This window comes from Ictidomys tridecemlineatus, chromosome 11 (assembly GCF_052094955.1).
Source record: "Ictidomys tridecemlineatus isolate mIctTri1 chromosome 11, mIctTri1.hap1, whole genome shotgun sequence".
Classification (NCBI taxonomy): Eukaryota; Metazoa; Chordata; class Mammalia; order Rodentia; family Sciuridae; genus Ictidomys; species Ictidomys tridecemlineatus.
Genome location: NC_135487.1, coordinates 28,241,722 through 28,362,390, shown reverse-complemented (window position 1 = coordinate 28,362,390; position 120,669 = coordinate 28,241,722). Strand labels below are relative to the sequence as shown.

General features: G+C 45.8%; 3 protein-coding genes and 1 pseudogene across 9 annotated transcripts; all 4 read left to right on the top strand.

Moving 5' to 3' along the window:
* The first annotated feature begins 22,710 nt into the window (after positions 1–22,710).
* On the top strand, positions 22,711–35,569 carry LOC101969156 (nucleoside diphosphate kinase, mitochondrial pseudogene; annotated as a pseudogene).
* On the top strand, positions 34,033–46,541 carry Hpcal4 (hippocalcin like 4). Of its 2 annotated transcripts, none has more exons than XM_078025992.1 (4): positions 34,033–34,170; positions 40,152–40,321; positions 40,470–40,685; positions 42,288–46,541. In XM_078025992.1, exons 2-4 carry the CDS (start codon positions 40,160–40,162, stop codon positions 42,483–42,485), a joined length of 576 nt encoding a protein of 191 aa, XP_077882118.1. In that variant the 5' UTR covers positions 34,033–34,170; positions 40,152–40,159; the 3' UTR covers positions 42,486–46,541. The 2 variants fall into 2 exon arrangements, with proteins under 2 accessions (XP_077882118.1, XP_077882119.1); XM_078025993.1 differs by lacking the exon at positions 34,033–34,170 and adding an exon at positions 34,192–34,396.
* A 4,773-nt stretch (positions 46,542–51,314) lies between these two features.
* On the top strand, positions 51,315–74,192 carry Nt5c1a (5'-nucleotidase, cytosolic IA). Of its 2 annotated transcripts, XR_013427728.1 has the most exons (8): positions 51,315–51,415; positions 51,981–52,172; positions 60,511–60,678; positions 61,157–61,286; positions 62,993–63,115; positions 64,696–64,880; positions 66,547–70,885; positions 71,051–74,192. XR_013427728.1 is itself a non-coding variant. In XM_078025991.1 (7 exons), exons 1-7 carry the CDS (start codon positions 51,413–51,415, stop codon positions 66,910–66,912), a joined length of 1,167 nt encoding a protein of 388 aa, XP_077882117.1. In that variant the 5' UTR covers positions 51,316–51,412; the 3' UTR covers positions 66,913–74,192. The 2 variants fall into 2 exon arrangements, 1 of the variants encoding a protein (XP_077882117.1); XM_078025991.1 differs by having other exon boundaries at positions 51,316–51,415; positions 66,547–74,192.
* Positions 74,193–83,799: 9,607 nt separating this feature from the next.
* On the top strand, positions 83,800–102,462 carry Heyl (hes related family bHLH transcription factor with YRPW motif like). Of its 5 annotated transcripts, none has more exons than XR_013427727.1 (6): positions 89,525–90,132; positions 90,409–90,475; positions 91,972–92,055; positions 93,255–93,336; positions 96,462–98,423; positions 102,291–102,462. XR_013427727.1 is itself a non-coding variant. In XM_078025989.1 (5 exons), the coding sequence occupies exons 1-5, from the start codon at positions 83,916–83,918 to the stop codon at positions 97,133–97,135; spliced, it is 987 nt and encodes a 328-aa protein (XP_077882115.1). In that variant the 5' UTR covers positions 83,800–83,915; the 3' UTR covers positions 97,136–102,462. The 5 variants fall into 5 exon arrangements, 3 of the variants coding, with proteins under 3 accessions (XP_077882115.1, XP_077882116.1, XP_077882114.1); XR_013427726.1 differs by having other exon boundaries at positions 102,288–102,462; XM_078025989.1 differs by lacking the exon at positions 89,525–90,132 and adding an exon at positions 83,800–83,995 and having other exon boundaries at positions 96,462–102,462.
* The last annotated feature ends 18,207 nt before the right edge of the window (positions 102,463–120,669 follow it).

The window sequence follows — 120,669 nt, the reverse complement described above, 5'->3', positions numbered from 1 at the left end:
ACTCAGGAGCTAATAATGTTTTTTACATTTTGAAATAGCGGAGGGGAAAATCAAAACAAGAATATTTTGTGACACGTGAAAATTTCATGTATTTTATTCACATATTATATAGTTTAAATTCTATTAAAATTTAAGTGTCCACACATAAAGTTTTATTGGAACACAGCCCCACTCATTCCTTTAAATATTATTGACTGCTTTCAAGCTACAAGGGCAGGAGAGCTATAGCTAGAAAAGCAGACAATGTTTACTATCTGACCCTTTAAGAAGAAAATTTGTTGACTCTTGAAACTAAATCTACTAATACATAAACCACAGATTTACATGAATGGTAAAAAAAAAAAAAAAAAAGTGGGGACATTTATTTTAGATGGTTTAGATGGGGCAGGGGCTTAAGTCCTTCATGAAATGATATTTAAGCTGAAACCTGAAGGAAAAAGAGTCTGAGTGGAGGAATCAAGTGAAAAATATCCAGGAGAGGAAACAACTTTTGTATTCTCAAGGAACTGAAAGGCCAGAGCATGGGGGTTGGAAGGTTGGGGGGTGGTGTATGTTAAATCAAGCAAGGAAAGGTGGGCAGTGGGCCACACTGTGCAAGATTCTGCAAGCCTTGTGGAAGATTTGGGGCTCTGAGAAGCTACTGAAGTTATAACAGGAAATTACACGCTCACATTTATGTTTTAGAATAGTGCTCTGACCACGATATCTGGAATGGATAGAGTGAAATCCTGAAGACCAGAAGTGGTCTAGGAAAGAGTTGGTTGTGGCTCTCTTCCTCCATTAGCCCCTCCAGCTTATTTACAGGGTGATCTTGCTTAAGATTAAAGCTGACCTCTCTAGACCTCCCTGATTAAATCGTTGCTGCTTATAACTAGGCTCTTGACAAGGGGACTGTGCCCACCCCAACCTCCACACTACATCTTCACCTTCTTACCATGTGCTCACCTTCCTTTGTTCATACAGACAGGGTTCATGGCCCCCAAGTTCAGAATTCAATTGGAACTCACACTGTGACTATAGTCAAGCATGTGTCTCTCTCCCACTAGATGGAGGACTTTGACACCAAGGTCTGTATCTGTTGTATTTCCAGAGTTAAGTAGTAACTGTGCACAGTCTTCTAAACCAATCTCAGATAAGGAAGATGATGTTCACAGGAATGAGGCTTGGAAATCTGATCAGGATAACTCTGTGTGTGCCTAATACAATTCCAGACCAACAAAGAGAATCTATTCGGGTATTCTTCATGTGGGTGTGTTATAATAATATATTTGTGTTACAAATATAATATATATTTGTCTTTGTCCCCAGTTTCCAGCACAGAGTTCCTAAAACCCTTGGAATTTCCTGAGTGATATGAGAGGGTTTTTTTTTTTTTTATACTGAGCCCATTTTGACCACACCTGAATTTATGCTAAGCTGACTCATGGTAGGGTCTCTAGATAGCTTCAAATGGGGGCTTGTCACCAGAGGAATCAATATCATGATTAGAGAGTTGGAAGTTTCAACTCCATCCTCTGACTCCTGAGGAGGAGAGATGGGTTGAAAATTTAGTTCTATCACCAGTGGCCAATGACTTAATTAATTATGCCTAGGTAATGAAACCCCATATAAAAACCCAATGGGGCTTGGGGAGTTTCCAGGTTGGTGAATACATCAATGTACTTGGAGGATGGCATGCTGGCCATGCTTCAAGAGCATGGGAACTCTGAGCAGACAACTACACATGTGGACCCCATTTGTGGCTGGTATCTGAAGTGAGAGCAGTCTTATGAGACTGAGCCCTAAATTTGTGGGTTCTGCTTTAGCTCAAAATCGAGTTGAACTGAATTGTTGGAACCCAGTCAGTGTCAGAGAATTGTAGAAATGATTGGCATTAGAAAAAAAAATACAATGGGAAATTGGTTTTTATCCATTATAATTCATAATATGTCCTCTTCTTTCTCCTTACTAACTCCACATGACAGGTAAGGCACAAAGATAACCTTTCTCTCTGCTGAACCTGAATATCCGGGGTCTCCTTCCCCACCTTCTGAACTAAGACCTGAAGCCACAGTATCTGAGAAGCAGCTCACTTTGGAATCTCTCCACTCCAGGGGACTCCAGTATTGCAACAGCTTGGAGTTAACAATCTCCAGCAGCATTCCTTTGATCTTTTCATGCAGGTTTGAATGCTTTATTTGGATGAATGGGAACACATATTCCTCTGTGAGTAGTACAGTTAATAAAAAGCCAAATAAAATCCCAGTGAAGAGGGGATACTGGTGTCCACAGATCCTGGTTCCTCTTCTGCAAGCATATGGGAAACTCACACCACAAGGGTCAGTCCTGAAGTCTACATGGAAGTGGTCAGGGGCTCTTGCCCCTGCATGTAGACCCCAGGCTGGGGTGGATGGGAACCAGGGGGAAGATGCTGAACAGTGGTCGAGTTTAGGGTAGTCCAACCATTTGACATGTGAATGGTACCATTCAGAATGCCAGTGGGAGGGGACAAAAGGCAACAGTTATTGACTAAATTCAGTCCATGGTGGGAGAGCAGCAGTGATGTTAAAAAGTATATGTATATTGGGCTGGGGTTGTAGCTCAGTGGTAGAGCCCTTGTCTAGCATGAGTGAGGCACTGGATTTGATTCTCAGCACCACATATAAATAAATAAAATAAAGGTTCATCAACAGCTAAAAAAATTGTTTTTTAAATGTATATATGTATACGTGTGTGTGTGTGTGTGTGTACATCTATATATATATATATCTTTTTTTTTTTTTCCAGGCTGGCCCCAGACTCCTGGGCTCAAGCAATCCTTCTGCCTTAGCCTCCAGAGTAGCTGAAACTACAGGCACACACCACCATGCCCAGCACCTTAGAAGCTTTTTGAGGTAGAGATTATCACCTCTTTTAACCCATTACACCCAGCAAGGTCAAGCAATTTACTTACATGAGCAAAATAATAATTCATTTTGTTTATGGAATAAGCAAAACTACAATAACTTTATTTACCAGAACACTTTTTTAGTTTTTCCTAAAGACACATTTAGAAGGATTCCCAGAAGTGACTGGGCCAGAGGATATAATAATCAGAACAGAAGAAATTATTATATATCATACCACCCCTCTCATTAAGTACTCTGGAGACATTAATACATGACGTCAACCACGAGCTTAAGCCTAGGAGCAGGTCCCAGAAGACTATGGAAAGGAATCATCTTTTCACATGGCATTGAATTTTGCAAATTTTCATCTTCAGAGAGCTTTAGGTAGGTGAAACATCATTTTCTCTCCTGTATTTATAAAGGGAACAGTTAGATATCACAATCACACTTGGCACAATTTGCATGTGTGTTTATTTTCTACATCCCTTTCTCTCCTGCCAGAGAAAGAACATTTTGAGAGCAGAGACCATGTCAGTTTGTTTATCATTGTCATCTCAGTCCACTGCATAATTCCTTGGCATTTAGTAGAGTTTTAATATCTGATGAATGAAGCAGAGAAAAGCTTCTTTCAAATAAAGTTGAAATGGAAAATTCTATTCTTAGCACATTGGGTGTCTGGGCCTCCCCTGCAGAAGCTGAATCACAGGCTGTGGGCTGAAAGATTAGAGGTGTATTTACATGGAGCAACAGCCCAAGGAGGAGCAGCAAGTGTGAGTGTGGTGGCCCAGGTGCCAAGAGCCACATCAGAAGGATCCACAAATGAAAGAACAAACCAAATTTAAGTCCATTACTCTTGGCAACCAGAGTCTCCAGGAATCTTTCTTTGATTCTTAAGTAAGTCAGTGTTTGTACCACCGAGATTGTTTGAGGGACTAGAAATTAAAACATTCTATCTGCCCGATAAAGACAGTTTTCTCCCCTAACAGCAGGAAGGAGAGAAGTCCAAGTCTGCCAGAAGCTAAAGCTGGTGGCCACTTTTCCTGCTGTCCTCTCAAAACACTGGATTCAGCCATGTCCTAGGCTCTACTCCCTTAGGTATGTCAGGTTCCATATCTTAAGACAACAGTCCTAAAACCTGAGCCTGCATCAGAATCATCCAGAGGCTTGTACAAAGATTGCTGGCTATATTGTCAAAGTGGCTGATTTAGTACTTCTTAGGCAGAGCCAAGAATGTTCATATCTAGGGCTGGAGTTGTGGCTCAGTGGTAGAGCATTTGCCTAGCACGAGCAAGGCCCTGGGTTCAATCCTCAGCACCACATAAAAACAAATAAATAAAGGTATTTAAAAAAAAAAAAAGGATGTTCACATCTATCAAGTTTCCAGGTGATATGGAAGCTGCTGGTTTGGAGACTACCTCTTGAGAACCACTTTTCCAAGGAAAGTTGTAACATATGAAAAGCAGGACATTCTGCTGGATGCAGAATGTATGCAGGGCAGGACATTCCACTATGGATGCTAACACTAAGGGGGTGTGTCTGTAAAGAATTTTGAAACAATGATAAAAGAATCAAAAAGTCAGTCATTTTTTTATTTCATTATGCTTAGGCAACTCCAAATATCATTAGCCACATAGTATTCCTCCTGAAAAAGAAAAAAAAAAGTCCAATGTTTTAAGGTGAAAGTTAAAAACCATTGTAGTTTTCTCTTGGGTTCAATTCTCAGCACCACATAAACACACACAAAAAAAATTGTCTATTGGGCAGGACTTCTGGTGGTGATGGAATAAAGAATTCACTACTTCTTTCACAAAATAAACTATAAAACTGGGAAGAATTGTCAAGAAACAGTTTCAGGGTCTGGAAATTGATTAAATGCACATGACAAATTGAGATGTGTTTGTTCATGAAAAAGTTCTGAACTCAGGTTAATAGAATGGGGATCCATGGCATTCTTGCCTGGGACTGCTCTCATCTCTCCTCTCCTTCCCCAGCATCAATGGCACAGCAGGGCAGTGTTGCTGCTGCTGCTGAAAAAGGCTGACTTGACTTAGAGAGGAGAGAAAAACAAACAAACAACAATAAAAAATATATATGCCAAAGATGTTGTCAGTAAAAACATCAAACTCAGTGAATTGAACTGGGAAAGCCCATAGCTCTGTTAACATGAGGTTGCAGTCCAACTTGGCAGTCAAGCCAGAAATGTAACAGAGAGATCCTGAAAATAAGAAAGCTATGGAAGGATTGAATGAGCTCTCCATAGGTCCCTGGCTGACTGGAAGTCTGCATCACACACAGGCAGGCAAACCCAAGAGGGCTCAAGCTCTGAACACGTTCCTGGCAGATAAGGACTGCACACAGGCAAGAAGTACCAGGAAGGACTATTGGAAAAGGAGAATCTTGAAAAGTGCATGAACTTTGAATGCACTCCTCAACCCACACATAGATTCACAGGCAAAGAGTGGAAAATTTACTGGCACTAAGTATGTGGACAAAACCTCTGACTAATCATTGGTTTACCATCAAAATATTCAGACACAAGGATGTCCCCTAGAAACCAAGATAAATAAAAAAAATAAGAATTTTTAAAAATAACAACTGAACTTGGCACTGTGGCACCATCTGTAATCCCAGAGACTTGGGAGGCAGAGTGGAATGATAGTAAGTTCAAGGCCAACCTGGTCAATTTATTGAGGCTGTCTCAAATTGAATTAAATTAGGCTGGAGATTTAACTCAATGTTAGACGGCCCCTGGGTTCAATCCCCAATACTCAATAGGAACAATAACAAATTGAGAAAAGTGAGAAGTATGATATTGGAATAACTGCTAGAGTGATAGTCTACAGATTTAATCCAGTCAATTACTTAAAAAAAAAAAATTGAAAACAAACCCAACCAAACAAAAAAGAACAAAAACCCAGAAGCAGGGGCTGAAGTTGTAGCTCAGTGGTAGGGCGCTCACCTAGCATGTGTGAGGCACTGGGTTCGATCCTCAGCACGCATGTAAATAAACAAAATAAAGTTCAACTGACAACTAAAAAATAAGTAAATAAATAAATAAACCACAGAGAAGCAGTAGAAGTAATCCTGGTGAGTAGAGCCAGAATCCAGATTGCTACAATGTATTCTTTTAAATGTCCAATCTGCAACAAAAAATATATGACACATGTAAAGAAGCAAATGTGGCTCATACTCAGGAAAACAAAAAAAAAAAATAAAAAGGAAGCTGTCAATAGAACTGTCATTGCGTAAGTCCAGATGTATTTAGCAAAGACATCAAATCAGCTATTCTAAAACAACTGTTTAGAGAATTAAAAGAAAATGTCAATGACTCAACAAATAGGAAATTTCAAGAAAGTACAAGAAACTATAAAAATAATAAAATTCAAATTCCAGAGTACAAAAGTGCAATAACAAATGAAAAACTCACTAGATACACTCAACAACAGATCTGAGATAGCAAAAGAAAAAAGTCAGTGAACTTGAGGATATTGAATAGAAATATCTAATTTGAAGAACAGATAGAAAAAAGATGAAAGGTTCCACCATGCGGCCAGCGCAGTGGTTTCATTAATGAGGTTCTTGGCATAAAAGTTAGCTAGAAGAGATCGAAATAAAACACACAGACTCAGTTACCTTATTTCTATTGCCAGGTCCAAGACGGCTCCCCTCTCTGGTTCCTTCCTCTAACCGCCCAGCAGGGCAGCAAGGATTACTCAGGGCTAGCAGGAGAGAGAGAGAATGAACACGCCTGGGAGTAGCTTTTTATTGGGGAACAAGAGATTCAGGGGAGAATTCCATCCAATGAAGGTTGAGGGGGGCCGCACTCCAAGGTCAGGGTCAGTGATTGGGCCCCGGGGTCAGTGGTCAGTCACACCCCCACACATCAGGAAAGGGCCGGGAAAGTTCTGACACAGCCAGAATGCCTCAGACTCTTAACAGGAGCCACCCAATCACATGTCAGAATGGCTTCCCACAAAAGGTGTTAAGACTCAGAGATCTGTGGCATAACATCAAGCATGCCAACATAAATGTACCAGGAGCCTCAGAAGGATAAGAAAGGTAAAGAAAAAATATTTGAAAAAACAATGGCCCAAAACTTCCCAAATTTGCAAAAACAAACCAACCAACCCTCAAACCATTTATCTACCAATCCAACAAACTTGAAGAAGTCCAAATAAGATCAATGTAAAGAAACCCCCATTATCTGCTAGGTGCAGTGGCACATGCCTGTAATCTCAGTGGCTCAGTAGACTGAGGCAGGAGGATCGTGAGCTCAATGTCAGCCTCAGCAACAGCTAAGCAACTCAGTGAGACCCTGTCCCTAAATAAAGTACAAAATAGGGCTGGGGATGTGGCTCAGTGGTCGACTGCCCCTGAGTTCAATTTCTGGTACCAACAACAACAACAAAAAAAAAAAAAAAAAGAAAGAAAGAAAGAAAAAAGAAAGAAACCCACATTATCATCATATTATCATTAAATTGCTGAAAGCCAAAGACACATAAAAAATATTAAAAGTGGCAAAAGAAGAATAACTTATCGAAAATCAGAAAGTACAGTTCTGATGAGCCATTTTTCTGATCAAAAATAATGGATGCCAACAGGTGCTGTGACACATGCCTGTAATCTCAGAGACTTGGGAAGCTGAAGCGAGAAGATGACCAGTTAAAGTCCAGCCTCAGCAACTCAGAGAGGCCCTGTCTCAAAATAAAAAATAAAAAGCACTGGGTATGTAGCTCAGTGGTAAAGCACCTCTGCATTCAATCCCCAGTGCCCCCCAAAAATCAATTAAATAAATAAATAAGAAAAAGAAGCAATGAAGGCCACAAGGTAACATTAAAGATGCAGTATAAAGATTTCTTAGAAAACTTGGAATGGAACTACATTTAACCCAGCTATCCCACTCCTCAGTCTATACCCAAAGGACTTAAAATTAGCATAATAGTAACACAGCCACATCAATGTTCATAGCAGCTCAATTCACAATTGCTAAACTGTGGCAGCAACCTAGATGCCCTTCAAAAGATAAATGGATAAATAGACTGTGGTACATATATACAATGGAATATTGTGCAGCATTAAAAGAGAATAAAATGAAGGCACTTGCAGGTAAATGGATGGAGTTGGAGAATATCATGCTAAGCGAAGTAAGCCAATCCCCCCAAACCAAAAGCTGAATGTTCTCTTTGATAAGTGAATGCTGATCCATAATGGGGAGGGGGGAAGCATGGGGAAAATGGAGGAATTTTGACTGGGCAAAGGGGAGGGAGGGGAGGGAGGATGCATGGGGGCAGGAAAGACGATGGAATGAGACGGACATTATTACCCTAGGCACATGTATGACTGCACATATGGTGTGACGCTACATCGTGTACAACCATAGAAATGTAAAGTTGTGCTGCAATTGTGTACAATGAATCAAAATGTTCTGCTGTCATATTTAAATAAAAATGTAGAGAAATTTAAATTAATTAATTTATTAAATTAATTAATTAAAAGAAAATAAAAGATGATAAAGGAAAACAATTGATGCTGCAAATAGCATCCAGAAAAAGTTTTCATCATAAATAAAAGTGAAACAAAAACATTTCTAGATAAATGAAGCCTGAGAGACTTCATTACTAACAGACCTGCTCTGTATGAAATGTAAATAGAAGTCCTTCAGGCTGAAAGGAAATAACATCTGGTAATCCAAATCACAGGGGAAAATAAAGAAAAATGAAAGTTATATGTGGGGGGCAAAATTTTTAAAAAGCTATACAAATATATATTTTCTCTTTGCATCTGTTAATTTCTTTAAAGGATATAAGATTGTGCCAGGTGTGGTGGTGCATGCCTATAATCCCAGTAGCTGGGGAGGTTGAGGAAGGAGGATCACAAGTTCAAAGACAGCCTCAGCAATTTAGTGGGACCCTAAGCAACTTAATGAGATCCTGTCTCAAAGTAAAAATAAAAAATAAAAAGGGCTGGAGTTGTGGATCAGGGGTTGAGTGCCTCTAGATTCAATCCCTGGTACCATAAATAAATAAATGATATAAGATTTCAAAAATCAGTAACTATAATACTGTATTGTTGGCTTTATAACATATATAGATATAATAGATGTAGAAATAAGAAAGGGAGCTATATTGAAGCAATCTTGCTATATTTAAACATCTTAAAGTTACTATTGAAATTAAAAAGATTGTGATAAGATGGATATTATCATCCCTAGAAAGACCACACTATATATAAATATAGTTTGAGTGAATTTTTTTTAGTAAAGGGCACAAATAACTGAATATAGTTTAGAAAAGCCAACAGATAAATTAAAATGGTTACTACAAATATTTTTAACACAGAATAAGTCAGCCAAAGAGGGACAGAGAAACAAAAAGAAGACATGAGAAATATAGAAAACAAACAGCAAAATAACAGACTAAATCCAGCTATAAGAATAATTTCATTAAAAAAGCAGGGATTATCAGACTGGATTTTTAAAAAGCAAGATTTAGGGGTTGGGGTTATGGCTCAGTGGTAGGGTGCTTGCAGAACATGTATGAGGCCCTGAGTTTATCCTCAGCACCACATATAAAGTAGATAAAATATATACATACATACATACCAACACTTGAAATTCATCCTGGTAGTAAAAAAGGGGTTAAAAAATAGCAAGATTTAATTAATATGCTGTCAATCAGAGACACATCAGATTCAAAGTCACAAGTAGATTGGAAAGGACAGAAAAATAATAAACTATGGAAACAGTAACACTAAGATAATTGAACTAGCTGCATTATCAGACAAAATAGATTTTAAAATAAGAAATATTACTAGAGACAAGAGAAACATTTCAGAATGATAAAATGTTAAGACATCAGAAAGATGTAACAACTATAAACACAAATGCACCTAACAACAACATCCCAAAATATACAAAACAAAAACTGACAGATGTGAAAGGAGAAATAACTAAAGAATTATAGTTGGGCATTTTAATAGCTTATTCTCAATAACTGATAAAGGATGTATATCCAGAATATATAAAATACTCCTTCAACTCAATAAAAAAAATTCAATCTAGCAATGGGCAAAAAATTTGAATACATATCACCAAAGAAGTTATAAAAGGATATGCATATTAAAATCAAAATAAGATATCACCATACATTCACTAGAATGTCAATTTAAAAAAAACATATCAAGGGGCTGGGGTTGTGGCTCAGTGGTAGAGCGCTTGCCTAGCACGTGTGAGGCTCTGGGTTCAGTCCTCAGCACCACATAAAAATAAATAAATAAATAACGGTATATAAAAAAAACAAACACATCAAATGTTGGTAAGTTGCAGAGGAACCACAGGCCTCATAGCTAGCTGATGGGAATGTAAAATGGTACAAACACTTTGAAGAGTATGGCAGTCACTTAAATTTAAACTTTACCTGTGACCTACTTATTCTTTTATACTCTTTATTTTTCTTTTCTTTTTTTTTTATGTGTTGCTGAGGATCGAACCCAGGGCCTCACATGTACGAGGCAAGTGCTCAGTCACTGAGCCACAATCCCAGCCCCCCCCCCCCCCCCCCCCCCCCCGTTTCATACTCTTTATATCTTTAGAAATATTTCATATCATTCTCTACAGTGGTCTAGCACAATTTTACAAAACTTATTCCTAGAAGCTTTTTTTTTTTTAAAGAGAGAGTGAGAGAGGAGAGAGAGAATTTTTAATATTTATTTTTTAGTTCTCAGCAGACACAACATTTTTGTTGGTATGTGGTGCTGAGGATCGAACCCAGGCCGCATGCATGCCAGGCGAGCGCACGAGCGCGCTACCGCTTGAGCCACATCCCCAGCCCATAGAAGCTTTATTGACACTGCAAATGTTATCTTTTTTGCCTATCATACCTTCTAGTTTCTTATTTCTGTATATACCAATATATTGATTTTTTTATATGTTGATCTTGGATCTAGCATCTTTTTCAAATTCTCTTATAAGTTCATATAGTTTTACTCCAAATTTTCTTGAATTTTCTAAATTGACAGTAATACCTGCAATTCGGGATGGTATTCTCTCCTTCAAATCCTTATACTTTTTATTTATTCCTCTTATTACACTGGCTAGGAACTTCAGGATAATAGTAGGTAGTAGTGCTGATACATAATAATCTTATCTTTTTTCTGAAATTTCATCTGAAGCATAAAGTTTAGGTCTGGTGTAGATACCCTTTAACAGATTGAAAAAGTTCCCTTCCATTCCTAATTTGCTAAGAGTTTTTATTATGAATCCATATTTAGTTTTGTTGGATGAGTTTTCTACATCTTTGAAGAGACTGTATGATTTTCTTCCTTAACTGGCAACCACAGTGCAAATTTCCTAATGTTAAATGATCCTTTTGCAAATAAAGGAAAATTAATAAAATTAATTAATAAAGGGTAGGGCTAATGGCAAGCTTTCCTGACACTGACCTGGATCTTCCACAATACTGTTTCCTTGGAAACTGAGAGTTAAGATAAATGAGGGCTACTGTGTATACAGCCCTTGTAGAGTAGATTTGGAGGCGTTGTCAGTGGGCGTACAGGCTGTGTGTTTACACAGAAAATATTGGTGGAAACAGAGGCTTCTGAGTCAAGGTGACCACTGCATTCCTTGGCTCTCCCATGGCAGCTGTACATGCCTGGTGAGTGATTGACAGCCAGATTTATGTATTTAGACTTGAGTAGCTGCTAGGCCTTCCAGTGAGATGAAGATGCAGCTGCAGAATCTTCCATATCTTGCCTAGAATTCTAGGTTGCAATCGATTTGTGTCTCAGGAGTCTTGTTGTCAACTTTAGCATAACCACACTGTGGTGCTCCATTTCCATCCCAATGGGCAGGTTGTATTAATTTTTTATACACTGTCAGATTCTATTTACCAGCATTTTATTTTAGAATTCTTGGCCATATATTCAGAATTGAGTTTGGGCTATAATTTCTTCAACTGCTGTCTTAGATTGGTTCAGCTCAGTTATATTGGTCTATAATGCTTATCTGCAATTCCAAAACTCAAGAAATTCTGAACTAGCAGCAGGTGTTTTGGGGGTGGGTGGGTGGGCAGGTGGAAGTAGAGTTTCAGCAAATTCATTTGGCAGCAAAACCCAGTCTGAACTAATGTGATGCTGTTCAGTTTTTATTTTATCCCCCTTAGTATGTTTTGCCATAAATATTTGATTATGGGGAAATGATCCAGACTGTGCTGAGGTGTAATGTAGTATAACATGCATGCTATGTATCTTTCTAAACTCCCCAATCCCCAAAGTTTAAAATAAAGCTATTTGGACATGTTTTAGCCTAATTAAGTAAGTTGAGCCCTTGTTTTTTATCTGTTTACTTGGTTATTTGAGGTAGTTTGCATAAAATGGTTATAACTTGTTTCTTTATGAGGTGTAGGAAACGTATTTGTGAAACTGTGTGGGCTTTAAGTTTTATTTGTTTGTGGTGTGTGTGAGTGTGTATACATTACTTTTTCTCATGGAAATTGAATTGATTCTCTGGTGCCCCTGTGCCTGCAGTACCCAGTATGCTGCCCCTTCCTGATTACCTAGAGGAAGCTTGATGTTATGTTTAAAAAGATTGGAGACATTTATCCCAGCTGTTAACAGGCCATTTGACTTGCAGAAATGCGGGGCTTTTAGACTGGATAGCATGCAATGAAAAAGGCTTTCAGGGCTTCTACTTAGCCTAGTTATGGAATCAGTATTTAAATTTTACCTCTAGGGGGCAATCATGGATCACAAATGGGCATTTTTATTTTTTTTATTTTTATTTTTGCCATACAGAGTATTGAGCCTCCAGCATGCTAGGGAAGCATCCTGCCACTGAGCCACAACTCCAGCCCTTCAAACATTTTTATTTTGAAATAGTCACCCTGGCTGTCCTCAAACTCATGATCCTCTTGCTTCAGCCCCTGAATGGCTAGAATTATAAGTGTGTACCGCTGTACTAGCTGGTATAGGTTTTTTTTTTTTTTTTTTTTGTACTGGGAATTGAACCTAGAGGCACTTAATCGTTCATACACATTCCCAGCTGCACTGCCCCCCACCTGCCCCTTAATTTATTTTTTATTTAGAGACAGGGTCTTACTAAGTTTTAGCTGAGGCTGGTTTTAAACTTGTGATCTCCTGCCCCAGCCTCCCCAAGCCACTGGGATTACAGGCAGGTACCATCATGCCCAGCTGGTATAGTCTTGTGTTTTGTTTTGTTTTGTTTAAATATCTAGAATGACTTCAACTGAGTCCTTTTGTAGATGTGTATTATTTTTTCACATTTAAAGATGAGGAAATGGATTTTTAGTGTTTTAGTAATTTTTTTTTCTGCTGAGATTAAAGGATCTGACCAGAACAACTGTAGAGGAGGAAAAATTTATTTGAGGGCTCACAGTTTCAGAGCTCTTAGAGCACAGGAGGCCAGCTCCATTTCTCAGGGCTCAATATGAGGCTGAACATCATGATGGAGTGCGTGGCAAAGGGAAGCAGCTCACATCATGGTGATCAAGAAGCAGAGAGAGAGTTCTCCACTTGCCAGATACAAATATATATATATCCCAAAGCCATGCCCTAATTCCCACCTCCTCCAGCCACACCCCACCACATCAGTTACCACTCAGTTAATCCCTATTAGGGGATTAATTCACTGATTGGGTTAAGACTCTCACAACCCAATCACTTCTTCTCTGAACCTTCTTGTATTTTCACTTGTGAGCTTTTGGAGGACCCCTCACATCCAAACCATAACACTTAGAAAAGTGAAAAAACTTGCTTAGTTCGTGTAAATTTTTTTTAAAATTTGTTGTTATTGATGGACCTTTATTTTATTTATTTAAATGTGGTGCTGAGAATTGAACACAGTGCCTCATACATGCCAGGCAAGCACTCTACCACTGAGCTATAAAACCCCAGCCCCAGATCTGTGGTTTTTAACCTAATCTATTCGCCACCAAAGTCCATGCTCTTAACAATATCTATCTTTACCACCCACCACCCATAGAAGCAGTGTACCAAAGTGGATAAATGCACCAACTCTGAAGTCAATGTGCTTGACCAGGAAGGCTTGGTTCATATGGGTACCTGAAGACTGGGATGGCATCAAGAAATCGATTCATATGAAAAATAAATTATTGTCCCAGCATTGTGGCATATGTTTGTAATTCCAAAGACTCCAGAGACCCAGGCAGGAGGATCTCAAGTTTGAGGTCAGTCCCAGTAACTTAGGGAGACCTTGTCTCAAAAAAAAAAGGGCTGGGGACATAGCTCAATGATAGAGTTCCCCTGTATTCAACCTCTCAGTAACACATATATGCACAAAGTAAACAACAACAACAAAAAAAAAAAATAGGAAGAGGAAAGAAAAAAAAATGATTCTACCAGACCCACTAAAGTCTAGCTCTATCGCTTACCAGCTGTAAGACCATGGGAAGATTACTTAACTGCTCTGTGACCTAGGTTCTACATCCATATAAATGAGAGGATAAAGGAAATTTCTGCTCAGCCTTGAGCATATGCAGAAGGACTTACCCACTGCAAGGCTCTGAGCCTGGGTAGGTGATAAAATGCAGGCAAGAAAAGGACATTAAAGTATCTTACAGACAGAAATTATAGGAAGCAACTGCCACTCCTTGGGCTAGGAGAACAAAGGGAAGGTACTTAAATTATTAAAACTCAAGCTTAGCTCAGGGGCCCTGCAGAGTCAAAATGCAGACCTCTGAGAAGCCGTGCTACACAGCGGCTGCTGGAGTTCCTGGAGGAAGCACCCTGAGGCTGGCCTGCAGGTGCTGGGAAGACTGCACACTGGATTCAGCAACCTCCATGGGAAGGAGCTTTCCAGGTTGCTGGGTGATGCTCACAAGGGAATCCTCCTCCAGTGTTAAAACTTCCTCTGCTACCATCCATTGACAAAGCCTTGTAGGGAGCTTACTTTGGCAAAGAAGATATGTGGTTCACAGAGTTCCCAACCCAGCAGAGTATAGGACAGTGGATTGGAGCTAACAGACAACAGCGTAATAACAGGAACGATCCATCACTTTGGCTTCTCACCTTTGTTCACGTATTTAAACTTCCATAAGACAATGAAAACAATCTTTCTGCCTAACAAGATACCATTCTCCTTAATGAGAGGATAAACAATGCCTAATCCTCTCCCTAACTAAGAGGATGCTGTTTCAGTAATCATTGTATCCATCTTTGGGGGATATTCATAGCATCCATTTCTAAGTTATATTAATTACTCCTCCAATTTGGCCAACCATTCCACTGAACTTATCATTTTCTTTCTATAAGCAGTCTAGTGCATTCAAAACAATCCATCTCACATCCTGGTCCATGTGACCAGTGGAATAGCTACTTTGTCCCCCAAGGAACTTGCAATAGACACTTCATCTCAATTAACCATAAGTAATGATTTTATTAATTGTGATGTCGCTATATGCCATGGATTGCTAGTACCCCATTTTACATGGGCAAGGAACTCAGCACTGAATTCAAATTCAAGAAAAGCAAAACAATAAAGAAAAAGGAAAAAAGAAAGAAAAGAAAGTCCTATATTTGAAGATCTGTTTCCTGGAACTACTCGTGGCGCTGATTTCTCAGTCAGCCATGGCCCTATCAGGAGAAAGAACCTCACTAATAATTTAAAGAAAGAGAGTTGAATATAAGTAATTGCTAGCTACGTATGAAGTTGTTAACATGGTAGCTAAAAGGGCAGTAAAAAACACCAGCATGTCATATGGGTGGGAATTTTAGGAAGGAGCTGCCACCCCTAGGCTGAGGGAATAAGAGAGTTTGAATTATTAAAATTTGTAAGTTTAGAAGGAAACTCTGCTGAGCTAAAACTCAGACCTCGGAGATTGGCTCACTGCTTGGATGAAGTTGTTATCTCTGAACCTGGAAGAGGGTCCCACGGGTCTGAGACTCAGACTCTTGGGGATGGGATACTGGAGGGCTGATGCTGGTGTCTCTGAGAAGATCACAGTGGGGTTGGCTCTGCATGTGGTGGGAAATTGCAAACTAGTCTTAGTCTCTGCTACAGGAAGACACTGCTGTTGCTAGGGAGTGGAATAGAGCCCTTTGAGAGTGATGCTCATAAAATGTAAACCATCAGAGAGCCCACAGGAAGTTCACAGGGAACCAACAGAGGAAGTGAGTCTCTTCTCCCACCTCCATCCTTTCATGTTTTCTCCCTGTGCATTAATCATGTCTTAATTTTATTTTATTTGATGCTTTGACATCTTGGGCCCTTAGAGACAGTAGAGGGCCTGTCCCTTCCAGGATTAGCAAATTCCTAAAGATAGCAAACAGCTCCCCCTAGAGCTGGCCTTTCATTTGCAAACCAAGCAAACTGGAGTCTAGAACCCCAACCACCAACTCTATCAGGTTCTGGAGCTGGGCCCCTATCCATCTGACTTAATCACCAGGACCACGTAATGGACAACTCCTATCCCCCAGGTCTGCTGAAATAGTCCCCAACTACCTGATCCCATGGCTGCTTACCCTGCTTTTCCTGTTCCTTCCAGTGAAAACTACAGTAAAAAAACACTCTGGCCCACACATGCCTCTTGCTCCCTCTGCCTTCTAATTGACCCTGGTGCTTTTCCGTGTGCCCCCTCCCATGCCACGAGGCAGCATGACTCCTGCTCTAGGGGGCTGTGAGATGCTTCTTCCTTCGTGATATAATTTCTTCATGTCTTACCATATGTGATGAAAACAATTCCCTGGGTTCCCTTAGAACACCCTGTAGTGTCCCCTATGGACAGAGCCCATCAGGGAGCTAGCTAGTAGAGCAGAAATGTAGTTTTCAGAGCCCCGGCCCTAGTCTCACAAAGCAGATTATAGAAGGGAGGGTTTGGAGCAGAGGATAACAGTTTAATCAGTGGCCCAGTATGCAAGTTAAATAAGATCCAAACTATTAAGGAGCTTATAGTCCAGGACAAAATTGTTTGTGTCTAGAATGTAACAGAGTAGAAAATGCACCTTTGAGGCTCACCACACTTGAGACCACTACACAGAAGGCCAGCAGAAGGGGCTGGGAGTGCTGAGCTGGAGGAGGCTTGCAACAGGGCTATCAGAGAGGGCTGCATCCAGTAAAATTGAAAGGAGGTGAGGGAGCCAGCTGGGCAGCTAGCTACCTTGGAACCACAAGAATATGTGGAGCAGGACCTTAGGGAAGAGAGAAAAAGTAAGCATAAAGGCCCTGAGATAGCACTTAGTCCCACCAAAGGTGGCAAAGAGGCTGTGTGACATTAATTTTATGGGTCAACATGGCTAGAATATGGTGCTTGGTTGTTCATTCAAACACTAGCTATTACTATAAAGATACTTTTTTGGATTTAATCAACATTTAAATCAGTAGATATTGAGTAAAGCAGATTACCCTCCTTAATGTGGGTAGGTCTCATTCCATCAGTTGAAGGTCCTGAGAGCATAGACAAGTCCCCCAGGCAACGAAGGTAAATCTGTCTCCAGCCTGCAACATAGAAATTCTACTCAAGTTTCCAGACTTCCCACTCAAGACTGCAAAATCAGCTTTTTCCAGCCTGCTAGCCTGCCCTGTAAATTTCAGACTTGCCTGTCTCCAAATCACATGAGCCAATTCCCTAGAATAGAGCTTTCTCTGTGTGTGTAAATACATACCCCATTGGTTCTGTTTCTCTTGAGTACTCCTGTAGCAGAGGAAAGTGAATGATGGGACGAGATCTATAAAATGGGGCCAGAGGGGAGGTAGGAAGGTGGCCTGAAAGAATAGTTTTTGCTTTTGAAAGATCATTCTGGTTTCTGTATAGGAACGAGCGTGGAGGAAGGCAAACCAAAACTGAGGCCATTTCAGTTAACCAGAGGTAGTGGCAGTTGCAACAAGAGATGCATCTTCATCCTGGGTGTCCATCTTTTAAATGTTTTTGGACGTGCTGGATCATTCAAGAAAACCAAACCTTGCACACCTGCTGCAAGTATTACAATGCGCAAACAATAAAACTTAAGTAAAGGCTACATTCTTTGGAAGCACTAACAAATGAGTAATTTAGGATAAAGATAAACTGACGATTCCGCTGAAGCCCAGAGTTCCTCATAAAGAATGAGCAATGCTGTCGTGCTGTCTGCTGATTTGTGGGCGAAGAGACAGAGAGTGTAGCTGTTTCTCAAGAGTTGCTATTTTGGGAAGCTCATTCATCAGTGGTCGTGACGGTATCCTAATGGACTTATAACTTCTACTGATAATTTGATTATTTATTGCAGTTACTATTTTCCATTTGCCAAGTAGCATGTTAGTTAGTATTTCAATATTTTATCAATGGCCACAAACTTCCTGAGCACCTACCTGTTGATGGCCCTGCTCAGCAGGGTTCCTGCCATTGTAGAGGGAGGAGGTGGGCAGAATTGGGTGATTTAATTAGAGGTATTCCATCTGTAAATTCTCCTTTCAAAATTCAAATTTGTTTTTTTTTTTAAATAGGGAAAACATTTCCACTATGCAGTCAAAAACGATGTCTTCATTCTTTTCAGATTTATTTTATTCTGGGCCCTCTCTTTCCTACCCAGTGTTGACAATTTCAACCCCCAGAAGTTCCCCCAAACCCATCTATTACCTTCCTTGATTTCTCTTCCTTTGGCCTCCATTCTCCCTGAAACCAGATCAGAACCTTTAGAAAATGTCTTCATAGGTATCAACCAGCTGACACCCACAGTTTAGTGTATGGCCAAAAATAATTTGAATGTGGAACATTGTCAAAGAGAAATTTGAATGTCACAGAGAGATTATCAGTAGGCCCCCATAAGATTCCCAATAATCCTTTCCTAAGGAATTTTCATCTTGCTATTTTCACCTAGATGATACAAAAATGATTTCAACTCACTTAATAATGGATTTAAAAAGTAAAAGAAGGATAAAAATAAAGTTGAGTACTTACCTCACAACATGTCAGAATAAATTCCAGATTGAGCAAAGACTTGAACATAACTATAAAAAGACCAGAAGGAATTGTAGAAATGGATGAGATTTTACTCTGTAAAATGAGAAATTTATGCGGGCCAAAAAATATCTTAAACAAAGCTAAAAGGCTCCGACTGAGAAAAATATTTATTATTTATTTTAAACCTCTTTAAATCAAGAGATTTGATTTATAGCACATAAGGAGATACTACAAATTAATAAGAAAAAGATAACTGAATAAAAACTGGCCCAAGAGTATAAAAAAGACAAGTCATAAGTAAATAGAAGTCATAAGTAAATAGAAAATCATATGAAAGATACTCAACTTCAGGGCTGGGGCTGGGGCTCAGTGGCAGAGTGCTCGCCTGGTTTGTGTGAGGCACTGGGTTCCATCATCAGCATCACATAAAAATCAAATAAAGGCGCTGGGCATGGTGGTGGGGCATGCCTGTAATCCCAGTGGCTAGGGAGGCTGAGACAGAGGATCCTGAGTTCAAAGCCAGCATCAGCAACAGCAAGGCCCTAAGCAACTAACTCAGTGAAACCCTATATCTAAATAAAATGCAAAATAGGGCTGGGGATGTGGCTCAGTGGTTGAGTGCCCCTGAGTTCAATTCCTGGTACCAAAAAATAAATATATAAATAAATAAAATAAAGGTATTGTGTCCACCTACAACTAAAAAATATATATATTTAAAGAAAAAAAGATACTCAACTTCAGTAATAATCAGGAGACATAAGTTAAATCAATAGCAAGATATAATCTTTAATTAAATTGTCAAATGTCAAAGACAGATGATGCCCAATTTGGATAAAGGTATGGGAAATAACCAATTCAATACACTGTGATGGAGTGTTAATTGGTAGAGAGCATTATTAGTCACCCTACAGAAGAGACTTGGTTTATGTATAGGTTTACTATAGCAAAGTTTCTATAAGTGAAAAGTAGAGCATAATTATAAACATCTATATTAGTCTGGTTTATGTTACTATAACCAAATTTAACGCTGGCTGACTTATAAAGAAAAGAAGCTTATTTTGGCCCATGGTTCTGGTCTAAAGGGCCCACACCTGATGATCGTCTTGCTGACAGAGTCCCAAGGCTGTGCAGGGTATCACGTGGTGAGAGACAGAGATGTGCATGTCCATGTGTGTCTTCTGGTCCCTTTCCCTCTTCTTATAAAGCCACCAGGATTCAATCATGGGGCTCCAACCTGATGACCTATGTAATTCTAACAATCTCTCAAAAAACCCACCTCTAAATAGCACAGTCAGATTAAGTTTTCACCTTCCTAATAGCTCACAAAAGGGGATCAAATTTTAACACCCTGGGGCTGGGGATGTGGCTCAAGTGGTAGCGCACTCGCCTGGCATGCGTGCAGCCCGGGTTCGATCCTCAACACCACATACAAACAAAGATGTTGTGTCCGCTGAAAACTAAAATAAATAAATAAATAAATATTTTTAAAAAAAAATTTTTAACACCCGAATCCTTGGTGGCATACTCAAACCATCTTCAAATCAAGAAAATATCCATTAATAGGGGAATAATCAAATGAATTAGGAGCAAGTGTGTGATATGTGTGTGTGTGTGTGTGTGTTTGTGTTTGTGTGTTTGCAAGTGAAAAAATGGCCTGGAAGGAAGTAAAGATTCAAAGTTTAATGAAGGACACTCTTGGGGAAGCAGCAGGATTGAGGTTGAGTGGTAGGGAAAGGACTTTTACTTTTTATTCTATATTCTCCTTTGATATTTGGATGTATTACAATGAATATGAAATACTTTTTTTTTTTTTGGTATCCAGTATTGAATGCAGAGGCGTTAACCACTGAGCCACATCCCCATAAAGTTTTATATTTTATTTTGAGACAGAACTGTGCTAAATTCCTGAGGCTGGCTTTGAACTCCTGCCTCAACCTCCTGAGCTGCTGGGATTACAGGTGTGCACCACCATGCCCAACCTATGTCAATAACTTTAAAGATGTTCCTAATGACTGGTAATATTAGTTACACTGGGGAGGGGAAATGAATGACTGGAGAATTGTGGGGAGGGGTGGGAAGGCAGACCTCTCTGTGTATCCCTTTTGTATGTTTTGAATTTATAGCATGAGGATATATTTCATGGTCAAAAATTTGATGAAAAATTCTTAAACAGTTTACACTCTTTGATCCAGCAATTTTCCCTTCCTGAATTTATCCTAAGAGTAAATCACAGATGTGAACTAATGCTTAGCCATAAGAATATTCTGTATACCATGATTTATAATAATGAACAACTGTAAGCAATACTTCAAAATCCCCAAAGTGCAGACTGGTTGAATAAACTATGACATGTTTATGAAATGGGAGACATACACACTAAGAAGTAATTTTTGTAGAAAAAAATATACATTGTTTTAGAAAGATGAATTAACTATATCAGAAAAACAGGTTAATAGAGAGACACATATGTAGTTTTATATAGATAGGCAGATTAATAGACAGATATTATATAACCTGAAAGGGTCTCCACCAAATGTTAAAAGCATTTTCTGACTTAGTAGTGGTATTATTAGGCTGCTGTATTTTGATCAGTGGGTGAAATACATTAGACAAAGGCTGAGAAACAGCCCTCTCAAGGCAGTATCTGTCAGATGGAAGTAGATATTATAAAGGTAATGCAATTAAACTTTATGAGAAATGCAATTTAAAGGGCTAAGAAGGTTGTAAGAACAAAATGTAAGATCATTAAACCAGAATTATTTTTAAAAAAGCCATAACATTAAAGAAGAAACATAATAAACACACAGAACCAAAAGCTAAGCAATTTGAAAGATAAAAAGTTAATAAAATATTATAAAAACCCAAGCATTTTGAAGATAAAATATTAACACATAAATCCTCAATAGAGCAATAAAGAGGGGAAAAACTCTATAGAAAACTGTTTGAAGAACTGGTCAACTAGAAAGCAATCACAAATTGTCAGAGAATAAGAAAAATCCCCTAACTGCAGGGGCCCAATGCAAATGTAAATATGGGGCCATTATTTAAAAGTTACTAAGAATTTCAAAATGGCAACAGCTGAGCATTGAATCAAGAGTGGGGCCCTGTGTGGCTGCACAGGTTGGGAACCATGAAGCTGGCCCATCAGGGGTCTGCCTGGGCTGGGAAGAGCAGTGGAAGTGTGGAAGTCAGCAAAGCTCAGCTCTGGTTCAGTGGGAAGGAAGGAGGCTGAGATCTAAAATGCAGCTCCATCCGGGTGCCCCTGCACAACAGTTCTTCATCTTGAAAAAAATACAAGTGTCTTACAGTAATGACAAGCGTGGCAACTAACATTTGTTGAATGTTGACTATATGCCAGATTTTAGCTGCATTCCGTGGATAATGCTTTAAAATCCTTACAACAACCCTATGGGAAGGTGCTATAATAACCTTTTTTTTTTTTTTTTTTTTTTTTTTTGGTACCAGGGATTGAACCCAGAGGTGCTTAACCATTGTGCCACATCCCCAGCCCTTTTTATTTTGAGACAGGTTCTGGCTAAGTTGCTTAGGGCCTTGCTAAGTTGCTGAAGCTGGCCTCAAACTTGCAGTCCTCCCACCTCAGCCTCCCAGGTCAGTGGAATTACAGGCTTGCCCCATCCCCAGCTAAATAAATGAGGTTTTTTTTGTTTTTGTTTTTGTTTTGTTTTGTTTTTTAGTTGTAGTTGGACACAATACCTTTATTTTATTTTTATGTGGTGCTGAGGATTGAACCCCAGCCTCTTGAATGAGTTTTAAAGTGAAGAAATAACTTGTGCCTGCTCATGCATACAGGCTCAAAAGGGCTCTCCTGGACCCAAGAGCAGAGTCTGATTTCAGTGAAACCCGATGGGGTGCAGTGGAAGCTCGTTGGAGCTATGATCCAGGGTTTTGAGAGGCTGGGCTTCAAGCTGGTTGGCATGAAGATGCTGCAGAAACCAGAGAGCATCTACTTACTGAGCATTACCTGGACCTTTGGAGGAAGCTATTCTACCCAACGCTCATCAGCTACATGAACTCTGGGATATGGTGGCCATGGTCTGGGACGATTATAATGTGGTCTCTTCCCTGAGGGCCATGATAGGACACACTGATTCCACTGAGGCTGCCCCTGGGACAATCTGAGGAGACTTCAGTCTCCACATCAGCAGGAACATCACCCAGGGAGGGGACCCAGAGAGATCCAGTTGTGGTTCCAGAGCAGTGAACTGGTGAACTGGACAGATGGGGGCCTTATGTCAATCCCTACTATATATAAGGCCATGGTACCTAGAGAACCAGGTGCAAAGACCAGTTCTGCTGGGTGCAGTGGCACACACCTGAAATCCCAGCATCTTGGGAGGCTGAGGTAGGAGAATTTCAAGTTTAAAGCCAGCCTCTGCAGTTTAGCAAAGCCCTAAGCAACCTAGCGAGACACTGTCTCAAAATTTAAAAAAGGGTGGGGGATAGGGCTGGGGATGGGGCTCAGTGGTTAAGCACCCCAGGTTTAATCCCTGATACCAAAAACAAACAAGCAAAAAAAAAAAACATTATCCTGGTTGGGTAAAAACACTTTAATGTCCCACAACCTCTAACCCTTGTGCACCTAAGGGCTATCCAGGGAGAACCTGTGAGTCAATCAGACCATCACTGTGTCCTCCTAGCAAACTGGTTATCCCTGGAGGCCATAGATGTTCAGTGGTGGATACCCTCACCAAGATGCCTCACAGCCCCCGCCATGGCCCAGCCCCATTCTCATCATCCTAAACATCAGGAATGAATTCGATTACCTAGGCTATCCTCATGTCCTGGGCTCTAGGATTTTCTGTTCTCAGAAGTACCACAAATTCTCCCAGGAAGAAATCCAGCTGTCCCACCTACCCAGCTTTAGAACCACAAATCTCAAGGTATCTGAAAGAGTCCCCATGGCCTGAAGTACATCTCTGTGCTATCCTGGTGCTCTATCTGTGGCAAAACTGAAAGATTAGGTGACTTGCCCAAGGTCACCATAAGTGAAGAGAATGATGTAGCTGTGATTGGATCAAAGGCCCAGACTTTCCATTTCACAATCTTTTTGTACAGCCTCCTTGCTCTTGATGGGATAAAATGCTGCAAGAAAGGACTTTTTGGCCACTGTCTGGCTCTCCCACCCACCTTTCTTTCAAAGGCCTTTGGGGCCACTCAGAGGTCCCTTCAAAGTGAGTTCACAGCCCCCTCTGCTGGCAGCTGCCTCTCACTGCATCTTCTATCTCTGACCTTGAATGGCCTTTATTAGTTGAGATGCCTCTGGCTGCGATCCATAGAAACCAGCTCTGGCTAACTTAAGGGAAAAAAAGGGCGGAGGCTGCGACATGGAAGCAAGGGTGGGGAGGTGAGGAGAGGCAGGATGACATGTTAGAAGGGTTATGGGAAACCTCAGGGACTCCAAGAAAAGATTGAAAAACCAAGAAATCATCACAAAAGAGAAGATGAGAACCTGAGCCCCCATAGCAAGACATCGCAGGATTATTTTTTTCCTAGAGCACCACCAGCCATACAATTCTGCTCTGATGACAAGATTTCTGTGCCTCTCCATTCAAAGTTCCAGGCTCGCAGAATACAATATCTAATTATTCAAGCTTGAGCTAGGCTGGCCCCTAGATACTTGATCTGCCCATTTTAGATTTCCAGAGGCCTCTGGAAGTTTTAAGAAGGTTTTGAGGAATGTCAGGCATGTAGGGATGTGTGTGTGTGTGTGTGTGTGTGTGTGTGTGTAGTGTCCAAAGGATAGGACGATAAGGCTCGGTGATGAAAGATGAGGAAGGGGTCTATGCCAGGGACTAGCCATGGCAGACAAAAGAAGGAGGTCAATATGGAAGTTAGTACCAGGAACAAAGGTGCTCTTTCCTGTCTCCCTCCTACCCAACACATCCCAACCCATAATTTCAATCACTTTCAGCCAGTGAAATTCCATCCAAATTAGTTTTCAATCTCACTTTTAATCTTTCCTAGGACCCATTCCATGAAGGGCAGGACTTGAGGTTCCAGTGGCTGGGAGCAGGAGGCAGCTCTTACACACTTGTCCCACTCCTTGTGATTGTTTTCCTGGTGTCAATTTTAGGAGGAAAGAGAGAATAAAAGGTTTTTCTCTTGTGACTGCCCACAATGAGTTGGGGCCAGCAGCTGACTAGGGTCATTACAGTGTTCTCCTACATGAGTAACCTCACATCAGTGACTGTGCTTTCAATGCCCAAGACCAGGGTGATGTTCCAAATATGTAACAACCAGGATGATGCCAGCACCAACCTATCAGAAGTCAATGGCCAGTCTCCTGAGCAGGATCCTGAAAGCCCCTGGCCATGCCAGGCCAGAAGGAGGGGCAATAGAGACCCGACTAGGCTAGCTCAAGAGTCCAGGGAATCCTGGGGGTGGGAGCAGAGTGTCTAGGGTGGAGGGAGGCACTGGGGGAGGTGGGTGTTTACCAGGTAGTATGGAAGGGTTTTGATATTTTAGTAATCAGGATGGCTATTCTGTTGTGCCCAGGAGAATTTTCAGTCTCACCACCATGAATACAATTTTGTTGTATACTTAGAGTCAGGAATAGAATACAGGATAGAACACTAAATACTTGGAGTCTCTGCAGGCCTGCTGGTTAGATGCTCAAACCCAAACTATTCTCTTAGGTATCAATGGTCCTTTGGAATATAACTACATCTTTTTTTCTACACATCCCAAATTGGCAGCACATCGTGTTCCTTAGCAAAGGTTCCAGTAATCCTTCAGCTCACTTTAAGATCTATAGCTGCACTGTCCAATCTAGTAACCATAATCTACGTGTAGTTACTTAAGTTTAAAATAAATAAAAATTTAAAATTCAGTTTTTCATTTGCATTAGCCACATTTCAATAGCCACACATGACTAGTATTAGACTTGACAGTGTAGATATAGAATATTTCCATCATTGCAAAAAGTTTCATCTGTCAGTGCTTGGGCTACAGGTTCCATCCTTTATAACTGTAGGGATGTAGGGATTGACCATTCAAGGACACATCCTTCATCCTCTCTCTAGTTGACATTGCCACCACATCTTCTATCTCCAATACATCTTCCCACCTCATCTCACCCCTGCTATTGCAACACTGAGGCAGATCAACAAACCTTACATCCGTCAGCTGAGATAAAACTGGAAAATAAGTCACATTCCTCTTCTTGGTGATACTCCAAAACTTTTTGAGCTAATTGTTTGGTGTCCCCCTTCCCAGAGTTTTAGGAAAAGAAACCATTTAAATATACCCATAAGGAAGGCTCAGGAGGCTGAGGCAGGAGGATCGCAAGTTCAAACCCAGCCTCAGCAACTTAGTGAGGTCCTAAGCAACTTAACAAGACCCTGTCTCAAAATAAAAAATATATAGAGAGAGATGCGGATATGGCTCGGTTGGTAGAATAATTTTTTTGCATGTGCAAGTCCCTGGGTTCAATCCCCAGCACTACTAAATAAATAAATAAAAATAAAATATGTATAAAGAGGGCTGGGGATGTGGCTCAGTGGTTGAGCATTTCAGTACCAATCAATCAACCAATAAAAACCTACGAGGAATGAAGTGAGAGAATAGCCTATCTCCCTCTGCAACTGGGGTGAGTACCTCCCCTTCCTTTATAGAAATCTAGCATTGGGGATAGGGAGATTGTCAAACTAGTTTTGAAGTTGGGCAAACACTTCAGAAAGGTGGCTGAAATGACAATCTTTAATACACTGAAGTTATAGTACCAGTCACTGTTTGCCCCCACTGCTATTCATCCTATGTTCCCCTCTGTACAGCAAGGGGCTGGAAGCTTGTACACTTCATTTCTCATATTTCTTTATCAACTGACTCCCTAGAATGTTGTGCCAATGAGTTTCACTGGTAGAAGTTTGGAAGGTAAAAGCTTTTTCCCTTTCTCTAGATATGGTAGGAGCAGCAACTGCCATAGCAGCAAAACAGCAGGGTAGATAAAAACTCTCATCCAGCATTTTTTGGTGGTGTGTGTGGGGGTGTTGGTGGTGGTCTGCACTCCAGTAGCCTCAGCAGCATGAAACTCACTAATTCTAGCTCTAGCAGTGATAATAACAGAAGGGGGTGACTTCAGACTTCCAGACCACAGCATCTGCAAGAGTGTGAGCTCCTGGTTTCCTGTAGGGCAGCAACCCTACAGAGTCCATGGAATCAGGAGCTCCAACCCTGATCCAACACACTTGGGCTCTGAATAGCATATCACCTTCCAGCCTCAGGGTGGTAGTGGCTTCCTACAGTTTGTAATCTCTGCCTTTTGCTCCTTTAATCCTTCAAATACTTTTGAATACTGTCTCTTGTTTTACATCCTTCTCTGAAATTCTAGAATGGTGTTTGGTTTTCTTGGAATGTGAGAGCAAATGCTGTGTGCCCCTTCCAGAGCAAAGCTTTTATAATTGTTTATTTATTTATTTGCAGTACTGGGGTGGGACTTAAGGACACTTTACCAATGAGCTACATCCCCAGCCCTTTCTAGTTTTTATTTTGAGGCAGGATCGCGCTAAGCTCCCCAAGCTGGCCTCACTCTTGCAATCCTCTTCTCTCAGCCTCCATAGTCGCTGGAATTATAAGCATGGGCCACTGCACCCAGCCCAGAGCTAATATTTAGAAACAGGCATGCCTTCTCTACTCTCCTTCCCTTTTAACTCACTGGAGACTCGAGGGGATGGCAGAACCACAAGGGAGAAAGGGCCTAGGTCCTTAAGTCCCCACAAGAAAAACCACCCATCAACTTACAATGACCCTAAACTGTAAACAAGTATGCAAACTGTATATAAACAAGAAATAAACTTCTATTGCATTTAAATCATTGTACATTTGGGCCTATTTGTTATAGCACCTTAGACTTTATCCCAGTGCATATAGTATCTTAACAACCATGATTTATATATTTATGGGAATGTATTGCTTACTCATGTCAGACATTCTGCTAAACCTTTATCCTCACACAGCAAGTAGTTCTGTTAAAATTCCCCTTTACAGACTAGGAAACTGAATTGCAGAGAGGTTAAGTCAACTGTCCAAGTTCTTCTGACTTGAGAGCTTATGCACTTGGAAATTATACTTTCTGCTTGTCCTCACTCTCTAATTCACTCTGCTCTGCTCCCAAGAGTCTTCAGGTGAATTGCATCCACTAGGCTTGTGACCCTCTTTCTTCCCCTTGGATGTGGGAGACACAAATAGGAAAGTATGTGGAAGAGAAGGAGGGTGGTCAAGGTAATTTTTCTATATCCCCCCAATCTCTACCAGGTCACCTATGGGGTAGTGGCTGTGCTTCTTTACCAAAGGCCACAGCTCCCATTGGAAATCTATTTGGACAGGAGCAGCTTTGCTTCTTCCCCTGTCCCCTGAGGCCTGGGAATAGTAATGGCTCTCCACTGTCCTAGCTCCAGGGAGTTTGGCATATAACCCTACCCAAACCTGTGCAAATAGTTTCCTCCTTAACTTATCTTCAGTTATCTCTTTGAGTGCCATCTATTTGCAGTCTGCACTCTGATAGTATAACATGTATGTGTTTTTATAAACTTTAGTCACCTCTGTTGTTTTTGCCAGCTTTAGGGACAGGCAGGTGACTCAACCCCAGCCAATCAGAGCAATGTATGTCCCTGTCTTCAGGGATTGATTTTGAGGTTACCATGGGTCTCAAATCAGGCCAATGAGAACCAGCTCACAACTTTGAGAGGCTGCCCTGGGAAAGAGAAGTACTCATCTACAGGACTCCAAGTAGAGAGTGTGCTTGCCTAGAGATGCTGGAAGATATCTTGCCTTTATGTGGATCTCAAGAAAGAAGACAACATTCAGGAGAGCAAAACCAAGTCCCGGAAATTAAATGTTAATCACTCTGGTTAAGCCCCTGAATCCATCCTGCTCTCACGTCCAATCTATTCCTGGATTTTCCCCTTGCTTGACCCATTATGTTCACTTTCTGCCTAACCCATTGTGGGCTGGATTCTCTGTCACTTGTCACCCAAGAGCAACAGGTGATAAATATGTCAATTATATATATATATTTCCTTTGCAAGCACACAGAAATCACAGCTAGATAATCCATGGAGGAAATAAAAAAGAAATAAAATTTGAGGGGTAGCTTACAAAACCAAAGGAAAAAGCAGAAAATACAGATATTGGAAAGGACAAGCCAAACCTAAGGGGACTTCAGAGAGCAGAAACAAATGGAAGGAGTCATCAGGGCATGTCAGAGAATAAACAGGTATTAACCATCTCCTACCCTTGAGTCACTGTATCCAAGATCCAGATTAGCTTGGAGAAGAGAGGGAGGGAGAATAATTTGGTTGAACCCTATGTCCAATCCTTGGCTAAGGAAAGTCAAGACACCTGGATTGACAGTTCCCACCAAGACAGTACACAACCAAGACTAGGTAATTTCCTAAAGGAAAAAATCTGTTCTTAGGATAGCCCTGTAAATTAAGTACTGTCTTTATTATCCCTATTTTATAGATGAGGAAACAGACATAGAAAAATAAACTTTTTGAGGGAGTACTGGGGATTGATCTTGAGGTACGCCGGTGGTAAGTGGCTGGTAAGTGGCAGGGCTGAGATACAAACAAAGGCAGGCTGGCTTGAGTTTATGCACTTACGCCACAAATATTAGCTCATTAATAATATCATTAGCTAATATCATAATAATATCATAATAATATCATTAGCTAATATCACCACACACAGGCTTCTCCAGGAGAAGAGGGAGTACATACAGGGTAGGTAGAAGCACAAGGTTCTCTGAAGTTATCACTCAGGGATTACAGAAAACTTTACTCTTGTACAACCATTTTAGTCATCATGTATTAACAAGCAAAGGGGTGGGGAGACAGACAAATGCGCCCCCCCACCCCCGCATGCACACACAGTGATTGATTTCTGTTTTAGAAATTTAAAAAAAAAAGTCCTGTTTAGCCAATAGGAAAAAGGGAAGGACATCAACTATGGTGATCTCACTCTCTTCCAACCCACAGAGGAGATTGTGAACTATCTAGGACCCAGGGGAATTCCAGCTGTCACCAGGCTACACTAGCCTTGGTGGAGAAAACCCAGGGAATCAGAGAAACATTATCCGTCATAAAGGCGCTGTCCTAGACTGGGGATGAGAGGAATGCTAGCAGTTTGGTGAGTGAATTGAAGTGACCACTCTCTACCCTCACAGGAACTCTACCAGGCCTCAATTCCCTCCATGTCCTCTTTCGGGGTCTCCTGCACAACCATGTTCTCTTTCTTGGCAGTTTGCTCTGCCTTCCTCATTCTACATAGAACTGGTGTTCACCAAGACTCCACCCCTGAGAACAGCAAGGCCATGACACAGTCTCAGAACGTAAGCCACAACTCTCTGGTTTAACCTCCAGCTACACAACATAGTCTGTCACTATTCCTTCCCAGGCACACAGAATGGTCCGTGATTAGGAGTATGGGCCTTGGAGTCAGACCTAGGATGGAATCCCAGTTCTGCTGCTACTGAACCGTGTTAAAATAAGCAAGTTATCTAACCCCTCTGAACCTCCATCCACTGTCATGAAATAAAGGGGCTGAAATTCTGTTCTTATGCACCAGCACAGCTAAACTGGTTGTGAAAACATCAAAATACTTCCACAATGATTGGTAAATAGACAACCATATCCTTTGGCTTCAGAGGACCCTGACATCTACCCTGTTTGCCTTATTTGATCCAATAATTCTTGTTAACTCTTCACAGAACAGAGAGCTACCAAGACCTTGATCTACCACTAAGACCAGCATGCATTCTGATTGGTAATGCTAAAGATGGAATGGCTTGTTAGATATTTTGAATACTAACCCCAAGAATGGTTATCTTTAGGATACAATGAGAAGATTCAGATAAAGGACATGGCAGAGAGTTTGGTGCACAGTGAAATAACTCAGTCAATGTCAGCTATTATTGCTTTAAACATCAAACCTAAGGGAACCAGGGTCTCAGAGTTGAGCATTGTAAACAGGTACAGATGGGCTCATGAATAGTCTCTGGGCCTCAAGATGATTCAGGGGTGAGGCTGCATGGGTGGTCCTGCCCAGGAGATGGGGACAGGCCAGGTGCAGTGATGCATGCCTGTAATCCCAGTGACTCAAGAAGCTGAGGCAGGAGGATCGTGAATTCAAGGCCAGTCTCAGCAAACTATCAAGTCTCTAAGGAACTTTGTAAGACCCTGTCTCAAAATAAAAAATAACAAGGGTTGGGGATATGACTACAAGGTAAAGTGCTCCTTGGTTCAATTCCCTGTACCTCCAAAATACAAAAAGTGGGGATGATCAGGAGAACCTCATATTGGCTCTCTTGCCATTTAGGAGGACCTATCCTCACTAATACCAGCTCTTTTATGTTATAGGAATCCTATGTCTTACTTGCCTGAGAATGAGAAGCTATTTTCAGGAGTTTTCTAATGGCTTGGGGAATCACATATGAATATTCCAATCCAAAGAATTGAAGGACCTTAAGGAAGCAGTATTGTGTATGGCTAGGACTGTGGGCTCTAGCCCACAGACTGCATGGGTTCAAATCCCAGTTCTGTAGACTTCCTTGCTATGTGAACTTGAGGCAATTACCTAACTATTCTTGGCTTCCATTTCCTTATTTGTTAAGTGGGGTAATAATAGGGCCTGCCTGATAGAGTTATTATTGGGAGTAAATTAAGTAATATGCATATATATTGTAGTTCCTCTTTATCAATGATGAATATATTTCAAGACTCTAAGAAGATGTCTGAACTGCAGATGTATAGAACCCTATAATTTAATGCCTGTTTCATTTTAACTAATCCATGACTTTTGTAGTTTGAGGTACAAAACCAAAATTGACACTCATTTCTTTTCCTTTCTTCACAATTTCATGGATAGAAGAATCATTCTTGTTATAGCTCTTAACAATCAGCATACAATTTTATTAAGTCAAGAATTTTCACCTTTTTACTTAAAGGACATCTTTTATGGATTCTCTTTGGCATACCCAAAATGCCAGCATCACTACTCTGGTTGCAGCTATTATTAAGTAAAATAAGGATAACTTGAAACCAAGCACTATGATAACCCACTAACTATAACTAACAGGCAGATTGTATATATAGCATGGATACATTGGACAAAAGGATAATTCATGTCCAAGGCAGGATGGAGAGATGGAGAGGGATGGCATGAGATTTCATCATGTTACTCAGAACAGAGTACACTTTAAAACTTATAAATTTTTTATTTCTGAAACTTTCTATTTAATATTTTCAGACTATGATTGACTGCAGGTTACTAAAACCACAGAAAGCAAAAACACCAGTAAAGGGGACTACTGTAAAGTTCTTGAATAGCACCTGGCACAAAGTAAGCTCTCAATATGTTGCCTAGTGGTAACATTAGCACCTGCCTCATAGGGTAGAGATTCAGTCCCATCTAACTCTGTTCAGTGTGATACTTTCTTTTCTTTTAAAATTTCTTTAATTTTCAAGCTCTATCCTTATTTCTGGAAGACCCCCAAAAGAATTTCCGACTTGAAATTCTTCCCCTGTTCCACTGGATCTTCTGTACTAGCTCCCACATTTTGCAGACTAGGAGACCCAGAGTGAGAAAGGTCCTGCTCATGGTCACATATAGAATCATCTGCAAAAATGGGACTCCATTTTAGGGTTTCAGATACTATTTCCAGCAAATGCTGCCTATCCCCACTTCCTTGTGCCTTGTACTATGGTTAACTGAAAGCAGGACAGTTTCTGCCCACCTCTGGGTCCCCAGGGCCCAGAGCAGAGGAGTCGCCTGAAAAGCAAAAGAGGGCTTTCTAACACCTGTCCTTTATAGTCACCAACAAAAGGTGCCAGAGAAGTACCTCCTATCTGGAGGGGCAGGTCCCTAGCTACCTGCTAGGCTCCAGCGAGGAGCCCCTAAACCCCAGCTAGGGCCCCAGAGAGACCCATAGAGACACATCATGAAGCCAGGAGAATGGGACAGCAAAATCAAGGCAGGAACGGGGGCCTATTGGTTCCTCTCCAGCCTGCCTATCCTGGAGGTTCCTGGATCAGCCCCAGAAACCTCATCTCCACTGGTGGCAGGCCTGTCCCCATCCCCCATCGCCCTCCCAATTCTACATTTGCTGCTTGGACAGAAGACCTGCTTCTTAGCATCTGCGATCCCATTCGACCAATCTCCAGGCGTCCCGCCCCACTTTTAATAGATCCCTACAAGGCCCTCCCTCGCACGTGGCCCAGCCCAGGCATTTCTGCTCGCCTTTCACCCCCACTTTGGCATAAAAGGGTTCCTTTCTACCTCCTTAAGTTGTGAGCCCTCACACTCCGGTGCTGCCTGAATGGCGTGGCCAGGTTTTGGGGAGACCCCCAAACGCGGGGAGGAGGTGTTCCCGGGGCCCTGAAACCTTCCAGACCCGCTCAGTGTAAACCGCCTCGGGTTTGTGTCAACATCCGAAGCCGGAGACTGGCGGCGGCTGGGGACAGGCTCCATCTAGGGCAGGGAACACCGGAGGGTGGGGAATGCAGGGGTCCTTAAGGTAGGTAGAGGGGTCCTTCTACGAGACAATACGAGAGACATTTTGGGGGTCTTCCAGAAATAAGGATAGAGCTTGTCTGAGGAGGGATGGAATTAAGAGCTGCCGGGGTAATCTAGCTTGGGGACAGGTAGAGGTTGAATATTCACCATCCATACTGCGCTCTCTGCGTACACCTACCCTCCTCTCTGTTTCACGGAGTGAGGAGAGTGGGTTATGGGGGGCGGGTGGTGCAAAGGCAGGAGCTGCTGACCATCCCATCTCCTCTCCTCCACCTGTCACTCGGCACTGCTCGTTTTCTCTCTCCAGTTTCGGGTGGGATATGGAGGGGGGGGGTCTCATCTTGTGAGTCATCCCCTCTTCCACCCCCACCCCCGCTGGGGCCCAGGAAGAGAGGGCTTAGAGATTCGGCTGTGGTTCTCTTGTTTCCATAGCAACGGTGCGGTTGTTTTTGTGAATCCACTTCAATTGTCAGTAGTTTTCACCCCAGATTGTGACCCGGGGTCTGAGCCTCAGGGAAGGGGTAAAGATAGGGGTACAGTCCTCCCGCATCCTGGAGACTCCGAGAAGGTCAGCGCTGGCGGGCGGGGCGCGCTTCTGTGGCTGGGCCTCACTGGCCACCCCATCCCCACCTGAAACCCCGCCTGCCACTCGGCCCCGCAGAGCCAATCGACGTCCAAGTTGCCCGGGGTGGGGCGGGGCTTATGCAAATCGTGTCGCCTTCCAGGGGCACATAGTGATACAAGAGCTGGGAGGCGGCTCCGGCGTGGACCTTGGGAAGCCCAGCTGCCCGCCCGCGAGCCAGCCTAGCCTCCGAGGCCCGCCGAGGCTCAGAGCGATCCGGAGACCCGGCGAGCGGCCTCAGGTAACGCGGGTGGGGCCGGGCCCTCTGAGCAACCTCGCTGGGCGGAGGCCCTAGACCCCTCCCCCTCCACTCTTCCTCTGCAACCTGTTCTTCTGTCCCCTAATTCTTCTCCTGATCCTGGGTCCTCCATAAGTAGTAGCATCTGGAGGACCGGGGACAGGAGACCTCCACCTCAGACCGGTCCCCTGGTGCAAGGAAGGAAGCCGCCTCGTTACCCCCAGCTCAGGTAAGAACATCCATTGCTCTGGCTCCCAGGGCTCACAGGCTCACACATACACCTACCTGGGGGCGTGGGGGTGTGGTGATGTTGGTGCTAGAGGCACCAGTCACCCTCCTGTTGCCTTTGGAGATGGCTAGTCTGCCTAGCCCCATGGCAACCTCCCACCTCCAGAGAGTCCCCACCAGCTCCTCCGGCAACTCATCGCCCTTCACACCATGGGCTCTGTCCCCAAAGACAGCCCACCTCCACAGGGCGCCCACTCCCTGCTTACATTGTCACCACTTCCCATCCCTCAAGCTGACAGCTCCCAGCATACCTGAAGGAGAGAAGAAGCACCCTCCCACCCAGACATTCTCTCAGCAGCCCACCTCCAGTGGTCCCCAGTACTAGGCAGAAGTCCCCATATTTGGTCTCTTTTTTCTGGATGGAGGATGCCACCCTACAGTAGACTATCCTTACCCTGTCACTGGCTGCCAAGGCTTCAGCTTCCATACTTCCTTCTCCTCTCACCCCTCACAACCAAAGAACCAGGTCCTCTCATTCCGCCTCTCAAATATCTAATCTGTATCTCTCTAGCCTTCCTAAGCCTTGTTGCTCCCTCTCTTGTCTTCCTGCTATTCTTCAGGGATCATGCCAAAATTCCATGTGGACTGTGTCATTCCTTTCCCTAAGGTGGCTTGAACCTGGAAGGCAGAAGAGCTAGGTGCAAATCTTGCCTTTGCCTCAGTGGTTTATTTGACCCTGGTCAAGTCACTTTCCTCTCTGATCTTTGGTAGAATGGTAAGGTGGCAGGGACAGGATAGATGATCTTGAATAGCCTTCCAGCACTGACACACTCTGGTTCTATGGCTGTTTATGGGAAAATAGGGCTCTGAACCATAAGGATATTTCACAGAGGAGGGCTGAACAACTTCAGTCCTCACTGAAGGGACATTACTTCTTACCCAGGCCTAGATACAGACCACCTCCTCCAGGCCCCTTCTCTTAGGGAGTCTCTCCTCGACTACTAGTCCACCCTGATTTGGACAGCTCCAAATAGGAGGTGACCAATAGAGCTCACCCTTTATTTTTCACACCCTGCCTCTCATGAAGAAGAAGAGGGAGAAGACCTGGCTGCAGCTGTTATTGCTGCTGCTTGAAGAAGAGCAAAGGGAGGAGAGCAAAGAGAAAATCTCCTGACCAGGGAGCTGTTGTCACCATAGCAACCGCCTCAGCACCAGCTTCTCTGAAGCTGGGCGAGAGTGTGGGATTATTGCCTCCTTCAGTCCCTCCCACCCTCACTGCCACCTCTCCACTCGAAGCCCATAACCCTGAGCCCTCTAGAAGAAACCTCTAAGCACAGAGGAGCAACAGTTTTGTGTTTGGGGGCAGTGCCAGCTTCTCAGCTGGAGCACAGCTCTCCAGAGGCCATGGCTCCAACAGAATATGCCCCAAGCTAGGTTCTGGCCTTTGCTTTGCTGCTGATGGGCTCTAGTTGACCTTGGATGAACTCTTCCTTTTTCTGGCTCTGGGTTCATTGTCTCTAAAGTGGGTACCATAGGAAAAGCACAGGTAAACAAGACAATGTATTGGGGCTGGGAATATAGCTCAGTTGGTAGAGTGCTTGCCGTGCATGCACAAGGCCCTGGATTCGATCCCCAGCACCCCTCCCCCCCAAAAAAAGACAGTGTGACATAGTTACAAGGAAGAAAGGGGCTCTGCTCTTCTCACATAATCTACTAAGAGATGTTCATTGAACATAGCTGGGTCCTGGGCAGTACCTCCAAGCCTCTGCAGGGTGCTACATATATGCATATCGGACAGAGAACCGCGGGGGAGAGATACAAGAAGGCAGATTCAGGAACAATGGGAAGAGCACTTTTCTCAGTAACCAAGCTTCTCAAAAGTGGTCTGGGTCCTACTGTGTATGGATAAGCTCCTTACCATTGAGCAAAAGTCCTGGGGAACTTTTCCTAGCTCAGGAAAGGCATCCCCTGGAATTCTTGAGCACCAGGTGAGGTCTCTGCTACAGAGTCATAGGTTGCACAGTCTTTTGGTACCCAGAGTGCTGAGCCTGTGCTGCTGCCTACCTACTGTCCAGGCTGGAAAAGGATAATCATCAGGAATTGGGCCCTGAAGGCTGATTGTAGCTTTGTGTCAGTCCAGAAGAGAAAAAGGATGGTGGAGGAAAGGAAATTAGCCAGACAAATAGGTGAGGTCTATTCTATCTGTGAGAAGTCTGGCTTAAGAGTATGTGGCAGTGAGGGGAGCAATGGGAGGTAAGGTGAGATAGGTGAGCATCCTGAAACCAGATTTTAGAAGATTCTGGAGTTTCAAAGGGCCAACGAACATGGCTGCCTCTGCCCTTATTGTAACTTCCGGGGCTGGGTGTACTTCCTCAGAACAGAAGAGTCAGAGGGAAGGCACTTCCTGTGAGGCAGGTGAACCCCTTGGGCATGGGCCTGGCTTGGCATGTGGAACACCATCTGGATTTCTGCCCCTGGACTTGGATAGTGAATGTTTCGGGAGTGTTTCAAAGAAAGAAACCAGCCTGAGGCAAGAGAATTGCAAGTACAAATCCAGCCTCTGGAATTTAGCGAAACCCTAAGCAATTTAGCAAGATCCTGTCTCAAAATAAAAGTAGTAAGCCTGAGGATGTGGCTCAGTGGTTAATCACACTTAGGTTCAATCCCCAGTACTACTAATAATAAGAATAAACCACAGAGCCAGGTGCAGTGGTGCATGCCTGCAATCCCAATTACTTGTGAGGTTGAGTCAGTAGGATTGCAAGTTTGAGGCCAACCTGGGCAATTTAGCAAGAGACTTTCTCAAAATAAAAATTAAAGAAGGTTGTAGATGAACCTCAGTCCTTACATGGTTCGTATGAGTCCCTGGGTTCAACTCCCAACACAGAAAGGGGTGGGGAGGGAGAAAGGAAGGAAGGAAGAGGACTTGATGGCAAATTTGATCTGGGTTTGAAAAGAAAGAGGGAAAAACTGGAATAGGTTACCTCTGCCAACCCCAGGGATGAGGAGAGAGAACAGATTCAATTGAGAGGACAAATAGTCCCAAGTCCAGAGTGAGTTTGGCTGTAGACAGATTGACTCAGAAATGCTGGGGGAATCAACACTAGCGTGGATATTTCCTGGGTATCAGAGACTATGGCCTGGAGTTCAGGCAAGATGGTCTCTGAGGCAAAAGGAAGATCAGAGTGGATTTTTCCAGAAGCCAGGTAGGGGTGGAGAAAGTCTGAGCTGAGCACGATTAGCCATGATGTACAGAGGATGGTCCAGGCAGGTGGCAAGGATTCAGCTTGGGCGCTGACCTGCTGGGTAACCCTGAGCCAGTTTTTCCCTCTCGCTTGATTTCAGTTTTCACTAAAATAAGGGGATGAGCTTAAAGGATGATTGATTGCCAGCCTTCATCTTCTGACCAAAGAGCAAAAGAGAAGAGCAGAAATAAAGGAAGAATCCTGGTCCTCATTGGGTCTGGGACCCAGTAGAGGCAAATAGGAGACAGAACTGTGGGAAATGTAGCGCAAGGCAGAGAGGAGAAAGAGGGCAGCAGGTGAGGGCCACACAGGCACCAGGACACACACAGAGACATGTGTGCTCTGACAGATTCGCAGCCTGATACAGTGACATCCTCCCACGTACCTACTCAGCCCCTCACGCAGACACTCAGACACATGCCACAGGAGACAATGGGGAGAAGCAGTGCCTCCTTCATCAGACACCTCTGCCTCTGGGTTCTCCAGCTTCCTTGCTGATACCCTGAGACTACAGAATCTTTGGACTTGGGGAGGGGTCAGCTAAGTATGAACTCTGACTCCTTTTGCCCATGAGTGTCCCAGAAGCACCCTTGTCTCTGGCCCCAATGCAGCTCTTTAGGACCTCGTAGACCCAGGTTCCTGAAGATGATGTGCCTCACCCCCCTCCCCCACCCCAGCTTTTTACTGCATAGGACTCCTCATTCTCTGGGGGTGGTAGGTGGGGAAGGATGTTGCCACTTTTATTGCTCCCTGATCTTCCTCATGGCCCAGCGGGGGGGGGGGACCTGGGGCCCAGAGATATCCTGTAACTAGCTTAAGGTTACACAGCAAAGGAGGTTGGGGGGAACATACCAAACTCAGATCAGGTGGCTGACAGCCTGGCTTCCCTCCAGAGACTCTAGGCAGGTCAAAATCACCTCCTAGGGTTTTTTTTTTTTTTAATATTTTCTTAGTCGTAGATGGACACAGTTCCATAATTTTATTTGTTGATTTATTTTTTATGCAGCGCTGAAGATTGAACCCAGTGCCTTGCACATGCTACACAAGTGCTCTACCATGGAGCTACATCCCAAGACCCAACCTCCCAGATTGTGTCCTGGGAAACCCAGGTTCTGAGGGACATTTCTTGCATGGGAGTCAGATAGGAGTGCCCACCCACACTTCAGGGCCTGGCTACCCTCTTCAAATGCTTTCCCTTATATAGGTCACTAGAGGGGCTCCCATCCCAGTGTGGGACTGATTCAATCCTCCCCAAGCCTGCTTCTCAACAAAACACCTCCATCTATTTAGTCCCAAATGTGAGCATTTGCCTTAACTTCTATGCCCTTCTTACTCCTCCATCCAACCAGTCACCAAGCCCTGCCAATGTCCCCTTCTAACATCTCCTGATTCATCCACATGTCTCCACAGCACCTGCCCTAGCATAATTATGTCACCTAAACTGTGTGGCAGACCCCTCCCTGCTCTACCTACCCCCATCCTAAGTTATTTTGCATACTGTAGCCAAAGAAAAATTCCAAAATGCATCCCTTCTTTCTAGATCCTCAGCACCTGGCATATTGAAACATCTTTTAAGTGTTGTTAGTTTCAAAGTCCTTGGTTTTAAAGCCCCAGGTTCTGTTTCCTATAGGTAAAGTCAAATTCCTTGACATGGGTTGAAAGCCCCAATCTTCTACTCAATTGACCCAATTATGAGTTATTGAAGGCGTGTATTGTGTTTATCTCCCTCCCTAGCACAAGGCCTAGTACACATAGTCAGCCTCAAAAAGTACTATGGGAATGAATGGGTTAATGAAAACTGATGTAATCAGGGTCATCAATGCTCCAGGCTAAGATTTTCTATTTGTACACAGGAAAGAGGAAGAGAAGCTTCCTGCTAGGGTGGCCCAGGAAGGCCTTGAGAAAAAACTTGTGAGACAGAGCTAGGGGGTCACACTAGGAACCTGCCTCAGGTCCCTGGTAGGTCAGCAGCCTGCCAAGGAGGTGAGGGGGACTGAGTGCAGAAAGCTCTGCATAGGAGGGAGAGGAGTTGGGGCTTTATGCTACAGGTGTGGGGAGCTGTAGAAAGTGGAAGAGGAGAGGATGAAAATTGTGGCTTGCTGCAGGACAGCCAGCTGTGAACGGGAAGGCTATGGACCCCCTATGAGGAAGGCCTACTCTGGGATGCAGGATGTTATGGGGAGAAAGGAGGTCCTATTATGGGGAAGTGTCCCAAAGGGAAAAAACCCTTCCATGTAGGGGAGAGGGGGATCACTAGGGGGTGGGGAGGAAGGGAGGGTGGCTTCCTGTAGGAGGGGTGGGTGAAGAACTGCCTACTGTACCCACGTGGGGCTTGCTGAGCTGGGTAGCCAGAGGAGGGGGCCTGTTGTGAAAGGAGAGATCCTGGCCACGGAAAGGTCAGATCTTTATGGGAGGGAATGGGGTGCAGAAAGGTGTTGAAGGGGACTTGGGGACCACTCTTGAGGCGAGACTCTTGCTCTGGACCAAGTTGAGGGAGCCCTCTGTCCCCAGGCCCCGCCATGGGGAAGACCAACAGCAAACTGGCCCCGGAGGTGCTGGAGGACCTGGTTCAGAACACGGAGTTCAGCGAGCAGGAGCTGAAGCAGTGGTACAAGGGCTTCCTGAAGGACTGCCCCAGCGGCATCCTCAACCTGGAGGAGTTCCAACAGCTCTACATCAAGGTGGGGCGGGGCGGGGCGAGGTGTCCGGGTACCCAGTATGGCTGGAGGAGGATAGGGAGGGCGCCCCAGGAGGGGGCAGGCGGCAGGGAGGGGGGGACACGGTGGCGAGGCTGTCGCTGCGCCCCAACCCCTCCCACTCGCTCCACAGTTCTTCCCCTACGGAGACGCCTCCAAATTTGCTCAGCACGCCTTCCGCACCTTCGACAAGAACGGTGATGGCACCATTGACTTCCGGGAGTTCATCTGCGCCCTGTCGGTCACCTCCCGCGGTAGCTTTGAGCAAAAGCTCAACTGGGCCTTTGAGATGTACGACCTGGACGGCGACGGGCGCATCACTCGCCTGGAGATGCTGGAGATCATCGAGGTGCGCTAGGAAGGGCGGGCCCCTGACTCTGTGTCCCTAGGCTTCTTCTGCCATCCTCCCTTAGGCCTCTCTGCTGGGTTCCCAGCTCGCTCATACCTGCTTCTCAGGATGGGGTCTTTATGGGGTAGATGCTGTCAGAATCTCCGTTTTACAGAGGAGGAAAACGAAGCAGCAAGTAGCAGTTCCTGGTTCAAATCCAGAGTACCTGGCTCCAGAGTCTAATTAATTCTATTGATTGATTGTACCAAGGATTGAATCCAGGGATGCTTAACCCCTGAGCCACATCCCCAGACCTTTTTAGTTTTTGAGACATGGTCTTGCTAAATTTCTTAGGGTCGCTCTAAATTACTGAGGCTGGCTTTGAGCTTGAGATCCTCCTGCCTCAGCCTTCTGAGTCTCTGGGATTACTGGTGTGTGCCATAATGGCTGCTCAGAGCCTAAATTCTTAACTCATTTATTCTTTAAACAATAAATATTGAGTATCACCAGCAGCAGGGCACTGTTCATAGGAGATTCCTTCTAGAGAACTAAGTCCTCTAGAGAACTTAGAGAAATATATCAATAAACTTGTGTTGGTCCGGCAGCAAGTGCTGTGAAGGAAATAATCAAAGTAATAGAGGAAAAGTGATTTTACATCAGGTGAAAAGTGAGCAGCAACTTGAATAAGGCAAGGGAGCAGAAGGAAAATAAATGTAGGTGAGATGGTGTTTGCAAGGCTCAAGGAGGAGCAGGAGGCTGAATCCTTGGAGAGGAGTGGAGTGGAGAGTGATAGGAAAGTGGTCTGATAGGGAGCCAGGAGTAACTCATCCTGTCAGGTGGGTGTGGAGGATAGACCATGAGCAGCAGGGGACAGCAGAAGCAGGGAGACCACGTAGGAGCCTTTCACAGTAGTCAAAAGCTGGTGTAGGCTGCAATCATCAAGGAGCTGGGAAAGTGGAAGGAAATGGATGGATGGATATGGGATCTACTGCAAAATTAGAGGCCCACAAGGTTTGCTGAAAGGTGTGTCCATGGGGTGTGAGAAGGAGGGGAATCAAGAATGGCATCAAAGTTTTTGGTCTAACAGCTGTCGGAGTGAAGTTGCCACTTACGGAGACAGGGAACGTTGAGGAAGAACAGGGGGAGGGGTGAAGAGTTGGGTTTGAGACATGCTTGATTCGAGGTGTCTTTTTTTTTTAAGAGAGAGAGAATTTTTTTAATATTTTTTTTTTAGTTTTTCAGTGGACATAACATCTTTATTTTATTTTTATGTGGTGCTGAGGATTGAACCCAGCGCCCTGCACATGCCACATCCCCAGCCCTTGAGGTGTCTTTTTAAAAATTATTTATTTATTTATTTATTTTAGTTTTAGGTGGACACAATACCTTTATTTTTATGTGGTGCTAAGGATTGAACTCAGTGCCTCACGTGTGCTAGGCGAGCACGCTACCACTTGAGCCACAACCCCAGCCCCAATTTGAGGTGTCTTAATGACCATATATCACCTCCCAGTATCCTGGATCCCTCCCGGTATTCTCCCTCCCTTTCTGCAGATGCCTTTTATTTACTCTCGGCCCTCCCTCCCTCTGTGGGTGTTCACACCTCCCTCTTTGCTCCACCAGGCTATCTATAAGATGGTGGGCACCGTGATCATGATGCGCATGAACCAGGATGGGCTCACACCCCAGCAGCGTGTGGACAAGATTTTCAAGAAGATGGACCAGGATAAGGACGACCATATTACACTGGAGGAGTTCAAGGAGGCAGCCAAAAGTGACCCATCCATTGTGTTGCTGCTGCAGTGTGACATGCAGAAGTAGAGGCTGGTGAGGGGCAGGACCCCTGGCCAAGAGGGGCATGCCATCTCCCAACCTGGTGACCTCTCTGGCTGGCCCTTCCCCAGGGAAAGGGATACTCCAGCCTCACTTTCTGGCCCACTCACTCCTCTGCCCAAGCCCTTCTTCCCCAGTCAGGTTCCTTGAAGGATCACCTTACCCCCCAAAAGAAACAGGTCCTCAGGTGTATTGTTATCTAGCCTCACCCCTCGCCTTGGCCCAGAACCAACATCAGTTGGGCACAGGGGAGTTGGCTTTGTCCTAAGAGGCGTGGTTAAGGAGGGGTGCTGGGGTACTCTTTGAAATCTTATTGTTTCTGGGCTTATGCTTTATAAAATGCGGGTCCCACAGGCCCCAGTCAAAGGGTCAGATTGGATCTGTCCTTTCCGAAGGACCCAGATTCCTTAAAGGTAGTCTCTACCCTGCCCCCTCAACTCTACCTGACCCCTCTGGCCCCAGTCCTTTCTCCCCCTGATGTTTATTGAACATTTGTTCAGTGCCATGCACCTTTAGGTGCTAAGAATATGGTAGTTTACAAGACACAGTCTGTACCCTCTGAAAGCTCCTAGCTGGCAATGGGGCATCCTTCAGTGGTCAGAGTCTCAAACAGGAGTGTCAGACATATCTGAGAAGAGGTACAGGATTGCCGACTAGCTTGAGAGGAGCTATTGCATCTTCTAACTAGCTCCATCCAAAGCTGCAGAAGGCTGAAAAGAAAAGCACTTAGATGTTTAGGAGCCATGTGAGTGGAAGTTTTAAGGAAAATGGAAATTTATGTAATACTTATTTTTTTAGTACCCTTTAAAAGAGCTAAAGTCATTTTATTAGGTTAGGATAGTAAAGATACTCTATATTACTTGGTTTCTTATAAAATGATTAAATGATTATAGATAATGCTAATTTTCAGGGGGGAAAAAAAGTTGAGATACAAGGGGAAAATACCACCAGACTTAACAGACAACCCTTTTCTTTGTCAGGCTGAGTCCTGAGCTGTCACCATCAGCAGTTTTTGCTGCTTCCACTGCTTCTTTTTAAATGAACTTTTTTTGATTGAACAAGTGAACAAGTAACTCTTTGTTGCCCACTGACTCTGATTGGGTTCTGGCTTCAGAGAGAGAAACGATAGGTGTGCCAAGAGTGAGACAAGTGTGCATCCCACATCATGGAAGCTTGTTTCTGAATTTGATTTAGTTTCAGAGATGGCCTTGTTCTTTCACTGCCTTCTATCCAGAAGGAGAAGTGACCACCTGGCCACTGTTTAGGCTCCCAGGCTGCATTTGTGGACCAAATGCCTAAAGGTGTGCTGGGCATGCTCCATTTGAAAGGTTTTTTTTTTTCTAACTCTCAATCCTAGATCTGCCAGGTAAATTCACCCCTTTCCAAGCGCCCAGGCTTTGCTTTCTGATTTTGAATCCGTGAGATATACAGCTGCATGCTTTGACAGCAAGAAAAATTCTTCTTGCTTCTTCATCAAGTCGTTCATTTTACTTTCTCCTGTACTTGTGATCAGAAATTATCTTTGATGTGCAGTGACAGTTGACTTCCTCTTGAACTGCTGGTGAAAACAGTCTAGTATTCAGGTGCTGCCAGCCTAGAGTGGGAGTAGGGAATGATTGCAGTGCCAGTGCATGTGATGGCAGAGTTTGCCTCTACAGGAAAGAGATGCAGTTCGCCTCTCACTTCTGAGCACTCACCTGTCCTTCCTCTCTACAAGTGGAAACTCTTGGGGATGGATGCAAGAGTTTCAGTAATCCCAAGCTCTGTTGGATCTTTCTTTATGTGGCCCTTTGAAGTAACAGGACCACTGGGTTGCCACTCTCTTTCTATCCTGCCGACCACCAAGACCCAGCCGAAAGATGAGGCTAGGGAATTCACATTGTTAGGCAGTAACTAGGAGGTACTTATCCTGCAATGCCTCCAGGGATGTTCCATTGTTTTCAGGAGCTGAATAGGTGTACCTTGTGCTGTCAGTCAGCAAGCCAGATACAGAAGGCTTAACAGCCTGGCTCAGCTGGGACCTGAATCTCTGGTGGAAGGCTTTTTGCTAAGTGAAATTCTTTCTCACCAAAATGTTGGATCGAACCTAGCTCAAAATCACACGGAATTCCATGGCTTTTAAAGGCTTTTCAACAAACCCATCTCATTTTATCTTCATAATCTATGGAGATTATGAAGAATGAATTTTTCATTCCCTTTCTTCAGACTTAGAAGCTGAGGTTTAGTGAAAGGGAGTCTCTTGTGCAAGAGCACAGTCAGGAGGTTACACAGTGTCAAAACTTGAACCCACGGCTCTCTAAGAGCAAAGAGACTCTTCTCTTCCCTGCTTATTCCTGTATCTGATTGGTGTGGAGGTTGACTCTGGAGCAAGCCAAGTTGGCTTTTGTCCTTTATAAGCTTCCTGCTAAGAAGTTTCTAAGGGTGTGGTCTTCCAAAAAGAAACAGAAGTTTGAAGTCCCTATATTTTCAAGAATCTTGTTTTCTGTTACGGGCAGTTCTGCTAATAGACCAATGCTATCCTGGGATGCCTCTAACCTAGAACCCTGGAAGCATCTTACATTGTCTTCTTCCCTGAGAGAACTGTTCCCCGCCCCCACCAAGCTGGTGGGCAAGTCCTACCCATGAGAGCAGATTTGATCATTCCAGTTTTATGGATGCATACCCATGGGTGATATTTGCTGGTCAGGCCAAGGGTTTTCAGATAGCCCAACAGAGTGAACATAATGCCAGACCAGAAACTGGCACCTCCATCTTGCTGATGGGAGGAGCCATGGGCAGGCCAGACCTTGCTCCCACTCTCTTCTAGGTATCTCAAGGACTATGTACCCAGGAGCCCATGTGGTAGAGCACTGGCCCCGCCTTAAGAACAGAAGCAGGTATCCTATTGCTGCCTCAGCTTTAGAGGGACTTGTCACTAAGCACAAAGTTAGCAGAGATTTATATCTGACTTTCACAGACACAAAAATATACAGACAGGGCTGAGGTTGTGGCTCAGTGGTAGAACACTTGCCTAGCATGTGTGCGGCACTGGGTTTGATTCTCAGCACTGCATACAAATAAATAAATAAAGGTCCATTGACCACTAAAATAAAATTTAAAAATTATTCAGACAGTTAAAACATTAATATAGCCAAACTATCCTTTGCAATTCGATGTCTTATAGCAACTTTGTGAATTACAAGGTTGCAGAATCTTTCTTCTCACATTTTCTGTCCTTGTTCATTCATCCTTTTAGGCTAATCAATAAGCACCTTATTTCTTATCTTTAAGATCATCAACATGGGCTACTTTAGATGACCATCCCAGTCATTAGAGCATAGTCAGGATTATTTAATTTACTTTTAAATCAAAAGTTAAGAAAAAGTAAGTTTAAAAGCAAAATCTTTTCTTGACCATGGCAGAGTCCCTAGAGGTGAAAATTCATCCTGCTGCAAAGAGAGAGAAAAGATTAGGGTAGGGTGGAAGGAGAAAGGAAAGAGAAAGGGAGAAGCTGGTATTCCTAGGCAGGGTAGTAAGCTGACACTGTAAATAGTTTTACACAAAAATTTATTAAAGCAACAAATATTTCCTAAAGATACACCCTGGGTGAGGCTTTGTGTTGACTTTAGAGATCACTGTTGAGGCAAGAATACGTTTCTTGCATATTTCATTCATCGCTCTTGAAAAATGAAATAATTCAAATCCTAAATTTAAAAGTCTTCAAAACATATGGAATTTTCTTTCTGATATTTTCAGGGTTTCCTTTTTGCCTTTGCCAGGATGTAGGCAGGCTATGGCCTCACTGAGTGTGTGGCCCTCTCTGCTTGGTGAACACTGGTCAGGCTCACAGTCTGCTAAGCAGCGGCAGTGAGGAGGACTGGGGAATAGAGGGGCTGTGTGGCAGAGAGGGGACCCCAGCTCACTATGAGCTCCCAGTGTAGCCCTTGTCTATAGAGTGTTGCTTCTGGCTGCACCCTCAGTGACTGTCCCCACTGGTCGACCCTGTGCTGTGTGGTGTGTCTTTTTCCCACTGATAATGAATAAAAGGCGTGACTGTGCAGAGAACTCCTGCTCTTCCCTACCCTGGGCTAGGGATGGGGTGAAGGGGAAGGGAGAGAGGGGCCCAGGGAAGCTCACAGTGGGGCCATCAAGAATGTGACTGGGATCAAAGTCGTTCTGGCAGGGACTCTGATCACATGGCACTTGAGCTGTTTCAAAGAAAGAGGAGAGAAGATGACAAGCAACCCTAAAGATGGAAAATCAAGAATGGTTGAGCCTCAAGAGAACGGAAACTGGCAACTGGGCCTCTCCCTCCTCAGCTCTGGGCTCTGGGGCTCTTGCCCCCTGGGCAATATTTGCATCTTGCTCTTTTCAGAGGCTTCTCTTCAGACTTCCTTGAATTCTCTTCACATACGGGTATCCAACTCAGTGTCAGGACTTACCTGATATTACTGATATCTCCCTTGTGTGTCTGTTCAATCCAAAGAATCTGCTTGGTTCAGCTCAGCTTTTGGGGGATCCCATAAGTCAGGTGTCTTCTGAGATCTGACTGGACACTGATGTGTGGGACCTGTGAGCAGAACAGCTCCCTCAGAAGGAAGCCAAAGGTAGCCCATACCAGGAGTTGGTTTCTCTCTCTGTCCAGTAGAAGGCATCATAAGAGCAGAAATGAGTGGATAGTGGGAAGAAAGAAGGGCTCAGAGCCAGAGTGACAATTGGTCCATATTAAGAAAAGGGACCCTCTCAGAGAGGAAGCAGCCCCATGAGTATGCAGCCAGGCTGTGATGGGATGATTAGAAAAAATACCCCTATTCACAAATACGGCCCTGTCGTGACAAGGCATGCAGCTCAGCAAATGAAGCTAAGCTGAACCCACACCTTCCCTGCTGGTCAAGGGTCCGTGTGTAGTGCAAAGCTTCTCCATTAATCACAGTCCTGAGACCCTCCTAAGCTAGCCCAGGTATGGTGGGAGTAGGGTGGGGGTTGGAAGTCAAGCTCCCCTCTCAGCACACCCCAACAGTCAGAGAGGCACTAGTCTCTGAAGGGAATCGGGGGCAGTGAGAGCTGGAGGTACCTGTTTCCTTCTTCTATGCTCAATTGCTTTTACAAGGGTTTCCTCAAGGACACTTGGAGGGGGAGCTCCCTTGGCAGGAAGCAATTAGGACAGAGGAAGGAGGGTGACCTGGCCTCGGGGTATCCATGAACCTGAAGAGGTGACTCAGAAGTCTGAGAACTTGGGACTGTTATTTCCAGCTGAAACCATGCTGGGGGGATGGGAAGTGCTATCCCCTGCCAGCATTGGGGTGTAAATGTCCTGAGTTACCTTCTCCCCAAATCCCTCATAGTTTCTTACCCACCAGTCTTGCCTTGCTACTTTCTGTCTTGCCTCTGCATCATCTAGCTGCTACTGAGAAACCAGAATAATCTTAAAACACACATCTGGCCATGTCAGCTCCTCACAGTCTCCCCCCAGTAGGATACCCACATTAATGTCCTTCAAGGTCCTGCGTGGTTTGCCACCAGCTGATCTCAGAAGACTCGTTCTTTGTCTCATTTCCCTCTCCTGCTCCCTGCACTTAAGCCAAGCAGAACTGTCCTCCCCCATTCTCCTAAGGGGGATAGGAGGGAAGTCTCTTAGGCCTCTGTGCATGTACACATCATTGCCTCTCCCCGGGCCACCCATTCCTCAGCCTTAAGGATGTCCTCCTATGAAGCCCTCCTACCTCCCAACAATGGCCCCTCGTGTACACAGTCCATCATAATCAACAAACCTTCTCATGTGGTTCTCTGAGAGCTGAGCCAAGCACATTCAAGTCTTCATTTTAAAAAACAAAACAAAGAATTTGGGACTTCAACTTGGACTTCCTGACATCAAGGCCACTGCTTATTGTGCTTTCTTAGCCATGGGAATAAACCCAATTCAGAATGTGAAAGAGAGGTAGCAAACCCTGAGCTCTGAGCTTCAGAGGAGGAAGAGTCTTGCCCGAGGGTGGTGTGAGGATAGGTAAGGGCAAAGGGGGGAGATGGTTTCATGGAAGAGGTGGTAACTGCCCAGGAGTCTTCCTCAGTTCTAGCCAACAAGACCAGGCAAGCTGGGCAGGGGTGCCCAGGGGAGCAGTTCAGGGGCAGGGATGCTCAAAGGGGTCTGTTCACAACTTATTCCCTCCCCAGAGGGAAAGTACTGATTGAAGTCCAGAGATACAGAGCCAGGGAATCCCTGTACTCAGCCAGCTATCAGGGAGAGGCAAGCCAGATAGGATAGCCAGATCCCCAGAAAGGTGGCAAGAACAGTTGAGGACCAACTTCTATAACCCTTCCAAGGGTCTAGGAAAATTCTTAAAGGGACTGAACCATGAATTGGGGCAGGATCCTTGATGGCAAGGAACAGAGCCTTACTCAGGTCAGCATGAGTAAAGAGGAGTAGATTAGTTAGGTCTTTTGGTTACAAGTGAACAAAATCCAACATAAACAAGTTTATGCAAAAAGAGACTTGTTGACTCATGTAATTGGGAAGTTCTGGCCCTGCTGGATCCAGAAACTCTGTATTACACCCTTTCTTATTTCCTGCTTCTGCTTTTCTCAATCTCTGTGACCTCACTGTCCTTCCAGATGGACTTTTTTTTAATGTTTTTTTCACCTGCCACAGGAAAAGATGAGTGTCCAGCTCATATCCCAAATTAATAACCCCAGAGGGAAAAAAGAGCCAAATCTCCCAACATCCATATATGAAGGCCCAAAAGGGATCACATGGTCATCCCTGGATCAGTCACTGTGTGCAGGCAAACAATGGTCAAGTCTTTGGCACATGTTACTCCTTGTCTGGTGGCAAGTCTCATTATTAGAGGAAGCTGGGAAAGGTGGCTTGGTCAAACAACACCAGTGGCCACCAACTTTCTTCTTTTGTTGAAGCGATGTGGAGAATCCCTTGGAAATTTGGGGATGGGCACTTAGCCGGTCCTCATCTGGGACTTGGGAAATTGTCAGGACCAGAGGCAGCTAACTCTAAGCATTTCTGCTGCCCTCTGCATATGTTTTCCCTACTTTATCTGCTGGTTGGTTCACTCTGCTCACAGAGACTTTCTACCCCTATCCCTCTAACTTTACATATAGTTACAACCTGCTGAGGCTCATCTGAGTCTCTTGGGAACCAATTATATTTCACAGCATCCTCAATCATTCCTGAGCTCCTGTTTTTCAATTCCAAATTCCCCAGAAAGAGGAATTGACTGGCCCAGGTCATCTTTTCAAGTCAATCATATAGGTCAAAATCACTGGACAGCATAAGGATGGTTTACTTTTGTGGCAAGTGCTCATCTTCATCCAAATAACCACAACCATTCTATACATTCTTCCTAAGTGACTTCATCTTTCTCCATGAAGATATTGGATGTCTTCCCAGATTTTATTTTTTTCTTTTTGTTTTGTACCAGGGAGTAAATCCAGGGGCACATAACAACTGAGCCACATCCCCAAGCCTTTTTATTTTATTTTTATTTTAAGACAAGTTCTTGCTAAATTGCTGAGGCTGTTCTTGAACTTGTGATCCTCCTGCCTCAGCCTCCTGAGTTGCTGGGATTACAGGTGAGCACCATGACACCCAATTAGACTTTCAATTATTTATTACTGTGTATGCCGGGCATGGTGGCTCATACCTGTAATCCCAGTGACTTGGGAGGCTGAGGCAGGAGGATTGCAAGTTCAAAACCAGCTTCATCAATGACGAGGCACTAAGCAACTCAGTGAGACCCTGTCTCTAAATAAAAATACAAAATTGGGCTGGGGATGTGGCTCAGTGGTTGAGTGCCCCAGAGTTCAATCCCTGGCACCCCCCCTCAATTATTTATTACTGTGTTACAAGGTACCCTAAAGCTTAGTGCTTAAACCAACACTTTATTATTTTTCACAATTTCATGAATTGGCTAGGTCCACCTGGTTGGTTTTTCTCCTTCTTGTTGACTGGAGTCATGTAGGTGATTTCTGCTGGGGCAAGGCTGGGGCTGAAACAGCCAAGATGGCCTCACTGATGTGCTGTCACCTGGGAAATCCAGTTCTTCACTGGCTGCTGCTTCTTCTTGCTGTCCTTTGTTTGGGGTGCTAGGGTTTGAACCTAGGACCTCACACATGCTAAGCACATGGTCTACACTGAAATACATCCCCAACCTCTATACTGGCTTCTTATACTCCGTGGCCTCTTTGCAGTAGAATGGTCCACACTTCTTTACATGGTAGCTGGTTCCCAAGAGGGCAAAAAATGGAATCTGCATGGCCTCTTAAGACTTCAGCTTGGAAACCATATAACGGTAGTTTCTACTGCATTCTGTTAGTCAAAGCAAGTCACAAGGCCACCTCAGACAACTCTACCTTCGGATAGGAGGAGTGTTATCATCAAAATAGCAAAGGACAGGCAGGGTGGGAGAGGTCTGGGGTCATAACTAGAAATTATCTGCTAAGTCTTGGGAAGGACAAACACACATCCCCTCACTCCTATAACTGTTTTTGGTTACTATAATTTCCCTCTTTTTCCCAAACAAGGTTTGGTTGGTTCCTCCTCATACAGTGGAGGCCAGGAAGATCCCTCCTTTCTGTATTCACTCTTAGACTTCCTGGCCTGTTCCTTGGAATGGATGATATTCATAGTTCAGGGCTCTGCACCAAAGGGACAATACCCTGGAATTCCAAAAAAAAAAAAAAAAAACCCGGCAGCCTAACGTTTGTTTCCTAGGCCCTACTTCTAAGCTCCTGCCTCCAGCCTCTCCATAACATGTAAATAATCACTCCCAATTCGGCAGGTGGGACCTGGGAACGCGCGCCCTCTGCTGGCCAACAAGGAGCCAGCGAGAATCTGGGCTCAGAGTCCCAGTTTCTTCGATCTGGGTTTCCCTCTAGGCCAGGGCGCCGAAGAGGCAGCATCGCACAGTGTCCCGACAGCCTCCGCCATGGTATAGAAGGGCTGCTGGCTGGATCTCCCACTTGCCCCCCGCTGAGGAGCAGGTCCCTGTTGGTAGTTGGAGTTGTCCATCCACCTCCTCCTCAGTCCGCAGGATGCCTAGGGTCTGAAAGGAAGGGGACTGCTCAGGGTCCTAGGGTTCCAGCGTTCTGGCATCCGAGGAGTTCAGAGGGACGGTTAGCTTTGGAAAGGAGGGTGGAGAGTCACTTTCCATTTTCTCTTTTAGTGATCACTCTAGGTGAGAAAAGTTGTCAGATCTCCCCTCTCTCCGTGCCCTTGAACATCATCCTGACAATCCAGAATCCGCAGCAGCCTACAAGCTTGCAAATCTGGAACCGCATCCCTCCATTTGCTTCAGGCGAGGGTCGGTCGGGAAAGGAGAGTTCAGCTGTACCCCCGCACCTATAGCAGCAGCAGCACGCCGGCGACAGAGAGGGCCAGCCTAACCTCCCGGGTCCCCCACCCGCGGCGGGCGGGCGGGGCGGCGGCTCACGCGGACACCCTGGCCGCTGCTGCCCGCCCTCTTCTCACGCCCCGCCGCGCCTTCCCTCCCGCAGCCCAGCCCCGCGAGCTCCGCGTCTCCGCAGCCGCCTGCTCCAGCCCGGCAGGGTCAGAGCTGGAGCATGGAACCCGGGGAGTCCCGGGAGGCCCGGGAACCTGGACCCCGAGCAGAGACCGCCGCGGCCCCGCGCTGGGAGGAGGCCAAGACTTTCTATGACAACCTCGCGCCCAAGAAGAAACCTAAATCGGTAAAAGCGGGGCATGCATGGATGGGGAGATCGGGCCGGGAAAGGGTCACTCAGAGGCGGGTTTGCAAGGCCCCTGGGAAGGGACCCGTAGTGCCCCTCTGGGAGGGAACGCAGCTCCTCTGCTCCAGAATGCGCCCAGCAGTTGGCTCAGGCTCGGGTTTATTTTGGGAGCTCTGTTCTGGTGGTTGTGTGTTGTTGTTGTTTCTTTCTTTCTTCTCTTCCCCCCACCCCCGGGGCTCAGTTTCCACGCCAGGATCCCCCTCCCCCCAAGTGTTATCACTGCTCAGATTGGGCTGCGACCCCAGATTACCTCCTTCCCCACTATCCGGGGTGCTCGGGTGCACTTGTTGGCAAAGCTGGTCAACCCCGCCTGAAGCAGCGTCCCCAGGCTCCGGTAACTCGAAACTGGAAACCCGGCTCCTCTCTGTGTGCTCCTCTCTCCACTTATCTGGGCACTGGGCTCCGGACCCAGACCTCTGTGTTCGGGCCATAGCTTGGGGCCCTGCTCTCGGTGTCGGGATGCTGCCCTCCCTTCTTGCTCCAGGCACTGGAGATCTGCTCTGTGCTCTCAGGCCTTTGTGCCCCTCATTCTAGGGTCCCAACGCTGGGTTCTGCACCCCAGTAGCAAGCTCTACTCCCCCTTTGAAATGGACATTAACATCCTAAAGTTGAGTCCAACCTTTGAGACCTCACACAGAGGAAAGAGCTCCTCTTCCCCTGTGGGATAAATCATAAAGCCCTGGTCTGCCTTTAGCCTTGCTCAGTCCATCTTCCCAGATGCTTGGGGAAGGGACTGAGGATAAAGGCTGGCCTGGATGTATTCACCAAAGACCTTTAAGCTTCCTTTCAAAGAGGCTTTTCTAGGAAGCTCACCCCAACAGTCATTCTTTAGACATCTGTAGGCCTTGGTCATCCATGGCTTTGAGATATTGATTAAACTGTGCCCCAGTCAAAGGAGTTCACAGTGCACTGTTGGAGGCTCTGGAAATGGTGAGTGCTCAAAAAAAGATCCCACATGGTGCAGTGGGAGCATAGAGGAGGGAGTGGCTGCCCACCAGGAAAGGCTTTGTGGAGTTGGTATTTCAGCTGATCTTAAAACCTGAGTAGATGGAGTTTCCCAGGCAGAGAGGGAAAAGATGAAGATGTCTTTGAAATCAAGGACTGTGTTTCAGAATCAGGACTCAATAGGAAAATGTGGGGTTATTCAGAGAAGAGTAACAGAGATACTGTTGGGTGGAGGAACTTGGGGCTTGTGGACAGGGCCTTAGTGAGATGAGGTTTTCAAACTAGGTTCTGTGGAGACCCATGTTTCAGGGGGCCTGCAGACAATTGAATACAATTTTCTTTCTTCTTTAAACTATGTTTTAAACTATTAAAAATATGTGATAAAGCCCAACTCACCCAAATGTGTTCACTGGAGATTTCAGCACTATGGGGACCAGAGACATATTAACTTGTGCTACAGGTTTATTATTATTACATTTTTAGCAAACCTCAGAATAAAGCTTTTCCTCAGTTCTATTTAATAGAAAAGCATCTTGAGATTGTCAGCCCCATTATTTAACAAAATTAAAACCATTCCCACTTGCAACTACTTATCTGTATGAATCAGGGCTTTCTCAACCCCGCCCCAAAACAAAAACAGAAATAAATTGGCTGGATTCTAAAGCTTAAGTCTGCCCTGGCGTCCCTACCCCTGGTTTTATGTTTGTTCTCATCAAAACAACTGTGTTGTTTTTGTTGGTTGACTTTATAATAAATACATTCATAAATATATATTATATGTTTGAATTTGTAAAAATAAGCTCATACCTATTATTTATGGCAATATAATTTTCATATTGAGGTTCTGCCTAAGAGTTCATCTGAATAAAAGGACAACCTACATTAAAAAAAAAAAAACAAAACAAAACATGGAGACCATAATGGACCTATTATAGGATTTTTCAGCAGGGGATTAAATTGGTCCCCACCCCCTTTTTTTTTTTTTTCCTGATCCCAGTTTCATTCTAGATGATCACTCTAGGGCTGTTTGCTAGATGGATTGGAAAGGGCAGATCTGGCAGAAGGCATAATAGACAGAAGGCAAAGCTAGATTGATGTTGTGGCCTGGGGGCTGGAGAGGAGATGGATGTTGGAGATTGGAGTGTTCCAAATCCTATTCCTCCCCAAGCACCAAGAACCAGGGAGCTCAGGCCCAGAGGTCAGTCATGACCCCTCCAGCCTCCCTCATGGATCTCTGGGAGGCAAAGAACCTGGAGGCTTCCCAGCTCCTATTCCTTCCTGTAGTAGCCCCTCTTCCCACAGGCTATTTTGGGGGCTTTAGGCCTCCTGGGCCCCATCAGGGCCTGGCCCGGACTTATTCTTATTCCCAGGAGCCTTAGGGAAATATTTAACTGAGTGAAGGCACATAGGAGGCCCTCACCTTATGGGGTCAGAGGACTTCCTCAATCCAGAGCTCTTCTGTCCCTTTCTCCCAGCCACCCTTCTCTCTCTCGAAGTCCTTTCAGAAATAATAGCGTTTTTGGCTATGTTCCTATCTTGGGTGCACTAGGCAGAATCATGTTGATTTATATGGAAGCTTCTCAGGCAGGCTGGAGTGGGAGTGGTAGCTGGGCTGCCCTCTATTAATCTTCCTTCCCCACCCCCTAAGTCAGAGCAATGCCTCAGCCCCAGCAGAAGGCAGGGAGCTGGCAGGACTCTGGCTTCCTAGAGCCAGAGCTTCCACTGAATTGTTTTGACCCATTTCCCAGTCTAAGATGTGGGCTGCTTTCTGATTTTGTGCACCTGACAACATGTGACCAGGTGTTAGAGATTTGGCCAGGCTCAGGAGGGTCTCTAAGCACCCTCTCACCTGTTCTTCCCATCCACTTGGAGTCTTGACTGCCATTCATCTATTCCAGCTGGAGCGCATTTCCTACAGCAGCACATGCCCTGGAGACCCTTCGACCCCACTTTACTTGTGTTGTGTTGAGAGTGGTCTGGGGGTGGGGAGCAGAGTCCTTGCCTTGGGAATTCCATTTTGAGAGGGAAAAAATGCCCTGTCCTGAGACTCTACCTCTCACCATTTCTCCCAATCTGGAAAGGGAGGCTAGGGAAGGTATATCCAGGGAAGTCACTAAAGTAACAGAGGTTGGGGACTTCTGGGAGCCATTGAGGAGGGCCATATCAAGGGAACTACTGTGTGGACAGAGGCCAGGATACAAGTCGAAAATTGGGATCTCATCTTGGCTCTGCCTTGACTTTGCTGTGTGGTGTAGAGCAAAACTGCCCCTCACTAGCCTACTTCCCTATCTGGAAAAGAGGGAAGTAGAGACTCCTGGGGCCAAGGCAGCCAGGATGATTTTTCTTGCAATGGTCAGGAGTGGGAAGAGATGGGGTCTGGGTAGCTCGGCCAAAGGAGACTCAGGACTTGGCAGTCTGGCAGAGACTGTGAGACAGAAAGTGGGGACTGAGACCTTGGCTGGCTGCCTGGGCTGGAATGACAGGCTTGGGAACCTTCCTGAAGGGACGGGGGAGCAGCTGGCTCTCTGTCCTTCAAGGGAGCATGGGTCTGTCCCTGGGGTAGTACGCCCAGAGGATAGGGTAGGCTAAGCCCTGTCTCAAAAGCATATAGAATTCCTAGATTCATGAAGAGTGAATGTCCCCACCTCTGATCCTACCCTTAGGATCCATGACCATCACCCTATCACCCTTTTCCTTTAGGGCTTTTGACTTTAGCTTCTTCCTTGAAGGATCACCAGTGTTGATGGGGCTAGGGGGGTGCCCAGCCCAAGGAAACACAGACATACAATGTTCAGCAACTGGGAAAGACATTTGGGTTGAGCCTAGGAGGAGGACCTGTTCCACCAGTCCTTACACTGACCCTACTTGCCACATACACCATCTTGGTTGGGGTTAAAAACTAATGCTTTGCCAACTGAGGTCAGCCAGTCACATGACCTTGGGGAATTCTTTGGCTCTCCATTCCATTTTTAGGTTCTAAAGCTGCACTAGCCACTAACTATATGTAGATATATAAGTTCATTAAAATTAAACGAAATTAAAAACACAGATCTTTGGACTCATTAGCTACGCTTCAGATTGCTCCATAGCCACATGGACAGCACAGATTATGGAACATTTGCATTATCCCAGAAAATTCCACTGGACAGTGTTCTTCTTATGAATGGCATGAATCCCTGCCTTGAAGAAAATCATAAGTAAGGTCTACGGTGGCAGGAATCTCCTGTATTGTTTTCAGCTATGCCCCCAGCATAGTGCCTGTCACATGGTGATCATTCAGCGTTATCAACTGTTTGGAGCCCAGGTTTGACCCCAGAAAGAACCAGTGGGGTAGGGTCCCTAGCCCACAGGGCTACCAGGAACAGGCCAGAATTTAAGGTCCACTCACAAGTCTTTACTTCAATCTGAGCCCCTGTCTCCTTATCTATAAAGTAGGAATCATGATCTAGGACTTCTCAGGTCACAGAGATGTGGAAGGACTCTCTGGGTGTCCATGAATCCCTTGGGCACCCACATTCTGATCCTTGCCAGGGACTAAAAAGAGTCCAGCTGCTATCTGTGGTGTCAAACTCCTCTCCCCTTTCCACCAGAATTGAGTGTCTTAGACCATTTGGGCTGTTATAACAAACAGTACCATAAACTCGGTGATTTTTACTGTAAACAACATAAATTTATTTATTTATGGAAGCTGAAGTCCAAGATCAAGATACCAGTAGACCGGTATCTGATGAGGGTCCACTTTCTGATTCAAAGATGGAAACTTCTAGCTGTGTCCTCACATGGTGGAACAGGCAAGGCAAGCTCTCTTGCCTCTCTGGTGTCTCTTGTAGGACTGCTAATCCCATCATGACCTGATCACCTCCCAAGTCCTCACCTCTTACTACCATCACCTTCCCTACCACATCGTGAGCTCTGAGAACAGGAGCCATGTCTCTACCCAAGCTCAGGTGCCTGGCATAAAAAACTGGTCAATGTCTGCCAGTTTTACACCAACTAACAAAATATTTTCTGGGCACCTGATATATTTGAAGCAATCTGAACAGATGAGGGCACTGCATTGGAATTTCTGTTTCATGTTAATTTTTTCATTTTTGTTTTGTACCGGGGATTAAACTCAGGGTCACTCAGCCACTGAGCCACATCCCAAGCCCTTTTTTTTTATATTTTATTTAGAGACAGGGTCTCACTGAGTTGCTTAATACCTCAATTTTTCTGAGGCTGGTTTTGAACTTAAGATCCTCCTGCCTCAGCCTCCCCAGCCACTGGGATTATAGGCATGTGCCCCTGTGCCTGGCTCCATGTGAAGTTTTTTATTGCACACACTTTCTTATTGAAATATGTTAAAGTATATTGATGCTGGGCCCAGTGGTGCACACCTGTAATCCCAGTGACTCTGAGGCTGAGGTAGGGGGATGGCAAGTTTGTGGCCAGCCTCAGCACCTTAGTGAGACCCTTGTCTCAAAATTTAAAATATTTTTAAAAGGGGAGTGTTAAGGATGTAGGAAAGCTCTCTGATGTGTCTTTTATAAGAATACTAATCCCATCGTGACCTGATCACTTCCCAAAGACCTCACCTCTTACTACCAACACCTTGAAGATTAGATGATGGCAATAAGTGGCAGAGCACCCCTGGGTTCAATCTAATGAATGTGACATAACTTTCCTATGTTCATATATGAATATACCACCAGTGAAACTCCACATCATGTACAACCACAAGAATGGGATCCTAACTAGGACAAGTTATAGTCTATGTGTATATAATATGTCAAAATAAACTCTACTGTCATGTATATCTAAAAAGAACAAATAAACTTTTTTAAAAAATTAAAAACATAGATAGTAGAGGATAGGAAAGGTAGCAGAATACAACAGTTACTAGTATGGCATTATGTAAAAATGTGGATGTGTAACCGATGTGATTCTGCAATCTGTATTTGGGGTAAAAATGGGAGTTCATAACTCACTTGAAACTAATGTTTGAAATATGATATGTCAAGAGCTTTGTAAGGTTTTGAACAACCAATTAAAAAAAGAAATGAGCAAGAAAAATAAATAAATAAAAAACATATATACATGTAAATGTATGAAATATTTTTGAAATATGTTAGAATTCTAGAGATATTAAAAGTTTGCTGAGCACCGCCCTGTGCCAGGCACAGTCCTAAACACTAGAGATATAATAATGAAACCAGACATCTGTAATCCCAGTGACTCAGGAGGCTGAGGCAGGAGTATCACAAGTTCAAGGCCAGCCTCAGTAACTTAGCAAGACTCTCTTTCTCTCTCTCTCTCTCTCTCTCTCTCTCTCTCTCTCTCTCTCTCTCTCTCCTCTCCTGAGGATTGAACCCAGGGCCTTATGCATGCAAGGCAAGCACTCTACCAAGTAAGCTATATCCCCAGTCCAGGACCCTGTCTCAAAATTAAAATAAATAAATAAATAAATGAACTTCTGGGGGCTTCGCTTGCTGGTAAAGTGTCCCTGGGTTTAATCCCCAGTACTACTACTGGTACCAATAATTACAATAACAGATGAGACACTCATGTTCCTGCTTCCTTCCTAGAAGTCGCCTAGAAAAACGTTAAATAAGCGATTATAATTTAATGTTAATTGTACTAAGAAGAAAACCCACAGGAGAGGTATCAGATGGAGACTGTGGTGAGGGTAGTCCTCCTAGAGGTGACAGTCTAATTTGGGACCTGTAGGTTGAGTAGAAGTTAGCTGGACAGAGAGTATGAGAAACAGCACATCCGCAAAGGGAACAGCATGTGCAAAGGCTCAGAGGAAGAGGGGAAGGTGTGTCAGATGTGAGAAAGGTCACATTGAACAAGACTGGGAAAGTAGAGGCTGAGAGTGGAGAAAGAGAAAGGGGTCTCTTGTGAAGGACTTCCAACTCCGTACCGAAGGCTGCCAATTCCACTCTGAAAAGAGTAGTCACCACTGAAGAGGTGGGCTGTGCTCCCATCTGCACTTTAGGAAAATCCCCCGACAGCAGCATGGGCGAGACACTGTAGAGGGTGAGAGGTGTTGATGGCCTGGTGTCTGGTACAGAAGACAGAAAGAAGTGGCTGGACCTTGGTCATATTGACTGCTTGGGGTGATTGACTGATGGAGAATGAAGTCAGGGGAAGAAGAAGGAGTGAAGCAGCTTCAGGGTTCTGCTTCTGTGGACAGTGGTGTGTGGGAGACCAACCTCGCACATGACTGAGTTAACTCCCCTGCTGGGCGATGTGGCCTCAGGCACCCATGCTGCTAGACTGCCCTGCTCTTCTAGGGTTCTTGTGACCTGTGTCTTCCTGCCCAGGCTGTGTCTTCCTACAGCCCCATGGGTGGAGCTATGCTCACCTGTTCCTTTGTAATATAACCCCTTGCTCTGTTTAGGATAGAATGTTCCATGGAAGTGTCTTGTGTGTGTGTCCCCTTCTCTTACTGTGCCCTTGGGTGTGGCCTACCCAGGTGTCAGTCAACCTGCTGACCGTGGACATCATGAAGACAGACTCAGCCCCCTGAAACCTGACCCCTTGCCTCATTTGAATAGCCTCTCCTCAATAAAAGGGGTCAGCGCTTGCTCTCACTCTCTCTCTCTTCCTGTGGACCTTTAAGGTCAGAGGAGCTTCACAGTGACCCAAAGAAAAAGGTATTTGTGTCTCTTGTGTGGTTATTTTGTGCAGCCCAGTTAGCCCAGTTTACCTGGAGTGATCCCTGAGCCATTTAGTTGCTAAAATGGAAACCTGGCAGCAGTGCTGTGTACCCTTCTGATGGAGTTCTGGAGTGGATGGTGGTGCTGAGCCCGGAGGTGAGGGAAAAGAGGAGGGATAAAGTTGGGGGTGGAGGAAGTGGTGGCAATTCAGCCTCAGGCATGATGAGTTGAAGCTGGGGCAGTTGGATATTTGAATCTGGAGCTCAGGAGACAGATCTGGGCTGGAGATAAATTTTCTTATGTAACTGCTATGTTCCTGGCCATCAATTTCTTCCTTAGGGTATGTAGCTCTCATTTCCTAATGGAAACCACCTGGATCTCAAGCATCAGTCATACTTGGGCCACATACATCATATTCATTTTTCTATTGTATTCAGATGTCCCAACCAGATTGCGAACTCCTTGAGGGCATGTCCCTCCTTCAGATTGCACTCTAGGTGGCAAACCACCCTCTGCCTCTGGGTTCTCTGTAAACAGGGTCCTAACCTGTCTTCCTCTTCCCAGACTGAGTCTCTTTAGGGAAAAGCCTGGGCCTGGGTCTTTTCCACGTCTTCAGTAGCTGAGGGGCTTGCATAGGAACACCTGCCCCGGAGCAAGACTGAATGACAGCCCTTACTCCTGCACCTCTACAGCCCAGGCCTCAGAATGCTGTCACCATTGCTGTGTCCTCCCGAGCCTTGTTCCGCATGGACGAGGAGCAGCGGATCTACACGGAGCAGGGCGTGGAGGAGTACGTGCGCTACCAGCTGGAGCACGAGAATGAGCCCTTCAGTCCTGGGCCAGCCTTCCCCTTCGTGAAGGTGAGGGGCAGGTCCTGCAGCTGCCCATTGAGTGCCTTTGTGGGGATTAGAAAAAAACTCCCATGATTGTCTGAGCAGGGAAAAGGAGCCCCCTCTGTACCGATGCAACCCCACCGGGGCACAGGCTTGGCTAGGGAACAGAGCCTTTGTGGGAAGAAGAGGCCACCCCTCCTCTGGACTGATGTAGTCCTGTGCCAGGTAACCAGTTTGGTGAGTGAGTGGCCCTCACTCACCTCTTTTGTGAGGTGCTCCTGAAGAGCAAACACCCTGCACAGCGGTGGAGAACGCCATTAGGAGATTGTCCCTAAGCATTGTTCTCATCCCAGGTCTGCCTCTGACCTCCCCTCCCCTGTTCTTTCCTCCCCTCCCCTCCCCTCCCTTCCCCTGTTCTCTCCTCCCCTCCTCTCATTGGATCCCTGGCCACCAGCTCCAGGTATCCATCTAAGAATCTGAGCAACAGGGTGCCCTCTCCTTCCAGGCTCTGGAGGCTGTGAATAAGCGGCTTCGGGAGCTGTACCCCGACAGTGAGGATGTCTTTGACATCGTGCTCATGACCAACAACCACGCTCAAGTGGGAGTCCGCCTCATCAACAGTATCAACCACTACGGTAAGCAGGAGGCCCTACCACACCCCCAGGGATGGGCCACACCAATGCAGCATCAGTTGGTACTCACTGGACCCCTAAGTTCAATGGTATGCTGGTGAACTGGCTGTTTACAAAAACAAAAAAACCCTGATTTGATGTGTTGCCAGTTTTCAGGTGTCCATATTCCTGCAGTGGCTGGTTTCAAGCCACCCATGGTTGAACAAAATTCAACCAAATGTCTCACAGAATTTGTTTGACCATAGGCTCTCCCAAGCCGACACAAGTTAGCTCCACACACAGTGCACAGGCCCCACTCCCTGTGTGACAGCAGCACTTTCTACCCCCATGCCTCTTTACCTGCAATGAAGCTTAAAGGCCACACAAAGCTGCTGGGAGAATCACGGGCAGTTGCTAGAGTAAAAGTCCTCTGTGTCTCAGTCCACACTTTTGATTAAAAATACTTGTCGAGTATGGTGGCACACACCTGTCATCCCAGTGGCACAAGTGGCTGAGGCAGGAGGATCGTGAGTTCAAAGCCAGCCTCGGCAACTTTGTGAGGCCCTACGCAACTCAGCAAGACCTGTCTCTAAATAAAATATGAAAAAGGGCTGGGGATGTGGCTCAGAGACTAAGTGCCCTTGAGTTCAATTCCACATACCCACCCCTCAAAAAAGATACTAGACCCTCCAGAGCTGGCTTCAGATGAAGAAAATAATTTATTAGGTTCCAGAGTGTCTCAGAACCTTGGGGCAGGAAGTAAAATTGGCCCACAGAGGCCGGAAGCCAAGTTCTGGAAAGCCCTTACTTATGCTTCTCTAGCAAATTAACATTCTCTCTCTCTCTCTCTCTCTCTCTCTCTCTCTCTCTCTCTCTCTCTCTCTCTCTCTCTCTCTCTCCCCCTGGCGGCCCCCAAACTGGATTTCTCTGCTTTCTGAATATAAAACAAGGAAAAGCAGAGAAATCCAGTTTGGGGAGAGAGAGAGAGACAGATTTCTAAGACCTTGTTTTAAGGAAACAAGCTAATCCAGTTGGCTTTATTTAATTTACTTTAATAATTCTTTATTTGGGGTGCTAGGGATTGAATCCAGGGCTTTGTGCGTAAAAGCATGAGCTCTACCACCGAGCTATGCCCCCAGCCACCAGTTGGCATGTTTTAAATATTAATTTCAAATTTATGGGAGCAGGAGGGATACTAAAAATATTTAATCGCCTGTGTGATAGGTGCTGAGCAGTCCACACGTGCCAAGTAGATAGTGCTAGAGCTGGCCCTGAAAGACCTCTTGTGATGCTGGGCATTTCACCTTTCTGTGGACTTTGGACTGTGGACTGTGAGCTGTGAGGAGGACAGGGGTTCTGGGTGAGGGGCTGAAGTAGTGATAGATCACTTAAAACAATAGCAGCCGTTGACCAGCAAATATTTTACACCCTTGGCAGCCTGGGGACTAACTGTTTGACAGCTGGGTCAGGTGTCTATAGGTCCCGCAGTCTATAGCATCCTGATTCCCTGACAAGAGGGAATTTCTGTGAGCTGGGCAGTTCCATCTCCAGGTCATTGATGAAGGGTGAAGGGGCTCAGAAGAGAAATGCTGGCCTAAAGTCACAGAGAATCACTCTGCTGCCCACCACCACACGAATCCAAGATGGCACTCCTTAAGCACAGAGAATCCATTCTAAAACCTGGAGGATTGACCCTGGCCTCACCTGGGTGCTCTCTGCCTCCTCCCCAGATCTGTTCATCGAGAGGTTCTGCATGACAGGAGGGAACAGCCCCATCTGCTACCTCAAGGCCTATCACACCAACCTCTACTTGTCAGCTGATGCAGAAAAAGTGCGAGAAGCCATTGATGAGGGTAAGTCAGAATGAGGAGGGAAAATACAGGAAGTCTAGCAAAGCGGTTTAAGAGGTGGGAGGCCTGGGTCCTAAAACTATACAGGTGCTGGGAGTTGCTATGGTAACTACAGAGGGGCCTGTGCCTAAACTCCTGTGATCTGTTTATAAAGTCTGAAAACAAGGCCCCACCTATTCTACTTTCCCACCTCCTGCTCTACTGTGTTAAAGATGGATTTATTCATCAGCATTACCCAACCTTCTGTTTCCATGGAAACCCTCCTTACAGCCCAGAAAGCTACTTCCTTCTAAGATTCCTCCAGGTCAGTGAGAGTTCTGATTCCTGTATGATCATGGGCAGTTCCTGCCCTTTTTTGAGCTAGTGGGATGGGGGATCCATATCCGGTCCAGCCAGAGTGATGGGCTCAGGAAATGGCCAGCATCTCCAGCAGCTGGGCTGGCCAGAGCTAAAGTGAGGCCAGGAAATCCAGGGGCAAGTTCCAACAAAGGGGAGTTCCCTCTGTGAGCCCTTTTCAAGGGGAGACTATGGTGGCCAGGATAGACTCAGTCCTCCCCATGGGGTGTGTATCTAACTCTCTCAGGTCACAGAGGACGAAGGACTGCCCGGCTGCCTAAGAAGACTCCCCAGGCTGAACACTACAGTGGCAGCATTCATATCCACTTTTCTCTTCCTCTTTCTTGCTTTCTCCTGCCTGTAAGCCTGGCCACTCTCCTGACGCCTCCCGCTCCTGGGCTGTTGGGAGCTCCACAAGGCTTCTTTAATCAGGACCCAGGAGCCATTTTCCTGGGCAGATGTCACACTCCCTGGTTGAGGCCTGAGTGCTGACATGTAGGCATGCTTCTGTGTGCCTGTAACCTGACCTCAGGCTAGGGAGCAGGAGAGTGGTCTGGAGGGAGGCCCTGCTCGGGGTCAGATGGTTCTGGATCACCTTGGCTTTGGCATTAGCAGAGCTGAAAAGGTGCCTAGCCTGATGCCCAGGGGCTGCCCTGCTGTTGGCATCCTCAGGCTTGTGAGGTTGCTGTGAGGCCTGTACTGTTCACTCCTCCTAAAGCTCTGCTGAACCCTGCCTCTATGATCCCGGATTCCCAAAGAGCAGGACAGAAGTGGCCTTCAGAGAGATGAAGACAAGCTGCCAGGTTTCCAGCCTCTTAGCACCTGTGCTCTGGGTCCAGGGCAGCTCTAGCCTTTAGCCTGGGTTCCCACAGAGAAGACCCAGTTATGGAGGCTGCACACAGTCAAAGGCAGCTTGTGCTACCACCCCCTAGGGCCACCTGTATTGTTTCATGGAACCCTGAATGGCCAACCTGCCCTGAGTAGGGCATACCTGGGAACCATTGTGATTGTAGACATGGTGCCCACACCCATCCCATCCCTAATGCAGCCTGGAATCTCAGCCCCAGACAGAGCCATAAGGACCTTAATTTTATCTTGCCCTCTGTCCTGGTGGGGGAGAGCAGGTGGGTGAGCATAGTCAGAGATAGCCCTCTCTGGCATAGCCTGAGACAGCCCTCTCTTGCACCACCCAGGGGGCCCCTATTGCCTGCCCTGAAGACAGACAATGCTTGCCTCTCTCTGCCCAGGGATTGCAGCTGCCACCATCTTCAGCCCCAGCAGGGATGTCGTTGTGTCTCAGAGTCAACTGCGCGTGGCTTTCGACGGGGATGCTGTGCTCTTCTCAGACGAGTCAGAGCGCATTGTCAAGGCGCACGGGTTGGACAGATTCTTCGAGCATGAGAAGGCCCATGAGAACAAACCTTTGGCCCAGGTGCTCTACATCGTCCCAGAACCCCTGAGAAGAACAAGGTGGCTCCCTAGAACCTGCCCTTGGTCAGAACCAAACCTGGGTTCAGCCCAGACTCTAGCCAGGTCCCCTCACCTAACCTAAATCCCTCGTCCCTCTCGCTGGGCCCCAGCCCCCTCAGTGAGCTCCCACCCCTTCACTCAGTCCCCATCATCCTCACTGAAGTCTCCATGGTCTCTCTGAGCCCCATCTCTGAACCTCTTCCCCTTCCTTGCAGCTCCAATCCCTTTTCTGAGGTCTCTGTCCCTTCCTGAAGTCCTCCTTCCTTTCTGGAGCCTAATCCCCTTTCTGAGGTCTCCACCCCTCCTCTGAAGTTCTCATTCTCTAAGTCCCCACATCTTGTCTGAAACTCCTGCTGCTCTCCAAAGGCCTTACCTCCTCCCTCTGAACCCACCATCCTGTCTCTGGATCCCTCCCACTGCTCTCCAGAAGCCTTTCCTCCTCCCTCTGAATCCCCCATCCTGTCTCTGGATCCCTCCCACTGCTCTCCAGAAGCCTTACCTCCTCCCTCTGAATCCCCCATCCTGTCTCTGGATCCCTCAACTCCTCTCTGGTATCACTTCTGAGTAAGCTGTTCCTGAAGAAACTCCCGTTCCCCTTCCTGGAGGACAAGAAGAACTGGATTGGCACCCCACATGAGGCAGGCCCACTGGAGCAGGGACATCTGGCTGGGGCATGGGGTGGGGCACTGGGACAGACTATATACTTGGGCCACTTCCTGCTATGCCTCGGTTAGTGGGATCAGGGACCTCAGTCACACTCAGATTGCTCAATGGCCCTCTGAGAATGGAACATGTCTTAATACTTGTTGAAAATTTCTTGGGGTTGGAGCTGTGGGGTTCTCCAGTCTTCCTGGGAGCTCCAGTTTGAATTTTTTCCCAAAAATCAGTTTCTCAGAGCAAGACAATTTTCCCACTAAGTGGTCAAGAGAGGTCCAAGGACTACTGCTTGCTCTGAGTCATCCAGCAAGGCAGAAGTCTCTAAGCCTAGAAGCCCAACTTATTCCCAGCTACTTTAGAAATAAGCAGTCTTCATCATCTTCCAGTTCTTAATTCATATATCCTCATTAACTCATGTCTCATCACACTGTATAGAATTGAAGAGTTGGGACTTTTCATCACTCTGGGCACTGTAGAGAAATAAATCCTTTCCCTGCCCTCAGAAAGCTTGAGTCTGACATCCTGAGCTACCTGTGTGCCCAGGGGCAGGTTCATATTCACCAGATACACATTGGCCCCTGTGTCCCAGATGTTGACAGCTGGAGGGTGTCCATGCCATAGTTACTAATTTTAATATCTTCCTTTCTGGTGGGCACAGAAGGCCATGCTTACAGAGCTGCCAGACAGACACCTGCTGATGGGGGCATGGATAGATATGCACACCAACAATTGCCCTGGTACAGTTATTCTGGCACAGCCCCAATCTCAGTAAGACAGACTCCAGACTGTGGGTACCTACAGCCCCACTGATGCACACAGGAACCCCAGCAGGTACAGCTAAACTACCCAAGAGATCTAGGGATCCTGAAAAGTTTTCTCAGACCAACAAGGAGGATACTAGTGCCTCAGGGAGAGGAGGGGAGCACTTGTTGGGGAGGCTGAGCTCACAGTGTTCCCTTACTTTTTCACAGGGCCCCTTAAAGGGCTTCCTGGAGGCACTGGGTAGGCTACAGAAGAAGTTCTACTCCAAGGGCCTGCGGCTAGAATGCCCAATTCGCACCTACTTGGTGACAGCACGCAGTGCGGCCAGTTCTGGGGCCCGAGCTCTCAAGACCCTGCGCAGCTGGGGCCTGGAGACGGATGAGGCCTTGTTCCTAGCTGGAGCACCCAAGGGCCCCCTCCTGGAGAAGATTCGCCCACATATCTTCTTTGATGATCAGATGTTCCACGTGGCTGGGGCTCAGGAGATGGGCACTGTGGCTGCCCACGTGCCTTACGGTGTGGCACAGACACCCCGGCGGGCTGCACCTGCAAAGCAGGCCCCATCTGCACAGTAGCTGAGCCACTTCCCTTCAGGCTCCCTGTCTTAGTTCCACACCTTTGCTGGTGGCCCCTTCTAGTTCCTCGCCATTCTGTCCTTCCGCACGTCTGCCCTCATCCCTTTGGGTGAGGTACTTGTAGGAAATCACACAGACTGGGTCAACGAACTGACTGACCATGCCCCCTTTGGGGCAAACACTGTGCCATGATCCTAGCTAGGACAGTAGGATCATGCAGAGTAGCTTGGTTTCAGGGAGAAGTTGATGGGACTGAGCAGGGGAGGGTCAGAAAAGCCAGGATGCTTCAGAAGGGGATTGGGATAGAAATTAACCCAGTGCAGTGCCAAGAAGTGGAGAAGGTGGACCTGGCATCTGAGCTCTGCCCTGGCATTAACTGCCTGACTTTAACTCCTTCCCTTCATGGTCCTCACTTCCCACATCTTTTAGGTGGTTTCCAAATTCTCCTTTAGCAAGAGAAGGGTTTTTTTTGTTTTGTTTTGTTTTTTGTTTTTTAATGAAATTGCCTTTTGAAGAAAGCATTCTGTGCCAGGGCTGCTGGGATGCAGCCTAGAATGTACAAATCACACAAAGGGACACTTTCTCTAGGCCAATTATAAAATGATACCTTTTCCTGTGGCCAGACCCAGGCTGAGGCTGGGCTACACAGCTTTGTTAACAAGGTATAGGCTGGATTTCAGCCCCCAAGTACCCCTCAGCCCAAAGGCCTTTGTTAAAGGACACAATGTTCCATAGCAACCCTGTATATATCTTTCCTTGTTTGGAAATTAATGGACAATGTGACCCATCTGCTTCCTAGAATTCTCTAACCTGGACCATCAGGGGTCAGCTGCCAAGGTGGAAGTTTTGCATAAAGGAGTTGGGAGGAAATTGAACCTGCATGCAAGTTCTCCTTCAGCCAGCAGGGGGCACTGCAGGCTCTTCCTGGGGAGGAGCTTTGATAGCTGCTGCTGCCAGGTTTTCTCTGCTTCAGATTTTAGCCAAGATTCAGTTGTTGTGCCTGCCAACCCCCTCTTAACAGCCCTTGGTCCGGTTGTGCTGTTAAGCAGCTCTGCCAATGGGGAAAGAGGTGGAATATCTGTGGCCCCAAACACAGGAAGAGAAACCGCAGTGTCTGAAGTGAGCAGTTGTCCATGCTGACCCAGAGGGCGAGGCACAGCCTGGGTGAAGTAGGAAGTGTCAGGAGGTCTGATCTGAGACCCAAAAGTACCAAGGCAGTGATGACTTAGGAAGGAGCTGGATGTGCAACCAGGCAAAATTCTCCCACTGTGGATAGTGAGCCGAAGGCAGTCAGAGCTTCTCTGGAAGTAACGAGCTCTCTGTCACTGGGATGCTGTGTAAGGGATTCTGGAATAAGGCAACCTCCACTCTTCCAGAAGTTCCTGCAGCACCTCCTTCACCACCTCCAGAGAGCCCTGATGAATCAGTCTCCTCCTTTGCTGAGCAGCCTTGGCTCTCTGGGAGAAAGGAAAGAAGCATGAATGGCTGATGCCCATGGAAGACCAAGAAGGGGTGAGCAGACATCTGTGTGTGCACTGATTGCCCATCTCCCCAAGGATCCTAGCTATGAGTGGGCACTTTGCAAAGAAAACCAAAGGCATCATTAGAGGGGGCAAGAGCCTATAGGTGTGGGGGTGAAGGGCAACCTGGGAAGCCCACCCAACCTTTGTCTTTCTGAGCACTCAGCCCAGGGTCTGAGTGAGCACATGTCCCAGGCAGTGTGGCACCAGGTAGCAGTTGCAGAAAGATAGTCCAGGAAGGAGGAAAAAGAAGACCGAGGTGCTTCCAGAAATGAGTATCAGTTTGGGCCAGAAAAGAGGTGCTGGCTGTGCTTGTGCTCTGAGTGTTGGAGGCCCAGAGAGGCTGTTTGCAGGGAAGAAGGGCAAGGCTGGACTGAGTGGCCGAGACAGACATTACCACAGCTGCCTTAGGGCCACTGGCATCATGGCACCCAGATGGGCATGTAATGAAGGTGTTTTTGTACGCAGCCATTTTCATCACATAACCAGGACTCTTGAGGCCAGCAGAGGCAGCCTGGGGGCAGAAGGTCTGGTATGGAGCTTCCTTTACCATCAGTGCTCTTTGCCTGGCCATGGATGCTGTGCAACCTAAGAACAGTCACAGGGAAATGAAAAGGAAGAGAGAGGGAACTCGGCCTCAGGTCACCTCCATTTTGGCAGGAGGTGACAAAAAGCCTCTGGCCTGCCTGCCACTGGGGTCACAGTCATGCTCTTGGAGAAGCCTGCAGGACTCACAGAGCCAGTGGCCAGTCCAGGCTTATAGAATGGCATCAGGCTGCCTCCTAAGAAGGACTTATGCATGGTGAGGGCAGCAGATGTCACCAAATTGAGATAAACTTCAGAGATTCTAAAACCCATGAAGTCCATTCAAGGGCCCAGCGATGAACACCACAGACCCTTCAGCTGTCTCAGGAAGCAGGAAAATATTGATGCTAGAAGCAGAAAGATAAGGTACAATAAAATCTGTGGATTTCACTGGGGCACCATTAATAGCTATAGAGAGCCTTGGGCAATGAAGAGACACTGAAGGTCCAAACTGAAACCACAAATGAGCACCTCAAGCCTAGAAAAGAGCTTTCAGAAGCTGGAGTAAAAAGCTAGAAGTCCTGGGGGCAGGTTTCATCACAACCAGACAAGCCTTCTGATGATCTCAGTACTGAAGAGGGACCCAGAGGTGGGGAGCATTGTTGATTGAATCACCAGGAAATTAAAAAGCCAGATGAGCATCAAAGCCCCAGGCCTGACTTAGGACTGCAGCACCAGGGCAGAGGTGCCACAGCTTCTGGAATGCTGGACCCTGTAGTTGAAACCACCACTTCCCCAAGTTCTGCAGATCACTGGACCCAGGAGTGTTTGCCAACAATGGAAGTGACCCAATGGAACTGCCACTTAGCAGGAAAGAAGAAGCCCTGTTATTAATCACCAAGATTAATAGATCATTACAGATAGCCCCCTCCCCTACCTGAGAGGCAAATCAAAGTAGTGGGAATGTAACAGAATATGTCAGGAACAAAAGAAAAGAAACCAGCAAGAAGTTCAAATCCAAGATGAATTCAATAGTATAATGATATTCAGCTGGTGTACACCATACAGCCAAACTGATGGTCAAAATATTGAAATACCTCCATACCGGGTGGTAAATAGCCCTGCCCTGAATCCCCTGAGTATCCCTTGGTGACCTCAATTATTCTGGGTCCTACAGTGTGAATGCTTCATCTTCCCACGGTTCAGTCTTGCAGAGGCTGTGCTAGCACCATGGCCAGTGCCCATTCTGTTTCACGGTGTCCTGGCCTTGCTGGTTTAGGGAGCTAAAGTAACTTGCCCAAAGCCACCCAGATAGTGAGTGGCAGCACTGGGACTCCCAGATGTGTCTGTATATTGCTGGGACCAGACTCCCCGCTATTTTCCATACCATTCTACACGCAGTGATAGCAAGAGAAGTCCCACTCTGAGATCTTTACCAGAGAAGCTCTCTGGACAGCCAGTGAACATGTTGATTTCCTGCATGTGGAACTGCTGGAATGCATCTGACTGGGTTGATTGTGGTTATAGATTCATAAATAGCTGAAAATCAATTTAAATCAGAGCCAAAGATTTGCAGACCCCTGGGGCACTTTCAAACAATCCCAAATTTGGTGGAACCTTGTTTGAAGACCCCTGGTTTGAGCGAATGAAGAATTTGATAAATGAGGGGCTCTTGTACCAAATATGACCCATCCCCTATTTTTGTCAAATTTCTATATTTTTTTGTTATGTGCATGTGTTATTGAATTTTGGGTTTTTGTTTGTTTTGGTACTTGGGATTGAACCTAGGGATGCTTTACCATATCCTTTTTTATGTTTTATTTTGAGACAGGGACTCACTACATTGCTTAGGTCCTGGCTAAATAGTCCAGCTTGACATTGACCTTGCAGTCTTCCCACCTGAGGCTCCTGAGTTACTGGAATTACAGGTGTGTGCCACTACACCTGCCTGGCAAAAACCTCTTGCTATTTTTAATGCAGCATGTGCTCTAGTTTACACATGTCTCTGACTGCTTTTGTACTCCAGCAGCAGAATTGAATGGTTACAAAAGAGACTATGAAGCAAAAAAATATTTTTTTCTGTCCCTTTACAGAAAAAAGTTTGCTGACCCCTGGGCTAAGACAACATACACAGCCACACCTCAGTGGAGATATGCTCCGAAGCACATGAGGACAGAGGTTGGCTCCACTGCCAAGGGGGATGGGCTCTGTGCCCCTCTGATCCTTGCCTGCAAATCCATTTGAGGATTTAAGATTCCAAGTTTTTATTATTCTCAAGTGACCCAAGCTGATGTGGGAGGGGCAGGGAGCAGGACCCTTGACTAGGGATGATCTGTGCTGGCTGTCCAGCATCTGCTCAGAATGGCTTTGTGTTTTCACCTCTTTATGGTCCTCAAGGGGTCTTTTGGGCAGTGATGAGTGCTGGTAGAGGGATGGGGGATAAATGTAAACTTTGGATAAAGTGAAGTGCCCACTGTTGACTTGAGTGCCTCATATCAATGAGTCATCCATGTACATGCTCTGAAAACAAGGACAAATTCTTCATGAAGAGGGTTCCAAGAGGGCTTTGGCTGGCTCAGAAGTTATTTATCACATGAAAGATCAAAGTCCAGTAAAAGTTGGAATGACAGTTTTCTTGTGCTGTGAGGGTGTGAGCAACAAACTTCCCTTCACCAACAAGCTGTGGACCGGAAGTTTCCAAGATCCACCATAGAAATAGCAGTGTGGAAGTTGTCCCTCTAAGCCACGGTTGTTGTCACCATTCCATCATGAGAGTTCTCTCTTCTAAGCCCAGACTTGGCCTCAGAATCCTTCTCAACCCAGCATTCCAGGCAGTCTCTACCAGTGGGTTGCAGGTGAAAGATGAAACCTGGTTTGTCCTATCAGTGTGGCTATTGCTTTCCAGGAGTCCTGGATGTCCACGCTTTGATACTGTGCTGCAACTCTGAGGACACCAGGCTCTCACCTGATTCAAGTGAAACACAGTGAGGAGGAGGATAATGGCATCCCATGGTTGGCAGCTTATCTGGAAGGGGGCCTGAGAAGCAGTGTCCTGGGTTTTGTCCTGGGTCTCTAAGCAAAGTGCAAAACTCCCTCTTGCCGGTAGGTGGCACTGCATGCCCGCACTCAGCTGCCAGCTGTAGTGATTTTTGAATCTGGTTTACTTTTATCTTCTTTCATTCTACTTAATACTATGCTGGACTTTCCCTACCAAGTAGCCCTTGCCAGCCATAAAGGACTTCAGGTGCTCTGAAAATGTTTTCTAAGCATACCTGAATGACGAGCTGATTGTTCTTGCCGATAACCACTGTGATTGTGTGGATGGACACAGTGTGTGCAACCAGATAAAAACTGTGCATGTGTGTATATTTACGTGGATATGTGTAGTGGCTCAGGTAGCTCTTCTGATGATGGTGTGTGTGTGTGTGTGTGTGTGTGTGTGTGTGTGTGTGTGTGTGTGTGTGTGCATGTTTGCACTCCTCACTAGGAGTGTACAAACTGTTATCTCCATTAATTGAGGATCCTCAGTCTGTGGGGGCCAGCTCTGCTTCTTGGAACTGGTTCTGGCAGTTCCCATCATCTCATGGACATTGCATGTGTGTAGCGTGGAGGCCACTGAGGTCAGTCCCCTTAGCCTTCTTCTATAACTTCTAGCCTCTGGCCAAAGCCTTGGCTTTTAACCTGTCTCCCACCCCTACCTACGCTCTATAGACTTAGCAAGGAAGTGATAGAATCTGGGCTAGGACGATGCTTTTGACTCTACCTGCCTAACTCCACTTGTTTCTTCCCTCCTCCTAATAGTGCCCACAGCCAACATGTACAGTTGGGCAGATTGTGTACTGCAAAGCTCTAGAGGAGCCCATTCACACGTGACATGGGTGAGGCCCAAAGCTGCAAAACCTGCCGAGTGTGCACAGATACCCTGGCCATGTCATGGCTGTGTCTAGGATAGTTGCTTTCCTCCCTGAACCCTGGCCCAGCCCAACCTAGGCTAGCATTCCTTCCTCTGCTTGGATGTTCTAGTCTGAACTTCTAGCCAAAAGTGACTTACTCTTGACCTTGATTGAGAAGTATCTCTCTGATGAGCCAAGTCCCAGAGGAGTATGAAAGTGAAATATGGCTGGGAACTTTTAGTTACTCGTCTTTGCCAAGTAAAAGGCCCCATAAGGTGAATCAAAACCGCAGATGGAGGTCAATGACCTCTGTCCTCCTGGCTTGTGGGTGGCTACTCCTTCATGGGAAGTCTGCCACTAAATTAGGGTAAAGGCTCAAGGCTGGACATGTAGCTGCCACCACATAGAAAATCACTGAGATCACCACAGACCAGTTGCACGGGCACAGGTCACAAACCCTGATGCCTACAGGGGCTGAGCAGCAAATAGAAATGAGTAAAGGGGATTAGCAGAGCCATTAGGGAGATGGAAAACACTGACCAGGGCCTGGCAGATGGCTGCCATGTGGGAATGCAGGCTGATATTGCTGGATATTCCACCCAGTTTTTCCCAAGAACCTAGAAGTCTGGACTTTGAGATGTTGGCAACTATTTCAAATTCAGAAAACACCAGGCAGGCCAAAAAAAGCAGATCTTGTAGGCTAAATCTGGCCCTTGAATCTCCAGTTTACACTGCTACCTGGGCCCAGGGAATTGGGATTTTTAGAACCAAGTAACTGAGAGTAGGAGGTCATTAAACTCAGGCTCATAGTTTGAGGACGACAAGAGTTCAGTCCCTGTGTGTTTTAAACTTAATAATCCCATATCCTTAATCTCTGGTTTCTACTTAAAAGCATCCCAGTATCCCCAGATTAAAACAAGATTAAGAGTTAAGCCATCACACACAGCGTGGCTGTGTCTACCTGGCAGAAGCCCTTTGCTGCACACCATTTGCTGCCCTGCTTCTCCCTCGCCTGCTCCCCCTGAGTTGCTGTTTATGATAAACCTCCCAAGTGCCTCCTTTAGAGGTCAGAGCATGTGCCTCTTCATCTCCATGAGTCCCCTCACCTGGGGTTAGGCCTTGCACGCCCTGCCCAGCTTTCCTCCCTCACCTGCTCTTAGCACGCCCCATGGTTCCAGCAAGGTCTGGCTTTTTGCATCATTTGCCAGGTCACATGATCAAGGGCTACATGCTTGTCCCCCTGGACCCCTCTCCCTCCTCATGCTTGTCAATGCCTTCATTTACAATGAGGGCTTCTGCTTCTTAAAAGCCATTCAAATAAACAGAAAAGGTTTTGAATAAATTTATATTGTCTCATTTTTTCTCCCAAAACTGTATTCACAAACTGGTGTATGGCCCTTGAGAAATGTTGATGGGGGTATAGGTAGTGAGCAGGCCTGGGACCAATTTCATCCCTTGGTATGAAGGTCTCTCTGTAGATTCTCCCCTCTCATGAAGACCACCCCGAGGGGAGAATCTGCAATGGATGGCAGTCCTGAGCCTCTCAGAAAGTGAGCTTTCCCTAGTAGGGCTCCTGACGTGGACTCAGTGTTCCCATCTGGAACTACAGAGGGTGGACATGGCGTAGGAGGGAGAAGAGAAGATGAGAAAGGATTAAGATGGAGGAGAAAGGGGTAACCCCAATTCCAAACTTATTGTCACATGATCTTTTTCCCTGTATCTCAGCATCTTCCTGCATTTCAGAGTCTCTGTGGAGCCAGATCCTGAAGACTGAGTGATTCTTGCTCAGAGTGTCTCATGATGCTGTAGTCAAGCTGCAGCCAGCCATCTGAAGGCTTGATGGGGGCTAAGGGATCCGCTTCCAAGATGGCACACTCATATGGCTGTGGCAGGTGGCTTTAGTCCCTTCCCACAGGGTTGCCTGCGTGTTCTCATGACATTGTTGTCAGCTTCCCCTGAAGTGAGAAATCCAAGAGGGAACAAGAAAAAAGCCACATGGTCATTCATGACCTAGCTTCAGAAGTGACACATTACCATTTCAACCACATACTGTTGGTCACACAGATCAACCCTATTACAGTGTGGGAAGGGACCATACAAAGGTGCAAATACCAGGAAGTGGAGACCATCAGGGCCATCTTGGAGGCTGGCTACCAGATGTCTTACCTCCATCAACCTGATGTAACCAGGGTCCTCCAGGGTTATTTTAGCCTCCTCTGACTCCTGGCTTAACTAGTCTCAAATGCACCTCCACAATATTCCCAACAGGAAGTCCCTCTAATTTCTCACCTCCACCCACCCAATCACCAGAGCTGGGGAAAAATGATATTCCTCACCCACTTCCTTCCTCCCACCTCCCATCCAGGAGAAGCCCTCCTCCAGGAGCCCCAGAATCACCAGCTTGGAGACCTCAAGGACACTGTGTTCTGAGATGTCTTGATCTCACTGGGCATCTTTACAATGCCCATAGGTCAGCACTACCAGAGCTGGTGTGCAGCCAGTGAACCATGTCCTAGATGAGGGAAAGGGCAGAACAAAGGATGGGTGGTGACCAGATGCCCTCTGCTACTAGCCCTGAATAAACAAACCCAGCTCTCTGAACTGATTTCCACTTACAGATGAGGAATCTGAGGCTCATAGAGGTAAAATCACTCATTCAAGGTCCAACTTAATAAGTGACAGACAATTCAAGTCATCTGATTGCAGAGTGTCTCTTAAGTGCTATACTCTCCTGACTCTCTTTTACATTTTTAAGATAAACCCCACAGAAGAAATTTGGAACTCTAATTAAGTTAGTTTGAGTTATATCTCCTCAAACCTCAGGAATAGAATAAATTATTTTCTGCCATTGGAGTTATGCTGGGCAAAAGTTTTAGGAACAGTCTTTGGTGGGCACCTCTCTAAGAAGTAGATCCATCTTTATGGATGAAAAGACTGGTTGCTGTTGCCCTATTATTTTTTGCCTTGGTGGGAGACCTGAGTGAAATTTTCTTGTCCACATTTTACAGAAGAAGAAACCAAGTCTTAGAGAAAGAAAGCCCCTTGTCTGAGGACACACAATGTTAGATGCAGAAAAGAAATTTAACCCCAGGCTGATGATCCCAGTTCAGTGCTATTCTGTCTGACATGCCATATTCTCACATGACCTCATCTGTGTATCAGTCCATTTGGGCTGCTATAACAAAACACCATAAGCTGCGTGTCTTATAAACAACAGAAGTTCACCTCTCACAGTTCTGAAAGCTGGAAGATCCAAGGTCAAGGCTCTAACAGATTCAGTGTCTGGTGAGGGCCTTCTTTTTGACTCAAAGATGGCCATCTTTTTGCTGAGTCCTCAAGTTGTGGAAGAGGCAAGGGAGCTGTCCAGAGTTTCTTTTATAAGGACACTGATCTATCACGTGACTTATTTGCTCCCAAAGATCCCACATCCTAATATCATCATACTGGTGATTAGTCTTCACCACTGTAATGGGGGAAGGGGCACCAACATTTAGAATGCAGCAATCCGAATCCTCAGTCTTTCATTCCTCTGGCAAAGTCGCTCTTAGAAGCCCTGGAAGCCCCAAGGGATCTAACACTCACCACAGTGTGAGCACGGTGCAGCCATAGCCCAGGGATGTGAACTGGTTGCTTGCTTGCTGGGTGAACTTGCAAAGCACACACCCTCCACCCAGAAAGCACAACACTGGTATCTTCCTTCAAGAGAACCTGCTGCAAGAAATGTCACTGACTCACAGCTGGGTTGCTCCTAGCTGTGACCGGGCACAGTGGGGACACTGACTCCAGGCTACTTGGGCCCTACCTGGGGCTTCTCTAGAAGACAGCTGGATCAACACGTCCTCAGAGCTCCATGGCAGCCAGAGACTCTTCCTGTCTGAGCCCCCTTCATCCCCCTTCTCCTCCACAGGAGTCAGAGCTGCATGGGGTCATGGGCTCCTTATGCTTCCTCTTGCTCCCTTCCTTTTATTCTTCCAAGCACACCTCTCACACCTCTGACTGGCCTCGGCCTCCATCTCCTAGAAGAGCTGAACTGACACAGCCTTCCTGGACCACAGGACCCACGCTCATCCTCCTCCTGGGGTCACCTCTTACTGAAGGTCTTAATAGTCTCCAAATGGTAAAATAGAAGCATGGTTTCCCTGACAACAGCAGGGGACTTGGTAGAATGAACCTGTGATGAACTTGTGATACATATTCCAGAAAATATGAGAAGTGGCAAGACTGGGTGGAGGTCAGGAGAATGGTTGGAGAGTAAGTTCTACCCAGGTATAAAAGGTTCGGGGTCCTCCAACTTTCTCTTGGAGTTAGAGGCGGGTTTTTTTTGTTTGTTTGTTTGTTTTGTTTTGTTTTGTTTTTTGTTTGTTTGTTTGTTTTTTGGTACTTGGGATTGAACCCAGGGACACTCTACCACTGAGCTACATGTCCAGCCCTTTTTTATTTTAAGACAAGGTCTTGCTAAATTGCCCCAGCTGGCCTTGAACGTGCAATCCTGCTTCAGCCTCCAGAGTTGCTGGGATTACAGGCGGGCACCACCATGCCTGGGCCAGGCCACTCTCACTCTCCTGCTACAGATGAGGAAATGGAGGCCCAGCTCTGAGGGCAATGGGCTGGGCAGTGTCAGGGCCCAGGCAGGTCTGGGAACCAGAGACTGAGCCACTCTCTCTTTGTGTGTGGAGTGCCTGCCCCCACCCCCAAAGCTGTCTGACTTTGGGTAGCTCAGCCCCTCCCTTTCTCCCCCAGTGTCCTTGTCCTGCTGACATCATGCACACATGGAAGAGAAATCTGTGAGATTCCAGACGGTCCAGAGTGTGGGAACCAGGACAGATGCTGCTGGCGCTGCCCCAGGGCTGAGGCTCCTCTGGAACCCCTGGGTGCTGCCAAGGGGGCTCTGGAATGTGTCCAGAGCTTCTGGCTTCCTCCGTGGTAGGCCATCCCCCAGGGCCTGGGAAAGTTGGGGGCTCTGATTGCCTAGTAGGTCACTTTAGCCCTGGGCAGCCTCTGTAGGACTTGTGATGCCTGTCCAGCAGCAGGGAGGGTGTAAGTATCAAGCGTCTAGGCCTGCCCTGCCAGTCACTCTCAGGGACCCCCATAGGGAAAGCTTGACCCTCATAACCTCTGCAGCCCAGGGCTAGGGAAGAGGAACCAAGCCAATACCACCTAGCACATCTCAGAGAGAAAGGGATCAGGAGTATGCCTGCGTGTGTGTGTGTATGTGTGTGTGTGTGTGTGTGTGTGTGTTCATGTGTATGTGTTGCAGACTGACAAACAGACACAGATGGTCCCACCCCTGACCCCACCAGCCCCAGAGGTAGCTGTGTACTGCCTATTCCACACATGTGGCTTCTAGCAGCTGTGCATTCCGTCACTGACCAGCTGTGGCAGCAGCTGTGGAGGTGGGGAATGAGCGCTGATGGGTCCCAGGGGAGTGGGGGAGGACAAGAAGGGCCTGAGAGCAGGGGTCAGGGAGTAAGGGAAGGAGGCTCAGAGTGTTCTTGGGCTGGAACGTGGGACAGGGAAGTAGTGATGGGATTGACCGAGGTCTGGGCCTTGGCACAGAGAGCCTGGGGAGGCCCTCACTAGGGCTGAGCATGCAGGAGTGTGAAGAGACTGAGCAGCAGAGTACATACCCGAACCTCAGAAAAAAGGTCTGCATTAGAGATAAAAATCGGGGAATGGTTTATTGTGATCCTCTTGCCTCAGTTTCCATAGTTGGTGGGATTACAGGCCTGCACCACCATGCCTGGATGAGGCCAATCTTATTCTCTTACTACAGATGAGAATAAGACTTATAGGTGGTAAAGCCAAGGAGTAGATGGCTCAACTGGGGAGAATGAGTTTAACATCCGGCAGTCACTCTAAACACCTCATTTCAGCTGGCTGTGGTGGCACCACACCTGTAATCCCAGCAATTCAGGAGGCTGAGGCAGGATGATCCCAAATCCAAGGCCAGCCTCAGCAGTTTAGTGAGGCCCTAAGCAATTTAGCAAGAGCCTGTCTCAAAAAAATTAAAAGAGCTGGGGATGTGCTCAGTGGTATAGTGCCCCGGGGTTTCATCCCCAGTACCAAATTAATTAATTAATTAATTAATCAATCAAACACCTCATTTCATCCCCACAGAAACCTATGGAGCGAATAACTTTGTTATCATCCTATTTTACTAACGAGAAAACCAAGGCCTCACTGTGTGGCCCCGGGTATGTTTCTGTCCCTCCAGACACAAAGGGAGGAGCAAGGCCCTGCAGAGAGAAGGCTGAGTGGCACCAAGGTGCTCCAGGCCTTGCCTGGACCAAGACAGTCCCCACTGTGACTCTACTGTTCTCCCAGGAGGGCCAGACACTGCCCTCTCCACAAAGAAGATGCCCTCATCCCCTCCACCCTTCACAAGACTCTCGGCCAATACTTACCAAACACCTACTGTGCCCCCCACACTGTCACACACCAGGGAGAGACAGTGACCAAACTGGACATGGTCCCTGCTTTTATGGGGATTACAGACCAATCCCGGAGACAGACAAAAGTTATTGCACAATTAATAACTACCATCTGTCGCCAAGAGCATCTCAGCCAATCACCCTCTCCTCCAGGCCCCACCTCCAGCCCCTCTACCAGCAGTCAGAGACCCAGTGACTGGCCCAATGGAGGTCTCTGGAATCCTGATCCAGCACATGGCCCACGCGCAAGCTCCCATTTGGAGCCGGGGCCATCTCAGTTTAGTAATCCGAATGTCCTAAGAGAAGAAGGGGGCTCATCTAGTGTGGGGTCAGGAATAAAGTATCATTGGAGCTGAAACCTGTCCCTGGAAACCTGCTTACACAAGCTCCAGGGAATGGTGATAAGAAATGGGAAATATAGAGGTCCCCTCTCTGCCTCCCTCCCTTTGGATTGAGACTTCCTGACACTCCTAGGAGCCCCAGATAGGAGCTTGGCAGTGCTCATACCTGGTCCCCCTCCTCCCCAACCTGTCCTAGGCTCTCCTCCCTTCTTGCTCGGCACTAGCTTCGTGGGACAGACATCTCACATATTCCCATGGCTTCAGTTTTCAGTCACCACCCCTCTGCCTGCTCCGGAGTTCTTCTCCAGCCAGCAAATTCCTCCTGCTGGCCCCCAAGTTGCCTGGTTCTCCCTCTGTCACTGACTGGCTGCTTTTCCAAGCCCTCCTCTGCAACCTCAAACACTTTTGGTCCACAGGGTCTGGCCCTTCCTGGACTCTGCTTCTCCATTCACTCATGCAAGTCCTCTCTGACCTCTGGATCTCATGTCAAGCTTTTCTTGCCTTGGACCTTGGTGTCCCATCTTTGCCAGATTCCCCTCCTCCTTGGCTATTGTTTCCCAGGATCTTATCCTAGTTCTCCTCCTTCTTCTCTCCTCTAGCTCTTGGGGCAGATATTTCACATACCCAATGACTTCAACGACCAGTTGCCAAGTCTCTATTCCCGCTCAGACCGCTCTTTGGACTCTCCTCTTGGGTGTCCCCTGAGTCCCACAACAGCATGGACATCCTGATCTTCCTATCTTCTGCAGTGGTTCCTGTCACTTCCCCTGATCACATCATCTAGATGGGAGCCCAACATCACTCAAATCTGTTCCTTCTTCTTCCCCATCGAATCCAGCCCTTATTCCTTGTCTAGTGTAACAATCTCCTGTTTCGCCCACCCAACTCTAATGCATGATGCAGTGGTTACCCTCATGAATTCAGATGTCAGCCTTTTGAATTAGGATTCCATTTCTGCTACTTACTAACTGTGTGATCTTGGGTAAGATACTTAACCTCTCCGAGTCTCAATAAAATGGAATAATACTAGAAATTTATCTTATAGGGCTGTTATGAGGTTTAAATGAGTTAATATGTGTCAAAGTACTCAGTACAGAGTTTAGCACATGTTAAATGCAATAAAATTTTTATTATTATTATTAATTTATTTTACAGATAGTTTGGAAGGTTTCTTATGTGCTAGGCACTTTGCTGAGCACTACGGGACATGATATTAAATAACAAAAAATGATTGGACGCCCCCCCAAGAACTTCACAGTCAAAGTGGAATCCTTTATGAAAAGGCCCCTCCAAATGACCATTTTCTGCCCCTGGATCCATGTTCTACTCCCTCCCATCTTAAAACAAAGCAAAAGCAAAACAACCCCTGGACTTCACATTTCCCTCTGGCCTGACTTTCTTCCAATCTCAAACTGGTGTTCCACCAGCAAGTATTCACTGCACACATACTGCCTACCCTATACAGTTCTAGATGCCGGACACAAGACACAAATATCTATCTTCAATTAATTCACCTTCTTGTGGGAGACATGAACAGCAACAAACACAGCCACGTGCATGTCACTAGATGCTGTAAAAGAAGATAAAGTGCTATGGGAGGCAGGGCTGACAAGATCAGTGGCTACTTTAGTTAGGTAGGGTGGGAAGACTAGTCCTCTCTGAGGATGTGACATTTGAGCAAAGACCTCAATGAAGAGAGGTAAACTGAGAAGACGTGGGGAAGACCAGTTCGGGGCAGAAGGCACGCCCTGAGGCAATGCAAAGCCCTGAGGGCAGAACAAGCAGGGGCAGAATCGCTGGAAGGATCTAGCAGCTGCAGGGGCTGGGCAGAGGTGCTTGGGGATGAAGCTGGACAGTCAGAGACGAAGCTTTCAGTGGCCATACTTCTTTATTTTTTTACTTTTTTTTTTTAGCTGTACATGGACACAATATCTTTACTTTGTTTATTTTTATATGATACTGATGATCAAACCTAGTGCCTCATGCATTCGAGGCAAGTGCTCTACCACTGAGCTACCATCCCAGCCCAGTGGCCCTGGCTTGGTACTAGATCAGATAGCCTAATGTCTAAGAGCTCTATAAGAGCCAAATATGGTGGCACATGCCTGTAATCCAAGTTACTGGGAGGCTTGAGGCAGGAGGATTGCAAGTTTCAGGCCAGCCTGGGTAACTTAATAAAACCCTATCTCAAAATAAAATATAAAGGACTAGGAATGTTTCCCAGTGATAGACTGCCCCCACGGTTATTTAATAAAGCCTGGGAATTTGTCTCTGGAACCAAACTGCTTTGTTGAATTTTAGCCCTTTCACTTACTACCTGTTCCTGTTGACCTTAGACCCGATGACTCCACCCTTCTCTGCCTCTGTTTCTCATCTGTAAAGAGGGGACAATAATAATAGTATTATTTTGTAGGTTGTCAAGGATTAAAAGTGTAACTACTTACAAAACACTTAGAACCTTTTCTGGTATTATAATAAATGCTCACCAAATGTTATCATTTAGACTCCTCTGTCTCCATCCATACTTCCTCGGAGATTTTACCTGCTCCTAGCTTTAATACCATCCATTATCTAATGACTTCCAAATTTAAGTATTTGGCTTAAACTCCTTCTCTGGACTCCAGAACCCCTGTTTAACTGTGCACTATATTTTGATAACCTGGGATAGTTCATGTGAAGAATGCTTGACCTTCCCCTTCCCCTGCGAATCTGCTCCTCTACCATTTTTTTTTCCCTCTCAACTAAATACAGAGGGCAAATGTCTGGGAGGCTCCCTTGATTTCTGCCTTTCTGGGGGATGTATAATGCCTTTCTGCATGGAGTGTATAATTTCTGTGCTGGCTGAGGTTTCCACTTCATTGGCATGTCCCCACATAAGTTATGTGAGTGTCCAGGACATTTAGAACAAGAGTCTCCAAGGGTGGCTATTCCTCCCAGCTGTTTATGAGTGTGCAGGTCTGCCTGTATGGATTTGGCCCGTGGCCTACTGTTTGTGGACCTGTGTGGCAGGAAACACAGGCATGTTTCCCCCACACACACAGGTAATCAAGTGTCCCCAAGCAGGTCTTGTTATGGGGTAAAGTACAGTTATTCTCAGATGATCAACCCCACTCTTCCACATGGAAAGGAGGCTTTCTTCTATGCCTGTGGTGGTGGGCAGGGCAAAGGAAAAAGACTTTTCTAGTATCCCGCCCACCACACTAATCTTCACGGAATCTCTCCCTCCATTCCCAAGAGGTCCACCCTCTAGGGTGCTCTATTTAGCTCCCTTCTGCCTCTTGGGGGTTTCTCTGGTACTGACCTATGAGGATGGCGGGTGAATCTGAGAATCTTCCCTGAGTCCCTCTACAGGCAGGTTAGCTGGAACTCCCATCCAGAGAACAGTTAGTCTGCTGTTGGGGGGTGGGTGTAAGAAGAGAGGCATAGGGCTCCCCTTTTCCCTCCCCTTCCTAAATTCTGGGGCTTATGAAATGAGCCCTCTCTGGGCATTCTTGGCCTCCCAGGACAGCTCTGATTCCCAGGGACACGCCCCACCAAAGCAAGTGTGGCCCTCCTGTGCACAGCTCAACCTTCTCAGCGGGCACAGGCACTTCAGCAATCCCTTTTGGGGCTGACCCCAACCTGTCACAGGTCTGTGCGACCCATGGTGTTTCTCTCCCCCACTCCTTTCTCTCTCTCTCTCTCTCTCTCTCTCTCTCTCTCTCTCTCTCTCTCTCTCTCTCTCTCTCACACACACACACACACACACACACACACACACTCCCCTTGCTTTGATATCCTATGGAAGGAGATGCTGGGGAATTCTCAGGTCACAGTCACCACCCCGCCCCAACCTCACCAGACCAAACGTGTCTGCCCCTGGCGCGGGTGGGAGGTAGAAAGGTGCAGGATCAGCCCTCGCAGAAGCTAGGGCTTCTCACAGCCGCGCCTCCAAGGGCTGGCAGCGCCCTGGGCGACCCAGGGACAGTCGAGGACCCTCAGCGTCCCCGCAGGGCCTCCCAGGGCACCTGCCCAAGGCCACCCAGAGCGCGGCGGCCGCGGCGGGGCGGAGCGGAGCTGGACCTCCCAGCGGTCGGTGGGGGCGGTGACCGCCCGGGGCCTTCCCACGGCTCGGTGGCGCGTCACCGCGGGGGCGAGGGGGCGCCGAGGCGCCGGGGGCTGTGGTGCAGGAAAGGGCCCTGGGAAAGGGCGGTGTTGGCGCCCCGGGGCGGGGCCGGGGCGGGCCGGGGCGGGGCCCGACGGCGGATTCGGGGCTGGAGCGTGGGCCGGAGCCCCTGGCAGCCTGCGCTCGCCATGAAGCGTCCCAGGGAGCCGAGCGGCTCCGACTGCGAGTCCGACGGACCCATCGACGTGGGCCGCGAAGGCGATCTGAGGTAAGGATCAGGATGGGGGACCTAAGCACGAGCAAGAGCGCCCCGCCGGGCTTGCTGAGCATGGCCTCTGTCCTTGGTTACCCCTTGGCCCGAGATGCAGGTGTGCGCGACAGCCCGCAGGCGTGAGTCAGGTGAGGGGGCGTGTGCCATCGATTGCACCAGAGCCTGGTACTCCTGGGTGCTCTCGGCCACTTATGGGTTCAGGATGCTGGGATGGAGGTAGAATCCAGCTCAGGGGCTCGATAGCCAGCTGGTAGTGGTCTTTCTTTCTGTTGAAAGGCCCCATGGTAGGTCACCGGTTCAGAGTTTTCCTGAAGACCTTTCCTGAAACCCCCACAGACTATCGATACCACGCTCCCTGTCCAGAATGTGCTTACGTGCAGAATGATCACACTTCCCCAATCTTACCCTAGATTGGGTGCAGTTTTGTGTAGTTCACAAAAAGATTCAGGGGGAAAAAAATATCTCCTCCTTTGAGCAAATCGGACTTTGGAATTAGGGATTGGGTTTTGAAGAAAGTAATAGCCAACTTGCAAAGACCTAGACTCCAATTTCAGAGCTCTTTCTACCAAACCACTCTGTTGCCAAAATCATTGTTCTCTTGATGAATATTCCAATTTGCTTCAAACCTATAGAATAAACTGTACTTACATAGTTCTGCAACTCCCAGCTCTGTGAATTATCTAAGCTTCAGTTTCCTCATCTGTAAAATGGGGAAAAAAAAATATATATATATATAAAATACACACACATATATATAATACACATATATATATATACATATGCATATATATAATAATAATAAAACCAACTTCATAAGAGTATTGGGAAAATCAAATGAGAAAATGTATGTCACGGGCTTAGTAGAGGGCCTAATGCTTAGTAGAGGGCCTAATGTCCCTGGGTCACCAAATGCTTAGTGTCAGACACACACCCTGAAAGAACTGCAGGACTGACTGGGAATCTGCCAGCCTGGATCCCAGTCCCACATCTACCACTAACTCACCATGTAGTCTTCCTTTCTTTCTCCCCCTCCACCCCTATCCCTCACTCCCAACAGCCCCCCAACTCTAGTGCTGGGAATTGAACTCAGGGCCCTACACATGCTAAGCAAGTGCTCTACCACCATGTATCCTTGAGCCATCGGTTTCCCTGTCTGAGCCTGTTTCCTCTCAGTAAAATAAAGGAGGAGGGGAGTGGGAAAGGGAAAACAACCTCAGGTCTCTTAGCTCATCCAAATCTGACTCTCTAGAACAGAAGGAGAGTCAGTTCGTTCTAGGGGTATTTCTAAAGGCATTTCATAAGTTCAAAGCTCTCTAGTTTTCTGAAGCCAGGAGAGCTTGCCTCAATCACAGATCCCGGCTGGGGGTATAGCTCAGTGGTATAGTGCTTGCCAAGCATGTGAAGGACTCTGGATTGGAGACCTAGTACCCTCTTAACACACACACATCCTAGTGAAACGCCACCAACTACTAATTATTTATAGCTTATAATAGGCAATAGGACTTTAGATATCTCTCTTACATCTTGTGTTTGGTTTAGATTTTGTATCATATAATTTCCTATGTAAAATATTAGCCTTCCCCCCCCCCACCAGTGCTGGGGATTGAACCAAGGGCTGGTACATGCTAAGCAGGTGCTCTACCACTGAGCTACATTCCCAGCCCTTTTTATTTTTTATTTTGAAGGAAGGTCTCACTAGGTGGCTGAGGCTGGCCATCAAACTTGTGATCCTCCTCCTGAATCCTCCTGAGTTGCTGGGATTACAGGAGCAGACCACCACACCGAGCTTAACATATTAGCCTTTTCAAATTGCTAAGCAGAAATTGCTGTTTAGAGAAACAATTCTCTGAGCCTGTCCTGCCAGCAGGAGAAGGGCCCAACACCAGGAGGTGGTGGTGGAGGGGTCTCAGATTCAGTGTCATTGGGTCTTCATGGGTCAGAGGCATAAAACTGATAACAGAGATCTAGGTTTATCAGAGCTGGCTTCTGTTCTCCATGAGTGTGCAGCCTGGGCAGTGACTGCCACGTCACACAAAGACTGTGAACAGAATGAAAAGAGAGAGGGATTCCTATATGGGGAGGGATCACTCACAACCAAAGATGGCAGTGAGGGCTTCTTGAAGGTGGTGGATTGGAGCTAAGGCATAAAGGGTCAGTATAGTTTTTTTTCCTCCACAGCATTTTGTCATTTCAGCCAAACCCCAATTTTAGAGCCTGTTCTTAGAAGAGCAGACCCTTCCGAGGAGGGAAGCAGCTGGACATCTGGCAGAAACTGACTTATAGATGCCTCATTGTAGCACTCCCCAGAAGGCCCTCCCCCCAGCAGACATAAATGCTTCAATTCAGGGACTGTTGAACGATGCCTGCTGTGGCCCAGACCCTGGGCTGGGCATCGGGGCCCAGATGTATCCTGCTCAGGCTCTGCCCTCAGGGAACTCTCAGGGAAGAAGAGCTTTATGTACAAAGAAAGCCAGATAAACAGTGACAAGGGCCACAGGGCTGGGGCAGCCAGCCTGCCAGGGTCAGTGGCAGGGCACAAATCCCCCACACTCTGAGATATGAGAGGGAAGAATAGGGTGTGTTCCATTGTCGCTGGGGTATCTGCCCCATCCTTGGGAATCACCCACCAAACTTCTGGCTGAACCTGGCTCCCGGACATATTCTAGGTCTAAAGTGTATACAGCCTCTCCCCTACCCTTCTGCAAACATGTAATAAGCACCCGTCACATGTCAGGCTCTGTGGGTTGTTCCCACGTGATTTAAGGACCAGTGGCCTTTGAAGTTAGATAAGCCTGAGTTTGACTCTCCTTACCATTTACTTGTGCAAGTGACTCTACCCTTTCTGAACCTCAGTTTTCTCTCTCACAAAACAGGGTGCCAATACTGCTTCACAGGTTGAAGCTTTGATGAGGTTGTTTGTATGTAAAGCACACAGCTTCTTGCTTAGGCACAAGGTAACTTCCAGTAAATGCTGCTCTCTAAGGGGTCGCAATGGGGTGGGCGCATGCTCATGAAGCAGCATGCTCTAATGGAAAGACTGGAAGTCCAAAGACTGAAATTACTGAGTCTGTGTCTGTCACCCCACTTATGAAATGATCACTTCTTCTAAAAGTGAAATGGCCCAAATAATAATGAACTCAGACGGCTTTTATGCAACAAATGAGACAGACAAACCTAGAAGTGCTATCTAGAACAAAAAGTACTGGTTATGATGGGATGATTAATATTTGGGGTATATTAGCAAGAGCACTGGATTAAAAGCAGTAGAGCTGGCTCTAGTTCTGGATTTTCCTCTCATTTGCTATGTAACTTGGGAAAGATCCTTTCCCATCTCTAAGTTTTTTCATTTTACAAATGGGCTCAGTACTTTCCAAAATTCGCTTTTGGGAACGTTGAGATTCTCCTTTGGTTGACGCAAAATGAGTGGGGTTATCTGCAAGGATTCTGCTGGGAATCAGTGCTGAGAGTGGTCAGGACTGGCAATTGGACCACCTGGAAAGCTGACCCTGCCTCCAGAGACACTGTAGTGGAATTCTGGCTGCGGCCTCCTAGAGGGCCATGGAGCAGATCTTGATGGTCATCATATCCTCTCTGGGTTCATGAAAATCTTTTTTATTTTCAGACTCTCAGGGGAGAGGCTGCCACCCCTCCTCCCACTGTCAGGGCAAGATCACAGGCTGGAATGAGCATTGGCTGAGAGTTTGAAGGATAAGGGGACTGGAGGACTATTCAGACAGACAGGAAGTAGGGCTTAGGAGAGAAACAATGCTGAATTGGGAGCCAGAAGACATGGATTCCCATGCTGGCTTTGCTCCTTAGCAGCTGTGTGGGCTGGGCAAGCTGTTTTAGCTCCCTGAGGTCCAGCATCCTCATCTGTGAAATGGCACTTTCCTAAGGATCAAAGGAGAGAAATACATGTAGTAGCGTCAGTAAAACTGTATAGCAAGGTTTGCTTTTGAGATATAGGGAAAGGGCAGGTCATGCTGCAGAGAAAAACTGACCAAAAGACTGGAAAAAGGGACCACGGACCTGCCTTGCCCTGGAATGGGTGCGTCAGCCTCTGACAGATGGTCCCTGAGGAGGGATCAGGCTGAGAGGCAGTGACGTGCATAAGACTAACTCAATACCCCCAGAGATGCTTTATCCAGCAAAGGGGAACAAAGGCTGTGTTTCTTAGTGTACCTTGGCTCTTGGGGCTTGTCCCCAGTGAACCAGAGAAGCTTTGAAAACAAGTTGCCTTACAGTTGCCTTACAGATCTACAGATCTCAGGATCTAGCCATCTGAGCCCTGGACCTGCCTCCCAGGAGCCTCCCCAGGCCTCTTACCAGTTCTGCTTGGCCAGATGTTTGGGTGGGAGATATACTTTTCCAGATGTGGCCAAACAAAGCCAGGGCATAGCAGTAGGATCTGACCAATGCTATCTAGTTTCTCTTACAGTCTTCTGTCTTTGAGGTGTTGATGAAAATGATCGAATCTCAAATCCCAATAGTATAGTCACATAGGTGGAACTCTTCTGGTGAGCCACATACGTTAGCATTCCACAAAAGTCTAAAACATAGATTTTTATGCATATCTCTGTTCTTCAGTGATGCAAAGATGAGAAGAAGCTCTACCATGAGCTCTGCAGAGTTCCAACCACTTGCCAAGAGCTCAGGCTACAATAGTGAATGAAACTGACATGGTCTGTTGCCTTGTGGAGCTTATGTTTTTGCTGGAGAGAGAAACATTAATCAAATAACCACATAGATATAAAACAACAAAGTGGTATAAATGCTGTGAATTCAGGAAGCTGGGAGAGTATAGAGCAGGGACATCTAGCAGGAGAGTAGATGTCAGAAAAGACTCTCAAGAGAGGTGATGTTTGAAATATAAAAGATGGTTGAAGTTACTAGGCAAAGGGGTTGCAGCTTAGGGTGGGGAGACTGGGTTGGACTGGAGATTTCTAGGCTAGGGGAACAACTGCAGAAAGGAGTTAGTACATTCGCAGACTGGAGCATGTACACAGAGCAAGAGTTAGTTGGGTCTAAGAGGTGAGGAGGGTCAGCTGGGCCACCTGAAGAGTGACAAGATCAAATTTGCATTTAAATGATCACTCTGCCAGAAGTGTGGGTTAAAGAGTGACTCAACAGGAGGCTCTTAGAGTCCTCCAGTGAGAAATGATAGGGGTGTGGTCCTGAGAGGAGCCATCCAGATAAAGAGGACAGACATGAGATGTATTTTAGACATAGAATGGGCAGGTCTTGGTGAGAGAGGGGTGAGGATGGGGGAAGAATCAAAGACAATACCAGGTGTCTGCCTGCAGACCTCAACGCTGTATGCTTTCTGGGAGATGGGAAACCCAGGGGGTCAAGGAGCAGGTGTAAGGTGAAGTCAAACTCTGGGTTCCTGTTAAGTTGTGCGACCTTTGGCATCCCAAAACGGCAGGGGATTGTCTAAAGTTGTTTGTGGAGCTGAGCACCTGGAGGGCTGAGGCCAGCTCAGGAATCCAGCCCAGACCTTGAGCCCTAATAGGGCCTCCCAAGAATAGAGACCTCAGTGCCTCCCAGAGAACCTCTCCATTCTCAGAGAGCCCCTGGAGAGAAACCTGTTGAGAAGACAGCTGCTGGGTTGGAGATTATTTTGGTAAAAGTCTGGGCAGGAAACCCCCTGGGTCTGAGCCTCTTCTCTATAGTGGGAAATCCCGGGATGGGAACAAACATCCATCATCCAGCCAGGGCGGCAAAAGAAGGTCCCAGGTGGGAGGGAGGCCGAGGTTAAGGGGGACAGAGCCTTCTGGGAGGCCCAGAACAGTGTCCAGGAGCAGGCAAGAGGGGCCTGTGACCCAGATGCCGCCTCCCCCTTTCCCCCCAACCCCCGGCCGCGCCGCGTGGGAGGCGACAGCAGCTGCGGGCCAGGCAGAGGGCGGGCGGCCGGCGCGCCGGCCCGTGGGAAGCGGCGGCATCTGCTCTTTCCACGCTCCTTCCCGGCGGCTCCCTCTGAAACCCAACCCGCCCGGCCCCGGCCCCAGCCCGGCCACTGCCGGCCCGTGCCCTCCGCCGGCCCGCCCCCGGGATCGGGTTGCAGGACCCAGCAGCCACGCCACAGTTCGCTGTTCCCCGACGGCCGCAAGAGAAGAGGGACAAGGGGCGACCAGGTCGGGGTCCAGAGAAGTCTGAGCGGCCGCCGCGAGGCTCGGAGGCAGGAAGCTCAGAGTACTTGGGAGGACTTGGCCGGCGGAGAAATGGGCCCTGAGGGAAAAAGGGAGAGCCGACGCCCCCTCCCACGCCTGCCCTGCGGCTCTTCCCGGTCTGGGAGCCGGTGGCCGCGTGGGTGGGGGCTGTGCCTGAAAATGGCCCTGCCTCCCAGGTCAGCCCAGGCCAGGAAGATGGTCCCCGAGCTCTGAGAAACCAGCCTTTCTCTTCCTCCTCAGCCAGATGGCCAGACCGCTGTCCTCTCCCAGCCCTTCGCAGATGCAAGCCAGGAAGAAACGCAGAGGGGTGAGTGCCTTTCTCAGCCGTGGAGTGGCCCAGTCAAGGTTTATCCAGAATCTGTTGGTCCATAAACCTGTTCGGAAACATCACCCCAAGATAACTGCCTGGGTTTGAATCCTGACGCTGCCAGTAACTATTCGGGACATTTGGGGCAAGTCACTTAATTTCTCTGTGCCTCATTTTTTTTCATTGGTATAACCTAAATAAGGGCAATACCTGCCCCCAAAGAACTGGCTTGAAGGTGAAGTGTATTAATGCAGTGCTCTCTGGAGCAATGCAGAGCAATACCCAACACTCGATCAGCTGTTCTTATTTTTGTTCCTCTACCCTATCTCGGTCCCTTTTTGGACCCTGAAGCTTTCCATTCTTTTCAGTGCTGAGGAGGGAAAGCAGTTTCCTGCTTACTGGGAATCTGGAGGCTCGCTGCTTGCTGCTGTCCATCGTATTCAGTCCCCCATCCCAGGATGCAGCTGTGCTTTGCATGCTGGATCCAACGACCTGGCATCTGGCAGAGACCAGCTGTGCCTCTCACTTCTACTTTCAGCTCATACATATATATATATATATATATATATATATATATATATATATATATATATATATATATATGAGGGTGGGAGGGCGTCACAATTTCTGCCCTACTATGAGTGCTCTGCAACTAGGATTTTTTTTTTTTTTTTTTTGGTACTGGGAATTGAACCAAGGGCCACTTAACCTCTGAGCCACATCCCCAGCCGTTTTTGTATTTTATTTTGAGACAGGGTCTTGCTCAGGGTTCTGCTGAGCCTCCTGAGCCACTGGGATTACAGACGGGCACCACCACGCCTGGCCTGCTACCAGGATTGTGAGGGAGGAGATAGTGTGAATGAGCCCTTTACAGTTGGAGAGAACAATACCTAGGGCTCTTCAGACTGCCTCTGACCCAGCAACTGAAGGGGTAACCCTGGCCCAACAGGGGCCCCCAGGGCCGGCTTCAATGTTGTGGCTGGTGTTCCTATTTTGTTGGTGTCCTGCAGTACCAGTGACTGAACATTTTGCATATCACTCCTACAGACCAACGTAAGAGATCTGAGCTGCACTGTATTGCTCTGTGACCTTAAGCAAATTATAGTTCCTCTATGAGCCTTGGTTTCCTTCTCCATAAAGCAAGAATAGTTTTACTTCTGCTAGATGCCTCAGCACATGCCTGAAATCCCAGCTACTCAGTAGGCTGAGGTAATAGGAGCTCAAGTTCAAGGTCAGCCTGGTCAATGTAGCAAGACCCTGTCTCAAAATAAAAATCCTTTAAATGACTGGGGTTGTAGATCAGTGGTTGAGCACTTGCTTTGCATGTGACAGCCCCTGGGTTCAATTCCCAGCACTGCAAAAAAAAAAAAAAAAAAAAAAAAAAAGGTAAAACATTAACTTGCTCACAACAATATTGTGAGAAAAGATATAAATCAGCATTCATCAGGTACCTTGGAAACCATGACAAGTGCTTACATCTTGTCATTGCTTTTCAGATCATAGAGAAACGGCGTCGAGATCGCATAAACAGCAGCCTTTCTGAATTGCGGCGCTTAGTCCCCACTGCCTTTGAGAAACAGGTATGTGACATTGTCGATTGTGCCACTGGAAATACTGGGTGGATGGCAGATAGGGTTTGTTTCCCATGGTATCTCTTTTTGAAGTGTAGCAGCTGCCTGAGGTGCTGTGATCATGTCTAAATATCTGTCACCGGCTAGGGGACAAAGGGATGAAAATTCATACTTGGTGAGGTGCCTCAGGTATTGTGGCTTTACATCCATTTGAATGGAATCCTAAAAATGATCCTGAAGGGTAACAATTGTTCTGCCCATTGCACAAGTAAGGAAATTGAAGCAGAGAAAGAAGTAACTTGGACTAGATCACCCAGATAGCAAGCAGCAGAGTCGAGTTGGAGCACAGGACTATGTGACTGTCTCCTGACATTTCCAGAGCTGTTTGAAAGTGGAGCAGGCTGCTCAGGGGTGAATGCCGTATCATGAACATGTTTCGGTGGGGGGACTACAGTGAGGAGTCAGGCAGTTGAAGCAACAGCTTCAAAGATTCTTTCCCTAGGCTCAAAGGCACCTGTCGCAGGTCATCTGCCTTCCTTTAGTCATTCCACATATGTTCACTGAAACCTTTAGAGGACCAGCCATGAACTAGACCTGGTGTCTGCCCTCAGATGTCGTGTAGAGCGTCTGACCCTGAGGTTTCTCTGAGAGGCCAGGTGGTCTGTGAGCTTAGAAGACATTTCCCAAGAAAGAACAGGGAAAGAGCAAGTGCTCTGGGGCTAAGATGATGAGCTAGGGCTTGAGCACGCTGAGGCTGATCTTGTACTCCCAGGAGCGCTGCTCTGGGAGGCAGGTGGGGATGTCTGAGTGGCATTCTGGTGAGGGATGAATCCACAGAGGTGGGTGAGATCCTGGAGGAGAGCAGGCAGAGCTGGAAGAGAAGTAGGGCAGTGCCCACTGGTGGAAGCACCCATTTAAGGGACAGGCAGAGCAAGAGGCAAAGTGAAAGGAGAAAGCAGAAGTGGTGTTGCTGCAGTCCAGGGAGAAGAGGTTTCAGAAAGGAAGCTGAGTGGTGCTGCAGACAGGAAGACTGAGGTGAGAAATAAAGAGCATCTGTGAGATTTGGAGATCTTGGCCAAAGCAGGATCCTAAATGCGAGCGGTGGGAAAACCAGGAAGAGTTGAGAAAATCAAGACATGATAATGGGCAGAGGAGGAGAGCGACAGAAGTCAGCTGGAGCCGCATCTCCCTGCCTTCTGTACCTACAGGGTTCTTCCAAGCTGGAGAAAGCTGAGGTCTTGCAGATGACCGTGGATCACTTGAAAATGCTCCATGCCACTGGTGGGACAGGTACCAATGCTCTTCTCTTTGGGGAATCATTTGCACGACAAATATTTTCAGGCTGGGCCATGGGGATATGCAATGAGCCAAGTAGACAAGGTCTCTGCCCCCCTGAAGCTCACAGTCTCCAGAGGCGGCTAAAGCAAACCTAGTTGAATATTCACCAAATTTGACTCTTAACATCTGCCTCCCCACTTCCGGTGTCTGTTTTTCCCAACCCTTTCCTCAACTCAGCTCTTTTCAGTCTTAGACCTTGGAGGATCTGTCTTTTGTGTAAAAAACTATTCCCTTGTGGTAAGTGGAACAAACTTACCCCCAGGGCCTCACTAAGGAGTAGCCTCAGGGAGTTAATTCTTACTGGGGTCTCACACTCTGTGACCCTCCTAAACCCTGAGAGGGACCTGCCTAAAATTCTTAGCCACAGGGGATTCATTGGTGTCTCTTCCGGTAGGTCTAGACTTCTGGCCTGCTGTTATGTCCTGGGCAGTGTTGTGGGGATACTCCCTGATCACAGCAGGTGTCAGGATTGTAGTAGAACATAAATGTCACTCATTTGGTTATTCTAAACTAGTCCACCACAATAAAATCATGGAATTGTGGCTTTAAAAAGGCTTGCAGACAAAAAGAAATATGTTCCGAAGTTTCTCTGTTTGGTGTTTTTACATTTGGGAAACTTGAAAAACATTGGCCACAAAGACTTAAGTCCCAAAGGTAACCTGCTACCCTGGAAGACAGGGACAGTGGATGCTGCTGCTGCTTCTTTTATTTATATTTATTTATTCGTTGTGTGTGTGTGTGTGTGTATGTGTGTGTATGTGTGTGTGTGTGTGTGTGTGTGTGGTACAGGGGATTGAACCCAGGGGTTCTCTGCCATTGAGCCACATCCCCATTCCTTTTTATTTTACTTTGAGACAGGGTCTCTCCAAGTTGCTGAGGCTGGCCTCATACTTGTGAATCTCCTGCCCCTGTCTCCCAAGTTGTTGGGATTATAAGCATGTGCCACTGCACCAATCAACAGTTGCATTTTGAGTAGCCCAACCTGGAGCTTCCCACACCTGGGATTCCTGGGCCACCTTACTGAGATTCTGGGACAGTAGATCTGGAGTGGAGTTTAGGGATTTGCAAGTTTAACAAGCCTGCCCAGTAAACCTAATGCAGGTGATCCTTGCTTTTGAGAACTTCTGTTAAAGGAATGTATTGCTAACAGTGGAGATTTCTGTTACTAAGTTTTCAGTAGGGGAGATGTTTCAAATTACAACTTCTGTTAACCTTTTTTTTTTTTTAAGTTGTGACTAATATGTGGGCAGCATTCAATGGCTTTCAAAATGCTTTTGCTTTTCTCGAAAACCAGGAGAGTGGGATTGTCCTCATTACTTTCTGGCTCAGGAATAATGGGAAGACAGGGAATTGTGGTTTAGAGAGAACACAGGCTTTGGATTTGAATCCTGGCTCTTCTACTTACTAGCTTTATGACCTCATAAAATGATTTAACCTCTCTCTTCCTCAGTTTCCTCATCTCCAAAATGAAGATAACAATAGAGCTTATGAGGATTATATTAAATAATACAATGAAGTACTTAGTAAGAATTCAGCAAATATTAATTTTAAAAGAGCAACAAACACATCAAGGTGAAGCCAGGTGTGGTGACACACACCTGTAATCCCAGCTACTCAGGAGTTGAGGCAGGTGGATCATAAGTTCGAGACCAGCCTGGGCAATTTAGTGAGATCCTGTCTCACTAAAAATTTTTAAAAGGGGTAGGGTTGTAGCTCCCTGGTAAAGCACTTCTCTAGCATATGCAAGAAGACCCTGGGTTCAATCTCCAGTGCTGCAGATTCAAAACAAAACACTCAGGTAAAGGGATTTGTGAGTTACATAGCTAAATATCCAGCAGAGCCAGGTCTTATCTGAAAGTTGGCCTCACACCAAACACAGTCTTCCTGCCAAGCCGTCCCTCTGGAGGAGCCTAAACCATGAACTAGGGCCCAGATATTTGCTGCCAGTCATGAGGACAGTGCCAGCCAGAGCTGTTCTGTCTTTGCCCATAAGTGATAGAGAGAGTGGCAGGTGTGAAGAGACAGTGAGGGTTTGAATGCCTGCAGGGACAGTCCACCTGGTTGACCCTCACTGACATCAGGCCAAAGAGAGGGCCCCTGGCCTGCTGTAGCTACTGAGTCAGGATCAGATCTTGAGTGCTGGACCATCTTTTGAGCTGAGGGGACAAACAAATGCAGCATGAAATATAAGTGATAGCAAACTTTTTGTTTATGGAGCATTTTCTGTGAACCATTTCACTTCACTTTCAAGAACAATTGTCTGCCCACTTAGAGCTAAGGAGATTGAGGCCAGGAGAGATGAGACTTGCCCAGTCAGGCAGCCAGCTAAGTAGCGGAGTCTGGATCTGAACCCAGCTAGCCTGGCTTCCAAAGACTTCATGCTTCACTGCTACACTCTGTTGCCTCCTCCAAGGGGCCGCCAAGCTCTGATGGCTGCTGTCACCTCCTCCCCTCCCTGAATCTACCCCCATTAGCAGACAGGTTATTGTATACCTGTACAGGCACAGTCTTCTTAACCAAGTAAACTTGGTCACAAAGTTTCTTTTTTGCATTACTTATGAATTGTGGTGAAAGCAATCTATTTAGTAATGTTGCATAGTTTACTGAATTCTTTTGATCCTCACAACTCACCATCCCAAGTAAAGATTTTTTTGGTTTTTTTAGTTTTTTTGTGTTTGTGAGTGTGGCGGGGAGAGAATACCAGGGATTGAACTCAGGGGCACTCAACCACTGAGTCACATCCCCAGCTAAGTAGTATTTTGTATTTTATTTAGAGACAGGGTCTCTCACTGAGTTGCTTAGCAGCTCGTTTTTTGCTGAGGCTGGCTTTGAACTCGAGATCCTCCTGCCTCAGCCTCCTGAGCCTCTGGGATTACAGGCGTGCACCTCTGCTCCCAACTCCAAGTAGAGGTTTTTATTCCCACTTTACCAACGGGGAGATGGGGGCTCAGAGAGGTGAGAGGGCATGCCCAAGGTCACCCAGGGAGTGAATGGAAGGGGCATGTTCAGAACACCATCTGACCCTGGGTTCCCTGTCCCCACACCCCAGCATGCACTCATGGTGCCTCACTTTTCAGGATTCTTTGATGCCCGAGCCCTGGCAGTTGACTTCAGGAGCATTGGTTTTCGGGAGTGCCTCACTGAGGTCATCAGGTACCTGGGGGTCCTGGAAGGGCCCAGCAGCCGAGCAGACCCTGTCCGGATTCGCCTTCTCTCCCACCTCAACAGCTATGCGGCTGAGATGGAGCCTTCGCCCTCACCTGCCAGCCCCCTGGCTTTCCCTGCTTGGCCCTGGTCTTTCTTCCATAGTTGTCCAGGGCTGCCAGCCCTGAGCAACCAGCTCGCCATCCTGGGAAGTGTGCCTGGCCCTGTCCTCCCCGGCACCTCCTCTCCTGCTTACCCCATCCCAGCCCTCCGAACCGCACCCATTCGCAGGGCCACTGGTACCATCCTGCCGGCACGGAGGAATTTATTGCCCAGTCGAGGGGTATCTTCCACCCAGAGGGCCCGCCCCCCCGAGAGGCCAGCTGCCCCTCTTCCCATGGCCTCCAGCAACAGGGCTGCCAGGAGCAGCCACACCGTTCCCCTCCTGCAGTCCTCCTCCCCAAGACCCCCTAGTGCTGTGGGCTCCGCAGCTTATGTGGCTGTGCCAGTCTCCAGTCCATCTCCCACGGGGCCAGCTGGGAGGCCTGCAGGTGCTGTGCTCTACCACTCCTGGGTCTCTGAAATCACTGAAATCGGAGCTTTCTGAGCTTACTCCCCCACCCCCAGGTTCCCAGGATCATAAGAAAGGTTCTTATTTCAGAAGCTCTAAGAATGATGCAGCCTCTTCTGCTTTGCTTCCCGGATGGGCTTCTATGTGAAAGCACCTTCCTCACCCATCAGAAGCTCTCTCCTCCTCACCGCTCAGCCCAGCCTGTCCACTCGGCTCCCATGGACCCCTTCTGATCTCAGAGGCTCCGTCCCGTTTCTCACCTGCACAGATGAGTCATAGTGCCTCATGAGCCCTTAAGAGCTGTGCCCAGCCCCCTCTCCTGCCCGGTATTCATGAACCATGGGTCTGGGGTGGAAGCTTGAACCGTGAAGCTTGCCATGGTCCAAGGCTGGCTGCCTCTGTGGAGAGGTCAGACCCTAGTCAGAAACAATAACTGGCTGTAGCCATCCTAGGCCAAGGAACTGGAACATACTGTCTGTCTCATTTCCTGGAGATGGTAACTGAGCAGAGGCCACTAAGAGGTCTCTTGGGCACCCTGTCTGCCCCTGCCTACCCCATCACAGTGAACCACAGGACAAACCCATTCTCTATTACAACCAAGCCTGGATGACGGAAGCCCAGCAGGTCCTGCTCTACTTCCCTCCAGCTGCAGACACCCACCGTCCTTGAGACTAAGAGTTCCCTGCTCACATCTGGCTCAAAAAGCCAGGCCAGGGGGCTTCTGAGCAGTGGCAAAGCTCTGTGACAGGGTGTCCTCACTGCCAGGCAGGAGTCAGGATTGAGGAACAGAGAACCCAGCTTCTGGGTGTGTGGTCTTTCCCCATGGGGACACAGTGTGGAGGGACCACGTGATGGCACCCAGAGAGGCATCCTCTTGGGATTCAGCACCAGACGTCTGAGCCGCCTGGTTTGCATCCGGCTCAGAGAGCCCAGACTGCCGCCACAGCCAAGGGCTGTCAGACTGAACAAAAATAACCGTGAGGAGGGGCAGAAGGAAGAACATTCAGAGGCATCTGGGCCCTTCAAGGTCACGCAGGGGGTCGAGGGCCTGAGAGCCTGTTCACCCAGATTCCACACAGCTGGCTCTGCTTAGAGGCAGCTCCCATTCCCCAGCTCTGCCCTGGGCCATTTTCCTCTAACAGAAGGAATAAATGGCCCAGCGACCCTTCCCAGAGGAACAGCAGACTGAACCTGCTTTCAGGATTGCCATATCAGTTGATAAAGTGCAGAAACACTTCTGAACTTGTTGGTAAACACCTGCTTCCCACGAGTGCCTCCCAGTGCCCCCCACCACCTGGCATTTCCCCAGGACCACCATGATCTGGTGAGTGCCTGACAGACCCAAGACTGTGGGGTCCTGGAGCTGGCAATTCACTGGTGCGCATGTCATACTGGTTATTAAATATTTTGATGTCCCCTGCACCCCGGGGTAAGATTCTCTCACTCCCAGCCTTTGATGGAACCACCTTCCCCAGAGGCTGCATTGAGCAGGCTCCATCAATAGAGTTTTCAGAAACCATGGAGGCAAAGGGCCCTTTCAGAGCAGTGGGGCAGAGATCAATTTGAGTGACCAGAAAGCTCTTTTGAAAAGAGAAATTTCTCAAGGAGGGAGAAAGAGGTAAGTTCTTCTTTTACTGCTAAGCAGAGCTAGTTTGATGAGGTCGCCGTCCTGTGGCAATCACTGAGAAGTGCTTCAGCCAGGAGAGGTGACATTGCAGAGAGAGGGCCACTGGCAGGGGATGTGCCAGAGGAAGATGGATGGAGGGAAGGCAGGACAGATCCACAGGCTCCCAAAAGTGGGGAGAGGGGAACAGAGAAGGTGACAGAGGCAAAGACCAGACTTCGATTTCTCACAAGGGGCACACTCAGGATGGGAAGAACTCCCCAGCTCCTCCCTCAACAATCCTCTACTTCTCCATCCCCCCCCTCCTTGCTCTCCTGCTGCTCCCAGGATGCTAGGGCCATCTTTTAGCATCCAACCCAGCATTCACTGCTACCTGGGCTGTGGGAAACACATTTCCATGTTGCAGGTACCCAGCTCCAAACAGTGCATCACCACCACGGAAATTAAGTGGAAATGGCCCGGCACTTTGAGCATCTTGGTTGGCCTTAAGTTCATTCCCCCCAAGAGATTGTGGGAAAGTGGTTGCATGTTCCCATGGCTGGGGAGTGGGATCTTTTTTTTTTTTTCTATTCCCAAGCTTTCCAGGTGCCCCAACTCACCCCGCCCCACTGTAGGGGTGTTGTAGACAGCCAATAGAGTTTTTGAGTTCTTCTAGAAAACTCCAATAGATTCTTAAATGTCTCTGGAGTCTGTCCACTTCTGTCTGGACCTGTTGCCACCACCCTGGCATGGCCACATCACTTCTCCCCCAGATCACTGTCCCAATCCACAAGGTCTCCTCCCTTCCCTCTTACCTTGTCTGACAGTTCTCAACAGCAACCAGAGAGAATCTGAATACGCAGATCACATTGTATTACCCCTGGTCCAAACTCCTCATCTGTTACCCTGTTATATTATTTTTCTTGGGGGGTGGGGGTACTGGTAATTGAACCCAGGGTACTCTACCACTGAGCTATATCCCTAGCCTGTATTTTTTTTTTTAATTTTGAGGCAGGGTCTTGCTGAGTTGCTGAGACTGGCTATGTCTGGCTCATTTTTCTTTAGTCCCAAACTTGCTCCTGGATTCTGGCCCAACCTGCCTTCATTTCCTCAACATAGCAATCTCACTCCCATTTCCAGGACTTTGCATATGCTGTTCTCTTTTTCGCGGAATGCTCTTCCCTACCTTTTGCAAGTTCTTCAGACCCTTGTCTTCAATATCACCTCCTCAGAGAGGCCTTCCCTGACTACTGGACTTGAATAGTTAATTGACTATTGTTTACCTTTATGTGGAGATTGCCATTGTATAATCACATACCTTGTTAGTTAACTGTTGCCTCCACTGGAATGTAAGCTTCATGACACCAGGGACTGCGTGGTCTGCTCTCCACTCTGTACCCAAGACCCAGCCCTATGCCTGCCTTATTGGTGGTGCCCAGTGAATCTTTGTTGAATAAATGAATTAAGGAGGTGCGAAGCCTGTTCTCATGCTGTGGATGGTACAGGCTGCCCTAGGGGTAACCCCCATCACTGGCTAAGTATGGGGACAGGCAGGAGACAAAGGAAGAGCCAGGGCCAAGGGACTGGAAATTATGGCAAGATGGTCAGGAGGCCCTGGCCAGAGGCGGGCATGAGCATGTCCACTCTGGAGTACACACTGTCAGGCAGGCTGTCCCTGCCAGCAGGTATTGTTCTCCACTCTTGGCTTGACTCCTCGCCGGAGCTGGCTCCCAACAAATCCAACAAACATTCATGGAGGTCTGCTCCATGCCAACCAGGCCTGGAGGAGCCAAAGGTGACAGGGACACAGGTCTGCTCCATGCCAACCAGGCCTGGAGGAGCCAAAGGGGACAGGGACACAGGTATGCTCCATGCCAACCAGGCCTGGAGGAGCCAAAGGGGACAGGGACACTATTGCTCTCGGGTGTGGGGAATAGTGTATTCTCAGGTGTGAGTTGGTGAGGTGGAGGTGGAGAGGCCCGTGGAGTAGGCTGAGAGCCACAGAGTGGCGGTATGTGCCTCTGCCTAGAGAGGTCACGGGGAAGGGGCACAAGGAAGCCTTCCCAGAGGAGCAGGAAAGTCAGAGAGGCTCATACAGGGGAGCTGTAGAGCAGCTGGAGGTTGAATGCAGATCCTCAGGGGCAAGCTTGGGCACTGAAGCCTGACTTCCTTTTTAGACCCTTATTAATGAGTTGTAGCCTTGGGCAAATTCCTTAACCTCCTTGAACTTCAACTTTCCCATCTGTAAACCAGGGATGATGGACTTATGGCTACTGTTAGTTGAATGGTAACTTTAATTTTTTAAAATTTGTTTTAATTAGTTACACATGACATTACAATGATCTTGACATACATTTGAATCAGATGGGGTATAATTTCTCATTTTTCTGAGTGTACAGGTTGCAGAATTACATTGGTCATGCAGTCATGTAAATAGTAACTTTATATTAGACACTGTTCCCGTGCTTTTTTTAAGATTGTCCCCATTTTGAGCAGGGAAGTGCTGGGGAGTGTTATTAGCCAACTTAAGTTGTTATGTTGTATATTGTGTGTATGTATGGATATGTAACAACAGATCACAACAGTGTGTACAAATATAATGCACCAATAAAAATGTGGGGAAAATAAAATATCCCCATTTTACGGGTGAGAAAACTGAGCTGCGGCATGGTGCCTGTGGTTAGGTGTGAATGGAATGAGACAACACATGGTAAGTCCTTGGTGTAGTGCCTGGGTCGTGCAACAATCAATCTATGTCATTAATATCTTTAATGAAAGGATGTTGTGTCCAAATTGTAAACATCCTCAAGTGCTCTGCTGAGTCAGGGAGCAACAGGAGGCACAGAATGTTTTTCCAGGTGTCTGTCAAGGTTGGATTTTAAGAAACTTGAGCTCAGTGTGGTAATCCCACAGAGGCTGAGGCAGGAGGACCACAGTTCAAATCCATCCTGAGCAACTTAGTGAGACCCTGTCTCAAAATAAATTTTGTTTTTTTAAGAGTTGGAATACAGGGGCTGGCGCAGTGGCCCTCCTAGCACGTGCGACGCCCTAGGTTCGATCCTCAGCACCACATAAAAATGAATAGATAAATAAAATAAAGGCATTGTGTCCATCTACAACTAAAAAAAATAAATAAATATTAAAAAAAAAAACCGAGTTGGAATGTAGCTCAATGGTGAAGCGCTTGCCTAGTGTACACAAGGCTCTGGGTTCAATCCACAGTACCAAAATAAAAGTCAGAATTTCTTTTCTAGTCAAGGTGGATTTCCATTCGATAGGTGAACTGGATTCCAGCTTATGATCCCGAAAAAGGCTTTCTGAGGATCAAAGCAAAAAACAGATTTCCACCAGGGCATCTCTGTCTTTCTAGTCCCTGGCTCATAGTAGATACTTAAGAAATGTTATGTATTGTTAGGGTTTGAATATGGCTGGTCTCCACAAAGGTTGTGATTAAAGGCTTGGTCAGCAAGGGGCTGCTGTTGGGAGGTGCACCCTTAAGAGGTGGGACTTAGTGGGAAGTCCCAAGGCCTCTGAAGGAGGTGTGCCTTCAGAGGGGATTGTGGGACAACAGTCTCTCTCTCTCAGCAGTGAGAGATGTGACCACCTGCTCTTCACAAGCTCCTGCCATGGTTCGCCATCATCCACGCCCTTACCAGAGGCCAACTCAGTGTGCCTCTGTCCCTGCCTCCCCATGCTTCCTGATCTTGGACTTTGAGCATCCAAAACTGTGAGCCTAATAAAACCTCTTTCTCATGAGTAACCTGTGTCAGATATTTAATTTTAGTGTCACAAGACTGACTAATATATGTGTGTTGAAGTCTTTAGTATCTTTTAATTTATTTAGGGAATATTAAATATTTATGGCTTTGTGGAAAACTCAGAATATTAACTTCCTTTTCCAAGAGGAAAAATCAGGACCAAATGTAAGTTGATCACATTAACGACAGTAAACATTTTTGAGTCCTTGATCTACGTCCCCTCGTAGAATGTTTACATAGCCTTTTAAATACTATTATCCTTTTACACAAGAGGAAACAGACTCAATCTGTTATTAAAAGTATCCAAAGTGCACAAAACTCATAAGCATTTTAGCCAAAATTCAAACTTGGGCCTGTCCAATTTGGTCTTAACCAATATAGTGCACTGCTTCCTTCTGAGGTTGCCCCTTGGATGACAGTCCAGTGATTCTCTGTGGCAGGTCATCAAGGTCTAGTGGAGAAGACCATTGTGCTAACTTGGGAAGCTTTCATGTCTGCCACACTCTTCTCCCCTGTGTTTAGTAAGGGTTAGGCTTAGCTGCTGTAACAAAAAGGTCCAGTGGAGACTGGCACAGAGGTGCTTGCCTATAATCCCCACAACTCAGGAGGCCAAGGCAGAAAGATCACAAGTTCAAGGCCAGCCTTAGCAACTTATCCAGACCCTGTCTCAAAATATAAAAGGGGCTGGGCATTAACTAAGTGGTAAGCAACCCTGGGTTCAATTCCCAGTACTAGAAAAATCCAAACAAAACAAAGAGGCCTAGTAATCACTCTGTATGAAAGGAAAATAGTTCCTTTGTCTCTCATGTGACTTCCTGGTGACCATTTCCAGTTAAGAAAGCTCTGCTCTGTGCAGATATCCTAAGATCTAGATTCCTTCCACCTTGATTCCCTACCATCCCTAGGACATTCTTGTACCTGCATGGTTGAAGTCAGGCCTCCCAGGGTTCAAGCCAGCAGGAAGGGGATAAGAATTTGGTAGAGACATGATCAAAATCTTAAAGCCTAGATCCAGAAGTAAGTACATATACCTCCATTTATATTCCACAGATAAGAACTTAGTCTAAAGGAGACTGGGAACTGCATGTTGACTGATCTCTGAAATAAGTGTGAAATGATATTGACAGACAATCTCTTTCATTTCCCTTACCTGGAAGGGTGAGAGGAATGGAGGGAATCAGGGACTTCAGAAGTTTCTGATTGTTCAGAGTGTGTGTGTATGTGTGTGTGTGTGTGTGTGTGTGTGTGTGTGTGAGAGAGAGAGAGAGAGAGAGAGAGATTTAGAGACCAATTTCTTTTTTTCTTCTTTTATTTAATTTAATTTTTCCTTTGCAGTACTATGGATTGAACCCAGGGTCTCACAGATCCTAGGCAAGTTCTCTGCCACTAAGTTACATCTTCATCCTTTTTTAAATTTTATTTTAAATCAGGAGAGTGGGAGGTAGTGCTGTCCCACCTGGTCCCTCAAACTCAAGCCACATGCTATCATGTACACTTATAATCCCAGCTCTCCAGGAGGCCAAGACAGGAGGATTGCAAGTTCAAGGTCAGCCTGGGCATCTTAGGGAGACCCTGCCCACAAATGCAATTTAAAAGGGCTGGGGATGTAACTCTGAGATAGAGTGCCCCTGGGTTTAATCCCTAGTACTGCAGGGGGGAAAGAGAAGAAAGAAATAAGAAAAAAGGAAAGAAATAAAGGAAGAAAGAGGGAGAGAAAAAAAATAGTAAACCACCTATTGCCTTCAACTCCAGCAGCCCTAAAAGGAATCAGTCAAGAACAAAAAGTACTCATGCTTTCTATTGTATAGCAAAGTACCATTTCAAAGTGCTTTCCCGTGTGTTACCTCACTTATGCCTTTCAACAAATGGGTAAGGGAGTCAGGGCAGAAATTATTATCTCCATTATGCAGATGAGGAAACGGAATCGCATTTCAAACAGAACAATCTGTCCTAGATTGGAAAAATAGTAAAATGGCAAAGCTTGTTTGGACTACAGAGGAAAGTCTGATTGCATATCCATAGTCACAGAGAGGTAATGTAAAGTTATCCAACAATCACTGAGCACTTGCCACACAAAGGCACTGGACCAAGTACTTTGCATGCAAAATCTACCTGCATAACTCTGTGATTTGGGGTTCACTTCCATCATTATCTCCATTTTATGGATGAGGAAACAGAGCTCAGAAAGATTAAGTAACTTGTCCAAGGTAACACAGCTATTAAGTGGTAGAGCTCTTAACTGCCAAGTTCTACAGCCTACTAAATGCTATGGCTTGTGTTCACCCTTTCAAGACAATGGAGGGAGGATTCCCAGGCCTGCCTACAGCTCTTAGCTTATACCTTGAGACTTTAGCCTCAGACCCCTCAGTATCATCTCACCAACCCTCCAGGATATAGAAGCCACTCATCTGCCTTCACTCAATAACATTTATGAAGAATTGAACATACGCCAGGCGTGGTAGTGCACTCCTGTAATCTAGTGACTCAGGAGGCTGAGGCAGGAGGATCCCAAGTTCCAGGCCAGCATGGGCAACTCAGCAAGATCCACTCACAGCCCTGGTATAAACCTGCTCCTAATAGAAATTCTGATTTCAGCTGCCCCATTCCCCAGCCAGCCACCACATGCCCTCCCTAAGCTCCCTCTGCTCAGCTGTCCTTCCACTGACCACCACTGCTCAGCAGCATCTGGTCTCTTCCTGGCTTCACTTTCCTCCTCACCTTGCTAAGGGCACATGGCCTCAGCTCTGTCATCACCCCTTGCAAACAGCCTCACTCCTTATCCCATCTCCTTCCACTGAAGCCACCAGGTACAGGACAGATTTGAGCATGACCCGTATGACCTCCAGTTCCTCATGTGCATGCCCTTGTCTAACTCCTTACCTTCAAATGTGGACAGGACCCACAACTTGCTTCTAACCAACAAAATCTGGCAAGTGTGCGGGATGTCATATGTCATCCTGTGATGCAGCTACACGCATGGCAAAGGTGAGGCCTTATTTAAGGCCCCCTTAGCCAGGTGCAGTGGTGCACACCTGTAATCTTAGCAGCTCAGGAGGCTGAGGTAGGATTGCATGTTCAAGGCCAGCCTCAGCCACTTAGCAAGACCTTAAGCAACTCAGCAAGACTCTGTTTCAAAATAAAAAATAGAAAGGGCTAGGGATGTGGCTCAGGGTTAAGCTCCCCTGGGTTTAATCCCAGGTACCAAAACAAAAACAAAAGCAAAAAACCCTATTAGGTGAGAGGGAGAGGCTCTCCTTCTCTCCTTGCTGGCTTGATCATGTCAGTGGTGGTGTTGAAGAAGCTCACATGGCAAAGGACCATGGGTGGCCACTCAGGCCCTGGGGGCAGCCTGCAGCTGACAGCTAGCAAAAATCTAGTCTTCAAAGCCATGGCCCTGTCATATGGCTCAAGGAAATGAATTCTATCAACAAGCTGAATAAATCTGAAAGTGTCTCCCCCTGCCCACCATGGAGCTTCCAGTGATTCTGGCCAACACTTGGTTGCAGCCTTGAGAGATTCTGAGCCTGAGGACCAGGCTAAGCAGTGCCACCCTCCTTGCCCACAGGAACTGGGCGATAACGAATATGCACTTGTGAAAGCATGTTGGTTATGTTAATTGTTACACAACAGTGGACAACTGATCCCAAACCCTGATCTCCACCTTCTAGAAAACAGCCCATCAATGGACCTGACTTGATTGATAACCAGAACCTCAAATGAGGAACCTGCTCTGCTTCTCCACCAGGCTGGCTTGGCCGGCTCCATGATGACTGCCTGGCCACTGTCTTCTTTCCCCAGAGCCCCATCCCCTTCCCTACATCCTCCTCAGAAAATGATCCTGCTTTATTCTTCATGTTGAATATGGAGAATTTCAATAATACTTGAGGACAGAATTTTTGCCAGCTGCAGTGGTAAACGTCTGTAATCCCAGAGGCTCAGGAGGCTGAGGGCAGGAAGATCGTCCATTCAAATCCAGCCTCAGCAACTTAGTGAGCCCCTCAACAATTTAGTGAGATCCTATCTCAATATAAGAAAAATATGAAAAGTCCTGGGAATGTAGTACAGAGGTAAAGCACCAGTGGGTTCAATCTCTTATCAAAAAAAATTAAAAAGGTGGGGGCGGGGAGCAAGAAATTAAATGTAGCCAGCTAGGTACAGTATCACTAACACCTGTAATTTCAGCTACGTGGAAAGCTGAGGCAGGAGGATCACAAATTTAAGGCCAGCCTGGGCAACTTTGCAAGACCCTGTCTCAAAATAAAAACTAAAAGAGGGCTAGGGATAGAGCTCAGTGGTAGAGCCCCCGAGTTCAATTCCCAGTATTGAAAAATAAATAAATATAACTAAGGTTTTAATTCTTAGCATGCTATACTTACTTTTAAATCTTCCTGAGGCCAGGTTGTATACCTATATTAGGTACCTTCCAGAAAGAAAGCTGTGTCCTAGGTGACAGAGGTTAATTTCTCTTGTCCATAGATTAAAAATTATGTTCCTGCTTAAAGGAGTGAGAGAGAGAGAGAGAGAGAGAGAGAGAGAGAGAGAGAGAGAGAGAGAGAGAGGATAGATTAAGATTTTCAGAGATTGAGAGAGGGAGGAAAGGAGAAAAAAAAAAAGAAAAGAAACAAGAGGATCTCAGCCCTCCCAGTTCATTGAGGATGAAGATTGCCTGCTTGCTAGGAAAGACAGCTGTGGGACGTGGCCAATCAGGCCTTCACCAGGGCAGCAGATTCTGTTTGTGCAGTTGAGTCTCTGCCCACAGGGCTGCTGGGGGGCCCTCATTACCCAGATGGAAGAGGAAATACAACCGGCAGGTGCTGGCTTTGGGGGCTCTTCCTATTAAACCTGTGAATGTCAGGAAGCTGGCTGACTAACCCACACTGCACAGTGCCCCAAGGGGCCCTTTGAAGCCAAGGCCCTCAAGTATTTGCAGATTCATTAGGAATAATGAATATTTGGCCCATGAGCTGCCACTCCCTGCCCTTGTTCCTGTGGCAGACGTTACCAATCGATTCCACAGCCACCACCTTGTTACCACAGCCCCTGCCAGAACCAAACTCAACTCATCAAGATTGGCACTAGAGATAAAGCCCATTTGCCTTTTCTGGATTGTCACCCGCTCTGATGAGACAATGAGGCCTATCTGGCCCTCACTCAGAACTGACTCAATAGATAACCAGGTCTGGGGATTCCCAGGCTTGTTCCTCTAGTCTGTGAGTAACTCGGGGCTGGAGTGACAGGCTCTGCACGCTGAACAGTGGGGAAGAGGTGTGAGTGACACCCATGCTGCCTCAGGCACTGAGGGCAGCGCTCCAGTTGGGAGAGCCCACCTGGAGAGGCGCAGAGTGGCCAGGAAAGAGGTGAAGCAGGTTCCCTACTCGGCACTTGAGGTGCTGAAAAAGGAGCCTGAGTTGTAGGCAAAGTTTGGTCAGCCTCCTCGAATGGTTAGAGGCAAGGCCAGGCTGGAAGCTGCCAAATGGACATCCCCAGCCCAGGTTCCTGGAGTTCAAACTTGGATATCCAACAGCCAGTGTCTCAGAGGCATCCAAATCCAACTGTCCAAAACCTGACTCCCAGATTCCTACTCCCCCACCCTGACACACTCCTCCTGAGCTCAGGAAACAGCAACTCAGTCTTTCCAGTTGCTCAAGGTGAAAGCCCTGGGGTTGCTTCCGACACCTCTGCTTTCTCACAGCTCAAATCCCACGAGTTCTATCTTCACAATATACCCAGAACTGCGGGGTGGAGTGGCGAGTGGCTCACGACTGAAATTCCAGTGATGGGAAGCTGAGGCAGGAAGATTGCAAGTTTGAAGCCAGCCTCAGCAACTTAGCCAGACGCTACTTTTATAAAAAAAAATAAAATAAAAAGGGCTGGGGATGTGGCTCAGTAGGTTAAGTGTCCCTGATACCAAAACCCAAAAGCAAAAAAACAAAAACTAATTCTCTCTTTCTTGCTCGCTCTCACTCTTGCTCTCCAGAATCTGTGCATTCCTCACCCACTGTCACCACTGGCACTGCTATTACCCGTGTAGCCTCACCATGTCTCCATCCCCCTGGGAATCTCTGAAGTAGCCTCCTCATGGGCTCCCAAGCACCATCCCTGCCCCGCAGCCCATGCTTCTTACAACAACACACGGAGCACATGTCAGATGAGCTTGGAACCCTCCAATGACCTCATAGCTTGCATGGAGGCCAAAGCCCTCCTATAGCTGTGAAGCCCTGCATTACTGCCTTCCCACTCCCATACCTCACCCCGGACCAATTTCATAGGCTTCGGTCATCCTTCAGTCCCTTCTGTGAAGGTGGGCATTGTCCTGTCTCAGGGCCTTGAACTTTTCTCTGCCCCAAAGACTCTGCTCCCAAACATCCCTGTGATTGCTGACATCTGCACAGTTGGCTTCCCTCTCTCCTTTGGGTTTTGATGTCACTGAGGTGCAGCTCTCTCTGACAGCCCTTTTTTTTTTTTTTTTTAACAGCCCGTTTTTAATGCCAGCCTCTGCTAGCTCCAGGACTGGCAGTCCCCTTCCATGCTCTATTTTTGTCCATTGGCAAAGAAAAATACTAAATTTTTCTAATTGTGGGTATTGTGAATCTCCCTTCCTAGATTGCTCCAAGGGCAGGGATTTCTGGGTGTTTGATTGCTGTTCACAGTACCCAAAACAGTGGTATTAGAACATGGTAATAATACACAGGAGTAGAAAATAATAAGTTATTGCTGGGCATGGTGGCACACAATAGTCTAATCCTAGAGACTCAGGACACTGAAGCAGAAAGATGTCAAGTTCCAGACCAGCCTGGACAACTTAGCAATACACCCATCTCAAAATAAAAAATATATATATAAAAAGCTGAGGATTGGGGCTGGGGATGTGGCTCAAGCGGTAGCGCGCTCGCCTGGCATGCGTGCGGCCCGGGTTCGATCCTCAGCAGCACCACATACCAACAAAGATGTTGTGTCCGCCAAGAACTAAGAAAAAATAAATAAATGTTAAAATTCTCAAAAAAAAAAAAATAAAAAATAAAAATAAAAAGCTGAGGATTTTGCTCAGTAGTAGAGTACTAGTGGGTTCAGTGCCAGTACTGAAAAAAAAACTTATTATTAATGAATAATAAATATTAATTGAGTTAATGATAGCTTGAATTTGTTAAGTACTTACTTAGAGTCAGATACTGTCCTAAACCTTGTGTGTGTGTGTGTGTGTGTGTGTGTGTGTATCATCTTTTTTGTTTGTTTGTGGTGGTGCTGGGGATTGAACCCAAGGTCTCAAGTGTGCTAGACAAGTGTTCTACTACTGAGTTATTATCCCCAGTCCTCATTTCATTTTTAGAATAATTTGATGAGGTCAGTTCTAATATCCCCATATACAGGTAAGGCAACGAGGCACAGAGCACCTAATGGTGGAGCAGGAAGGCTGCAAGTTTGAAGCCAGACGGGGCAATTTAGAGAGAATCTGTCTCAAAATTTTAAAAAAAAATTCTCAAAGGACTGGGAAAGTAGCCCAGGGCTCAATCAGGAAGGAAGGAAGGAAAGAAGGGAGGGAGGGAAGAAATTGTACCCAGGCAGACCTAAGTTAAAATTCCAGACTTCCTATCTTCTGGAATCCTCTGGAATACATGATTTGGACAAGTTTCTTAGTTTCTCTAAATGTCGGGTCTCTTGTGGGCAGGGAGGGTGGAAAATCTACCTTTTATCTATCTTAGGTTATTAGCTCTTCCTAGCCCTTAATATGTTGTACCAGTTCTTTATCTATCACTGCCCTCTAGTGGTCAATTGAAGCAACACACCAGTTGGGGGTGGTGCCATACACCTGTAATCCCAGTCCCTCAGGAGCCTGGGCAAGAGAACCACCAATTCAGGGGTTAGCCTGGGCTACAGAGAAAGAGATCCTATAGCAAAAAAAAAAAAAAAAAAAAAAAATATATATATATATATATATATATATAAACAAATAACAAAAACATGATTAGGTAAATACACATTCTCATATCTACAATGGAGATTATGTCCTAATAAATCTATGTTCAATTGGAAATATACCAAGTTGAAAATGCATTGAATATCTAATGTATGAAATATGATATGTCAAGAGCTTTGTAATATTGTGAACAACCAATAAAAAAAGAAAAAAAAGAAAATGCATTGAATACAATTAATGTACCTCACATTGTAGTTTAGCAACACAATACACTATAGAGTATTGGTTGCACACCCTCATGTTTTTTGTTTTGTTTCTATTTTTGTTTTGCAGTTCTGGGGACTGTACTCAGGGACTCATGCATGTGGGTGAGCACTCTACCTCAGAGCTATACCCCAGTACTGTTTTTATTTTATTTTGAAACAGGTCTTGTTAAATTACTCAAGTTAGTCTTGAATTTGAGATCCTCCTCCTTCAACCTTCCAAGGAGCTAGGTTACAGGTATGCATCACCACACCCAGCTACCCTCATGATTGTGTGGCCAACTGGGAGCTACAGTTCACTGCTGCTACCCAGCATCATCAGAGTGTGGGACTACATATAACTAACCCAGAAAAAGAAAAAAAAATTCAATGACTTGAGGCAGGAAGAGTATAAGTTTGAGGCCAGCCTCTCAAGATAAAATGAGATCAAATGAAATTTAAAAAGGCCAGTGATATAGTTCAGTTGTAGAGTATTTGCTGAGCAGGTACAAGACCCTGGGTTCAATCCCTCATAATGCAAAGCAAACAAACAAAAAAGAGACAAGGAAACAAAAGCATATTATTAAGTAAAAGACACTATATTAATTTTTCATCATTATAACAAAATGCCTGAGGCTAGATAAATATGCAAATAAAAGAAGTTTATTTAGGATTATGGATATGAGCCAAGATCTGAAAGTTCAAGATCAGGTGGCCCCATTTGTTCAGTCTCCTGTGAGACCTCATAGTGGATGGCATTATGGGAAACCACATGTGAGGGGGAAAGGTCACATGACAAGACAGGAAGCCAGAGAGACCAAGTCTTGCTCTTTTATAGCAGCTCCTCTTGCAAGAACTACCTGAAAATAAAAGAGCACTATGTCAGCACCCACAGTGACCTAAATACCCTCCACTGGCCCGACCTCTCAGAGTTTCAATAACATCTCTCAATGTCACTGTATTGTGGACCAAACTTCCACCACATGAACCCATGAAGGACACACTCAGACCATATCTAAACCATAGCAGAAGCCAATCTGAAAGGCTATATGCTTCATGACCCCAGCTACACGTTCTAGAAATGGCAAGACTGTGGAGATAGGGAAAGAATAATGGTTGCCATGGATTAGGGGAGAGAGAGGATGAATAAGTAGAGCATAGAGAATTTTTAGGGAAATTATACAACACCAAGAGTGATAAAATATAATAATAATAATAATAATAATAATCTCATACCTGTAATCCAGCAACTCAGGAGAGTAGGCAGGTCAAGGCCAGCCTCAGTGATTTAGTGAGGCTGTAAGTGACTTAGTGAGACCCTGTCTTAAAATAAAAAAGAAAAAGTGCTGGGGATGTAGCTCAATGGTTAAACACTCCTGGGTTCAATTTCAATCAATCATACACACACACACACACACACACACACACACACACACACACACACGCATATACATATAGTGAACCCCAATGTAAACTATGGACTCTGAATGGTAATATTGTAACAAGTGTACCATTGTGGTGGGAAGTGGAGATGTTGACAGTGGGAAGGTTGCATGTTGGGGGATATGGGAACTCTACACTTTGCACTCAATTTTGCTGTGAACTACAACTGCTCTGGAAAATAATAAATGAAGACCTAAATAAATGGAAATACATAATTTGTTCCAGGGAGTGGCTCATACCCATAATCCCAATGGTTTGGGAGGTGGACGCAGGAGGCTAGAGTAAGGGCTGGAGAAGTAGCTCCGTGGTAGAGTGCTCCTGGGTTCAATCCCCAGTACTGAAAGGGGGCGGGGAGGGAGAGAGAAGAAAGAGATATATAATTTGTTCATACCAATGTGCCACTTAATCTATAGACAAATTATAATTTCAAAACTATTCCAATTTTGGGGGAGGGGTATTAAGGATCAAATGAGATGCATTTTACCACTGAGCCACATCCCCAGCCCTTTTTATTTTTATTTTAAATATTTATTTTTTAGTTGTAGTTGGACACAATACCTTTTATTTTATTTATCTGTTTTTTTATGTGGTGCTGAGGATCCAACCCAGGGCCTTGCACATGCTAGGCAAGCACTCTACCGCTGAGCCACAAACCCAGCCTTATTTTTTATTTATTTATTTATTTTATTTATTTATTTTTTTGAGACAGGGTCTTGCTAAAATGCTTAGGGCCTTGCTAAATTGCTGTGGCTGGCTTTGAATTTGCAATCCTCCTGCCTCAACTTCCAACTTGCTGAGATTACAGGTGTGTACCACCATGCAGTTTAAAACTATTCCAATTTTTAAAACCTAAAAGGATTTTTTTTTTTTTTTTTTGGTCCCAGGGATTAAATCCAGGGACACTTAACCACTAAGCCACATTCCTAGCCCTTTTATTTTATTTTGAGACAGGGTCTTACCAAGTTGCTTACTCACTAAATTGCTGAGGCTGGTCTCAAACTTGTGATCCTCCTGCTTCAACTTCCTGAGTTTGATTCCAAATCTATAAGGAAGTGTAAAGGTCTAAGAAGACAAGAAATACCAAAAGGGAAAGAAAGAAGGAAAGAGAAGAGATGGAGGGAAAGGGGGAGAGAAAATTTTAAAAGAAGAATTAGAAATAAAAAAGGTACAAATGTAAATTAGAATGGTACAACCATCATGATTTTTGATGTGAAAATCAAAAATTCTGTAATAAGTGTTGGTAGTAAAAACTTGTAGGAAGTTGTTTTTCTTAATTCTGATTTGTTATATATGACAACGGAATGTATTACAATTCGTATTACATATATAGAGCACAATTTTTCATCTCTGGTTGTGTTCAAAGTTTAGTCACACCATTCATGTCTTCATACATGTACTTTGGATAATGGTGACCATCACATTCCACCATCATTTCTACCCCTGCCCCCTCCCCTCCCCTCCCACCCCTTTGCCCTATCTAGAGTTCATCTATTCCTCCCATGCTCCCCAACCCTACCCCACTATGAAACAGCTTGATGCTGGTTGTTTAATGAATCATAATAATAGCCATTATTTATCAGGTGGTTAGTATGTGCTCAATACTGTTAAAACACTTCATGAACTAGATTTCTTTTTAAAGTCATGTTTGCTGAGATAAAATTTATATATGGTACAATTTGCCCTATTTAGTTTTATAGTTATATGAATTTTGATAACACAAATAAAAAAAAATGACAACATATAAACATGGATATATAGTACTACTGTGAAGTTACAGAATGTGTAACCTTGTTCTTCTTTACTTCTTTTTTTTAATAATTTAAGATAACATTTATTTTTTTAAGAGAGAAGAGAGAGAGAGAAAGAATTTTTTAATATTTATTTTTCAGTTTTCAGTGGACACAACATCTTTATTTTTTATGTGGTGCTGAGGATCGAACCCAACACCCCGCACATGCCAGGCGAGCACGTTACCGCTTGAGCCACATCCCCAGCCCTTTACTTCTTTTTTTAAAAAAAATAGAGAAATTGGGCTGGGGATGTGGCTCAAACGGTAGTTCACTAGCCTGGCATGCATGCGGCCCGGGTTCGATCCTCAGCACCACATACAAACAAAGTTGTTGTGTCCAACGAAAACTAAAAAGTAAATATTTAAAAATTCAAAAAAAATAGAGAAATTAATTTTAATATATTTTTATTTAACCCAATGGATTACCAACATAATTTGCAAATAAAATAATTGTTATTAAGATATTTCATGTTCATTTTCTTTGTCCTAGTAATTGTTTGGAATCTAATGTCTGTTTAACACATAGCACACCTCCATTCAAACTAGACACATTTCAAATACTCAGCAGTCTCTCATGTAACCAGTGGCTGCCATATTGGCTCCCTTCTCCATCTTTCACCTTTTGGTGAGACATGCTGTAGGCTGCATGATAAGTCCCCCTTATTACATGGTTTCTTGTTGAGTTCCATGAGAAAGGGACACCAGAGATGAACTTAGAATATACAAGAGTAGAGCGAGGTGCTTTATTCCTCCCTATAAGACTCTATTAAACAGTGAGTTTGTTTTTACATGCTTTTGGTGGGAATGAATTCAGTTAGGTCTCCTTCTACAAGTTTTTCATAATGGCTCTCTCTTATCTCCTACCTCTTGAAGTCTATGGTAAGAAAGGTGCTTCACAAAATTTGTTAGTTTCCCTCAACCTTGCCCTTACTTTTATAATACCTTAAACAATTTTTACTCTGATTGATCTTCTTCATTCTTGAATCTTAAATAATGGATTTTTAATTATAAGAGTAAAATATACCTCATCTCATATCACAGGCAATGTATATACACATACCAGATTAATTATATATTAAAATATAACATGTAAAAGGCTAAAACTTTTAAAGAAAATATTTGTGTAACTTTGTGAAGAGAAATGGAAAACAAAAAAAATACAAAATAAACAAAACCCTGAAAAATTGGATGATATTGTAGTTAAAATTTTTATGTGTAAAAATTTATCCAAAAAAGGTTGAAAGGGACGTGAATTGTACTGCTGGTTATTTTTGTTTATTTTTGGTATTTAGCGTGACTTGGTTTCTCCTTTGGTTGGCTTTTCCTTTATTGTAGTTCTTCCCTTTGCAGATTTTCATTGTTATTTTTCATTTCTTCCTTGTGGAATATTTTGCCAACAATGTTCTGTAGTTCAGGTTTTCTTGCTGTAAATTCTTTTAGCTTTTGTTTATCATGGAAGGTTTTTATTTCATCATCAAATTTGAAGCTTAATTTTGATGGATAAAAGATTCTTGGTTGGCATCCATTATCTTTTAGAGCTTGGTATATGTTGTTCCAGGATCTCCTTGCTTTGAGAGTCTGGGCTGAAAAATCTGCTGAGATCTGAATTGGTCTTCCCTTATAGGTAATCTGATTTTTTCTCTCTTGCTGCCTTTAAAATTCTATCCTATTCTGTATGCTAGGCATTTTCACTATAATGTGTCTTGATGTAGATCTGTTGTAATTTTGTACATTTGGTGTCCTATAGGCCTCCTGTATTTGATTTTCCAGTTCATTCTTCATGCTTGGGAAATTTTCTGCTATTATTTCATTGAAGAGATTGTGCTTTCCTTTGGTTTGAGTCTCTGAACCCTCCACTCTCCCAATAAATCTTAAATTTGGTCTTTTGATGATATCCCATAATTCTTGGATACTCTGTTCATAGTTTCTTACTATCTTCACTGTGAGGTCAATTTTATTTTCAATATTGTATATTTTGTCTTCATTGTCTGAGGTTCTGTCTTCCAAGTAATCTAGTCTATTGGTGAGGTTATCTATTGACTTTTTTAATTGGCTTATTATTTCTTTCATTTCAAAGATTTCTGCTTGTTTTTTTTCCAGTATTTCCATCTCTTTCTTGAAGTAATCTCTTGCATCCGATATTTTCTCTCTTATCTCTTTGTTGGTGTGATCAATGGTCACCTGTATTTGCTCTCTTATCTCTTTGTTGGAGTGATCAATTTTTGCCTGTATCTGCTCATTTCAGTTATGCATATTCTGAACTCCTTCTCTGACATTTCACCTACTGCGCTATCTGTGGATTCTATTGTTGTGGTATCTTGTTTGTTGGGGGCACTTTCCTCCCTTGTTTTTTCATGTCTATGAGTCTTCCTCTCTTGCAGTGTAGGTCCCAGCTATTACAGCTTCTGCCCTACTGTCTTATAGTGTCCCTGTAGGTTACCAATACCTCACTTTTAAGGGAGGGATCAATATTACAGCACTCAATGTACCCAAGGTGCAGCCATATATCAGTCAGCTTCTATTTTTACACTTAAAGTTTTGTCACTATAATCAGAAGTGATGAGTTCGGTTATCTTCTACCTTATAGTCAATAGGTTTGCGTAATGGTTTACAGTTTCTAATGGTAGAAGGGGGGACTGGGGGATTGGCTGAGATGTTTACGAGGTAGGATGTGAGAATATGGAGGTATTAGATTATATGACAAGTGAGAGGGTAATCATAAGAAGCTGGCTGTTAATAGGAGAAACAAGAGATAGGCAAGATAGGCAACCCCATGCAAGACTCCCTGTTACCTCAGCAACAGGTATATATTTTTAAGTTGGATTCTTAAGTTATTGAAATAAAATTCATATAACAATCACCTCACACTGGTTAAGATGGATGCTATCAAGACATCAGGAAATAACAGGTATGAGTGAAGATACAGAGAAATTGGAAAACTTTTGCTTTGGATTCCAACTAAAGATAGTCCTGAATTTATAATGATTATAATAGTCCCTAACTTATAAGATTGTTTTTTTTTAAGAGAGAGTGAGAGAGGAGAGAGAGAATTATTTTTAATATTTATTTTTTAGTTCTTGGCAGACACAACATCTTTGTTTGTATGTGGTGCTGAGGATCGAACCTGGGCCACACGCATGCCAGGCGAGCGCGCTACCGCTTGAGCCACATCCCCAGCCCCATAAGATTGTTTTTAACTTTATGATGATATAAGCCAGTTACAGCAGCTTGTAATTCCAGAAGGTTGGGAGACTGAGATAGGAGGATCATATATTCAAAGCCAGCAACTTAGCGAGACCCTGTCTCAAAAAATAAAAAGGGCTGGGATGTATGTGTGGTTGAGGGCCCTGGGTTCAATCCCTAGTACCAAAATAAAATTTAAAAAAATTTAAAAAGGTATTAAAGTGATTCACATTCAGGGCAAACTATACATCTTTCTCCCTATGAGGTCCTTGCTTAGCATCTGAGTGGCCATCTTAAGTCACAGCCGCCATTTTAAGGAAAAAGTTTTACTTTCCTGCCCAAGGGCCTTTCTGAGAAAGGCTCACCACGCCCTGACACCACCCCAACCCCTAATCACCCACTCAGCTCTGATTCCTGATCCTCCCCCATCAAAGTCTCAGAACCCAAGCCTGTTTTGCCCCTCTCTCTGCTACAGAGAGATGGCCTTTATTTGTCAGCTCTGACAAGTAAACTCTCGTATGTAACTCTGCCTGGCCTCCGTTTTTTCATTTCTCACTTACCAGTCTCTCGTTCTTTACTTTCCCTTCACACCCCTGTACTGGGGATTGAACTCAGGGGCACTCGACCACTGAACCCTACCCCTAGCCCTATTTTATATTTTTCTTTAGAGACAGGGTCTCACTGACTTGCTTAGCGCCTTGCTATTGCCGAGGCTGGCTTTGAACTCATGATCCTCCTGCCTCAGTCTCCTCAGCCACTGGGATTACAGGCTTAGGCCACCGCGCCTGGCTCTTTTTTATTTCTTGAGACAGGGTCTCACAAAGTTGCTCAGGCTGGTTTCAAATCGGCAGTCCTCCTACATCAGCTTCCCAAATTACTGAGATTATAGGCGTGTGCCACCACACCCAGCTGAATTTTGAATTTGGGTCTTTTCCCAGACTAGTGATAAGCAAGAGGATACTCTCTCACGATGCCAGGAGGTGACAGTGAACCCCAACTCCCAGTCAACTGCATGATCACCTGGGGAAACAACCAATTCTCCACAATCCCGTGTTGCTAAACTATAGATTAGGTGTATAAAACACATTTTTTTCTTTAAATACATTTTTAAAAATTTTTTTTAGTTGTCAATAGACCTTTATTTTTTATTTACATGTGGTGCTAGGCAAGTGCTCTATCACTGAGCTGCAACTCCAGCCCTAAATACATTTGTATTACAATGTTTTCAATTTACGATGGCTGACTCAGGAGATAACTATTATAAGCTGAGGAACCCCTGTACCTGTACCCCACACCAATGGAAATGTGAATTGGTGCAGCCACTGTGGAAAACAGAATTGTGCGTTTTCTTTCTTTCTTTCTTTCTTTCTTTCTTCTCTCTCTCTCTCTCTCTCTCTCTCTCTCTCTCTCTCTCTCTCTCTCTCTCTTTCTTTCTTTCTTTCTTTCTTTCTTTAGAGGTGTAATTCAGAGAAAATGAGATTAGGGAGATCAGGAAGGAGATCTGGGAAAAGATCAGGGAGGAAAAGGTTAAGGAAAAGAAGATCAGAGTCCGGGCACTGTGGACCACACCTAATCCCAGTGGCTCAGGAGGCTGACACAGGAGAATCAGGAGTTCAAAGCCAGCCTCAGCAAACTCTAAGCAACTCAGTGAGATCCTGTCTCTAAATAAAATACAAAATAGGGCTGGGGATATGGCTCAGTGGTTGAGTGCCCCTGAGTTCAAACCCTGGTACCCTCCCCAAAAAAAGATGATCAGGGAGGAGAAGGTCAGGGAGAAGAAGTTTGGAATAAAGGAAAAAATATGTAAGTTTCAAAGCAACAATGGATATAGTCAAAGCATCAAGTGAACCCATTAGAGAGATTGAACCCAGGGATGCTCTACCACTGAACTACATCCCCAATCCTTTTATTTATTCATTTATTTTTATCCTGAAGAATTGAATCCCAGGGTGCTTCACCACTGAGCTACATCCTCAATCTTCTTTATTTTTATTTTGATATAGGGTCTCCCTTAGTTGCTAAGAGTCTTTCTAAGACCTTTTTTAAATTATTTGTTTATTTAAATTTTTATTTTTAGATGTTGATGGACTTATATTTGTTCATTTATTTATATGTGGTGCTGAGAATTGAACCTAGTGCCTCACACATGCAAGTGCTCTACCACTGTTACCACTGAGCCACAAACCCAGGCCCCCCCCACCTTTTTTTTTTCAGTCAGGGTCTTGCTAAGTTGCCCAGGCTGGCCTCAAACTGTGCTCAGTGGTAAAGTGCCATGGGTTCAATCCCTAGTGTAAAAGAAAGAAAGGAAGGAAGGGAAAGTAAATGGGATACATACACATGAAGGAATATTATGCAATCTTAAAAAGGGCTGAGGGTGTAGCTCAATGGTAAAGTGCTTGCCTAGATTGTATGAGGCCCTGGGGTTTTGCTCCAGATACATACATATAATTTTGGTAGGGTATTGGGGATTTAACCCAGGGGCATTTTACCACTGAGCTATATTCTCAGCCCCCCCTTTTTTTTCTTTTTAGTTCTTTATTTTGAGACAGGGTCTCACTGAGTTGCTTAGGGCCTCGTTTAGTTGCTGATGCTGGTCTCAAACTTGCAATCCTGCCTTCTCAGCCTTGCCAAGTCCCTGGGATTGCAGCAGTGTGCCACAGCATCTGGCTTGAGATTTTATATATATATATATATATATAATAAACAGAACATGGCAAGAAAAGGGAAGGAAATCCAGTCACATGCTAAAACACAGATGAATCTCAAGGATGTGCGGCTATGGGCTGGGGATATGGCTTAAGCGGTAGCGCGCTCGCTTGGCATGCGTGCGGCCCGGGTTCCATCCTCAGCACCACATACAAACAAAGATATTGTGTCTGCCAAAAACTAAAAAATAAATATTAAAGATTCTCTCTCTTTTAAAAAAATAAATAAATTTTCTCTGTTTAAAAAAAAAAAGGATGTACGGCTAGGTGAAATGAGCGAGTTGTAGAAGGACAGATATTGTATGATTTTATCATATGAGTTAAATAAAGTAGCCAAAATCGTGGAAACAGAAAGTAGAAAGGTAGTTGCCAAGGGTGAGGGTGGGAAGAATAGGGTTTTGTGGGTATAAGAGTTTTAGTTTTTGCAAAATGAAAATATTCAAGATCTCTGACGCATAATAATCTAAATATACTTAACACTACTGAACTACGTATTCAAAATGGTTGACAGTAAACTTACTGTTCTGTGCTTTTTTAACCATGATTAGAAAGTCACAAAAAAACTCAACACTTTAACCATTTTAGAGTATCCAATTCAGTAGTTTTGAGTATTTCAAATTTTACAACCCCCACGATCTAATTCCAGAACATTCTTATCACCCCCAAAAGAAGCCCTATACTCATTAAACAGCCATTTGCATTCTCCTCTTCCCTACCTGCCCTTGGCAACCACTAATCTGCTTTCTGTCTCTATGGATTTGCCAAATTTCTGTAAATGGAGTCAAACAATAGGTAGCTTCTTGTGTATGGCTTATTTCACTTACAATGTTTTCAAGGCTGCTTTATGTTAGCATGGACTGGCACTTTCTTTCTTTTTATGGCTTAATAATATTCTGTTATATGAACATACCTCATTTCGTTTATTCATTCAT

Excerpts from the sequence above, each read along its gene's own strand:
- Hpcal4 (XM_078025992.1), top strand. The coding sequence starts at position 40,160 with ATGGGGAAGACCAACAGCAAACTGGCCCCGGAGGTGCTGGAGGACCTG. Across the intron at positions 40,322-40,469 it reads TCCAACAGCTCTACATCAAG|TTCTTCCCCTACGGAGACGC; the intron begins GTGGGGCGGGGC and ends CTCGCTCCACAG. Across the intron at positions 40,686-42,287 it reads AGATGCTGGAGATCATCGAG|GCTATCTATAAGATGGTGGG; the intron begins GTGCGCTAGGAA and ends TTGCTCCACCAG.
- Nt5c1a (XM_078025991.1), top strand. Across the intron at positions 52,173-60,510 it reads CCAAGAAGAAACCTAAATCG|CCCAGGCCTCAGAATGCTGT; the intron begins GTAAAAGCGGGG and ends GCACCTCTACAG. Across the intron at positions 63,116-64,695 it reads GCGAGAAGCCATTGATGAGG|GGATTGCAGCTGCCACCATC; the intron begins GTAAGTCAGAAT and ends CTCTCTGCCCAG.
- Heyl (XM_078025988.1), top strand. The coding sequence starts at position 89,825 with ATGCCGCCTCCCCCTTTCCCCCCAACCCCCGGCCGCGCCGCGTGGGAG. Across the intron at positions 92,056-93,254 it reads CCACTGCCTTTGAGAAACAG|GGTTCTTCCAAGCTGGAGAA; the intron begins GTATGTGACATT and ends CTGTACCTACAG. Across the intron at positions 93,337-96,461 it reads CCATGCCACTGGTGGGACAG|GATTCTTTGATGCCCGAGCC; the intron begins GTACCAATGCTC and ends CTCACTTTTCAG.